Below are 139,902 nucleotides of genomic sequence, written 5' to 3' on the forward strand. Positions count from 1 at the left end.
AAAATATATTCGTAGTACAGTTGTTTTTATTTAAAAGTAATTTATTTTGTTTCATGAAATTGTGCTGCGTTTTCTATTTTGGCATCACGACAGGCTAAATCATAAAGACAACCATTTTGTGATTCTCCCCATAGAAAATATACAAGTATATGAGTTTCTCATTAGGAACATAGTTTCATTTATTTACAAAAACAAGCATATTATTACTCAAAATAATACTGAATAAATGAAGCAAAGACAGCTAGTAGAGGAACTAAGTACCAAAAGTGATGGGGAGACAGTGTGGGGGTGTGTCCCCATAATAAATTACATCTATGAATATAATCCGCACATCTTTTCTTTGTAAGCTAAATCTCCATTTGTAAAAATGCACAGTAACAACTTCTTTAATTTGTTGGCAGTTTATATGCCCTCTCTTAGGCTATGTTCAAAATGGCATATGCTGCATAAACCATAAATCAAAGTAGTAGCCTAAATAGCAGTAAGTGACAAATAGTCTGTGTATGCCCAGTCTGAATATACAGAATGTGGCCTGTGGTGTCACAGACTTTTACTTTGTATTCTGTGACGTTTTCTGAAGCATCGTCATCACATCGAATCTGCCACTGATGCCAAAATATGATCCTGGAAGTAAGATGTGTACAGGTGTACTGTGCAAATATTCCCCTCAGACAATCCAACACATAACAGCGAGATGCAAGATGCTATCAGGTAGAGTGTACATGGAACACCATAACCAAGTGGCAGGCATAGTATACAGAAGCATCTGCCAAATAAGGACCGGAAGTTCCAAGGTCAAAGTGGGATACACACCTGAAGGTGGTGGAGTATGAACAAGCTAAGTTCCTGTGAAACATCCAGAAACAGACTGACAAAATGGTAATGGATAACCAGACAGACATAGCAGTGATGGGCAAACAGCTTATTATATATATATTGCATGTATGTATTGGAGTATTAAGAGACACACTGAATGTAAGGATTTAAAGACATCACACCTTACTTATTGCATCTATTATGTTTAGCTGCTGTAATTGGTTATGATAATAATAACACATTCAGCTTCAGAATCTCTGTTGGCCCACAATATCCAAAAAGGAATTTATCCAGTGTTATCTGCCCAGGCCATGGAGCTGTTGGGAAAAGAGGGATATGACTACAGATCTAGATCATACTTTTACTGCATGTTATGTACATTTCTGTAATGCTCCTATTTCTTTCTAATAGATGGAATGTCCTGAAGAAACCTCTACATTTGGTCAGGCACAAATACATGCTTAGAGTAGGTGTATTCACTTGACTGTAAATGCACAGTCGATTCAAGTTGCTGGAAGTCTTAATCCATATGTTTCATTCTTGTAATGATAATGAGATCACAACAAGAGCAGTGAGCTGATCAGTTAACAAATGTTTGTGGAAAATAAAGAGAAAATCCCAGGGCACCACAGAGATTCAAATATCGCCAGTGTATTGTATATACAAAATATGAATATATACATGAATACATACACAACTGGTGCAGTTCTCTTCAGGAGTGATCAAAGCCAAAGCTAAAAACAGAACAAAACAAACAAATAAACAAACAAAAAAACATACTAGAAGCAAACACACACAGAGAAAGAAACAAATTCAGGACTACAGTGACAACCACAACCCAACAAAAATGGCAGCCACTCCCTATCACCAGTATACAAAACCAAAAACACTGTATACAAATGTACAATGGCAGCCGGCAGCACAAGGGAAAAGCAAATGCAATGTCCAGGTGGGAAGTAAAGTCATACAATAACCAGAGCAAGTCTCAGTATCATAAACCTCTAACTCATACACAAACAGCTCTGTAACCCTCTAGCACTCTTTCTCTGAGGAGGGACCTTTTAAGAGCTGGCGGGCTGGCCGGCCTAGAAATCCAGAATGGAATGGAGTGCGATCCAGAGGCAGAGGTGGGGATCCGGCACTGGACCTCAAATATGTATGAAAACACATCCCACACAATCATATGGACACAGGACATAAAGAAAGATTTGGAACCTCAATGCACCATAATGCAGAGGATTTTTTTTTTTTTTTTTTTTTTTTTACAATTTAGACCTTATAATAATAAATATGCCTGTATAATTGGATACCAGCCAACATGTGGCACCCATGTGTTTCCTCGTTACAGCAATGTCAGTACAGACTTTCCATAAATTCAAAGACATGTAACAAAAAAAGCAAGACATGCGATAATGCAAAAGCAACAGAACAATTACACCAACAAAACAAAGAAAACATCATCATAATAAAGAATAATAGTGCAGATTCTGTAGCCATCACTTGTAGGCTCAATATACACCTCTGCACAGTTAGCAAGACTCACCTGTCTACTTTGCAGAGTATGGCCAAACCCTTTACACACACACACACACACACACACACACACACACACACACACACACACACACACACACACACACACACACACACACAGAGATAGAGAGACAGACAAAAGCTGGCCAGTGCAGCACAAGGACGAGGACACCAGTAGAGAAGCGAGTCCTGCAGAAACATTTCATTCTAAAAGGGACTTCATCGTCCACATTTTATACTTCATACTTCATAATCCAGAGAGAAGAGTTACAAGGTGTTCCAAAGGGATATTGCACAGATTCCAACCAAGGTATGTGAATGCTGTGAGCTGTGAATGGAATAATTAATAATTACTGAATATTTTTATGAATGCCATTTATTACTCCATAAAGGTAGACCTAATGGCACAGATAGGAAAATGCTCCTCAAGTGTTAGTCAGTGTAGCTGTTTGATTACAGAGAACTTTTACAAATTTGATAAGGAGTGATCAAGTGGATGGACTTTTATAAAGCAACTTCATGAAAAAATATCTACATTTCTGTGATCAAAGTTGTCCAGACTCATGTTTGGTTCATAGCTACGTGCTTCTCACCTGTGAAGCTCTGGTATCAGTCTCTCAAAGACAGAACAGTGCTTACCAGCCTTCATAGTACTGAGATTTTGTTCATGCAAACATTCCTTATAACTGATCTTTAATTGCTCAAATAATTACATACCATGTCTAAGCAGCATTCTATTGCAAGATGTAGATGTGCCTTTTAGTCAGTCAGCCATACCAGCTGCCTGATAGCCTTCAGTCAGCCTTCATAGCACTTCAGCAGTGTAACATGCTGAACAGGTTGAGCTGGATGAGTTAAGATACAGAAACATATCCACAGTAAAACCAGTGTGGCATAAAAGAGAATTCTTTGCATGAATCTGAATGAGCAAAACTGCTAAATTATGTTGTTTGAGGTGCAATGGGAAGAAAGTGTAAAACAAAACAAAACAAAAATCCCCAAAACTAATAAACCAAAGTTTAGATTTTAAATATTCAGTGTTTCCCCACTTCAATTAGTTAGCAACACTGGTTTAAAGGCCTCTATTGATCTTCACCTGAAGCACCTTTCAATTTTATAACCAGATGTGAAAGAACTTTCTGTAACCTCTACCTCCAATGCCATAAACTACTTCCTAATTAACCATTTTTTAAATATCTCTGCTTTGTGTACAGGTGTTATGAATACCTCTAACTTAAGTTGTGTAATCTGTACAAAGGCCCTTTCATTTGAATGCCTCAAGTATACTATGCAACGTAACAGCTGAAGGAATGAGTGATATTTGCTCATACAAAGAAATGCACCTACACATGCTGAAATCCTAAACCTATTTATTCCCCACTGCCAATACTTGTTTTTCCATGAAACAGATTTATTTTAAGACTTGTGAATTAAGGCAGTTCAACATACCACACAGGAAGACATGCAGAGATTTATTCAAATACAGAGAAAAGATCAGGCTGTAGAGAAAGAGGACGATCAGCGGGAAAGGCGCACTGGAGAGCCCTTAAAACATCAAGTTAACCACAAAAAGGGTACTGTGAAAGCATGAAGATGTTCAGAAATATTTAGTAAACAGCAACAGTCTGAGTAATACTCAAACTAAACCAAAAAAAACGCATAAAATGTCATTTGTTTAATATTAGACAAAACCAAATGCAGATCTGTGAATTTTTTTAAAGTTAAATTAGTAAAAAGGGGATAAAACTATTAGGTGTATATGTTACATACATCCAACAGTGTCTATGATGTGATGTTTGGTGAGTAATATTATTACAGACATTAATGAAAAGAATATCTGCACTCCCAGATTTCCTTTCAGTTATAAGATGATATATTAGATCAAACACAATAAATTTGTCATGGCTGTCTCACTATTTTGGGCTATGCTTTGACTTTTATATCTGTGATTACCAAGCCTCCCACAGAGAGATAATTTTCTACCGAATCATCCACTCGTCCAGCTGATCAGTCTTCAGAAGACCTTAATTATCTGGATCAGGTGTGCTGAACATGGGCTGAAACTAAACTGGGATGGCAGATTCCCAGGAGGCTTTGGGCCTTGTGCATTTGGTATCACTTAAATATGGTCTGGTTCCTTTAACTGAATAAATTCTGCTAGCAGGAGTGGCAATGTTTTGTGGTGCTTAGCAGTGGAATTGAAGGTTCAGACTGATGTCTCTTCATGGGGGCAGCAGATGGTGGAGGATGTAACTCCTCAGAGAATCCTAATAGGCAAGTGTGTAGCTGATTTCCTGTTGTTGATGTAATACTAGGGTTTCTAAAAGAAAGTTTCACAAACAGGTTTCTAAAACCCAAGACCCCTAGATAAAAAAGACTGGTCTGTCATTGGATTTTAATGGCTCTGGTAAAATGTTTCCAGGTGGTGAATCCTGTACTTGCATTTGAGGTCTGTTGTTTCTGTTCTGAACGTGGGTGGGTGTGTTGGCTGAATATTAGTCTTCTGCAATGACTTTAAACTCAGGATTTGACAAGGTGGAACTTCTTCTGAAAATCTTTAGCTAAACTCAGCTCTTCAACTAATTTCCCTTTGTTACAAGCTAAATAATTGGAAGACAAATTTGGTATTAGTTTCACTCATAGTACTCAGGCCCAATGTTTAGAAACACACACTAGCATTTATGTCTTAAAATTATTCTGTGGTTGTTTCTCCACTAAAAATGCCATAGTTCAACTCCTTCCCTTGTGTGGATTTGCTCCCATGTTAATGACAGTCTATGACTTCTTCAAAAAGAATGAGCATGCATGCAGACTCAGTCTGGTGCAAAACCGGCAGGACTGCATTCTGAACTTTGGGAACAGCCCAGGAGGTCTAACGTTTTCTTAAGGCTTCATGCTGATTTACTTGATGCACAGAGCAAAACAGTTGTCTTTTCACAGACAGGCTTCAAAATGAATTCATGAGATTTCTGAATGGTTTAACTGTTAGAAGGCTTAACTCTGAACAATAAACAGTGTATTAATAGGCCCATCACCTTTCAACTGGTTAGCCTACTACTACACAATGATCGTAATGGAATGACAGGAATGCGTGGTGTGGCTTTGTTGCTCATCCTGACATGAGCAGTAAACAGGTATTCTGTGCCGTGGCTTTGCGCAACGAGCTACAGGCTACACTCTGACAACAGGGTTCTGATCTTGTTTGAAGATTACCACAGCGGCTCACCCAGACTGGAATTTCTAAAAACAAAATTCTAAAATAAACTAAACGCTCGCGATGATATGACAACTTGACATGCATTTCTATTTGTTGTTCAGTATCTGGCAGTTGAGAGAAAAGGAACCGCTCATGCTGAATGAGCATTTGACGCCGGTGGTGCGTGCACAGCGGTGAGCGTAACCTGGCGCGCTCTTTTAAGCCGCTGTGTGCAAGTAACTGGCTTCTCGTTCTTCCCAGCAGGCCGTGCCGTGGTAGACGTCTATGATGGCCGAACTTGGAGACGAGATTTTCACGGAGCAAGAGCTCACGTGTTCCATTTGCCTGGACCTCTTCAACCAGCCTGTATCCACACCGTGCGGCCACAACTTCTGCCAGAGCTGTATCGGGGGTTACTGGGCTTCCAGCGCCGTGTGCACCTGCCCGCTGTGCAAGCGGCAATTCGATGAGCGGCCCGAGCTTAGCATCAACCGAGTGTTCGCGCACATAGCGCAAAAGTACAAACAGATGCGCTACGGCGAACCCCCGACGGCTAAACCACGACAGAAAGCGGTGGCCGGGGCGGCCCTCCCCATGAATGCGTCCCCAAATAAGGACATCCTGTGCGATATCTGCACGGGCAGAAAGGAGAAGGCGGTGAGCTCGTGTCTGACCTGCACGGCTTCGTACTGTGAGGCGCACGTGTTGCCCCACCGCCAGACCGCGTTCTACTCGTCCCACCGGCTGCTGGACCCCAGCGAAGCCATGCGCGGGCGCACGTGCGCGGAGCACGGCAGGCTGCTCGAGGTTTACTGCCGCACGGACGAGCGGTGCATTTGCGCCATCTGCGTCCTGGAGGAACACCGGACGCACGCGACGGTTTCGGTGCAGACCGAGCGCGTCGTCAAGCAGGTCAGAGGTCAAGTGTACATTAGTCGTACGGGGGTTGCCTGCAAACTACTATTCCAAAACGACTTGATATGAATATGCATCAAGATCCATTGGCACATGAATAAAAAAGGAAACGCAGAACTTGCTAAACTGTGGGACCAACGTAACGTCCATCTGTTCAGTCAGTGTGAATCCTGATGCTCCTTTTAAATTTATACCAAGATTTACTTTGTGACTTCTGAATCCTTGCATGTCCTCTCTAGCTATTCCATATAGTTTAGGTATTCCAAAATATTTTGTACTCACAACCCATATGTATAGAACTGCAGTGCTACATACACACTTGTGCATAACATGAACCTTGTGAAACATGGTGCCAGCACCTGAAAGGTGTATACTAGTTTTAATGACACAGAAATGTACTTGTACTTGACATGGGGAGTAATGTATAGCAGTGTCATGTTTATTCACTCCAGCTCCCTTTTGCAGTGGGTTTTAGAAGATTCATAGATTTTCACAGTATAGAAAGTGAGCATGTCTGATTCTTTAGCAGTCAAGTCTGAGCTATAGATTCATGTTGAGTTTTGGCTTCACCTCATATATAATTTATTATTAATAATATCTATCTGAAAACAGCAGCAGTAGTTGGGCAATGAAGGTTCCTTTTTTTTTTTCTCCCCCCCCCCTTCAGAGACTGCTTGGGAAGACTGAACTACAGATCCAGTGCTCTATTGAGAGGCGAACGCACCACATTACTGAACTGAAGCAGCGTCTGCAGATTCTCAGAGTAAGTGTGTGGAAGCAGAGACCATCTCTATCCTTTAGTCATTCCCCTCGATTCAGCTGCCTTCTGCTTCACCAGAGCAGCATGGTGCAGGGACGTCTCTAAAACTGAGTCAGGCCTTTCTCTTGGCCGATTAGATTCACCTAGAGTAATAAAGCGCACGTCAAGTCTTTGAAAATTCTTGATTTGCTGGAAAGACTAAATTGACTTGTTGGAAATGCTTCCTTTTTAAAAAATCAAGAGCCCAGTTTTAGTGGTCTGTAATGTCTACTGAAATTTCCTAGAGTCTAGTGACTTGTCAGGTATGGTTTTATAGTTCAGTATGGGCAATTTGAGAGAAGAGCACTGTTATAAAGGTGTTAACCCTTTTTCTTCTCAGATCTGTAGCAATGAGCCTGGTGACTTCTGAACACTACATAAAGAGCCAAACTAACATTTAAAGACTTCCAGTCCTTATTCTAGTGACAACCACAGTTCTCATTGTATTGGGACTTTTGTGACTGATCTTGTTGTTCAGAACTATGCCCAGGCTGAGCTGACTGAGGTGGAGCAGCTCCTCACAGACATCACTCACTCCGTGGAACGAATCCAAAATGAGCTGGTGGGCGGCATTGAGGAGAAGCGTGACGGTGTAATTGGCCGAGGGGAGGGGCTTGTCTCCCAGTTGGGAGTGGAGCTGGGGCAGCTACAGGAGCGCAGGGCTCGTCTGGAGGCTCAAGCCACTTCAGAGGACCACATCGCCTTCCTGCAGGTAGAAGGGCACTGGCCAGCTGTTGGGACAGGACACCCTATGCCTACTCTTAGACCAAAAGATGGGTGTTCCTGTCAGTTGTGGTGGTCTGGTTTGGAGGTAAACGGCAGGGTGGTGGAACTGTCTCACTAGGGATGGCAAGGAGAAACTCTTCATATGCTTAGTGAGAGATATAAAAATGACTTGCTCCTTGCAGAATTGTTCCTACACAGCTGGCTCTAATTAGGCCACACTAGGATGGATTAGTAGTTTTGGAGGAAGGCTGGAACTAAACCCAGCAGCACTGGGATTGTGCTATAAAGGACCACTTGTTTCTTAATGTGTGATATCTTTGGAAATATTTCCTTTCAAATGGTTACTGGTCAAGTTAATTATGAATGTTGATCCTTAATCCTCACAGAGCTTTGAAGATGCCAACATGCCATACCAGGAAGTTAGTAGTGTGAACCCAGGTGAGGGTTCTGACCTGCAGTTGCACTTCTCACTGGGGGATGTTAAAACTGCTTTGGGGGATATCCGGGAACGGCTGGATGACATTCAGATGGGGGAAGTGCACTACCGCCGCTCAGGTGAGCCTCACCCACAGCCACTCGGAGATCTCCACCCCACCCACAATGCATAGCAGGGAAGTTGCACTTTAAACACTCCCAGGTGGGGGGGGGGGGGGTGGTCTGCTCTTGGTGTGGTCACTGTAGAGATGGGCATGAGCTACATGTCATGCTGTAGCAGGGGTGTCCACTCCCAGCCCTGTCCCCTGTATATATCTATGAACTGGTGTTTTCCCTGCTCCAGCATGCCTGAATCATGTGATCAGGTCATTGTTGAGGCCTTAATTGGGCATGAAGGAGCAGGTGTGCTTTACCTGGAGTGTCAAATACTAGGCTGCAGAATCCTGCCCTGTGTGTGGGGTTGTTTTTGTTTTTTTTAAATGGTAAGTTCTTAATGCTTCATGTTTTGAAGTGTTCTGAAGGTTGACAGTCACTTCCTATCAAGGCAAAATGCACTCATCATGAGGTGTCAAGATTTTCCCTAGTCACCTTGTATCTCTTCCTGTTGACTAAGTAGGAATATGGTTAAGAGGAGCATGGCATCTGATGGTGTCCAGGAATTTGTGCTGAGTTGCTGTGAATGTGAGAGGTACTGGTTGTGCTCTGGTGGGTGTTCTCCCCAAACCTGTTGTAACTCTCTACCACACCTGTCTTGTAAAAAATTGTGACCTTTTTCCTTATGAGGTAAAGTATACATGGCTGTTGGCTGAAAATCAGCATTCCTGAACAGAGCGAGTGACAAACTGGTTGGAGTGTCAAAGCAACGCTGCTTAGTGAGATGGTATATATCAGCATGATGCAGCTCTGCTTTTCAAAACATGCAGTGTGGGTCTTGGGCTAGAGTCACATTAGTGTACAGCTATGTGTTCAGAGCTGAAAAACCAAGAAGTGTAAACATTTTTCCTTTTCACCATAATCATAAACAGCCTCCACAGCAAAAAATCTTTCCTACAGACTTGTGCTTCTGGTCTGTTCATTTTATAAATACTGCAATGTTTACTGATTTTTGGAAATGTAGATTTTCAGGGCAGATGTTCACACTAGTGGCTTGCATATAAACATGAGTATGGACCATGTGGTCAAAAATTGGATCCGAGTAATGAAGTCAGAACTGGGCAGTAAAGCCAGTCTAACAATACATTTTGTTGTGACATTGTAAATGTGTTACAGTATCTATGCTACACGACTCTGAGAGTATGATGAGTGTTCGATCTCTGAGGAAGAAGGAGTTTTCACTTAAAGGTAAATACTCAGTGAATCTCTCCAGCTGAGCACTGGGACTTGGCCAATCAAGCATGTATTGGCTCTGTCCCCTAACTGCATTACTTGGTGCCTGAAATCTTACTTTAGGACTGCATCACCTGTTTTTGGGAAATTGTTTAATATATTAATGTTTTATGCTTGCCATTAATTTATTCATCTTTCTTCCACAGATCTACGCAAGATAAAGGGATCCAGTAAGGGATTTTTAAAATTAAGAATTAATTACTTTTCTGAACACCTGGCTTGCTAGGTCTGCTTAGGTCCTTCCAAAATCCTAACCCCCTCAAAGGAGTTTTTAATCATACCCACCAGCTAGGGAAGTGTCGAGAGGGCTTGTCACCATCCCAAATCTAATGTTCCTGAATATGAACTTGCTTCTCTCTGTTAGGTCACAAAAAAGTCAGAGGTTATCTTGGTGAGTATCACCTACTTCTGGTAAGTTTCCATATGCATTGCCTTTTCAAAATAACAGATTTTACATGCTTTGTGGTTAATGACATGGGATTCTATAAAGTAAGCATGACATGGCAACTCCTATCACTACACCACCCAGCCTCAAGGGTCTGGTTATTGTAGAGTTTGACATGTGAAACTAGGCAATGTAAAACGGTCTTCTCTTGCTCCTGTGTACTCCTCCAGAGGAGATCACACTAAATCCGATGACGGCCTACCCTTTCCTCATCCTCTCGGAGGATAGGAAGCAGCTAAAGCGTGGTGAGAAGCTGCAGTTCTACAGGACCAGTCCACAGCGCTTTGACGTCTGGTCCTGCGTGGCTGCCAAGGAGGGCTTTGAGTCTGGGCGACATTACTGGGAGGTGAGTGTGCCTCTTCACGTTTGGGCTGCAGTCATAGAACATACCCTGGGTGCCTGCTTTTATAGCTGGGTTCCACTCACTTCTCCATTCCTGAGTGGGCCATGTGTTTGTGTGCAGGTGAACGTGGGTGATAATAAGGATTGGAAAGTAGGAGTGATGTGTGAGTCAGCCCAGAGGAAAGGTCTGTTCGATATGAGCCCTAGCAATGGTTATTATGCACTGTGGTGGAGCGGCAACCAGTTGCGAGCCCTCACAACTCCACCCCTCACCAAAGTGAAAGGTACTGGCCGCCTGCGTCAGGTGGGCATTTTCCTGGACTGTGAGGAGGGTCATGTGATCTTCTACAATGCCAAGACGGGTTCAGAGCTGTACACTTTTGTGGGAACAGCCTTCTCTGAGAAAATGCTGCCAATGTTTGGCACGGCAGACAAGGAGGTGCCATTAGTCTTGCTGACCACGTTTGCTCACCTGCCTGAGTGAGACCATGGGCCTGCAGTGTCAATGGGAAGCAGTAGTGGCCTATGGGACAGTCTGGTAAAACAATGTCAGATTACCATAATCTAGCAAAGGGTTTGAGAGGGAGACTGAAACAGAAGCCTGTTATGAGTAGCAAATTCTAATTTTTTTTTTTTATATTAGTTGGAAATATCAATTTGCCTTTGGTATGCCTGTGCAGACACCTACCATCTCCTGTCAGTTGAGTATGGGGTTCATCTACACATTGGTATGGTTGGAGATGGCCATTTTGTAGCTTTTACAATGGTAATAAGTGTCTTGTTTAAATTGATATGAAAATTCTATTGTACCTGTCTTTAAATGTATAACTAGAATGCAGCTAGTCTTGCTCCTTGTTTAATGTGTGTGCTACTGACCTTCTCCAAGTTTGTAAGTTGTGTAAGGGTGCGTAAATATCCAAAAAATAAACTTGAGTAAAAAAAAAAAAAAGTGTGGTGTTTTAAAAGAGCCTTAATTCAACCATGTTCAGTGTGGGGCTCTGGGATGGTTCCTATAGGAGTAATTAAATCTGAGCTGCTGGCCAAGGTTCTCTACACATACCACTAGGGGAGAGATTTGGAGCTAGGGCAATTATTTAAAAAGCACTACATGTAAAGATCAAAAGGTAATGGTTCTTGACTGCCTAATTTAATTCACTATCGTGAGTACTCTTCAGTTGGGTAAAGGTGTGGTCAACTGACTTTGGAATAAAGAACTAACAAGGGCAGAAATGCATTTACCTCAAAGCATGATGTGGTGTCTGGTAAACTAGTGAAAAATTGAACAACCTGGTTGGCATGTTTTTTCATAGATGAAAAATGTAAGACAAGACCCCATCAAGCTGGACTTTCATCATTGCTGCCTTGAAAAGGTTGAAAGGAGGTGTGATGTTGCGCACACAACCTGATAAAGCCAAGGTGTAGACTTGCATAAAGACCACATGCATACAATATTACTGAGTCTATTACTGAGTATCATTGAGTCTGTATCTCCACAGAAGCTAAAGCTCAAAATGAGTGAATAAGAGGTTGAGAAATATAAATTGCAGCACTTGATTTTCTACATTGGCTTAAACAAACATGCTGTTATACTGGGCATGTACTCACAGGTGTGGTATAGGTGCCTGCTGTACCAGTTAGCTATATACACATGGAGAGCAAGGAAAAACTAGAACAAATAAAAACAAACCCCATTGTCTTTATTTTAGTTAGTCATTTTACAGTAGTCACTCTTAAAGTAGCTGCCATGAGGTTTTTCTTTTTTCTCATTTTTTTTGTCCTCACTTTGATCGAAACAATGGAAAAAAAGAATGAGAAAACAAAGAAAAGGAAATAAATGGATAAAAATGCCCCTGAACAAAGAAAACAGGAATTTGGCAATAGATCATATTAGTCCAACCCTGTGCCTTACAGTGTGGTTCAGACAATGTTCGGCATATAGAGGAAGATGATTACAGCCAGGCTGAGGGTAGCCAAAACCTGGCATTGTATTCAATACACAATTACAAACTTGATATTGTGGAAGGACAGTTCAGTTCCAATTTAAATTTTCTCCTGACATGCTGATACCAGATGGCTCAATACTTGATATGCAAAAATAGTGTATTGTGCATGAATTTCAAATGGGTGTTCAAATGTCTCATCTCAGAGACCCTGACCTGAAAAATATGACCAAACAGCGGCAAGACATCCATGCTCAATCATGGAGTCTAAAGAGGTTTATAACGATCGTCACAATATTTGGTTCGACCATTAACTCAAATTAAATGCCACTGCTAGGGACAGGAGCTTTAAGAGCCAACAGTGCATACCCCCTCACCCCCCCACCACATGCTTTTTTTTTTAAGCTGTTCCCTTTCAAGAGAGTGTTGCATGATTGACCTAAACAAAGTCCTTCAGAAAGGAAGTTGCTGAATCGTGTAAGAGAATGCAGCACTATGTTCTGCAGTGCCAGCCAATGGGAGATCTAGATAGGCATCAGCTTGGCTAGCAAGATGTGTCATTCATCCCCACGCCCCGACACGTGGCTCAGCTCTTTGAGGGCATTCATCACAGCCCTGGGCCTTGGGACACACCTGACAGCCCAGACAACGAATGACACGACTCCCTCCACCAACTCAAACACACGCCATGGCAAACCAATGCCTGAGCCATCAGGATTCACCAAAAGACCTGAACTCACCCTGTGCCTGCTTGTTTGGGATCTATAGACAGCATATCTGGCTCCAGACACTGGGTCATCAGTGCCAGCTGGATCTCAAAGTCAACGCAGTGGCATTTGGCAAATCAGATATTAAAAAAAAAAACAAATGATAACAAAAAAGGAAGCCCTTCAAACACTGTTGAATCTTTTATGCAAATTGGTGTTATAACCTTCGGCTCTCTCCAGACTGCTTGGGCCAAGGAAATCCTCCTTTACCTCTAACAGTCAAATTCTTTTGTCATGGCTGTAAAAATTTCCAAATACTTGTCACAATGGGCTTAAAGAAACTTTAAGACATTTAAAATCAAATTAAGGACTAACCAGGTGGCATATGAGCAGCTAAAAGAACAGATGTCTGAATGCTGACCTCCCTTTTTCCATTAAGTGAGCATGTGTCTGCAACAATGCTGAACAGGCTTTGGAACAGTGCAACCAAACATCTCAGTCAGCTTGTATGCTGCGGGGGCCATTTGAGCAGCTCTGCGTTTTTGGGAGACCGTCAGCTGTAGAACTTCTTCCCCTGCACTGGCCAGATAAAGAGAGAGAAATGATTCAGGAGTGCTGGACTGAGACTCAATGTGATGTGGGGATTTTAGTTCAGAGGGTTAGCAGCTTCGAGTACCTGCCCCAACACGACCATTCAAAGAAAACATTTTGTAAATCCTGAAAACGGGCAAGGTGGAGCACAAACTGGAACACGGTGCACATAACACGCTTCCCCCGGCAGCCGATGCGGACGCTGGCTCACCTGGGTCAGACGCAGGCGTTTCTTCTCAGTGTGGTGGTGGTAAAAAAAAAAAAAAAGAAGCAGCAGTGGGCAGAGCCAGGAAGGTCCTTTGTTTACATGCCTGTTTACATCCCCGCCTTGGCTGTCTGAGTGTTGCTCTGCCCTGACTGGCTGGGTTATAATGCCGTGTGGGAGAACAGAGTATAGTTAAGTAGTCTTGGCAAAGCTTGGTTGCATGTGTGTGGCACTGGACTGGCGATACTGTGGTACAGTACTGTAGCGGTTCAGGGTGGGGAAAAGCCAAGCAGTCCAACAGGGCGGTTCCACACATACCTCCTGTGCTGCACGCACAGAAGGAAACATACAGACAGCACACGCGCGCACACACACATACCACAAGGGGCAGCGGTAGCAGGGGAGGGAGGATAAAGAAAAGAGGGGCGGGGCTAAAGATGGCAGCTGGAAAGCAGGAGTAATGTGAATGGCAAAGACAGTCAGAGGCTGGAGAGAGGGGATAACAGCCCCCACACCACCCTCTGACATGCACGCACGCACATACACACACCCCCTTAGGCTCAAGGAGAAAGGGGTTAACCCCACCCAAAAAATATCTCCACCCCCTCAGTCTTAGGGAGAAAGCGGCTAATCCCACCCAAAAATTACTCCACCCCCTCAGGCTCAGGCTACTGTTTGGCGATGACCTGTCAGAGAGACAAGACAATGGGCCTCCCACCCCCACTTGGAAATAGATACATTAACACTGTTTACATCTTGCACACAGAATTTCTTACGCGCGTACACACACGCACACGCGCGCACACACACACACACACACACACACCAGCCCAACCTGGTGGCATCAGTCTGTGACTGTGGCTTGGTTTTGGAAGAAGCTTTCCAGCGGTGGATACATTCTTTGCAGTCCTGCGCGTACACTGGGGGGCCACCCACTGCGTAGTGCAAATATGCCAGAGAGCAGAGCCAGCTTCTCCGTAGGACCCCTGGGGGCCTACCTGCATGCAGGTGAGCCAAGGTGAGTGGATGCTGGCCAGGGGTAGGGGAAGGGGGGTGTGTCAGCACAGACTGGAGGCTGGGGTGGGCTGCTGAGCAGACGATCAGATTATTTTACAGTAAAGCACATTTATATACACATCCATCCCCACACACGCGCACACACACACACCACTGATACGGAATATGTACATGCTTGTTGTTTTTGTTTCTTATGTCCTTAAGTCCATTCACAAATAGTTGATCCAGGGAGGAAAAAAAAAAAAAAACTGCAGTTAAACGGTGGTATGACTGCGGCCCTTCGTGTACATGGGTCCCTCCACTGCAGTGCGGGGCTCTCCCAGCTCCTGTAGTGTGGTGGCCGGGGGGCCTTAGCTGTTCTTCAGCAGCAGTCTGTCATCTGGAGAGGGAAAGGAGTGGAGCTGGCAGGCTTCAGGGGACAGGAGGCCACAGGAGCGCAGGTCCACGCTTCGCAGAGACAGGCAGCGCCGCAGCATGGGCAGACACTGCTCCGTCACCTTCAAACAGCCTGATACACACACACAGTTCTGGTGAATGAACAGCACTGCTAAACTGCTTAAACAGATAGAAAGCAAATATTTCAAATCTCAAATTAAAAGTAGTGCACAGCATAGTCATGAGGCTACGCGGACATGCCACAGAAACGAACACAGTGCGCCCCATCGTAGCGAGGCATGGTGGTGCGTCTGGAGCCTACCTGCCAGGTTGACGTGCGTGAGGCTCTCTCTCAGTGGCGAGATTGGGGAGGTCAGTGTATGTATGGTCTGGTCTGTGATCTGGCCACACTGACTGAGGTCCAGCTTGGTCAGGTGAGGCAGGTAGCGAACAAGCAGCCGGGATGCAGCATCCGTCACCTCCAGGCCAGCCAACCGCAGCTCGCTGACATTCTGGAAACGCCCCCCTCGGTTCTCTCCTGCAGGGGTACAAAATCAGAAAAGAACCTGCTCAGCCATGGGAGACGTACAAACAACAGTAACATGACTAATATTTAAAAGCTGCCTACCATATTACTGGACTTCACTATATAAAGCCATATAAAGTCTAAATGTTTGTTAAGAGTTATTTATCAACTAATACACACATTTACATCGTCATATCTTTACTAAGCAAATGGTTTACATATACAAGCATCACTGTTCAACAATTTTTTGATTGGCTTTTGCTTGGCTTCTGCCTCACATCAGAATTCTGTTCGAGAACTATTTCAAATGGACCTCAAATGAAAAGCTGTTGTAACTGTTAAGGCTAGAAATGGCTACTGAAATATGTCCAGACTTGAGCTCTCATCAGTCTGCAGCCAGACATTTCATAAACGGAGAAGCAGTACCACTCCTACTCTCACTAGGTTTGAACAGCCTGCAGGGATTCAAGAGATACCACAGGAACCTCCAGAAAGTGCCAGGATTAGAGTGGCTGTGAACAGGCATCGCTCGTTTCTTGAGAACGTGTGTTCATGAGTGTTCCAAAAAAATAAAAATTAAATGTAAAAAAAAAAACAAAAAAACACCCCACCAAACAAAAGTGATGGAGGAGCTTACCACTATTCGGCAACAAACATTTCTGCCTGCCTAAATTTTGCTATGCTTCACAGATGTTGCACAGCACTAGTGGACAAATATTCCACTGCACAGATGAAACCAAAGTCAATCTTTTTGGGAAATGCACATGGTGTTATAATTGGAGAGAATTCAAAGTTTCATCATCAAATTCTCCAGTAGTGTCCAGGCATCTGTCTGTAATCAGAAACCCAAAATAAGATGGAACATGCCACAAAACAACAATCTCAAATGCAAATCAACTACAGAATGACAAAAAATAAAATTCCACATTTTGAAAGGCCTAGTCAGATTGCTGACCTCAGTCCCACTGAGATGATGTAGAGTAATTTGAAGCAGGCTCAGGCATCCCAAAAACTACACATAAACTGAAACATCTCTATATAAAGAAATCCAAAACTTACTAAATATAAGGGTTCACATACTTCAGTGCTTAAACCATTTGTTCAGTAAAGGCACTCTAGGAAATATGTTTTTTATTCAAACTTATGATCAGCCATTTATGCAATACTCAATCAATACTAAGAGTTTGTAAACTTGTTCTCACAAGTGCATCCTTATTTTTTTCAAGCATAATATTTTAAATCATACTGTCCATTTCCCTATAGGAAACTTTTTTAATAATCAAAATGTATGCAACAGGATTAACTACTGGTTATTCTGTTACTTGGCATGAGTTCAGAAATACAATATCAATCTGACTCTGCTCAAGCTTAATTACCATTCATTCCCCATTGGTTGTGGAAGCGAGGGATGGCTGAGAAGTCCAGCCATCCTAACAGAGATTAATGGGTCAAATCTTTTCCTGATCTACAGTTCCTAATTCTTCAGATCTTGATTCAACCCAAGGTTCACTTGACAACTCTACATATATAATAAAGTTGTAGAGTTGTCAAGTAAGCGTACAATGATCATTCGACTAACAACCCCTCCAATTTTGTTTTTCAGCCAAATGTAACTGCTATAAAACATGTAAGCCCTTGTCCTCAACATTATGGTTTCACTAGTCTGAAAGGGTAAAGGCTGTACATGATTCATGTGAAGCTCAGGAACCACTGGTGCGGTGTATAGGAGAGACCTGTGCGTGTGTCAGTTGTGGGAGGGGCCAGCAGCTCTTTCAGGTGTGAATCTTTGAGGTCTTCAACACGGCTGAGGTCCAGCATACGAAGACATGGACAGACGGTCTGGCACAGCGCCGATACGGACAACCAGGGGCAGCCAGAGAGATTCAACTCCAGCAGACCTGGGAGAGAGGGACAGCGAGGAAGAGGAGAGAGAGTAGGGTGTATAAAAAAAAGAATCTGCACCAATGTCCACAGATGTGGCACATCTAGAGCTGCAACTCTAAAATGAAGCCATCTTAAATGATACTGCTCATGTTAATCTGCAGTGGAGGCTGGCTGCAAATTTGGAAACAAATCATCATGAGTGAGAAAGAGAAAGAGAGCCAAGATTGTAAATGATGGGTCTCTATGGAATCACGGCAGCTAATTCATTTGAATGTGTATGAGGTCTGCTAATTCACTATCCCACCACTGAAACCCTCCCTCACTTCCATCATCCATCTTTGCTTCCCAGCAGCACTAAATTATGACAAATGTTACATTGGATTGACATAAATATTGCATTAATCCGAGTTGCATTGCAGCGTATTGACTTCAGAATTCCACATGTGCAAGTGGCCGAAATCTACCGGAATTGAAAAGGTCAGATTCATCATGCTTTTTGCTGTTCACATTGCCATTCAAATGATTGGCTTTGGGCCACTCTTCCCTGCTGTGTGGACATAGCTGGCAAGTTTTAGTTTTAACTCTTAGGTTATTTCAAAAGGCATGAAAAATAATCCTGCCTGCCAACAAAGAATCTGTTCAGGTCAAGATAGGCAAGAGCATAACCTACCTTGTAAGCGATTGATGAGCCACATAAGCTGTTTCTTAGAGATATTGGTATAGCCCAGATTGAGAGAGACAGGCTGTCGACGGATTATACCACTAAGCATTGGAGGGGTGATAGACCTCTGACGACTCAAGTCAATCTGAGTCCACAATCTCTTATCGCAGCACCTGAGACCAGACAGAGGCATTGTGAGGAATAAAGTAACCAATCCAAGTAGATTTGTCAAGGGCTTTACAAAACTGATATACCATTCACATTCTTTCCAAACCTGGAACCTCACAATCCTGAATAAGAATGTGACTGACTTCCATATTAAGGAGGCAGACAATGATCATACTGAGACAGCAGGTATAATATTATATGTATAATATAATATTAAATGGATTTAAGAAGAATTCAACTGCATACTACTTTCAATGCTCTTCCACATTTCACTGCTTCTCACACACGTAACGTCCTGCTATTCGCCACGCCACCTGCTCACCATCGACTCCAGGTCCGGCAGACACGCATGCACACGCACAGCTGCCGCTGGTTGAGATGCTGAAAGACGCGCAGCCAGACGTCACGAGGCAGGACGTGGGAGGCGCCACTGTCGAGTGGCAAGCAGTGGGGCTCGGGGCAGGCAGGTGGGGGACGCACCAGGTGCCGCTCCATCTGCACAGGTCTGGGTGGAGAGGGCACAGCCGCCGGGCCCCGCTTCACCAGTTGTGCAGCTGCCAGGCGTGATGGGCAGGATGTGGGCAAGCCGCTGGCCGGGTTGGGCAGCAATGCACCACCACCCCCATTGGTTGTGCCCGTGGCCGGAGGACCACTCCTGCTGGATGGCCCCATGGATCTTGATCCAGGTCGGATCTTCCCTGCACGGCCAGCCTTCCCAGCTGCGTGGCGGTTGTTGGTGACACCGCTGCTGTTAGCGTTCTCCTTCTCCTGCGTTTCACGCCCGCCAGCCCTGGTCCGCCCATTCCGTGCCTCCTGCCCATTGCTGCGCTTGGGCACGCTCTCGTGGGCCGGCTGGTGGGTGTGGCCAGCTGGAAGCTGCTGCTGGGTAGAGGACAGCGGTGAAGGCGGGGGCAGCGGCGCTGGCTTCCTGCCCCTCTCCCCTGGCCCGTCCTCGTCTTCTGCCTCTGTTGCCATAGCTGCCTTCCGTCCACGGGGGGTGCTGTCACTCCTGCGACGTTGCTGCGGGTCCTCGGGTGCCTCCCGCTCCTGCTCCCCCACTGCCCCATCACCTTCAGAGTCATCACTGGCGCTGAAGCCAAGCTCGGCCAGACGCCGGTTGCGTTCACGTTCACGATCGCGGACGCTGCTGGTGCTGTACGCCGTTGCTGGGGATGAAGGCTCGGATGCTGCCGCAGCCGCCGGTGAGCCTGATTCAGAGTCCGAGTCAGAGTCCGACTCCGAGCTGGAGGAAGAGGAGGAGGAAGAGTCGCGGGCACGCTCCAAGAGCTGGCACATGCGCTTGAAGCGCTCGAGTTTCTCCCGGTGGTGCGAGCGTTGGTCTTGACTAGAGGCAGAGGTTGGAGGTTGTACTGCCATGGGGCCTCCACCTGAGCCCAGGCCCCCACCTGAGCCCGGGCCCCCACCTGATGCATTGGGCCCATTTGTCTCGGTTGAGTCTGAAGAGTTAGGCTTCTGCTTCTAGGTAAACAAACAAACAAAAAAAGTTTACAAATGGAACCATTAACCCACATGCTAGAATTCACTAATTTACTTATACCAGTAGACAACATGATATTTTTGTCTTACATGGTCACTGTGTCAGACTAGGCATTACAGTGGCATAAATTATTGCTGTGTCTTGGAGACTGGCAACACTAAATGATGTCCACTGGTTGATGCCACCCAGTGATGAATAATATCCTTATGCGAGTTTGTAGGACAAGAGGTGGTGTGAGGATTTCAAGAAGTTGAGAAATTATTGATGATGGCTACAGAAGCACTATGGGAGGTGATGATGGGATGTAAAAAAAACACTTTTTTTTTTTTTAAACATGTCAAGAACATGATATAAAATGTAGCTAGCTACCAGGTTCACTGTATCTAAACAGAAGGTCTTAAGAGGGGAAAAAAAAAAAAATTGGGGTTTTGGGTATATTCTAATAAAAAAAAAAAAAAGATACAAAGATACATTTCAAGATCAGGTTTCATAATCTCTGAAATCAACAGGATCACCAGCAGTCCTCTTTCTCTTCACCATGTTTACATGTGTGTGACAGGCATCTTATTGGTCAACATTAAGGCTCTTGTCATATGAGTTGACAAACTAGGCAGGAAAGTGCAAAAATGTCTAACAAGTTAGACATTCTGTGAGGGTGTCCACAGGTGTCCTAGACACCACATTCCATTATGTCACACTACAAGGCCTCTTCCTCATTCCAGATAAGGGAAATTTGTTGTCCATGGGGAGAAAAAATTAAAAATTGTGTAGTCTGATCCCAACATTAGACAATGCTGTATTAGTCGTACCTTTTTCAGATGCTTTTCACGAGCACCTTTCATCTGTAGAGACCCAAACAACAAAGATACAAATCATTTCAGTGAGAAGCATCACCCATTTCCTGTTTAGAATCCGATCGCATTACCTAAGATGATTCATTCAAAACTTATGATTTGCCCCTCTAACACCTTATAACACCTATGCATTGGTGAAGCCTCTTTTTGGCTGTGCCAACCTTCTTCTTGGTGGCGCTGTCCTGCGGCAGCTCCTTCTCCTTCTTGCGTCTGTGCCCATCTTGCCGTGGGTCATCAATGGAAGGTGGCTTCTTCTTGCTGGGCGGCGGGTCGTCCGTGAGCTTCCACCGTCCCACCTCGCCGTTGTCCAACCGTCTCTTTCCCAAACCGTCACCGTCCTGCCAAAGAGATTTAATACCACATGGGAAAGTTCACAAACACGGCCAGTTGTCTCATGGTCATGTAATATGAGCAAGAAACAGCAGGCGGTTCTTTGATGGATTAGAGCCACAAATAAATACACACTTAGCAGACATCTTGAGAAAATTGTTCCATCAAAAACAAGAATGCTGCTAACAAATCACAGCAAACATCATGCAAACTGGTAGCACCATCATGCTAACTGGTGGCATCTGGGTCCCATTGTTTTGTTTTTTTAAAACCTTCATTAGGCCGAGTGCTTGAGGTTCCAATAACAAGCTTCAATTATATGCATGCTGGTGCCTCTGAGTGAGAACCGAACATGAAGAATACGCGGATCATTAGAGAAGGCTATTCACAGCATTCTGACAGCTCGTCTGGGTTCCACTTTTAAGCACTCCACGTTGCAGTGCTCTCCACATGCATTGCAGAGTGACACACAGAGCCCATCAAGCTAAGTAGTACTTACCTAGATCACACTTCGCCTTTTATATGGTAGTGAATATGACATCAGATCAGATCTAACCGTGCAGCAGAAAATGTTGTGCATGTGTGTGTGTTAATTCATGGGAGACCAGGTAAGATACTGAGCTGCTGGGCCTCATGATTCCTGTCTCACCTTGCTCGTCTTGCCCTCTTTGTGACACTTGGGACATTCCCAGCAATTGGGGATCTCGTCATTGATGATGCCTTCCGCCTTACCCATCTGCAGAGAGACGGTCACTGGTGTGAACATCAGACTCTCACACAGTCCTTTAATCTCACTTTGCTGTGCAGTGGGAAATAAAAACACACCAGCAAAGTACAAAACAAAATCCCAGAAGCTTGCAATGATTATTATATGAAAAGGTTTTTCCTTTTTGACCATTTATGTAAGAGCTTTCATCTGGTCACTGCTGCATGTGACTAGTGCCCCTTGAACTGAAAACCAGAAATACACGTTTTGATCAGGAGGGGAAAGAGGAAAAAAACCCCACAAAACAGCTCTACCTAGATTGAGGAAAGAAAAAAAATCCTGGTGAAGAGATATTTGTAATTATTGGCGAATTTTCAGCCTAGCATTCAGACTAACGTATCTTTTTATTTCAGCAGCAAGTTAGCCACTTAAAACACACACCTTAAGGCAGCTGGGGTGGATGATCTCGTTGCAGATGGTGCACTCCATCAGAGAGAGGCTGAACTTCTCTTCCTCTGACTCCACTGTGTCCTCCTTCCCTGCCTCTCCACACGCAAAACACACGGCCGTATGAGGAAGCACAGGCTACACACACACACACACACACACACACACACACACACACACACACACACACACACACACACGCACAGAGAGAGGGAAAGAAAAGAGACTTAGTATCTGAAAACTCATTTGCTGGTCTATCAACTAGTGTGTATGCCCAATAACAGTCCAGTCTTTTACTGAGTGACACCGGTGCTCATTACTAGAGCAGATGGCTCTGGATCTGGGCTGCAGGTGGCAAATCACGTCGAACCAGGAAGGAAGCACCACATGGAGAAAACTACACTTGTGTAAAAGGGATGCAGTTATGGCTAGAGGATCTTTCCCCTGCACCCGTTCAAAATAAAATCCATTAATCTTCACACTCACAGGTACTGAGGTGAGTGCTTATATTAGGACTACACTCATGCTCAAGAGAATCAGCACAGGACATCTGTAGGATCTATAGGATGTCTGCAGTGTGAGCTGAAGCGTTTCAACTCCAGACACATCACAAATTTAAAAAGCACTAAATTCAATTAACAGCAATTTCTGCAGCTAAAACATCCCCAAATATCCTGCATCACCACATTTTGGCACCCTGTGAAAGCAGCTTGAGTTGTGCGGGACAATCACATCAGCCTGTGCACAGTAAATGTAATATTTGTTACAGCAGAACCAGAGATCAGAGATCAATCACCTTTTAATATGAGATGTCTAAGACAGTGTAAGATTTAGAAAATCAACACTAAGAATGAACAAGTCAGCTTTGTGTGTGTGCACGAGTGTGTCCTCACCGCTGTGCACTGTCGGAGCAGGCAGGACTGCTTCATACGGCCCGGGCCTCCAAATTTCTTCATGTCCTTACAGAAGTGGCACTCTCCACACTCAGTGCGCATGCAGGCCTGACAGCGTCGGCAGCGGGTGCGCCGCCGCCGGGCCCCTCCCAGAGCCTTACTGCCAGACATCCCCTCTGCATTCAACTAGGAGACACACATGCACACAAGCTGGTCAGTGAGAAGCCACTAAAGAAAGAGCTTGTAGCACAGGCTCCAAATAGACCAAGACTACAAGACTATTTCAATGAACTTTAATGTAGTGGCCCACAGGTTTCTAGATACATAACTAATAACCAGCACTATATTAGAGTTTATGAAAGGTTAACTCTATTGTTGCCCTCAACCCAAAAATCTAAACCTAACCGTTATATACTGTCTGTGCACTATTGCTGCTGTGAACATGATAAATATGAGTATATAGTTAAAAGAGGAAGCACTCTCAACCTTTGCATCAAGAAATTTCAGTTGTCACAGCTCATCTTATTTCAAACTGAAGAGCTATGGTGTAAAAACTATCCCACCCTGATCAAAGCAGGGCTGATGGATTGAACGTCGAGTCTGAGGCCAACCAGAGCCACAGCGAAACGTGAAGAGGCATAGTTGAACACCATACCACAAGATGGATCACATGGCAGACCCACACCACAAGGAAAACCAGATACCATTCACAAACTGTTCCCATGACTCTAGTGGTGACTTCAAACAGAGGTTACATGGAACTCGAACGACCACCGCTGAAAGCCAGCTGGCTGACTGAGACACTGCCAGAGTAAAGCGTGAGCTTGTTGGTGAGCCCATGGCAGCACCTGGCCTCAGGATGTGCCCTATATGAGAAGGCTGCCCAAATTTCAGCCATAGGTGTTAAAACACAGGTGTGGAAGCACTGCTGGTGAAAGGAACCTGAGTGGCCCACATAGTCCATCTAGGGCGGTGGGGGTTGGTCAAGCTTGCATCAGATCTGTGGGCAGACGTCAGTGCAGATGTCACAGTATAGCAGACGCACTCCAGACAAATGTCGAGTTTTCTCCAGAAACGAACACTTACAACAGCAGATGGCTGAGGACACACACGAGGGTGCAGCTGATGGATACCAATATGCATGTGTGCACACACTGGGCCCTGCTCCTGGAACACTTCCACACAGCAGAGTTTGGCTCCAACCTTCATACAGCATACATGAACCTAAACAAGCTGGTGTGTCTTTAATGGCATGTATGCATGGTTTTTGAATGCCTAACAAATCAAGCTATTAATAAGGCAACTCTGCACCCCATGAACTATGTGCAATGTCAATTTCTCTCTTTGCTCCACGGGTTATTCTGTAACCTGTGGCTGACATATCTGGGGTGAAATACTTCCTGTAGTTATTGATCAGCTCCTCACACCGCTGTGAAGAAACTTGTTTGTATCTCCTGCAGAGGCCCCTCAGCTGTGGAACTTTACAAACCAAATGCCACAGCATCTCTGCAGGGTCCACAGGATCATTCTGCAGTAAGGCTTCTGCAGATGGGAAGCGCTCCAATACTGAGTGATCACTGTGCTGCTGTGAGGAAAAGCCATAATTTGGTTTCAGCTTAGGGCCAGCCACCCTTGTTCTCTCAGGTAAATTCCCTATCTTCAGAGAAAATGCCACATTCATCCCAACAGCAGCCGCCTGGCCGTGTTTAGATGCTCCAAAGCCGGTGCTTTCTGCAGTACGTCTCAGGTGATGCACCTCACCCACTCTCAGAGACTATTCAACAGGCCACTCTAAGAAAAATGGGTTATTTTAATTAAATGAAACAAAACATGCACTTTGTCCACAATGCTATAAAAAATATGTGATTACTAAAAATATTAATTATTCATATAACTAATTTATTTATGCAGTCATGTAAGGATAATCTAAGGGATTGTGTATTGGATTGACTACTGCATTTTGACCATTTGAACTTCAAAAATTCAATGAATTCTACAAGTTCAAGATGTGCAATTTCTGACATTATAGTACTATTCATCTCCCAAAAAAAAAAAAAAGACTACATATTTCACAAAATTGTGTTCTTGGTCAACAGTGGTTTGTTATATGCTGCTTTCCCAAAGCTTGTGGTGAGATGACTTTCAGCTTGTGGAGTTTGACATTAGCCAAGTTGAGGCAGCCTGCCCAAATTTAGCTCCATCAGCCCAACTTTAGGCACCATTTTCATGCTGTAGCCACTTCTGGACAGGCTGACTGTTGTCACTGCATCACCATTTTGGGTAACATCATGGCAATGGTGGTAATGGAGGAGCCCTGGAGACTGACAGCACTTTTTTGCTGAGCTGTGCAGAAAGTTCACTAGACTGTGGCAACTGACACTTCTCTGCAACTTCAGTCAAATTTTCACCAGACAGGTCCTGAATGTACCTCCACCTGAATCAACATCAAAGTGAATGTGAAACCCACAGCATACAGGATGATGTAAAGGCTCCAAGGCTGACGGGCAGGGTGCGGGGATAAGTGCTCTCCTCCGAGTGCCTAAAGTCACACAACAATCTGCACGGTGAGCACTTCAAAAACCAGAGACAGCCTTCACCATTCAACACCGGTGCCACCACAAAAACAGGATTTGATTACTCTGGGTGCTGCCAAGTGTCAGGCAGGGTCCAGTGTAGAGTCATTTCAGGATGCTAAAGGCTCTGACCAAATCCTACTGCTTCAGGTTACTGCTTAAATGCAATCTGGTGTCAAGGTCTGAGGTTTCGGGTACCTGAACACTAACCATTGATGCAAGAGGTACAGCCAGATGATCACAGGCATCCTGCTTGAGTCTGACAAAAATATTTGCAAAATGAGGACAAACAAATCCTCTGTCTGTAATTTATATAAACAAATATGAATGAACAAATGTCATGCCCACCAATTTGAAAAATAAAAAAGCTGAGTCATGGAGCAGAAAATTAAACAGCAATTTTGTTGTTCCTTCCCAAATCTAGCTAGTTATTTCTGAAAGTTGGTATAGGGCTACAATTTTGTTTATTCGTTACATTTGCTGTGCCAGTTAAGTTAGAGGCAGGCCATATGGTGATCATAAAACATTTTGTAAATTGACTGGCAACAGTATGATGTGGCAATAGAATGTGACACAGGCAAGCAAATGGTGCTACAATAGGACTTCTCTGTGCATTTCCATTTACTGATTGTCAAATTCTTGGTTGACAATTATGATACCTAGGATAGAGGTAAATCTGAGAATACTGCTGCCTGGTTAACCTGTTATGAAACAGCTGAAATAACCATAAAGTTTTACTGACAAATATATATGCCAGTATGGTATATAAAATTATACTATAAACAAGTATGTTTTCCATAAGCACTAAAAAGTACTAATTTTGAGGCGGAAATGAAATGAGGAAGAAGAACAGAAACAATTTAAACCATAGGCAACCAAAGGAGAAACCTACTACACTGAAAATAGACTACAACTTAACTGTGGGTTTAAAAACATAATGCAAAAAATACAGAGAGAGAGAGAGCAAGTAGACACAGAATACAAATGATTTTCGGTTAATTAGCTCATTTTAAGCCTGGTCAGCTGGTCCTTTACCTGTTCATCTGCCAATAAGTGTCACCTAAGGTCAGCTTTTTCCCCTAAATAGCTTTCTTTTAACAGCGACCAACAAAATGCAGAAAATATGAGAGCGGTTAGTTACAAATGCTATAAGGGCACAAATCTTACTGATAAACAGATTGATAATGCGGATCTAGACACACTGTCATGCAGTTTGCATGATTAACGATGGCAGTAGAATCAGAAAGCAAAATAAAAAATAACTCGTTATGGTTTTTAACCTCAAATGAGCCTCTTTTAAAGAAGTTGCTGTGAAAAAAATACGTGCGCTATTAACTGTCAAAGCATGACTTAAGCACAGCATGGTATCTTCAATTATTTTACTCTCACAAGACGAGTACTTTCATTTAATACATACCCCCACATACTATCCACTGATTAATTACATTTAAAATGTGTTATGTGATAAATCAAGGTTAGAAACGTTGAAACCCAGCTAGCTAACATGGGTTCATATAACCAGTTAGCTACCCAGCTAGTCAGGACTTGCTAACACAATGTTAGCCGTGCAACTAGCCTGTTAGGTGGATGGCTACTAAGCTATCTTGTTTTTATGAAAATGCAGACATATCGCTACCAAACCAACAAACACGAATAACTGGACAGTAACAAAAAGCACGGCCTGTAATGTCTGAGAATGTGCATATTATGTAATCCGCAGAAACTCATGAAATGCATAAGGTCCGTGTATTAGCGTGCTAAGCTAACTAGCTAACGTTCACACACACACACACACACACACACACACACACACACACACACACACCCCACAAATGATGCGCAACACCGCCTGGCAAGCAAACCCACACAGTGGGGTTACCAGCTAGCTTAGCTCCCTTCCAGCCGGGGACCACGCAGCATGTTAGCATCTACTGTAATCAGAAAACGTCAATAATCATGTCGTTTTAAGTTTTTTGTTTCCCCCCCCCCCCCATAAAGGTACACAGGCTCCTCAGCGGTGATGTGCTTCGGGTCTCATACTGGCAAGCTACAGTCATTCAACGTTACCTCGCTAGCCAGCTAGCTTTCAAAAACAATACTACATAAAGCCACCAAGCTAACTAGTCAGTTACTTATTGTGGAAGAGAGCCAACCACCAGCCATCGAAACTAAAATTAACCTCTTAGGAAAATTATCAGCGCGGTGCGGGATGTTACTCACCTCTTAGTGCCGAGTCGCATACTGCTTGGTCGCGCATTAGAAAGCCAGCTCGCCGTGATGTTGGCTTGCACTACGTTAGCTGTGTGGAGACAGGAATAGGATTGCTTCCTTGTTTCTTTCTCCTGACTGTGCAAGGCTAGCCTTTTCTTGCCTTCGTTTCTTGTCCCTGTGCTTGGCACGTTTACATGAGTTCCAAAAAAAAAGAAAAAAAAAGAAAAAAAAGAAAACCTTCGTCGGCTTTCAATGTTTAAATAGCCGACTACAGCTGCCAGGACTTTTAGTGGTTGCCAAATGACTGGCTAGATAACAATTATCTAGTTATCAAGGCGCAATACAGTGTGTTTCGTGCCATTCAGTGTGTTCTGTGACCCTCTCTCCTTACCCAGCTCCACGTCTTTCAGCGTGCTCTTAAAATCAAATATTTTTATAACATCAAAACGGTTTTTAATATAACTTAATGGTATGAAATACCCATATTAATAATTTAGGTATTTAATTTAAAAATTGTCAAAAATCCACAAAAACGATCAAAATGAAGAAAACTGATTAGACGAACGTGGCTATTGTTCTTCTAATTTCTATTGTGTAAATCTGGTTTAGTTGGTTTCCGTATTAGATGGCATTTCCCGTAATATTATAATTCGAAAGCATTCGTCTGTGTGGTCTTCATGACATATAAGACGCCATCGTCCTCCATTTCTGCCTTAAAAATGAAATAAATAAATAGTAAATAAAATATGGGGGAAAAAATACAGGCGTCCCTCCCACTTTTCTCGTCATAGGGAAGCGAGGATCATGGGATTTGTTGTACTCCGATGGAGCGTCTACACTGGGTGAATTTAACACCATATAGTGCAGGAAAATCAGGGGAGAGAGTCAACTGATGGAAACACATTTTAAAGCAATGTTTAACTTTAACTTCATCCCTATTTTAGACATTCCACAATATCCGACCATTAGTGGGGGCAATTTTCTTTAATCTTTTCAGAGATAATATTTGGAAAAGGTGCTTTTACCTTTACATTTACAGCATTTGGCAGATGCTCTTCTCCAGAGTGACTTACAAAAGTGCTTTGCCATTTACTCATAGAATGAACCTTTACCAGGACAGAAATGTCGTTGTCGCTTTTCTTCAGTGATTGTCCATACTGGAGGTCAGCTATGTGATTGTCCATACTGGAGGTCAGCCATGTGCACTGTCCAACTGCCACATATTTTAAAAAGACCCATAAACCCACTGGGCAAGTTTACACACTCTTCTATTCCAAAGAAGATCCCACAAGGGCTTCACAGTATTAACATATTGTATTAGTGGGTGCATGAAAACAGACATGTTTAAAGGAAGAGAAAAACATTTGACATCAGAAACAGAATTATGTTCACTCTCTTTTGTGTGCAAACATGTGTGGTCAGTGTGATTCAATATGTAATTCAAGATGCGATAAAAACACCTGTCATACTAGTTTCCAAGTCACTGACTAATTTCAAGTTAATATCAACATCCTTAGAAGTCAGAAGCTTTTGAATGAAAAATTCTCAAGTAGTCCTTTGTTTCTTTATTTCTTGATGGTTAATTAAATTAATAACGTAGTAACATGAGGAACAGCCAATGAAATACTATGACGTGTAATAAACTGTAAACTTGTAATTATAATTTGGTAGATGGGAGCAGATGCCAATGTTTCTGAATGCAGGAAAAATCCATCTGTGCGTGTGTCAGTGTGCACGCATGCAAGTTATTGCAACTGTAACCATCATTCTCCTCACTTAAGTGTGTGTGGTAATTAAACCTTTTACAAGAGAAGTGCTATTCTTTTAATGCTTATACACCACTGCACTGAACATTGCTATATATGGACTGATACAAGATACTATACTTAATAATCTTGGTCAACAATATATTGGTGACTGATAAAAAAGTACTGAAAATCACATTATCACATCTTGAGCTTGTTCTACAATAATACAATTGCACCTTTGCTGAAAAAATCTGCTTCTATTTTCAAATTCTAGCTGGTAGGGACAGCCAGCAGTAAGACCTCAGCAGGTTCTTCCACCCACATGCCAGTGATGAAGCACCTGAGTCCAGGATCTTCATGACTTGTGACTCTACTCAGATTCAAGTACTGATGTCTTGGACTCGAAAATTACTTATCAGAAATAACTTCTCAAATTACCTCCCCAATAATTTAGTTAAAGATAATTATAGTTTACAACATTATTTTATTCAATTTGGCCAGAAATTAAATACACCAATTATTTACATTTACATCTACAACATTTGGCAAATGCTCTCATCCACAGCAACTTACAAATGCTGCAGCTAGAAAAGTGCAATTAGAAGGTCAGAACACATTTATTCTTCATCAACATTTAACTACAAGCTACAGTTTGGGGTTTTTTCTGTTTTGATAGATTGTTTTTGTATTAGGCGTCTAGCTCTCTTAATGACATTCATTTGGTTACATCATTTAAAAATAAAAGTTTATTTACTGAAAGAAGGCAAAAGGTATAGGCCTTGCTTATATAAAACATACAGCCTCTGTAGTTTAAAGGCTACATGGAGCATTTATCTTGCTTTAAGTTTAATTATATTTGTAATAAGTAGTATTTCCCAAATTACAGCCAGAAGCAGACAACAATGTTTCATCTGTAAAATATGTCTAAAACAAGAGAAAAACAACACTTTTACCCAAAGCTGACAAGATTGACTAATTAATACTGAAAGCACAGGACTTCTGTCCTAATTGCTAAGAAGAGACGCCAAATGTAGTAGTACTGTAAACTATGTGAAAGAATTTCATACAAACTCAAACCTGATATAAACTCAAGCCTGATATAAGGTGGTAAACATTTAGAGGCTGAGAGTAAAAGTAGCCTTCTTTGATCATTACATTAACCAATTTCAGACTTCATACACTTATTGCTTATAGTCAGTTTCAGGGCTTCATTGCATTTTTATTAATTTGGTTTTTTATCATTTAAAATGTATAGTTATGATGTTAGATTGTTAGGGCTGGACCTCATGAAATAAAATGACTGTGAACGTGTTCCTGCTTTCCATCTGAAGGACAAAAGAAATCCACCCCGCAAAAAATTAACAAAAAGGAAAACAAAAACAAATAAACCTTTTCAAACTAATAGATCCATCTAAGATTAATTCACATCACTGATGGCATATGGCATCATAATAGATAGATAGATAGATAGATAGATAGATAGATAGATAGATAGATAGATAGATAGATAGATAGATAGATAGAAATAGTACTAGTCTGTACTTAATAGCTCAGTCCTTCTTAGTTGTCTACTTTCGCCTTACATGTCAGGCAGCGTCAATGAAGATAATGTTTAGACTTCCCACAGGCTAATAGTTAAGACGCACCGGCACCCAGAACGTTACCTACGGTGCTGTGCAGTCTGCTTACGCAGCCTAAAATTCAATACGAGAGACACATCTCGGCGAAGGAGCTGAATTTTTGGCGTACAGAATCAGAAAATGATTAAGCTTTTTTCCTTAAAACAGCAGAAAAAAGATGAAGAATCCGCTGGAGGAAACAGAACAGGAGCCGGGGGTAAAAAAGCAAGTGCGGCCCAGCTTCGAATACAGAAAGGTAGGCTAGTTAGCGGTTAGCTATCTAACGTTAGTTTTAACCTTCCTAAAGCTATTGCCCCATATCGAAGACATTGAACGTGGTGTACACCAATGTAATTATCAGTCATGCTCTTACTGTAAATGAGTCTGATCTTTATATCCAGCACATAACACTATATTCTCACGAAAACGAAACGTCGTAGCTCGAAGGTGGTGGCAAAATGATGGTCTCCATACTGACGGGCAAGCTAACTAGCTAGTTAGTTAGCCAGCTAGAATTATTCAGTAAAATGTTACACACAATAAACTGTTTGGTGTTTGTTTTGATAGCTGACGTTGGACATTTTAACAGGCAGACAAATATAACAGTTCTTTTAAGACTATAGAGAAACAGTATTCACCGAAAAACCCAAAACGCTTTGCCAGCACGTAGTTACCTAGCTAGCAAGCCCATTTCCTGATGGAAGACAGTAGTATTGTTATTCCTGTTTGCCCTGTGTTTGACACATCTTTTAAATATCGTTAACTAACGATATATTTATTATTACACCATTAGGGGGTCACTTATATGGTAGTGTTAACTGTTAGGTTAACTTACCTAGACACTCACTTAGCTACGCAGCTAGCTAACCTAAACTAATAGTTTGGGCTGTTCAGGTCTTTAGTTGTACGAAGCAGTAAAATATGGACAACTAAGTTAACTGGGGTTTTTTGGCCAATCAGCCAACTAGCTACAAAAGTTTATACTCGGACTGTTATTAAGCCACAGAACTGAAGGCGCACGTAGTAGTTGCCCACTTTGAGAGAAATCCTATAAATCCTTGTTAGTAGCCAATTCCGTTTAACGCCATAGTATCTTCACTCACCACTGTCCAAATGGCTAGGACATAGTCATGTCTACACAAATTCTGCGTAAAATAATATACTATCATACGATTAAAAAGCGTGTCTGCACATTTCAAACAAATTCACGTTTTAATCAGAGGGCTGACTGAGATCCCAACTATAGGTAATAACTCGGGAGGTGTGGATATTCAAAATCGAAAGCAAGACTTAAGTTCAGGTGGGAATTTCTCGTTTCTTTTGATCATTATAGCTAAAGCCGTAGACTTTTAACAAGTCACTACTAATATTCGCTCGTCTAGATTGAGAAACAAGTCATGAATTCGTAACTGGTCTAGTCCTGGTCAAAAAGTGTATCGGCACCTTATGGCAGAGAGCTCTGACAGGGATGATGTCATGCACTGCCTCCAGTAATCTTTCACTGACGTATTTGACTTGGTTTATTAAGTGTAGTGATTTGCATATGGAATAGGTTTTATGCTATCCTTAATTAGATAACCCACTTGGAAACTTTAGTTCTTTCATGTTTATAGTGGTTCACATATCCATAGAACATCGTGTATGGTGGATTTCCATCTTCATTGCCAGTCATCCCTTAATATTCAGGTTGGGTGATGTGGCAAATAAATATATAGGTTAGCAATATCTGAAAAAGTGTTGGAACAGTCACCATGCATAAGCAAAACTAGTTATACATTAAAAATGAGTTGAGTCATTTTGAAAAAGTACATGTACAAAGTAAGCAATTTAACAGTGAACAAGAGGAAGAATGTAACAAATAAAGGTCTAGCGTCCAATCAGTTTCTTGTTGCTATGCAGCTTTAATTTGGCAGCAATTTTAAATGGCTGATGATAAGGAGAGACATTGTTATTATTATTATTATTATTATTATTTTCATATATTTTAACCCGAGTGCTAGAATTACTGAAATTTTCTGTGCTTTGATCATAAAATCCAGTAGTGACTTAAAAACAGGTTATAGCACCCACCCTATTCCACTGGTTATTTCAGTGACTGCAGTGCATGTGATATGCTGCAGTAGTATACAGTAGTGCAACTGCAGCATTTTCCCTGCTTTTGTCAACTTCTATTGGCAAAGTGTAGCATCTCTAGAAAGGTTGCAAAGTGTTACAGTTACAGTTTTCGTTTCTAATCAGCAGTAGTTAACTCCTTGGGGGACCTATCATCCCCCAGACACTTGAGCAGTCTATCTTGCAACCAGTGGAATAAATGGTAATGCATTTTTACCATTTATTTAGCACTGTATTTACTGCCTTACAGCAAGTTACCCAGTAAGGTACTGCACTGCTTCAAATTATGCTGAAACAAAGTCCCATCATTTTAATTTCAGCACTGCTACACAGGTCTTGCAGCAAAATTCCTCATTTCCAGTCCATCACACTGTTCAGCTGTTTTCATTTTAACAGTGTTGTGAATAGCATTGTAAGGCTAACTTATTTTCTGAAACAGTCACAGTTAGGGTTGCACAAAATATTTGTTAATTTTTATGGCAGCACACTTTTTTGGTTTTTTTGGGGTTTTTTTCTTTCATTTTTTGGTGTGCTTTTTAATTTGTGCCTGTACATCCTGACCAGTCTCAGAACACTCCATGAGTGTTCTGTATGTGTCTGATGAATCACACCATTTACATGATCCAGCAAATGAAAACAATAATGGTCAAAACAGTGCTTGCCACATCATGTGTAATGCACTGTGTGCAGTAAATGATTTCCCCAGCATTTGAGCCTACATTTTTATTTGTTTGAAGTGTAGAATGTTTAAACCGTGACACTACTGAGTTAAAAATGTTTCTTTTAAAATGTACATTTTGCTTTAAGTTTACAGCTTAGTCTGTGTTTAGATGTGTGCTCACTGCTGTAAGCATGCCTCTCTTTTCTTGTTGAAGAAAGGAATAAAGGAAACTTTGCTTCTGAGCTTAGTCGTCTTGTATCTCTGCCATTAATATCCTAACAATCAAGGCATCATTACATTGTACACACTGTCATGACTTCTCATGGATGGTCCAATGTTACTGACCTATTTTCACTGGCTGCTTAGGCTGAACTACTGTCTCTAGCATACAATGTGCATTAAAAATTAGATGATATGAGCAGAATGTGACTCGCATACACCACCGCCAGCGGCAGCAAGTGATGGGCCAATCTAGGAAGTCTTGTGAGCTATGTTTTAACAGCCGAAACAGGAAAAAACAGACACCAACTGCAGGGCTAAGTGAGATGCAAAGGGTAAAGGGCAGAGCTAAAAACACTTCACATCACTTTCTACATGGAATGCCTCATTATAGGCTGCAAGGTATAGATAGCAGTGTTTTAAGATCTCTCTGATGGTGTCTGAAATCTATAGAAAACATTACCTGTCCCTGAAGGAACTTGATCTGCTGATCTCAGAAGAAGAGAAAATAATGCAATTAAAAATGTGTATCTGTAATAAAATGTGCAATTATCCAATTTTCTATGAAGTGCTTTGGTTGAGAATCTGTCCAAAAAACTGATATTTAGTGATTTCCAGTCCTAATACTTAGAGATGTTAACTGAATCTCACAGATCTTAAGCTGTAAAATGTCCAAGTCACATAAATATGAGCGTCCGTTTATTTTATGCAAATTAAAAAGCCTCAGCCTGTCCTGTTTTTCTCATTTCACATAGCACACTTCTAAAAGTAATTCTCTCTCTGCCCTCCAACCCCCATCTCTATCTCTCTCCCTCACTCAATCTTTCTTTCAGACATAAACGAGCTGAACCTTCCAAAGACATGTGAGATTGTCTTTCCTGACCAGGATGATCTACTGAACTTTAAACTCATCATTTCACCAGACGAGGTTTCCATGATACTTACCACTTCTATTCTTTGGTCCCAGATGGAGCTCAACATCTAGTTAAATAGTTTCTCTATGGGACAGTTGTAGTGATTAATCAGTTAAGATGATATGGGCTAAATTAGATTGATTAGGTTATTAAACAAGTTAATCATAACAACCTCTTGGATCATTTGGGCCAAAAAATATTTTAATTATAAGGGTTTGCTGCTGTTGATGAAGTACTGTTCAGTTAAATGTTAGTTTTCTTTTGCAGTAAAACTTAGATGTAACAGCATCACATGTCAGTAAGGTTGATTCACAGCCTATGCAGGTTGAAAAAAAAAAAATCCTATTTCTGAATGAAGATGGAAACTTAAATGGTATATATGCTCTCTGATGATGTATCGCATGTGAATTCAGATCTTTATTTTACAGGGCTTCTATAAAGGAGGCAAGTTTGTCTTCAGCTTTAAGGTAAGCATTTGAAATGTATTTATGTATGTATTTATTTTTAAAATTAATAAATCTTGGCACTCAACAGTGTGGTCTTTAGCCATTTCTTTCAGGACTTCTCAGGGACACAACTGTCAACAACTATGTCTTTACAGAGTCTGGATCTGACTATATGTGAAGATGAGAGCCTGTCCACATTATAAATACACTGTTCATCTCTGATCACAGCACGCATGCTGCTGTTTATCAGTGGATGGGAGGGAATCTAATATGTAGTGATAACAGTGAACAAGTATCATTTTAATGTAACAAGCTGTTATATGTAACAAGAAGTTATTACCCATGTGTTTGATGCTATGATAAAAGTGAAACTCACCTATTCACAAATTCACTCTGAGCTCCTCTGCTCCAGCTCACTGCTGGTTTGCCCTGGTACATGTTGACTTGGCTGCCAGAAATTCACTTGCGGGCGCTTCCTCTCGATCCTCTGTTTGGTTGTGTTCCTATTCAGGTTAAGTTGGATGTATATCCCACACAAAAGGATGTCCTCTTTTAATTATATCCTACACACATTACATCTCTTTTTCTTCATATTACACAAAGCAGAGATGCTCACTTACCAGATCTGTGGGTTGTACTGAAGATTTTAATGTGCTTGTCTTGTTCTGACACACCTGATCTACACTGTCAACTGTTTACTGCATCTGGCCCTTTATGTCTTGGACAGGCATGTTGGAGCAGGGAAAACAGAAGTATGCAGTACTGGAGGCCCCTAAGGCTGCAGCTCAGATTGGGAAATCTGAGGGTTGAGTCACAATTTCCATTACAGGATGTCAGGGGGCCAAACCTGTATTAATTTGTGGGAGCCCTAGCCCAAGGAATCCAAATCCGATTAACTAATCAGTCAGTCATTTGACATTTCATGTGATTGCTGTATATATAATGCAGAGATTACTGCCACATATGTTTGTTTTGGTGCTTGCATTGGGAAAAGCATGTTGTCTTACAACTGAAGTATAAAAACGTTCTTGCTTAGCTTGGTCTATTGTGGTAGATTGCGGTTGTAACTAAGTGGTATAGAGTGGAATAGCACCAGCAGCAGTGCTGTACACCCATCGAATGGGGTACCATTAACACCATTCATGTTAAGCAGGTTTTCATGTGACTCGTGTGATGGATCACATTTTATTGATATAGCTCTCCAGGATACCTTCTGTTTTCAACCTCTTTTGAGCACTTCTTATTCTTGCTTTAATTTTTTGTTTTTATCTTTGCCAGGTCGGACAGGGCTACCCTCATGACCCTCCCAAAGTGAAGTGCGAAACGATGGTGTATCACCCCAACATTGACCTGGAGGGCAACGTGTGTCTAAATATTTTGAGGTATCACGGGATTCGGATCATTTCCATAGTCTGCTGTTTTACAATATGTGATTTTGGTGTTTATTCCTGAAGAATTTAGTGGGTCATAAAGGGAGTGAATCACAGCATAATTGGACATTTGTTACTGATGCAAACATGACACCAAACCACAAACGCTCTGTAGGGAGCCCAAGCACTGCTGAGTTATGTGTTTCACTGGCTCTGTCAAAGGCAAAACACAGTGCATGGGATACCTCACAACCAAAACTAAGTACAAATAATTTGAAACATCGAACTGTTTTCTCAGTAAAACCTTATCACTCAGCTGTTTAGAAGTATCTGTACAATGTGTTGGCAGTAATGGTTCACCCCTTCATGGTTCATTCATCAGATTCTGGGCCACAGTTATTTATTTATTTACTTATTTACTTACTTTTCTAATCGAATTTCAGGTTTATTTATTTATTTTTACTTAGGCATGAGTTTAATTCAAGGTATACAAATCACATTTTCAAAAATTGTTTTTTAAAGTTCCTGTCTTACAAAATTGTTGAAAAACAAAGTGCAAAAACAATCTGAAACAGGAACATATTGAATTCCATGTGTTGAACTGTTGCTTTTCTCATATCCTGAGCACACTCAGAGGTAAGAGTTTGGCACCAAAAACTGCTGGGAACATTGGCTGTGCTGTCAAGGTTGGAGTTTTTCTTTTAGCTTCCAGTTGTTGAACTACTGAACTATTTAATTCAGTACAGATGGTTCATAAAGACCTATTCCTCTTTCAGATCATTAAAATTTGTCTTGTTGTTACTTGCTTTGTTGAGTTGTCTTGTGCACCTGTAGTGAATTCCCTGGTGCACCTGTAGTGACTTACCTGGTACAGTAGTGTCTCATCTACAGTGAGTTCCTTGGTGCACTTGATTGGTCTGGATCAGCTTAAGACACTTGAGTAAACCTTTTTCTTTTTCTTTGTGTTTCAGAGAAGACTGGAAACCTGTGTTGACAATTAACTCCATCATATATGGACTACAGTATCTATTCTTAGTGAGTGGAGAATATGGTTTATTTTTGTTGTGTTGTATATGTGTATATATGTTTTGGTAGTTTGGCATGCGTCTGCTGATGCTGTATGTTGCTCAGCCAAAGACTGGCCCCATCTTCACCAGTTCCTCTAGTCCTTAGTCTTATAGTGAATAAATAAATCTAAATAAATGCAAAATAAGGCTTTAACATACAAAATGGCCAAATCTTAGTAGAATCATTGAGCTATATTACTGTGACATAACATCCAGTAACTGATCTTTGAAAACATTCACTGGATGCAAAGGAAAGTGTGAAAGTTGGGTGTTTGGGTGTATTTACGTGACCACTGATCTGGTCTGTCCTGTGTCCCTATGCTCTCTGCTCCTCATACATCTGCTCCAGGAGCCCAACCCTGAAGACCCCTTGAACAAAGAAGCAGCAGAAGTGCTGCAGACGAACCGAAGGCTCTTCGAGCAGAATGTTCAGCGGTCGCTCCGCGGTGGCTATGTGGGTGCCACCTACTTTGAACGGTGTCTGAAATAGTGCCCAGCCAGCCATCACTTCATCCTAAGACACATTTATCGTTTACACACGTTAAGACACTGACTGACACGCTTGACAGAAGAGAGGAGGGAGGAGGGGTAGGCGGGGAGACAGACAGGCAGGTGGGCGGGCGAGTGAGTGGAGCTAAAGCTGGGTTTTAAAGTGGCAAGCTTGAACAGTCAGTGATTGTTGTTCAGAGGATCCTGAGGCAGTAAATGTGCCTCCACTTTGCTGATGTTTATTTGGCTGAGATTCGCATGGAAACCAATCGACAGACATACTGCGGTTCGAAGAAACCTCTCTTTCCTCCCTGACAGACACTAGACATTTTGGTATGAAGACTCGCTGGGCTCAGCAGAACACCGAAGTCATTTGAGCTTCTGTGGGGCAGAACCTGTATGTCACAGCACACGTATTTGACTTGAGAAACACACACACTTCCATGACCGACTGACAGAATGACTGACCGACCGACCAACCGACTGCAGAAATGGCAGACAGGATCAGAATGCAGGTTTGGCTCTTACGGGGTTGGGAGATAATTTGTTTTGTTAACGTTTTCTCTGTGTGTGTGTAGGGGGGGGGTGTTGGGACCGGGTTGGGTTGTGCTGGGCAGGGTCTTAGAAAATGTTACAATTCTATTGTGTATATTGAAATCCCAGCTGTTCACAATGACTGCAATATGAATTATGTTAAATAAAATATGGACTTGAATGCTTATACACGAAGATGAGCACAAACACCAACATCAAATATGCATTAAGTACAACTTTTATAGGCATGCATTTTTAGTGGACTTAGAAATGTTTTTACCATCATTTCATTGGTTTAATGTGGAGGTTGAGGGATTGCTCAAGGTGTCAGTGTATATCTGCAAGTCTATATCTGTGTATTAGTATAAAACAGGGATTCCTGGCTCTGCATGTTGAGTTGCAGAGTTTAGTTCCAACACGCCCACGTCTAATATTCCGATTTTGCTGAAGGCTTTAATTAACCGTGGGCTGCTAGATCTCCAGGACCTCTGCTCATGCACCTTGGGTTTAAAAACCAAAACCAAAATGCTCTTACTGCAGCTCCGGTTGCACCCGAACCAGGTGATTGGTGTCCTCCTGCTCCTGGCTATCTGTGGTAGGTGTGCTGGGACCCGACTCAATAAAAAGAGGAGGATCAACGGACTGGATTGAGAGCCTAAAACGGAGGGGAATTTAAGTACTTTGCAGGAGCTGGGTTTGGAAAAGTTAAGGGCTTGTATTTTTCCTAGTCTTTCAGAGTCAGCAATATGATATTATCCACATACCTGTTTTAAAGATTCTGGGTAATTACATTTTTAGTTAAGGCTTATAAAATTATTTTGCATTCATGTTTTGATGTGCTTATGTAAATCAAAGTTTCAAAGATTAAACTATTGCAGATATTGATAAATACATATATTTATGTAGTACAGTGTTGTGACAACCAAAGTTGTCACAAAAGTTGCGAAAGGGTAAAACCAAAGTTCTAAACCTATATTACTGTCCCATATTGGGTTTCAGATGCTAGCTATCTATCTATCCATCCATCCATCCACATGCCTGTATAGATATATTTTTACCAAACTCATACATCTGAATAACAGTGTGATGACAGCACACTTAATTTTCTGATACTGTCTAGTTATCATTAGCAAGACCTTTGTCATGTGAATTGTACTCGTAATTCAAAATCTTGTTTAATATTTTGTGAAACAAATTGTCATGTGGTCCAACATTTACTGCAGCATTCAGACTGAACCACTTACTGGACACAGATCAAATTTAGTCTGGGACTGAATACAAAAAAAATTATTTAGCAGTGAAAAGCCTTCAAGGACTAGGAGACATCTTAATAAAGCTAATGATGTGTTAATATGACAATAGCAGCACAACTGAATGTACACTGGGTGGTCCATATACTCATTGCAAGTTGCAGCTAATAGGTTTTACTCAGGCAGGTATTAAGCAGTTTTTGTTTTGTCCTAGAGCACTGAACCTGATGAGACCACTTCATTACCTGTCTTTTTTATTGTACTTACGACAGCAGACAGTACTTAAGACAGTACTTAACATTTAGATTTGTGTGCTTGTCAGTATGTGGCTGCTAAAGTCACAGTACTGCGTGATGACTAAATGTGAATCTAAAAGAAACGGTTTCATGTTGTGTTAGTTTTGCACCGCCCCCCTTCCCTATCAAAGCTGTCTTCTTTCGCCGATCTGAGTACATTCACATTTCATTCAAAAACAAGTTTAAAAACACGATCAGCATCTACCAAACTGATGAGAAAGAATGGGAAAATTAGATTTTTCTTTTTGGCCTAAATTTGAGAAAGTGACTGCTAACAGGTAAGTTAAATTCCTATTATGTAGCACAAGGAATTAGAGAATCATTTATTAATTTTTTCCAAGTCTACATAAATGACCTGGTTCTATGTAAAAACCTATGTACATGACATAATTTCGCTGGTGCAGACCAATAATCTTTTCTCACTGGGCAGGCGTGCGCGCGGAGGACACGGCGGCGCGCGGAAGGGCAGGATGATTTTTTTTTTTTTCTTCTCTCTCTACTGCGTCGGCGCGTGATGTTCTTCCGCGGGAGTCTAGCGCGCGGCCCTTTCCCTCCCGACAACACAGGATGAGAACAAGCTGCTAAAAAGGAGCTGTTACCCCGCGGAGCGCTTGAATACAGGCGGCAGGCATCGAAAACTCCATCGACAAACCCCCGAAAGTGGACGTTTGTCGGGGTTTCTTTTTTCCAGCACGTTTCCTCAACTTCCTTACTTTCATTTCCCATTGGTGTAACACACCGAGGAAATATAATCTGGTTTGAGTTGTGCGCGGCAATCTAACTAGCCAGCTAGCGACTACTTCTGTGAAGAGTGGCTGGGACAGAGAATGGAGCTGATAACAATCCTCGAAAAAACCGTCTCCCCAGGTGACTTCTGCCTCCGTTCGGCGTCTTCTTTGTTTTACGCCTCATCTGATACGGCTGTAAATTACGTGTTTAGAGCCGAGGCAATCTCTTACGGGGGTTTGTCAAAGCTCAAAAAGTTGTCAGTTAAAGAGGGAGGGGTGCCTCTGGCAGTTAGCAAGGCGGCTAGGCAACGCCGAGGCCTGCTCCCTCGGCTCGCGTGAGAAATTCTCGCGCGGAGCTGCTGCCTAGCACGTTGCCGAAGCCGCTTATCTCGCGCTACGCTAGTATGGTTAGCTTTTAACGCTAAACGACGAGTTTGTCAAAGCTGCGGTAAGGTGGCATCGGAATTAATGCGTTTTAAGTGATTTACTACAAACTGTGAACGTTTGTGTAACTTTGGAACAGAAATGCATGTAGTTAGCTACCTAGTGGGCATTCTTGAGCAGAAATTCAAGTTTACCGGCCCGTTTTGCGGTGGTCGGCCATGGTTTGCTTGCCACCACATTGCATAAACAAGCATGCCTTTTAGCATGCCAGCTAACGTACTTTTTCCTTCGAGACATCCACCTATAATTTTACCAGAGCTAGTTTGCTGCCAAATACTAAGTATTTTCAAATACTTTTGCTTTTTTCTTCTGGCGCTTCGGATGGTTATTTGTCAAGGGATGCAGCACTAGCAAGCAATCTCTTAGCAAGTCTGGAAAAAATAACTTGGCTAACTAGCTAGCTTACTCGCGTTAGCTAGCTAGCTACGCTAAGTTTGGAAAAATAGATGGCGCGCCTCTGTGGTCGACAAATAACTAGCTAGTTAGCTAGCTAGCTATACAGCTAATTAAAAGTTTATAAATGTTTGTGTCCAGTAAATATTTAGGAAATAACGGTATAGATTGTTCGCTTTAATTAACTAGCTAGTTTTGCCAAGACTGACATATCACATCCTTTAGGCTACCGATGACAACTGTTTGATGTGCAACGTTAATTTTAGTGTGTTGCGGACAACTTTATAATTTTGCTTATTTGGCATTACGAAGGCCGAGACACTGCGGGCACTTCGGCTATAAAACTACATGACGGCAGATTCCACAGCGAATTGGATTGCTGGGTATCTTGGCTAATAAGCGTGTTGGCTGGCTAGCTACTTTAGCTTTTTGAAAACCGGCAAGTGCTAGCTAGCTAAATAGCCTGCTGTCAGGTGGTGTCATCCATTGCTAGCTAGCTAACTTGACTGGTTGACTTGCTCAAATTTAGATTTTTTTAGGTAATGTGTCTTATTCCCCTTAGATCGACATGAGCTGGAGGCGGCACAGAAGTTTTTGGAGCAGGCGGCGATTGAAAATTTGGTAAGTTGGCAGGCGTGATGCTGTGCGGTGGTCATCTTGATGTGCTCGTTAACCATTCACTTTGAACTCTGGCGCCAGAAATTGGCTAGCAAGTGCCGCCGTGTCGGTGCCGAATTCGCGAGCTCTCGGTGTGTGCACGGGTCCTTTCACTCCCTCCATTCCGCGACGGCGTCTCCGTCTTCGGATGAATGGAAGCCGAGCGCTAGCAGGCTGCTAGGCCTGTTAACACCCACATCGCTGCAACTGTTAATCGGTTGAATGTAAATGTTTCTGGTATATGTTGCATAGCTGCACTTTAAGGTGACGCTTTACCATTTAACCACTCAGGTTTTGGACAGATTCTGTCCGAAAGTTGAGATTTTTCAGTCTATCGTTGAATTTCGGGTCATATATCTTGGTCAAAACTATTAATTGGAGCGCTAATGCTATGTGAACTAGAAGGCTGAAGTGTGTAACTTGTTCTGAGGCATAGGTCTTGCATGTAAGTCTCTAAAGCCATAGTCTGTCCATGACTCGTAAAATAGACATTTGATTAAAATGACTTCTGGGGGTTTATTAGCTTTATACGCTTAAGTATTGGCGAAGTGCACAAGGATAGCCTGACTTCAAAACCAGTTGCTTTTGGTCTGTAGCAAATCACAAAGGTATCTGAAGCAGTCAGTGTTTTGGAGCTGAGGTTTATTTTGCATAGGCGTGTATTTCTGATGACACGATTGAGGCTGTATATGCTTACAGTGGTTAAGGTGTCATTCAGATCCACCCATATGTCCTTCATTCCTCCCTTTGCAGCCCACTTTCTTGGTGGAGCTCTCTAAGGTGTTGGCCAACCCAGGGAACACCCAGGTAGCCCGGGTTGCTGCTGGTCTTCAGGTGAAGAACTCCCTCACATCCAAGGACCCAGATGTGAAAGCACAGTACCAGCAGAGATGGCTGGCCATCGACACCAACGCCCGCAGGGAGATCAAGAACTATGTAGGAAGCCTCATAATTTCTGCATTCATTAATTCAGCTGGCACACCTTTTCAGGGGCACTTGCAAAGCATACAGATGGAAGGCTTAGTGATGACCATTGTATGCAGATCTAGCTAAGACATATGATCATTTGTCTAAGAGTTCACTTCCTTTTAGTTTTCTCTCTTTGTTTATACATTGGTTTATACATTAGTGTGCATTGACTTGTAAATGGAAGGTTGCTGGTTCAAGCCCCACCACTGCCAAGTAGCCACTGGCCCTTAACCCTCAATTGCTCAAGTTATACTCAGTCATAACTAAGTCGCTTTGGATAAAATCGTCAGCTAAATGCCATAATTAGAAATGTATTCTAAGCAAAGCATCTTCACACCTGCCTTCCTCTTCAACCCCCCACCCCCAGGTGCTGCAGACCCTGGGCACAGAAACATACAGACCCAGCTCGGCATCCCAGTGTGTGGCAGGCATTGCATGTGCTGAGATCCCGGTCAGTCAGTGGCCTGAACTCATCCCCCAGCTGGTTGCCAACGTGACCAATCCTAGCAGCACGGAGCATATGAAGGAGTCCACACTGGAGGCCATTGGTTACATCTGCCAGGACATAGTGAGTGACGTGCATGAACATTCTACTTCCAGCACCCACATCCTTAGATCAGCATTAGTCTGCGCTAGTGTAACAGTGCCATTTGTAATGGTCATCTCAGTGGTCCTCAGGGCTTGGCTGGGCTTTACTTTGTGCCTTAATACAGGAGTCATATTGCGCACCATGACACAGCAGGGAGAAGGATCCACTAGTATGGCTCAAGTTTCAGCTATTTGCTTTTTGTTTTGATCAGAAGACACAATGGTACTGCAAGGCAATGAATTTAATCTAAAGTCTGATCTTAGGCTGGAAGTTATGGCAGGATGCATTTTTTTTTCTTTTTCCTCAATCTGCCAGGACAGAAGTAATTTTACCTTAAATAAGCCATTGTTAATCTGAGGAATGACAGGTTAATAACAATCTTAGCTAAACCACAGCAGGTGCACTGTCTCTTTCCTCATTCTAACACACCAAGTTGTAATCTATACTGTAATGGAATCTTGCACAGTACTTTTGGCACAGGTGACTTTCCTTGTACTAGGTGAATGGAATAGTGTGCAGAATGCATCAACTACTGTTCAGAAGGATGGTCACCACTGGAATTGATATAGTTGTATCAAACCAGGTCACGGTCTTGGCACTTCTCAGTTAGTTACATTTGCAAAAATACTAGTATGTTGTGCAGTTTTGTTTGTCTTTATGTTCTGCTTTGGAATTTGGCTTTTAAAAATCACCAAATAAATTAATCATACTTGTCGTTAAGATGTAAGTAGCAGCCATTTCTCCTTTTGTTGCCCTGTTTTAAATGTAGCCCCAAAGACGTTTACAGATTTAGGGTATATTAAACAGTGGTCTCATCACCAAGAAAGTGAGTGAAGATCTTGGTTGAGATGAGGGGACAGTGTAATCAGTGTTTTTCCCAGAAGTCAACTCCTTAATCCTTGTGTCCCGCCCTTGGTCCCACAGCACTTGGGCTGTAGTTCCTTATTACTCACTAGTGTCACATTTATAATACAATCACTAATATAATGTTTATAAAAGCATCTCTTTAGTTTCCACTGTAGAGCCACACTGTTGTGCTGTAATGGTGTTTAAACCCATCATCTTTGGGTGTAGTCATCATTCTTTGTCTTTCACTAAGGAGTTCCATGTCTGGTGAACCCTGCTGTGGTTACTATACATTGATTTGCCCACTAACAAACATGGTGAAACCAGTTTGATTTTGTTTCAACATTAGGACCCAGAGCAGCTCCAGGACAGCGCCAACCAGATCCTCACCGCCATCATTCAGGGCATGAGGAAGGAGGAGCCCAGCAACAATGTCAAACTTGCTGCCACTAATGCACTGCTCAACTCTCTAGAGTTCACCAAAGCCAACTTTGACAAGGAGGTACTGCTGCTTGTTCTCTGACGACATCGGTGTACCCCCCCCCCCTGCGGTTTCTGCCTGGTTCAGTCTCATTAAGCAGTGTTTATCAAACACTTTCAATAGCTGTTATTGTATGTGGAGTGATCTGTTGAATTGTTGAGTATATATGGTGACAAGATGTGGCCCGCTAAACACATCTGTATTCCTCAACAAAGGGGACAACCAAATGCATCACACAGCTTTGTAAAGCATTGCTTCTTGGTTTGAGCTCTGGGGACCCCATGTCTTGCTTGAACATGGCTGACACAGCTCATGGTTTAATAGAGTTCATATTTCAATATTTATCTGGCTTTGGAATTTAATGAAGTCTGTATTCCAATTGGTTTTGGTTCTGTTTTCTTGATCCTAGACTGAAAGACACTTTATCATGCAAGTTGTCTGTGAAGCCACACAATGTCCAGACACCAGGGTGAGTGTTAAGACCTCTGAGTTCCAGACATGGTGTGTGCTGCAGTGTGTTCAGGGTGGTGGATGGGTGGGTGTGTGTGTGTGTGGTGTTCAGTGGATGACCAGGTGAACTGTGTATTCACCAGGTCAGAGTGGCAGCATTGCAGAACCTGGTGAAGATCATGTCCTTATATTACCAGTACATGGAGACATATATGGGGCCAGCACTCTTTGCAGTGAGTTACTGTGTTCTGCTATTGGTTACCTTGAGTTTGACTTTTCAGATGGGGCATAAGGTTCTCTAAGCTGCTTTTGCTATTTAACAGTGTTCTCCTATGGCTGTGTTTTTAGATTACAATAGAAGCCATGAAGAGTGATATTGATGAAGTTGCTTTGCAAGGAATTGAATTTTGGTCCAACGTGTGTGATGAAGAGATGGATTTGGCAATTGAAGCCACAGAGGTGAGTGGCTAAATGGCTTCTGTCTGCTCAGCAACTCAGGAAAGTTGGTTCTCTTATTTTACCTCTGTAATATGGGCTCTCTTATGACTATCTCACTGTAGTTGGCTGTCTCCCCTGATTCCTCCTCTTTGAACATTAGTAGAGAAAAATAACCAGTGTTTTGTCTGCCAGCATTTTTCTTTGAAGGGCTGAGCATTTCAGTTCTGCTAATCATGATATTCTTGGGCCCCACCAGGCATCGGAGCAAGGGCGCCCCCCTGAGCACACCAGCAAGTTCTACGCAAAGGGAGCTTTACAGTACTTGGTTCCCATCCTCACACAGACGCTCACCAAACAGGTGCTTCTCCCAACACGCTCCCAAAATTCATTAAACTGAAAAGCTACAGTGCACTCTGGGGCTATAGAGGAAAGCAGAAACATGTACGGTCAGACTTCTCCTGCGTTCTGCGGGTGTTAATTAGAAAGCCATGAATAAATCCGAAGCTGTCTCTGGAAGTGTTCCTCTGGGACGTTAACTGGGTTCATCATGCCCTAACTGATATGTGCGTGTGGAGTAATGAATCAACATTCTCCTGGGTCAGAGCTAGACCAGACGTGTGTGTGTGTGTGTGTGTTTAAAGCCTATCTTGTGTGTTTAACAGGATGAGAATGATGACGACGATGACTGGAACCCGTGTAAGGCTGCGGGCGTGTGCCTCATGCTGCTAGCCACCTGCTGCGAGGATGACGTCGTACCCCATGTGCTACCCTTCATCAAAGAAAACATCAAACACCCTGACTGGCGCTACCGCGATGCCTCCGTCATGGCATTCGGCTCAATCCTGGAGGGCCCTGAGCTCAACCAGCTCAAACCACTTGTCATCCAGGTGAGGATCTCCCCCTTCTGGCAAGAACCCAGTCTCATAAATACAGCTGCATTATTTTTCCTTCCTTGTGTGACTTTCTTTTTTTAATTTATTTTTATTTTTTTAATCATCTGTAATATAATGCGACACTAATGTAGTAGGTAAAATGTTTTTGATCTCATCTTGCTTAATTGTATCGAGGTTTTTCCCTCATTCAGGATGTGGGATGGAGGTGAGCGTTTATGCAAAGTCAAATATTTTCTCGTTTCTGCTCATCAGCTCAGTTAGCTTTGCTCGTGCTGGGGGGGAAAGTTGGGATCCCCCCACCCACATTGCTAAGCAACACACCAGCCAGTCAGGTGTCAATGTTGGAGATTACTCCTTAACACAGTGGTAACCTTAATGCTATACCCCATGGCTATCGGTAAAGAATATTACTGGTTGGGGGTTGTGCACTTTTTCTACTCCCAGGTAGGTGGTGCTGTTGTGCTGTGGGAATGAGACCTGTTTGGCAAAGGATATGACTCATCAGAGTGACAATGCGGAAAGGGCATTTAAAAAACAGTATTTGAAAAAAGCATTTTTTAGTCATAACCTTCATATTGTTTGTTTAATTTTAAGGCATGTCTGTTTAAAGGTGACACTAGCCCAAGGAAATCAGACTACGAGGGGGAAATGGCTTAGTTATCAGTTTCAGAATGGTGATCCTGTACAGCTGAATATCTTGCAGACACAGCTGCATGCTGGCTTTAGAAAACTGACAAACTGTGCTAAGTAAATAGCAGTGTTGATAGCAGTGGTAAAGCATTTCACTTAGCTTTGGTATGTAGTTGGCGCTTTCCAGAAATGGTTCCTTCTCCTTTTTCCACTTTACCATATTCATAAGCGATTTTGCCCTCTTCCCTTGTGCCCATTGTAGGCCATGCCTACACTGATTGAGCTGATGAAGGACCCCAGTGTGGTGGTGAGGGACACCACGGCTTGGACGGTGGGCCGCATCTGCGACCTTCTGCCAGAAGCTGCTATTAATGACCTCTACCTGGCCCCTCTGCTCCAGTGTCTGATCGAAGGGCTCGGCGCTGAGCCCCGTGTGGCTTCCAATGTGTGCTGGGTAAACTCCTCACAGCTCCGAACCACCAAAGAGCATTCTCACCTTTGTTAGCAATGGGGACTTGTATGCTTACATGCCCACAAAATAATGCCCCCTCCACATTATAATTTTGGTATGATATGTCCTTTACTGTGGTACAAATAAGTGATATTTGGCCCTTTTGAGTGTGCCATGGTCAGGTTTGCATATTGATTTTTTTTTTTTTTTTTCCCCTTTGTTCACACCTTTTCAGTTTGATCCATGGTTATTTTGACTGAATATAAGCTCACAGTTACAGTGTAGCTGTTGCTTTTAACGTTGTATGGGAGATTTTGTCTAACTGATTGCATGTGCTGTGGCACTCAGGCGTTCTCGAGTTTGGCTGAAGCTGCATACGAGGCCACAGATGCTGCCGAGGATCAGGAGGAGCCCAGCACATACTGCCTCTCCTCTTCATTCGAGCTCATCGTCCAGAAGCTTCTGGAAACCACTGACCGGTAAGCCCCAGGGGTATGAAGTGTGCCACTATACTTGATGCTATTGATGCAGATAATTTGAACTTCACTGCCTTGTTACATAAATGCTTTTACTGCTGAAATGCTTGTTTGCTCTTGGTGTTTTGAAGCTTCATGATCATGGGCTAAGTTTTTGTTCTTTGTGCTCGAATGGCAGGCAAAGGAGTGCAAAGAAGGTTGTGTGGCTAGTAATAGCATTTAGGTGGTTTTCATTATGTAAGGCCTTATCCACCATTTTGACAATGCAAACATTAAGCATTAGGAAATAAAATACCTCTGTCGGAGTTTGACTGCTTTGCTGGATCTGAACTGAAGATGCTCATTATGTTTGTATGACAACTTTCATCAATACTAAAGCTATCACTTTTGAACATCTGGGAAAATGCTTGGTCCTGATGGGTTACTTACACTCATCGCATTAACTGTTAGACATTGGCATGTGTCTAAGCAAACTGGGTTGCATTCATTTGACACCTGGGGCTTTGATCTTTTGTGATCACTGTAGCCCAATTATTGCACTTAGTGACTTACTTTACACATACAGTAGGCTGTGCATCAGCTGCACTGATTGCTTTGTAGATCCATTGTTATTAAAAAGCTGTCAACTTTAACACCCTCTACTCAAATGGTCACACTTGCCTGTCAGTTTCTGCAGACCTGTTTATATGAGGGGCAGTTTTAACTGCTTTATTTACAATCTGCAAAGTGAACTGTTACAGTAGCTAGTAGACTGTTAAAGACTGTTAAGAGACTCTGGTTAGCTGGCAGTCCCTGATTGTGTCTCGGTTTGGGCAGACCGGACGGACATCAGAACAACCTGCGCAGTGCCGCATACGAGGCCCTGATGGAGATAGTCAAGAACAGCGCTAAAGACTGCTACCCTGCCGTACAGAAGACCACGTTGGTCATCATGGAGCGCCTGCAGCAGGTTCTTCAGATGGAAGTGAGACCCGCTGAATGTTTTAAGTCAGGAGTTTGGGGTGTTGGAGAAATTTGAGCCACAGACAGGTGATGACAGTTCCTCCTGCCGCTCTGAGATCTGGCGTGTCAGGGTTTTAGGTCATCACAAATTAAACAGGGTCTGTCTAATCCAGTGTGTGGGATGGCTGGGCTGTTTTCTGTCCACTCTGGATAAATCCAGATTCAACATGTTATTCTGTATTATGGTAGATTAAGGAAATAGTTTGTAGGTTTGCAAACTGGGTGCACAAATGTTTTTCATGAAAACAACCTAAAGAGGTTGTTTTATATAATCTTACCAAGTGGATTCACCTGTGTAATTAAATTTGAAGAACTCCTCCATGGTGAGTGAGTCTGTTGCCTTGTGCCCTCCCCCCAGTCCCACATCCAGAGCACGTCAGACAGAATCCAGTTCAACGACCTCCAGTCGCTGTTGTGCGCTACGCTACAGGTGCGTCTCACCACCCTTGTTCTAGCTTTGACCCTTCCCGTCACTCGCTGTGATGTTTAAACATCCATAGCTGTCAGTAACTTCTTCCCTCAACAAATCTCATCTACATGCCTCCTCACCGTTGTCGTCCCTCCCCATTAAAGAACGTTCTGAGGAAAGTGCAGCACCAGGACGCGTTGCAGATCTCAGACGTGGTCATGGCCTCTCTACTGCGCATGTTCCAGAGCACGGCAGGCTCGGGTGGTGTGCAGGAGGACGCCCTCATGGCCGTCAGTACTCTGGTAGAAGGTCAGCACCCATTTATCTTTGTGTGGAAAGGCATTTGCACCAGCCTAACCGTGGCTGTTATCTGGCTAAAATAGCCTATTCATGCTTGATGTTCAAACACTGTTCTCTCTGCTGCAATGGGTTCCCTTCTTCTCTTTCCAGTTTTGGGCAGTGACTTCTTGAAATACATGGATGCCTTCAAACCCTTTTTGGTTATCGGACTTAAGAACTATGCTGAATATCAGGTAGGCCAGGGTTTTACTTGTATGCTTACCTGTTTATTGATAGGTTCTATATTTTTATTTATTTTATTAAAATGGGTAGTTTTGAGATGAGGCATGAAACCATGTACATGGTGCCAACCCTTGAATATATTACTTGCACCCAAAAGCAGATGACAGGATAGTGGAATGTGCTTGTGATGACAGTTCCTCCTGCCGCTCTGAGATCTGGCGTGTCAGGGTTTTAGGTCATCACAGATTAAACAGGGTCTGTCTAATCCAGTGTGTGGGATGGCTGGGCTGTTCTCTGTCCACTCTGGATAAATCCAGATTCAACACTTTGGCTTTGTAATGGACTAAAAAGGTTGTGAAGGAAGGGGGGTTGGTATATTAAGTTCATTACGAAGATGTCCACTTTAGATCAACAGCAAGCTTTTTTTTTTCCCCTTCTCCCTACCCCCACCTCACTCTGTTTCTCTGTTTTTAGGTGTGTCTAGCTGCCGTGGGTCTAGTGTGTGACCTCTGCAGGGCCCTGATGGCCAACATTTTGCCTTACTGTGATGAAATCATGCAGCTGCTACTAGAGAATCTGGGTGTAAGTGTCTGCTTCCATGAACTCAGCCACATGCCTTCTTATCCATGGGAGGGTGGTGCCCAAGAGCTCTCCTTTACTGCCTTGTGCAGTTCTGTGAAGTGTGTGTGTGTGTGTGTAGAATGAGAATGTCCACAGGTCTGTGAAGCCTCAGATCCTGTCTGTGTTTGGTGACATTGCCCTGGCCATTGGAGGAGAGTTTAAAAAGTACTTGGAGGTTGTGTTAGACACCCTGCAGCAAGCTTCACAGGCACAGGTGGACAAGGTAACACACAGACACCTGCTGTTAAAGGTCACTTCTCCACACACGTCACTTCCGCATGTTTAGAGTATACCCTTGTTGGCTCTGAACTTGGCTCTGAAAGCTGTGGCCTCTGTTTTCTGTTAATTATTTATGGGTTATGAAGATTTATGCTGGGGGATGGTTAGCTGCTATAAATGCAAGGAACACAGACTGATCTTAAAAAACTTGAGGTTAATCTGTTATGAAGCAGTCTGTATAGCAGGTTCATCATAAGGAGCTATCTTGACTAATAATTTTTTTGTTGTGCTCATGTAATGCTTTCTGCCGGTGTTTTTAGAATGTCAGGTGCTTGGCTTTGGTGTATGAGCATTTTGCCTGTTTGGTTTTGGTTTATCTGGTTTAACCCTGCAGTTCACTTGAAATAATGTGCTGTCAGCCTGTTAAATGGGTAGGCAACGCCATCTCTGCCTTCCTTAACAATTTACATGAACGATGTGTATTATAGCCAGTGTTGATGAGCTCTGTCTCTCATTATAGACAGACTACGATATGGTGGACTATCTGAATGAGCTGAGGGAAGGTTGCCTGGAGGCCTACACAGGCATCATCCAGGGCCTGAAAGGAGACCAGGAGAATGTGCACCGTGAGTTGAGCCTTATACACACAGCAGTGTGGCCACACGGTGCCCCCTACCTTATGGGCACGGTATCACTAAACATCACCTGCTGTGCGAAGTTCAAGAATACATACTATATTGCCAAAAGTATTTGCTCCTCTGCCTTTGCAGCCATGTGAACATGAGTGACAATCTTAATCCATAGGGTTGAATATGTTGGTCCACCCTTTGCTGCTATAACGGCTTCGATTTTTCTGGGAAGGCTTCCTAAGTTTAGGCATGTGTTTATGGGGACTTTTTGACCATTCTTCCAGACACACATTTGTGAGATCAGGCAATGATGTTGGACAAGAAGGCCTGGCTCGCAGTCTCTGCTCTAATTCATCCCAAAGGTGTTCTGTCGGGTTCAGGTCAGGACTCTGTGCAGGCCAGTCAAGTTCTTCCACACCCAACTCGCTCATCCATGTTTTTATGGACATTGCTTTGTGCAGTGATGCGCAGTCCTGTTGGAATGGGAAAGGGCCATCCCCAAACTGTTCCCACAAAGTTGGGAGCATGAAATTGTCCAAAATCTCTTGGTATGTTGAAGCATTTATAGTTCCTTTCACTGGAACGAAGGGGCCAAGCCCAACTCCTGAAAAACAACCCCACACCATAATCCCTCCTCTACCAAACTTTACACTTGGCACAGTTCTCCTGGCAACTGCCAAACCCAGACTCGTCCATCAGATTGCCAGACGGACAAGCATGGTTTGCCACCCCAGATAACACATCTCCACTGCTCTAGAGTCCAGTGGCAGTGTGCTTTACATCACTGCATCCGATACTTTGCATTATGCTTGTTGATGTAAGGCTTGGATGCAGCTGCTCGGCCATGGAAACCCATTCCATGAAGCTCTCTACACACTGTTCTTGAGCTAATCTGAAGGCCACATGAAGTTTGGAGGTCTGTAGTGATTGTCTGTAAAAAGTTGGCAACCTCTGCCCACTATGTGCCTCAGCATCCGCTGACTTTGCGCTGTCATTTTACATGGCCTACCACTTCATGGCTGAGTGGCTGTCGTTCCCAATCTCTTCCACTAATATTATAATACCACTGACAGTTGACTGGAATATTTAGTAATGAGGAAATTTCACAACTGGACCTGTTGCACCAGTGGCATCCTATCGTGGCACGACGCTGGAATTCACTGAGCCCCTGAGAGCGACCCATTCTTTCACAAATGTTTGTAGAAGCAGTCTGCATGCCTGGGTGCTTGGTTTTATACACCTGTGGCCATGGAAGTGAGTGGAACACCTGAATTAAATGATTTGGGTGGGTGAGTGAATACATTGACAATATAGTGTGTATGCACACTGATCGTTACTATGATTTGAGCCAAGACCTTGCGTGATAAATGCTACAAGCTCTTCTTTGTTAGTAATTTAGTGTTTTCATGACTCAATAAGAGTCTATCGTTTCTGGAGTGATTTTATAAAATACAACATTTCTATGTGGTTTTGCCTTTTGTCCACACGCAACTGCATTTTAGATCTGAAAACAGACCTCTTGTAAAACTACCATGTTGACATTTAGACAAGGAAAACAGATTTTGGCTTGTAATGTCAATGTGCACCATTATCTCCTTTGTTTGAATGATGCGAATTTTGTGCAATGGCAGACGTAATGCTGATTTTAAGATTTCTAACGGGATTTGTTACATGTTTACACATGATGCCAAGGAACAACTCAACTTTTAGTCCACATGTACAGCTTTCCCTTTCCTAGCTTCCTCGTGCCTTTGTTAGCCTGCTGGTCATAACTGCCTAGGGAAAACCCATATTATTAAAAAGAATTTAATAATGCCATTGTTCGTGTGGATTAAGTCGTTTGGTTTAATTTGGCATAGAAATGTTTTTGCCCAGTTGGAGATTCAGTGAATAATTGATCTTGATCTCTACAAATTTTAAAGGACACATTTAAAGTGATATGAAAACACTGCTAATCCCATAAAAAAAAAATTCTACACTATTTCCACCTTTGCTGGATGTCTGGGGAAATGGGTGGTGTTTGGGTTTTAATGGAGTTCCATCTCATGTCTCTGCCGGTAGCTGATGTGATGCTGGTGCAGCCACGGGTGGAGTTCATCTTGTCCTTCATCCACCATATTGCAGAAGATGAGGACCACTCTGATGGGGTGGTGGCCAACGCGGTTGGTCTCATTGGGTAAGAACCGTTTACACTGATCCCATCCAGTACCTTCTTTGGGTACTTTTATCAGATCTGCCAATTAGCAAGAATATCTAAATTTCTCCTTTGTAATGTTAATGAATAATGGTGAATTTCTACATGTACATCCAGTTTGCCAGATAAAGCCTTCACTAAAAGAACTAAGTAGGCAATAATTTATCTAAATTTATATAATGTTGCTGTGATGATGCATGTTGCTCCATGTTGGCATTAAATGGTTTGTCACTCGAATCATTTTGTTTGTGGCCTATGCAGTCTTTTTTGTTCTATGGATTTTTAAATAACCATAGATGGCAAAGGGAATGGATCAAGGTTAAGCCAGTAAAAGCCATGTGGTAATGGTGATGGAAAACAATACATGCTAACCTTTTCACTTATTTGAATTTTTGTAATAATCAGTAATGTTTCTTGACCCAAGTCTAATTTGCCTAGTTTGGTTCAAAACCAGTCTTAAATCTTGTCTGGGAAACCAGCCCATGAAGTTGAGTGAAGATTGACTTCGATTAACTAGATAGTGTGCTGCCATTTGAACATGTAGAAAGTGAATTGCATCGAGGTAAAGTGGCCTTCTGCAAAAAAACAGCTTCGACTGGGGAATACACATTGGCATTGAGATTAGAATTCACATCATAGATTAAAGTACTGAATATGTTCATACAATATTACCGCCTCCTCTAGTGACCTCTGCACAACCTTTGGCAAAGATGTGATGAAGCTTGTGGAGGTTCGGCCCCAGATCAACGACCTTCTGACTGAGGGCCGACGGTCCAAGACCAGCAAGACCAAGACCCTGGCCACCTGGGCCACCAAAGAGCTCCGCAAACTGAAGAGCCAGGCTTGGTGCGTAGCTCCCTCCTCCACATGGTTCATCATATTTGGAGCTCTCTCTGGGATATTTCATTTTAACTTCTGTATTTGTCCACTGGACATTGGTGATCACTGTTCTGTAGGTAAAATGTCTTGGGCTGTTTTTAAAAAGCTCCTTTTGTCAGTATTTGTGTGTTTATTTTAATTAAGGGATTTATACATACTATTAGTGAACATCTGCTGACCTTTACATTGTGGAAACCTTTTATGAAGAGTAGACCAATATAAATGTGCAGAATGAATAAGATCCCCCCGGTTCTCCCAGGCTCAGGTTTAATGTTTTCTGAGCGAGGTTGCCAAAGGTTTGCCACTCTTGTTCATTCTCCTCTTTCAGATTTGTCTCTGATTGGGGGAACCTTAAACCTTGAGAGAAGCAGCCCAGTGGAGTGAGTTCTGTGTTTTGCACGCGCGAGTGGAAGCCGAAGAGCGGTGTGTGCTGGCCTGAGTGTCTGAGTGAGAGCGAGTGAGAGCGAGAACGAGCGAGTGTACGTGACGAATGACATCACACCACCTTCTGAGTACAATTCCAGCAGTTGCCGGCAGACAAACAGCACCCCCAATCCCTTACCCATCACCCTCCCAACCCCCACCTCAAAAAAAGGAGAGATGAAGCAAAAAAATAACCCTCCTTTCACCCTCCAAATCTCTGCCCTTTCACCTGTGGACTCTGACCCAAGAAGGACAACATGAACTGGATTGCTGTAGCTGACTAGCTCCTATACAGGCTCTTATTAAACAACAATTTAGTCAACAGCAGGACCATGAGACTGAGGAGAGGCGTGGCTAACTGCCAAAATGTGGTTTCTCTATGCTCATGCAAAGACTCCTTTACCCATCCAACGGATATACGGAACCGCCCCCACCACCACCACCAAATTTTCTTTGCGGGGTTGGTTTTTACTTCCTTATTATTTTTTTGCCCGCTTTATAAGCGCTGTTTTTCTGACTCGATGGAATCTGTTTAAGTGACGATCGCTTCCAATCATATGTGGAAAGAGCAGGGAGGAAGGGGGAGCAGATTGCATAACTGCCGTTCAACAAACCGGGAAGAGATCTCTGCTGGAGTTGAAGATGGCCAAGACTGGATCTGGCTGGTCTGCCGAGAGTGTGTCTGTGTGTGTGAGGGGAGGGGTTTGCTGTCTCTAAACCCTGCCCCTTCTGTTCTTTCAGCTAATAATAAAAAAAATATACATAGCTTGATGCAAATTCAGTGAGCTGCACTTCTGAAGCCTACATGAGTGAGCCAATGGCAACTACACAGGCAGGAGATTTCCCTCTCTTACTTTCTGCAAGTGAATCACTGACAATTGTTCACCATTTGTTTTTCTTTTTAAAGGTAACTTTTTTTTTTTTCTCTCCCCCCCCCTCCTTTTTCTTATCAGTGTGGGCTATTAAGGTTTGCAGAACCTTTTCAGTAGCCTTAGCTAGGAGAGAATATCGTAACTCAAAGCAAAGACTGGTTGTTTTTAGCACTGTTGGGAATGCACATGGGGTCATCTTAGGAAGAGGGTGAAGGCACTAGATTCAAAGAAACACGGAGGTCTCCCAAACAATTTTTTTAAATGCAGGGAAAAAGTGCCAAATTCATAATTCAGAATGGGCTGGAAGGTTAATTTTGTGGTTTAATGAATTGTAGAAGAGGATGATGCACTCAATTTCTAAATGCAAAATGAGCCTGGGATTGATCTGGTGTGACCTGTTTTAATTAGGATCTGCTTGGGATTTCAGCCCTGTTTGGCTTTCTTGCTGCACTTGGTTGGAAAAGGGAGACTTCCAAGCTTGATTTAAAAAGAAAAAAAGAGAATCAGATGTTTGTATAAGGTTATATTTTTCCATTTCTCTGAAAGAACCCACAATAAAATTATATCAAACATTCCCCTATCAGTTGTGGTACTTCAGGTTAATTTATTTCTCTCTGCTCTACCAGGGAGTGAAAAACTGCTTTGGTTTCCACACCTAGGTTCCAGCCAGGATCCTTGTTTGATTTCTTGAAGCAGGATTTTTTTTTCCCCTTTGTTTGCCTCCCCTCCTGATTCTAACAGTGGAAGTGTCCCTTCTGAGGAGAGCTGACCGCGTGTAGAAAACGTCACATGATTTACCTGCTTTTCATAATGTGTTAGATAATTAACTGTACAGGAAAGAAGAGCATTCCAGCTTGATCAAATTACTTTTGCGATGTTCACATTGCACAAGTTGTGAACGCTCAAGCCATCTTGTGCTTGTAAAGGTCCTTATAAAGCTAATAAATGACTAAAGTCATGAAATGCTTGTGGTGTATTTTTCTACAGGAGCTATTGAGAGTTTATAGAAGCTGAGGTGTGTTTTAAATGTTGGGTTTACCTCTTTAATCTAAAAACTGGCTCAGTCTAAACCTCAATGCCCTTTATATTAACACGATTTTTTCCCACATATATAATTTTCAGGTGTTCTAAAAGTTTCCTTTATCAACATATTTTCAGTCATTTCATTCTGTATTGGCAATATTTAAGCAATTTACAGAAGTTGGTAACAGTTACAGGAGATGTTAGACTGGTCCCAACCACAACAATCATGTAGATAACTTGGGCAGGAAAATGCTTCACTTCCTTGTATGATCGTCTAGCCTTTTGTAAAATTTGTAGTTTTGGTTTATGAGTCTCATTGAATAAATAAAATTGAATAAAGGTAATTTTTAATATAACTCAACTGCACTTTGACGAAGTTTGATAAGTTTTATAACTGCCTTGAAATTTACATAAATTATTAGTTGATCCTATTTAACTTTATTACCAAAATAAAGTTGCATACATGCATGCCTTACAACTCTACAGATGAACGTACTGATTTTTTTGTAAATTATACAGATTTTATCACGTTAAAGATTTAAACTAGTGCATCTTTAGATATTTGAAAACGTTTTAAATATATATATTTAGTTAATTTAGTAAAACTGTATGGCCCTATTTTCGTGGAGTGCCAAGCCTGTTGCGTGCAAAATGGCTCATTTTACCCCGTTGTCCCCTGCGTTTTAGCTTCAGGACTATTTCCGTCCTTCCACACCGGAGAGGAGGCGAGAAGCGCTGTTGACACACATCTGCCTTAAAGTCGCGGCCCCTTTTTTGTCTCTGGACGTGAAAGGGGCCAACGCGCACATGGGCTCGCGGAAGTAATACGACAACGCGGGTGGGGTTTGGGAGCGAAACGGACGCGAGCGAAGAGCCTCGGGCTTTATTCTACGGCGCGAGGCGTTCGGTTTCTCTGGTCCGGTAGAGAGCGAGACGGGAACAGATGATTGATGTCGCGGCGGCACAGCCGCCAGTTTCGTCCGTGTTTACCGGGGAGTCGCAACTGCAACAAAGGGACCTTTCCAAATTATTTCTCTCAATGAGATGTTTATTCGAAACGGCCAAAGAGGATCGTAGGGCTGAAGATGGCTTGCTGCGTATAGCTTAACGATGTTTACTTCCAGCAAGAATTGGTTTTAGGATTACCTAAGGAAACAAAGGCGGCAAAGAACAATATTGCTCTCAACTGGCTGGTCAGAATAATGACTAACGCGCAAGATATGTCTCCTGATTTTGTTTTGATGCGCTTGGTTTCTGCAGCGGAACATGATCATTTGGATGAGGAGGATATACTGTCGAGAGGCGGAGTGATTCCCGGATTCGGGAAATCAGTCTTGGGGCATCATCGCCACAATATCGGCAATGGATTCAGATTTGATCGCGGCAACTCGACCGCGGGCCCGGCGACTCTTGATCCGAGTCATTCACAGCAAGAAAGCGGCACGGGGACGCTCGACGACGGCGCAACGGCGATTCGACCCGCGCTGTCTCGCACGCCTCCGCCCCCCGACTTCTCCGTGTCCCCGCGCTTCGAGTTCCCGCACGGCGCGACTAAAGGTTCGCGAGCGCAGCTCATGGTGTTCCAGAGCCTCCTTCGCCCGGGCGACGGGGTTTTGGAATGCGGCGTCGAGGAGCCTCGTGATTCTGACAAGCAGGGCGTTAGTGGTGTCAGTTTACCGCGCGGTGCTGTCAGCGATACTACAAACTACGGCACAGACACGCACCAGAGCCATGCAATTCAGAGATTTCAGTGGACTCCCGTTCTCAAACTTACTAAGGTGGACGCAAATGAGGCTCAGGAAGGGTTGTGTCAGAGGCATCGCCTTATCTCAGATACTCCAGAATGGGTACCTCTAGGGGATAAAACACTGCACTTCGGTACAACTCACGCTCACAAGCCAGTCAATGCTACAGGCTCTTGCATTGAGGATCCTGTCCTTCATCTTGCCAGGCGGCTCAGAGAGCTCGGACAGGGCTCGGATGTTTTACGGAAGGACGGGGACATCCCCCTCTGCTCCTGCAAGAGTGTTCTGGCATCAGCCACCAGAGCTCACCCCGGAGAGGACCCAAGTGAGACCAGCGATGCCCTGTTGGTCTTGGAGGGTTTGGGTGCTGAGGAAGTTGAGCTGAGCCCTACGGTCTGCCACAGTGAAGGACTAAAGCGCAGTTCTGTTGGGCAGCCGTTTTCCCAGCATGGCGGCGATGGTGTTGACAGCTCCCTCAGTGGCCTCATGCAGCAGGTCCAGTGTCTTGCGGGGGGTGGCTCCTGCACCTCCCAACCCAGCCCAGCTGTCCCCGATTCCAGCGGTTCACCCAGCAGACCCCTGACTGACTGCCCCGTCCTCCCACTCTCGGGTCCTCTCCCTCAGGACACAGCAGGTGTGACCGCCCCTCTGAGCCGACCCCCCACGCCCAAGCACGTAGGCTCCCCTCTGGACCTGATGACCTGCAGAGGCCAGGACGCACATAGAGGCAGCCGGGTGAAGTCCAGGAAGGGCTCACTGAAGGTGTGCCTGAGCAAACTGTTCCGCACCAAAAGTAGCAGCAGCAGTAGCAACGTGGGTCACGGGACAGAGAAGCGGCCGTCCCTGGACTCATCCACCTCATCTACGGGCAGCCTGGTGGATGTGTGGGGCGCCTCCAGCCTGGAGCCCGATACTGGCAGGTCAGACAGCTCACTACGCTTCAGAGTTATTTTATTTAATTTGTCTTCTTTATTGTGTCAAGTTGAACTCTGAACACTCCTCTTTATATTCTTTGCATTATTAAAATCGATGTCGTTGTAATTAGTAATTAAACTGGAGGTTCTGAGAAAGCTCATTCCTCAGTTTCGTGTTCATCTGTGACGTCTCTGATGGCCTACGTGATGAGCTGAGGTCGGGGTGGCACACCATGACTCCTGGAGCACCGACGTCCTGCAAAGTTTGGCAATTTTGCTGCTCAGACCCACATGACTAAACTCCCAGTCACTTGTCAGGTTTAGTGTGTGTGTGAGCAGGAGAATCTGCTGTGCTGGAACTCCAGCCATCCAGAACCAGGCTTGTACACCCCTACATGAGAGAATGCACAAGGCTCCCACTGCTGTGTTTTCTCTTGGTCTTTTCAACTGATCATCATCACTTTTCTGTGTGTTTCTGCAGCAGGTCTCTGCTAGCCAGGCCCCAAAGTGCTTGCTTCCTGGTTCCCTTCACTGGTAAGTTTATCGTGTTCACTTCTGCTCACACGTTTATTTACATTTATTCACGTTTCTTCATGTTTACTCACCAGCTCAGATACAGCTGCTTTGCCTCTTTTTAAGTAATTTTCAGTCAGTCTTTCAGTTAAGTCTGAGCCTTTTCGGTCCTTTCAGAATGTGCTACTAGCCTTAGTGTCACCTTCAGCAGGAGTGGACTGACAGTTTGCCAGGTGGGAGGGCATGGCCTTCTCACCGGGTGGGGTTGTTTTTGTAGGGCAGAGGTAACGTCCATAATCAAACAGAGGGCGTGATATTTTTTCAAAAATGTAAAATGAGTAAAAGAGAAGGTGCTGAAGGCTGTACTGATCTCTCTAGATTGAAAAATGCATTTGATGAGTCTTGCGTGTGTAGTAACTATGTAGTGAAAAATATTAATATCAGACCCATGCATGTGGCCGTGACTGACGTCAAAGTCTGATAATGCATAATAAATTATTTGGCATATCACGCCCCTGTCACTGAAAGTGTTCAGTATAATCATGATGAAGTTATTCAGAGCAGAAAATTAGGTTAAGGAAGGAGAAGGTAACACATTCACATCTCTGTCTCTTCCTTGGGTCTAGGTGAGACTATGTCCCTGGTTGATGTGGATATTTCTCGAAGGGGGGCAAACTCTCTTCATCCACCTACTCCTCCTCCTCCTCCCAGGAGAAGCCTCAGTCTGCTGGGTACTTCCCTACACTTTCTCTTCCTCTTTACAATCCTTTCTCTCTCTCTCTCTCTCTCTCTCTCTCTCTCTCTCTCTCTCTCTACATCTCCCTCCTATCTCTCATTCTCCTCCCCCCCTCTCTCTCGCTCTCTCTCTTTTCCTCTCTGGCCTGGTTTCTGTTCTTTCTATCAGTTCCTCCTCTGCTGTTTTTTGCTGGCGGCCATTGTGGTTTAGCTGCTGACCTGTTCAACATTTCCACATGAATACACTAGAACATGTGCGCAGACGTTTGCCACCCACACGCCCTTGTCCATGTTTGACACGTTTTGTCATTGTTTAGCATTGGCCATGTTTCTTCATTCACACTTTTTTGACATCAAAGACCTTCAAGTAATATTATGTAACTTTATGTTGGGTGTTCCATCCTGTGTAGGCTGGAAGAGCTTGTTATGAGTTATCACTCTAAAAACAGTCATCAGTAGTTGGCAGTGATAAAAAAGACATTCAGAACAACTGCAATGCACTAACCACAGCTTGGCTTGTCATCTTCACGATGTGTTTGTGCTTGGCTAAATTGTGTTGCACTGTTCCAGTGCCACCCACAGACCGAGAAACAGGGAGGAAACCAAAAGTTTTGCACTTCTGCGTTCAGCTATTGTGCTTCTTTGTTCAGCTGTTGTTCTTCTTTTTGCAAGACACCTTATGTGAACAATCGCAGGGTTTTTTTTGTTTTGGGTTGACCCATGACATCACTCTCATTCCTCGGAGAGTGTGACTGTTCACACTCATGCTGCATTTCTGCTGCTGAATGTCTTCTGCTCCAGGGACATTTGGCTGCTCTGCTGACTCCACGATCAGTGTATGAAACGTTAAGTTCCACACTGCTGTTTTGGCTGTGAGTGGTGATCCCACCTATTTTGGGAGCACAAATGCAGTCAGGCTGTGGCTTTCTGTTGCACACCATGCAGGTTGCATGTGTCTCTGTGGACTGCATGTCTGTGTGCTGGTCTGTTAGGTCCAGCTGGAAGGATAGCATCCAGGACATTTTGCACAACCTGGATGTGTTAGTCATACTTGCTCAGACTCGGCGTGTGTGTGTGTGTGTGTGTGTGTGTGTGTGTGTGTGTGTGTGTGTGTGTGTGTAAAGAACACTGAGTGAGGAGCGTTAACGGCCTGTACAACTCAGCATTGGTTCACTCATGGGTGGAAGCTTCTCAAGAATTTACACAACCCCACCCACACCTAGCTACCTAGATTGTGGAGGATTTGAGCAAAGAGCTGCCTATGTGTGCATGGGTGTGTGTTTGTGTGGAGGTTAACTGGGCACAAAACCTCTTTTAAAATGGTACAGCCCTGTACTTTTGGAAGTGTACATTTTGGATTTCAGTGTGGGAGTGTGTCTTTGCTGCGCAGTGAGAGGAGGTGCTGCCATTTAAAGGAAGACTCAAACATTTTTAACCTGCGGGCTCATTTCAGTTGAATGCTTGATCATGCGTATGACATTTGCTTCCACATGCAGAGAGTGTGTATGCCTTCAGTTCCCCCACGTTCCTCCTGTGCCGTGTTTCACTGCCAGTACTCGCCACCTCGCGATTTGACCTTTTGACTCTTTCTGCTCGCTCACCTGACCCATTTCAGGTAGGCCTGAGTAATTCGCTGAGACATGGTAGACCAGTAGAGAAAGTAAAACCAGCAGTACTTGTTGACTGGAAACCATAAGCTACAGGCCTTCATCATGTGCGTTGGGGCAGAGCTGGCCAAGCACGTCCCTCAGTGGGGTTCTCAGGACTGGGGTTGGGAAACAGTGATGGAGGAATTGTTGGCAGATGATAGGGTGTGATGCAGTAGGCTCCCAGCTGGCAGTGTGCGGTCATAAACTGTCCCAAGCCTGCCTTCTGTCTCTTTGTTCGCAGACGACTTCAGAGGGCGTCCGCCCGGCATGTCCCGGCAGTCTCTCTCCCTACCCCCTCCCACCCACACCTCCATGCAGCAAAGTCTCAGTCTCAACGGTAACGTGCCACTCGGCACTTCCCTGTGCTCTGAGTGAAAGTACCATGCTGCTCCACTGGTCTTGAGTATGTAACCTCTGGCACTGTTGCACTCACCTGTGCTGCAGATACCTTCCTGTGCAGCGTACCACAGCCCGTACCGCACCAGCCCGACAGTCGATCGGCCACGCAGTTGGAACAGCGCCCCCTGCTGTGCCCGCTAAGCCGACCGGACGCCGGCAACTTCGCTACCAGCCTGAGAGAGTTAGAGAAGGTGAGACTTTCCTTCATTTCTCTCGATCTCTCTCCCCCTGCGCTTCCCATTCTTTTTTTCCTTTGTTCATCTCTCTGTTTCTCTGAAGGACTAGAACACTTCCCTTTAATACTCATTTTGTAGTGATATTAAAGTTTTCAACTGGTTCCATGGTGAGGTTTTGTCTCCATACACTATTACTTGTCTGTGAAGCATGCTCTAATGTTGTGGTCCAACCCCATCCTCAGACTACTCTGACTGACATCACGTAGCCAGAGTTCTTCTCATAGCAAATGAGATTCTTCATATGTGGGTGACAGGTAGTCTAGTCACATAAGAGTGTGTAAATGGACAAATCTTGTCATTGTTGTTGGACAGCTCATATTCTCTCAAAAATCCCATTCTTATTCATAAAGGTGCTGGATTTATATATTGTTGGTTTTATAACCTTGCACAATGTTGAAGTGCCAGAGATATTGCAGTCCTTTACTGCTGAATGTACATTGTACCTGTCTGTCTGTACAGGTCTGTCTGAGTCTCTGCTGTCGTGATGATGTGGTCCTTCTCTTTTTTTTCCTGCTCTGCATGTATGACACTGATTTGTGCGTTTGTGTGTGTGCGCGTGCGTGCGTGCACGCACGTGCAGTGTGGCTGGTACTGGGGACCCATGAACTGGGAGGATGCTGAGATGAAGTTGAAACACAAGCCGGACGGTTCATTCCTAGTGCGCGACAGTTCGGACCCACGCTACATCCTCAGCCTCAGCTTCCGCTCGCAGGGCGTCACACACCACACTCGCATGGAGCACTACAGAGGTGAGACACGCCTAAAGCTCCATCTCCAGCTCTCGCTCTTCTCATCCACACACACTTCTCACTGTCACCAACATTACGAGGCACTCCTGACTTGCAGGTGCATTTTTTTTAAGTGTACAATTACAAAGCCTATCTGTCCCTCTGTCCCATTTATCAGTCTGAAATTTTACACCTGTAAAATAAGACACAGGTGCAGCAAATGACATATAGTCAGGTGATCTCAAATGGTCAGGTGATCTCACTGGCCAAGACCAGAGCCATGTAACCAAAATGGGCTCCCAGTAGTTTTAGCAGTGTATTTGGGGGGGTTCATGTCCTGCTGCCGTGCGAAACTCCAGGTGCTGGGGGCATTCGTCATCCTGCTGTTGTCAGTAGTCACATTAATCAGTACAGACAAATGAGAGAGTTCTACTTGCACCCGCATACAGTTATGCCCCCCATCTTTCACATATTAAGTGGTGTGCTTTGCATCATGGACTGTTCAGTTATATCTTCACTTATCTCTTCCCATCACTCTGATGCATGTCCTCTTATCTGTCGTTATCACTCACATTGTTGCAGAACTCTACAAACCTTTTTTATGAACTCCTTATCGGTCCCTACCCTTGCATTTCAGTAACCTGAGGTTTATCAGTGCTGTGCATCTTGCGTGTCTGTTCTCATTATGATCGCCTCCCACACATCTTTGATGCGTTCACCCTGATTAATGTTCATGACATGTTCGCGTGTGGGTACTTTAATGAATGTATTGTCGTTGGAGTATTGTTAAGCAATCTTCTACTGTGGTCTTCCATCGTCTGCCAGATTACTTGCTTACTTAAGCTTATCATTGCAGCCTTTCTTTTTAAACACTGCACTAAGTAGCCGATTGTGATAGATCAGCAGGCCAATGTGTCTGGTTGATTTTATTCTCATTCTTCAGCTTCATTACAAAACCATCTTTGGTCCTCATATTGAGAGGAGACAACAATAGACTCCAGCTACAAAAGGCACATCTGAAAGCAACTCCAGGCATTTTGTTAGCTCTCTGATGCATAGTTCACCCAAATGATTTTCTCAAGTTATTTCTAAATGTATGTACCTCTCTGAACCTCTTGGTATTTCTCTTCTCTCTCTCTCACACTTGTCTTTCTGTGCAACTATTTTCTGTGTTTCTGTCGCTGCTTCCCTGTCTCCCTCTGCCTCCGTCATCACCCATCCAGCACCTGACCACAAACCACACACGCAGTTGGTGTAAGATGGAGGCAGATGTGTCAGTGTTTGTAAGAGTGGGAGGTATGTGCTTGCGTGTTGAACTTCAGTGCTGCCACACACTAAATTCCCTTCACAGAGATTTTCAAAAATGGTTAAATACTGGGTGATTACCTGGAATTGGCTTCAACCCAAATGAACAGTATTGATGGTGAAATAAGAAGCGAAGTTGCCCCCCCGCCCCCTTTGGCCCTGGGTTGGATGGTTTGAAAAAGTGGAACTGTTGCTCTTCTGTTCAGAATGTTTCCTGTTTCCTTTGAATAGTTGTAACAACTTTCATGTAAATCTGTAACAACTTTCATCCCTTCATATTCAGTCACAGTTGTGGCTTTTGTTTTGATCTTTAGTTTCTCATTTAAAAAATCCTAATATTTTAAAATTCCATTTTAGTTTAACTACAGTTCTTGACACAGAGAAGGACACAAGGCATTGTCTATAATTAAATTCTTGGCCAGTATTTTTAATGTTTTTGCAACTCAGGGTATGTAACAAGATTCAGATGGCTATGAAGGTTCTATAAGAGTCAAGCTAATGATTAACTGTGAGCAGCTAATTCTTCTTCCAGATTATGTGGTTTGTCATTTTGCTCCTGTGATTCAGTTAACACATTACATAAACATGTTTGGAGTGTAATGGTTCTTTCTGTGGCCCAGCTGGCTTTCCTTGGGAACTGCTGCATGTTCCTAAACAGACCAAAACAGAAACATAAAACTAATCCCAAGTAAAAGTAGCTCAAGCAAAAGACAGGATGCTGCCAAGTGTCTTTTGATCTTGGTACCCCCCCCCCCCCCCCCCGTGCGCCCCTCTACCAGTTTACTATTGGTCTTTTATAGGGGAGGTGGGTTTACAATAGGGCAATGGCTCCACCCACAGCACAGAAGAACAAATCGAAGGTATTGGAGAAGAAAGTTTCAAAAGTAGTTTTCTTAGATGGCTGATATGCATGAGAGCTCCCTGAAAGCGGTTTAGTCTATTCATCTGTTAGGTGACTTGTCAAACCAATCTCATGACATTTTTATATACATAAAAACGTTAAAATGGAGGTCTTGGCAGAGTCAGGTGCTAGGATTCATTAGGTGCTCAGAAAAATAATTTTGAAACTACTTTTGATGGCTAACTGTACAGTAGAGGCAGGCAGTAACTCTCATTGGCAACATTGCTATACATTTGCAACCCAGTTTTCTCTCAACTGTTTGAGTGAGGCATGTACTTACACCAAACCTCACACTGTCTGCCAGCTGGATGGCCAAACACATGTGCAGGTGAGTGAGTTTTGCTCACAGGATTCTCTGCTAGTTCTAGTACCTTCCAGCCAAATGGGGTTAATCACTGCTGGAAGCCAAACTGGGGGTGACCAGAAAAACATGGTCATCTTAGTCAATTGTTAGCCAGTTGTTCCAAATAAGAGCCCTAAGCAGCGGTTGCTGTGAGTTGAAGGTTTTATTGTGTTTTGTTTAATTGGCTTCACAGTTTGCATGGTTTTGTATCTTAAAATGTATGTCTGCATTGTGGTCCTTTCTTGCTTTTCTTAACCCTTTTTAGTCGAGCCACTCTCTCTTTGTTTTGTGTCGATGTCTAGACACATAAAGGAATCTTTTTAATGAGGCTGTTAATTAAAAAGGAAAAGTTGTCCATTAATTCAGTTCAGCAGAACCAGAGCAGTGTTGGTAGATATCAGTCTGCATATATGTATGACCAGTTAATGTCTTCTGCTCTACACAGCTTTCAACAGCAATCCTTGATTCTCTTATAAATGGATCATAAAATGGACACACACACACTCACAGGCTCTCTCTCTCTCTCTCTCTCTCTCTCTCACTCACACACACACACACACTCACACACACACACACACACACACACACACACACACATTTGCCCTTCCTTAATTTGCTTTCTCCCTCAAGTAAGAGGCGTAGAGATGATGAGTGTAGGTTCTGTCCAATCCTGTGTGTGTCCTGCCTGTGTGTAACTCTGTTCCTGTTCCCACAGGTACTTTCAGTCTGTGGTGTCACCCCAAGTTTGAGGATCGTTGCCATTCTGTTGTCGAGTTCGTTGAGCGGGCCATCATGCACTCAAAGAATGGCAGGTTCCTGTATTTCTTGCGCTCTCGTGTTCCTGGTGAGTTAGGGTTTTATTTATTTACAGAGCTAAGAGTCAATTTTTACTGAGAGAGATGGGAAGCTCTCTTAGATTGCTAAATGGAGAGGGAGGAAAGGATTGTGTGGTAATGAAGATTGTGAGGTGATTTTTCTTTAAACACATCTCTAACTGAACAGCATGCATGCAGCTTTGCAGAAGATTCAATGGCAAAATAGCAAATTGTAGAGAAGTATGCATGTTATGTAAATGGAGTGTCTAATTTTTAAAGGTTACCCACTAGATCAGGAACATGCATCAGTAAATAGGACCATCGTGAAGTTCTTGAAAGCAGAAACCATTCCCGATCCAGTCAGATTTGAGGGTAGAAGCCTGTAAACTTTCAGATTGCAAGTCTTCTAGACAAATCATTTGGGTGCATCAGTGCAGGGGAAGAAGAAGATGCAAGGGAAAGAAAGATTGTGATAAGTCTAAAGGATGTAGGCAAAATGAAAAATCCCCCCCCCCCCCCCCCTCAGGTCTGCCGCCGACTCCTGTGCAGCTCCTCTATCCGGTCTCTCGGTTTAGCAGTGTTAAGTCCCTGCAACATCTCTGCCGTTTCTGTATCCGCCAGCTGGTCCGTGTAGACCACATCCAGCAGCTCCCTCTCCCCACGTATGGATCACTCACACACACACACCTGTGACTTGTGCATTGCTATAGGATTTGTGTAAAATGAAGCTAACATTTGAAACTTGCCTTCACCCGCCCACCTCTCTCGCTCTCTCTCTCTCTCTCTCTCTCTCTCTCTCTCTCTCTCTCTCTCTCTCTCTCTCTCTCTCTCTCTCTCTCTCTCTCTCTCTCTCTCTCTCTCAGACCTTTAATAGTGTATTTGCGAAAATTTTATTTCTATGATCCTGAGGAGGAGAAGTACTTGTCGGGGCGGGACAGAGGTGTCACACAGGAGTCGGAGCTTCACACGTAGCATTAAGAGAAAACCGGATAAAAAGTAAGTCACAGATATGTCTCGCCCTCTGGTGGTCACTGAGGGTTTAACCAAAAGCTAATGTAAACATTCCTGTTTATAGTGCCATTAGAATCTGGAATTTATATGAGAAGCTTGTGACTTCTTCATTTGATTTTTTTCTTGCTCTATTTATCTACAAGATCAAATGCATTAATTTGCTTTATTTGTTACACATTTAAAGCTAGTTTTTAGTATGCCCTTAAGGATCATGTTAGGAGCCTTATCATGCCTTTGAAAAAGTATTTTGGAAAATGTATCAGTACATTTGGTAAATTTGATGTAAACAACCAGGTCTTTCTAAAGACCCATGTTTCTTATTTCTCCTTTCTGAACTAACCTCTGTTTTCTTTGTAGGTCTTTATTTTTGTGGATGGGTACTGTGGTTAGGGCTGGACACTGGATTAATGAAATTTGACAGACATACAGACAGACTACTGATGGACTCTGATAACTCCTCCCTGGGGTGTTTCCATTGCACTGCTTGGTTTCAGACAATGATCCTCCCTCTTCTGTCAGCGGAGGTGATGGGGATGTTGGAAACCAGCTTGACTTTTGTCAAGCATTGCGTGAATATAAGTGAGCCCAAAATAGTAAAATGGACATGCAACCAGAGAGGGGAAGGGCTTGTTGAGAGGTGGGGCTCCAGATGTTTGAGCCACTCATCTTTTTTTGAACCTCTGTCTCAGTAAGCCCTGCCCCTCTTTGGTGGGTGTAATAGGGGGTTAATATGTTTGTTTGCAAGATTAAGGGTCTCCTCCAGAGAGCTTTCTTAACCCTCTGCTAAGATATGAGATTCCTCTTATGCTTGTGTTCCCTCATGGTCTGTAAAAGCATAAGATGTATGTATGTATGTATATGTATGTGTGTATGTATGTATGTATGTATGTGTGTGTGTGTGTGTGTGTGTGTGTGTGTGTGTGTGTGTGTGTGTGTGTGTGTGTGTGTGTGTGTGTGTGTGTGTGTGTGTGTGTGTGTGTGTGTGTGTGTGTGTGTGTGTGTGTGTGTAAATAGTGTATGTATGGCCTATTTGGGGCTGCTGGGAGATGTTATATTATTTTGCAGAGGTCACATCTCACTAAAAGTCACAGTGGTTTCTGTGGGTAACAGGACTGTTCTCACCCAACACATCTCATCAGAGACACCGGAAAAAATAAAAATAAGTTGATGGCATAAAATGGCTTCTGTGTATTTTGGCGCTTGTCTCTCCCATTGGTTTGGTGCACATTTGGTTTCGGTGCTTAAGTCTCCCACCTGTTTAAGACTATACATTCAACCTCACGACTGAACATGTCTTGAAATAAGGCTGCAGGGCCCTAGTGAGTGCATGCCAGAGCTACTTCAGCTCCAATTCTTGCCCACACTGACTGCTGGTTCAGACAAAGAGGGTGGAGCATGTCCAGACTTGGTGCTCTTTAGCTAGGTATTCTGCCTCAGAATCCATTCAGCTTCTTCCAAACATTAATAAGGACCTGCTGGCATTCAAATGTCTTTAGCAGTCTTAGCCATTTGTCTGAGATCAGGTTTACAGTGGTGTAGTCTTTGCACAAAATGTGCTGCTTAATTTTTTGGTTTGCGTCTCTTTGTTCCATATCACAAAATCACACAACACAGCACAACACCTGCCCGAGAGAGAAAGGTGACACAATTATTGGACGACAGTCTGTGACATTTTAGCAATTGGCACTGCAGTGCAATTCTGGTAAATAATGTTACTCAAATTATTATTTTTTAATTGTTTACAAATATGACTTTCAATGGCTGCAATAAACATGCATTTTATGTGGTGTTGAATAATACAAAGAAATATTTAAAGTTGTAAGCAATGAAGTGATGCAGTGAGCAGCTGGTCCAGCAGTGGGCGTTGAGCCAGGCCTTTGGAATGTAAGATAAGATGAGCTGTTTTACCCTCCTTATACCAAAACACTGATCAAACTGCAATTTGAGGCATTTTTGCATTAAATTTACAAATTTGTCCATAACACAAAGTTCTCGTTAGTGAGCAGTTATTTTTAACATTGCTGAAGCAGTTTTATTAATTATGCAGACCACATGCACAGATACCTGGTTAAGGGTCTGCAGACATTCTGGGTCAGACAGTCTAGATAAAGAAGTAAATATATCTTCTTTTTTCACTCGCCAGCAACTTCAGTGGACTAACAGCATATTGTAAACTGAATTTAAAAAATGTTCTCAGTCTATCTATCCTATAAAAATACCAACGTTTTGGGAAACTTGGATGTCATTCAGATTGATGTGGGTGCAGAGAGTCTGACATTTTTTCCTTGTTCTTGTATTTGTTGCAACTGCACAGTTAGTGAAACCAATTAGCTCACAGTGCACTTAGGAACACTGGTACAGTAATGAAGACCTAAAATGCACGGAAAGGGTCCAGCAGTTTGAAGCTGGTGGCATGTGGGAACGCAAGTGAGCTAGCAAAAAGTGCTTTAAGATGATTCCACAAAATATTAGTTTTTTTTGTTTGTTGTGTAGTTTTAAATGCTTTCTGAGGTTCTTACATTTTTGGCATAGGCAATTTTTATATTTCACTCTCACACAGAGACTTTCATCTAGAGTTAGCAAATTTTGGCACGTGTAGAATTTCATCTCTCGTGCAAAAGGACTATATAAATCTGACAGGAATGATATATGGCATGTAGATTACTAGAGGAACAAATATGTAATGTGGAATCAGCCAAAATCATAATATCTCCTTACCATAAATAGTAATATATATATAAAAACATACATATTTATTTAGTATTAGATTTGTTTTGTGTCAGCTAGTTGTGTGTGAAGGAGTGCTTATCTGGAAAACATTGTATACAAAGAGGTCATAATAATGTAAAAAAAAACAAAACCAACATATAGAGCCATGATCATATGATTTTTATAGCCGTTTGGCACAAAGGTGTTTGTCTTTTTTTTTTAAATATGTGTTTTCACTAAAACACAACCAATACAATCACAGAGTCAATAATGTTTAAAAAATGCCAAACGTGTGGGTGGCTTGGTGGTTCGCACGTTTGCCTCTCAGTGTTGGGGTCTTTGGTTTGAATCCCTATCTGGGTGGAGTTTCCATGTTCTCAATGTGTCTGTGTGGGTTTTTTCTGGGGGTCTTCTGTTTCCTCCCACAGTCCAAATGGAGGTTAGGTTGGTTTGATATTCAAAATTGTCCTATTTTAATGTTTGCATGTATGTCTAGTGAGGGGTTTTTTTCTGTCCTGGTCTTCATCTCCTCCCCTTCCCCTGTACCCACCGCAGTCCTCCAAGGGGCTGTGGTTTTCGATTCGGAGTATGAAGTGCACAAATTTGTTGCTGCTTCGCATCAGTGTGTCTGGTTGTAAAAGCTGATATATGTCTGTAAAACGTCCTTGAGTCTGAGAAAGGCACTATGTAAATAATTATAATAACTTACTGTTACAAAATTATATTTACAAGCCTTTCTGAACAAAGATGCCTTTGAAAGTGAAAAAAAAAAAAAACTCCAAGGAATAAGATTACACAGAGATGCTTATAAATACTTTACTCCGCCAGTGCTCAGTGCTCTGGCTGGGCGAGCATCGGTTTCTGTGACTCAGCCCTACCATCCTCACTCTTCCTAGATATTACAGGTCTTCACTTCCTCATTCTCTGTCCTTCCCTCCCTCCTTTCTCTCTCTCTCTCTTTCTCTCTCTCTCTCAGTCTCTTTCACCCCCTCCCTCTCTCCCTTGCTCTGGCTCCATCTCTCTTGTACACTCCCTCCCTCTCTCCCTCCCTCTCTCCCTCTCTCCCTCCCTCCCTCATCCTTCTGTCCTTGCCTGTTCTGTCTGAGAGTAATTGTGTAGCTCATGCTTGGAGCTGCTCTGATGCTGAGCTGTGTGCAGGACCTGTTTGATGTCGCACTGTTCCCAGATCAGGGAGTCTGGGGCTGCAACCAGCACGATGGCAGCTCACTGTGATATGCCTTGACTGTCGTCCTAAACTGAACACATCATCACAAGGTGAGGCTGTGATGATTTTATTTATGACTACTGCTCATTTACTGCTTCTGTCTCTCTGTCCTTTTTGGCGAATGTCATCCGTGCTATTTAGAAATCTCTCCCCTCTCTCTCTCTCTTTCTCCTGCTATTTTTGCCTGCAAAATGGTATCTGTAAGAGTTCTACTGAGGGCAGCATGTGGTGTGGAGTGGTGTGTGTGTGTGTTTGTGTTTTTGGCGTATAGGACATATTAGCTTTATATATTAGCTAAAGCTAACCCCCACCCCACAGAGTGTGATGACTGCTTATATCTACCCTCTGCCTTCATCGTGGATTTGGCCTCCATCCAGCTTTTATAGTGCGCACTACCAGAGAGTGCACACTTCCAGAGTGCACACTACAAGAGAGTGCATGCTATGATGCCCTGAACTTTATTACTTATTCACTCCTCCCCCATTTTGGCTATGAGGGATTTCTGCTCACTTCTAATATTTTCCCTCTCTGCCTCACTCAAATTGTACCACAACATGCACAACTGTTTCAGAACTCAGTACCTCTCTCCTCTAACTCAGTTCCTAGTTGTCCATGTCTGTCTGTCTGTCTGTCTGTCTGTCTGTCTGTCTGTCTATCTATCTATCTATCTATCTATCTATCTATCTATCTATCTATCTATCTATCTATCTATCTATCTATCTATCTATCTATCTATCTATCTATCTATCTATCTATCTATCTATCTATCTATCTATCTATCTATCTACTAGGTGTTGTGTTGTGACCTCAGTCCTCTGTAAATGTTTTCATTGTTTGATCTGGAGGCAGGTCATGTTCACAACTTAGCACATATTACATCTGCTGTAGTAAGAAGGAACACCGCATACAACCTTGAGACCTGAATGGAGCAATTTTAGCTGTGTGAACTCAGCTTTCTATCAAGCTGAATACATTGAGTTTCAAAAAACTAACACTGAGCCTGAAAAATAAAAATATAGGATTCATAGAACTCCTCTTTGATAACGAGCATTATGCTCAACTTCGGTCAGCACATAAAATTATATCCAATGGTTAAATAAAATAGTGCTTTACCTGAAACCCCAGAAAGGAGGAGATTTACTCTTATGCCTGGATGTGGTAGGACCTGAAAGACTAGCAGTACGAGAAACAGCTGGCCAGTTACATTAACAGCCATTTACTCTAAGACCATTGGCACTAACCAATGTTAACCAATGAAAAAATAAATAACAGTCCTTTTGTTATGTTGTGCACTTATGTATGGGTATAAAGGCAATGATCACCAACTGACAGAATAACCTAAAATTCCATGACTTAAACTTTACTATGACAAGCCAAAAACATGTTTAGCAAAAAGGTAACACACAAGGAAAAAAACACCTACTTTATTACTTATTCACCATATCCCACCTACCAGATGCAAAATAAGAAATGTATTTATTAGTCATTATTTTGTATGTATGTATTAGTCATAATTATTATCTTTCTCATCTAAAGAATGCACATAATATATAGGATGGTATGATTGCTTGGCCTGTTTTTCATGACTGAACATGGTTGAAGAGCTGGGATGCAATGAGTGTGCAATTCTCTGACAGGGAAGTTATTCTTGGAGGAGTCTGGTGGGCTCCTGGGTTACTTGTGAAAGAAGAGCTGAGAATATGGAGGGAGGTTGTTTTATTTAGGTTCTGTCCCTAGGTGCTGATAATGGCAGAGGTACTCAGGGATGCCAAACTGATAGAAATGGACAACAGAGATCTGCTGAGGTTACAAAAAAACAGCTGATGTGTTCGAGCTGTAGCTTCCTACTAGCTCATGCAGCCATATCAGTGACCCAAGAATCCTCAGGAGATGTTTGCCTAGTAAGCTGTGTTTTTATAAGCTGCATCACAGAATGCTGAATGTTACTGAGAGAAAAGGCATGGTCCAGAAGGCTGTGCATAATAGCACACTTCTCTTTCCAGAGGAGCAAATCTTTGTTCTTCAACTAAGCATTTAAGATGGAATAGGTGATGGTTGCTGCAGCTATTGAGACTCACATTGGCCACTGGCTTAAATACAGCTTTCACACTATTTATGAACACAATATATTAAATAGGACATAAAACCAAGCCTTGCATTACTCCCAAGGGGAGATTAATTAGTATTCCCTGAATGGATCCAAATGAGTAACCTATCAACACTTTTTTGATAAAGGCTTCTACTGAATGAGAGTTTTCAATCTGCCTTATTTACATTCTTTGCCTCCCTTTCAGAAGTGCAACTACTGGCTTGGTTAAAATGACGAAATAAAGCGACAGCTAGCTAGCATCATCTCTGGTCTGCAACTCAGTGTCGATGCAGCTCTCATCGATAGCAGTATTATGGATGACTGTTCAGAACTCTCCCTGAGATGTGCTGTCACCACTGAATAGTATGTGTGCTAGGTTGAACCTTTCATATCCTTTTTGCCTGATCGCTCTTCACATATTGTCACATACCATTTGCAGAAGTCATCTTTTAGATGGGATTAACTAAGTTGGAACTGGGTCCTTTTTTAAACGGCATAGGTCAGTTAAAAATGCTGGCATGAAACTATATTAGCATGTTTTGCCCAAATCACCCCTTTATAGGAGGATGATGACAAAATGACAAGAATTGAATAAGAATCTTAGCATTGTCAGTTTTGAGTGATGACCATTCATAAAGTCTGGGTAAGTCATTCTGCGGTGGAGTAGTGAGCTTGCAAATGGGGATGCTGGCTAAGGAAGCTAATGTTTAATATTTCAGCCAACTGCTTGCTAATGTTTTTTAATACAACTATCCTTACAGTTTCTGTACACATTGTTATCTTGAGCTGTTTGACTAAACCAGATCAGTGTATTGTCAAGAAACTCTACCACTCAATAGCTACAATGGTGCATACTGTATTATTCTTTATTTTTCCAAGGCTAATTTTGCCATTGTTTTGTTAGATTGCTTGGGTAGATCAGATCCAGCTGGGTAAGCTCCTGTAGATTGAACATGTCCTGCTGTAGAGGTACTATTTGTACTATGTCCAATAAGACAGAATTTCGCAGGTGGCATGGTATTCTGTGAACTGCTGAAACTATGCTATTCCAGTTTATTCTAATTCTGCAGAGTAATCCCTCTTCTTGGGAGTCTGTACATATGAATATATTCATTGACCTATCTGTATATACGATCTCAGCTATTTACAGCTCAGGGCATTCTAGGACTGTCTTGCTTAATCACTTTCAGATGACACATCTGTGCTGCTTTCTGTATGTAGAAAATTTAGCTTCCTGTGTCCAGGGCAGTATTTATTCAAATTATTATTATTATTTTTTTTTTCCCCCAGTAGCTTCATATGTTGACTTTACTGGGTCCTTCCAAAGATATTGTCTGGGCACAGAAATGTCAGGAAACATTTGTGAATCTGAGCCCACTTTCCAGGCTTTATTAGCCATGAAGCATGTGAAGTTCCCCTTGGCTCCAGATCAGTGATGGATATGTGTGTGATTTCTATCATCACCTGATGTTTTAAAACTGCATGCAAAAGTGCCTCTACAGGCCTGATGCATTCATTGTCTGAGTCTTACTGATAGTAAACATTATAAGCTAAACATCTACCAGTAGGATTGGAAAATGTTAATGCTTGTTAATATTGTATATGATTGGAGAGAAAAAGCTTAAAATCAGCCTGGAGTCAGCCCATACTGGTTGATTTTGTTACACGGAACCTCAGCAACTAACCAGGTGTTATAAGGTCACACGTGGCAAGCTGCATTAAGCTAGAGGAACAGGGTCAGAGCTCAGTTAGAGTCTCAGTCTCAGACCAGCATTCATACAAGACCACACTTGAACTGGAATAAGTAGTGGTAGATCTTTACTGAAAGTAATGATATCCCTACTTATATATATATTAACCATGTAAAAGTAGAATTATTTTATACACATTTTTACTTGAATTGAAGTACTTTAATATTTTCTAAAGTATAAAAAGAATTAACTTAATTAACAAGTATCAAAAGAATTAACTTAATTAACAAGTATCAAAAGTATTAACTTAATAATTAACTTAATTTGGGTCTACCAATTTAATACTACATAGAAAAAAGTGTTGAATCCCAACTGTATGTTTGGTCCAATTGCTAACTTTTTAGCCTTATTTTGAACAAAAATTAGGCCTACTTGGCTATGACAACAATAAACAAAAATATGAAGTGGTGCTTCTGGAGGATATGGAGCCTCAATATGTTTTTATTCTATAATTATGTGGCAAGGCAGCTGTTTAGATGCTACATCTAGCTGAAATAAGAAAACACTCATTTAAACACAAAATACTCAACTTGACATTAGGGTAATATGAAGGGGTAAGATGAAACACTAGTTGAACTTATCCCCAAGACTTGGGATCATTTTGCCTCACAGCCTCCACTTCGGGAAAAGTGCTTATTGTGGCAATCCAGAACTACACATTTGTTAACTCAATCACATGTTTTTACACACTACCAGTTCATTAACATATCTGATATAACTTTTTAAACTGAAATAAATTACTTTGATTATAGCTGATTTGCCAAAAAAGTTTTTTTTCATCTATCTATCTATCTATCTATCTATCTATCTATCTATCTATCTATCTATCTATCTATCTATCTATCTATCTATCTATCGAGAGAGAGAGAGATTCAAAATTTTATATATATATATATATATATATATATATATATATAAAATTTTGAATTTTATAATGTGTGCCATGATTAGTGACTCCGTGCTGTCTTTCAGTCCAGCCTTTTCCAGCCTTTGGTAGGATTTCTCCATATCAGCTACTTCTATTATTTGCCGCTGGTACATACGATGCAGGGGTTTATCCTCATATGATGGTTCCTGTTCCTCATGATTCACATCCTTCTTGAGTTTCTACTGTCTGAGGTATTCACTAAGCACTCCATCACTTGGGACTATTTTTCTGGTGTACGCCTGGATCTTGGTTGTTTCATCCTGGATAGTGGATCTGATGCTCACTAGTCCTCAGCCCCCATTGTTCTGCTTAGTGTACAGTCTCAGAGTGTTCAATTTAGGATGAAACCCTCTGTGCATTTTAAGGAGTTTCCTTGTCTTTATGTCAGTGGCTTCTCTCTGCTCCTTTGGCCAGCTGATTATGCCAGTGGGGTATCTGATGACTAGTAAAGCGTAGGTGTTGGTAGCCTGAATCTTCTTCCCATTCAGCTGACTTATCAAGACTTGCCTCACTCTTTGTATTTGGTATTTGGCTTCATTCATCTACACTTTTGGAACTTTAGAACCACATGGAAGTAATGTTTAAACATTTACTTTTTCATATATACTCTGGCTCCGGAAGCACTTTCATGAAGGACTTCTGTCTGAAACATCCTGTTTCTCCACAATCTCTGTGTACTTTACTACAATTTTGAATCTCTCTCTATAGATAGATAGATAGATAGATAGATAGATAGATAGATAGATAGATAGATAGATAGATAGATAGATAGATAGATAGATAGATAGATAGATAGATAGATAGATAGATAGATAGATAGATAGATAGATAGATAGAGGCTAAAGATCGGTAACACACCATCTGCAGCTCATTACAGGGGCAGCCATGTGCATGACTCAGGTATATGCTTTATCTTTATGGAAGAGGGGGATACATTGTGCTTTAACAATAATGCTTTGTTCTAGTGTAAACAAAAAAAAATGAAATTAAAGAATGTATCTGTCATCCAGGCATTTATAGCCCAACTCAGGGATATTGCTCATTGGCTATGTACAAAACTAGGAGAGAATTTACCTCCTCTTAATGCTTACACATGAACAAACTCATAAACCTGTAAGTTTTGAAATCTTTTGAAGATATACTACCACACTGACTTTGGGGGAACTACATGGCTTATGCATGGTGAGTGCATGCGTGTGTTATAATGGGATTATTACTAGTTATTTATTGGTTGTATTTTCCTCCCCCCACAGTGCTCACTCAACTACGTGTGTCTGTCATGCAGCTCGAGGACACTGAATCTGTGTTTGGTGAGTCTTTCTCATCTGCAGTCTTTGGAGACTTTATCTATTTTACTGCTGCCCTTTGTAATTTTGTAATAGAGAGTGTAGCCCATCTGTTGCCATGCACATTTTGTCAGCCACCCTCTATACTATTCATCGCTGGATAGTACAGGACACTGTTGATTGGGTAAGATTTGGCTGGTGGATTATTCTCAATATGGCAGTGACACTAACATGGTAGTGGCATGGTAGTGCTTGTACTGGGAAAAATGTCAAGCACAGCGGTTTGCCTTGTGTTTTTACACTTATCACTGTCACTGCTGCTTGAGTGGGATCTGGCAGCAAAATATTCAGCCCCCAACAGTCCTTTGGCTAGAAATCGACCATTTGTGCATGGTAACAGATGGACGATAGCTTTAAACTGTAAACCTGCATGTTATTTAGAATAAAATAAAATAGTCTAATAATATGGGTGGTGAGTCTACCAGTACACTATCATGCCATTGTCCATGTGGCACAGTGTCCACATGTATATGTCCATGTCCACATGTATATGTTCATATCTGGGTCTGTATGTAATATGGCCAGAAAAGGTGTGGTGGTATAATAGAGGGGGACAGATGGAGGCTAGTTTTTGTGTAATAGAGGAGGGGGCAGGTGGAGGCTGGTTTTGGTGTAGCTCTCCTTCCTTATCTCCTCCCACAGACCAATGGCACAAAGCCAAACCTGACAGATTTATATTATAAGGGAAGCAAAGTTTCAAAATTAGGAGAATTTACATTATGAGAAGATGGCATTTGCAGCAGTCTTGAGTTTGTCAAGTTTCTCACACACCATCAACAACCTCATCACATGTTTTGTCTTCTTACACCATCATTACCCTGAACACCCTCTTCACATATCTCTAATCTTCGTACACCATTATGGACAAAATCCACACACTATCAGTGACCTCCAAAACTATCAACAACCCCCATACCGCATCACATCAAACTCTACACACCATCAAGAATCTCTATGCATCTCCGCCAAACTCTACACACCACCATCAAACTCTCCAAAATTCAATGCTAGAGTCCCAGCTCTATCACCGCTCTTGATCTTTTCCTGTTTAATGTTGTTTGTGTCCGCTCTCGCTAACTGGGTCATTCTGTCTCACAACATTGGGTCAGCGGACCTAAATGAGGCGATACCTGAGACGGAGCTCCTGGATAACAGCATGCAGAAGGGGCGGGCCCAGCTGCCTGTGAAGAGCCGGAGAAACCGACCGTCTCGCTCACGGCTCCGTGACAGCATCAGCTCGACTGAAGGCGACGACAGCCTCGAGCGCAGGGTTGGTAGCACATTCTGCTGAAAGCCCAATAAAATATAACGCAATATATTTAGGTTATGATACATTTGTAGATTTCCATTGATTTACTAACTTTACATACATTTGAGAGTGTGTATCCTGTGTGGATGGGTGGTTGTGTTTGTGTGTGTGTGTGTGTGTGTGTGTGTGTGTGTGTGTGTGTGTGTGTGTGTGTGTGTGTGTGTGTGTGTGTGTGTCTTTTATAGTCATTAGACAGCCCCCTGTACTCCGTCCCACCCCAGTCAGGCCTACAAAGTTCACTTTCTCCCGAGTTACTGCTGGATTCAACAGCCTTCCGAAGTCCCACCTCTTCGTCTACCTTCAAAAGTCCTGCCTTCTCATTTGACACCCCCCTCGTGCGTCGCTTACCAGAGGAGGCAAGCGCTGGTTTTCCTGCCCCTAAGGGTCGTTACCGGCAACTCACCAATGCCACGTCTCATGAGGCGCTAGGGCCCACACCCACCAGCTCACCCTGCAGGTCATGTCCTGAAAGTTCTCCTATCTACTTTCGCAGGACTCGACGTCCAGAGAGTGAGGGTACTGGCACCTTCAGTACTTTAACTTTTCCCAAGTGAAAATCCAGGAAAAATGATGAATTTATTATGGTCAGCCTGCATGTTTGGCTACATTTTCAGATTCATTTGTAGTTAGGTAACTCAGTTTAAGTTGTGTCCTGACAATTGGACAGTGCTGGTGTCAGATGACAGTCAGGATGGTAGCCCAGCTGAAGCCGGAAGTCCTACAGTTGTCTTGGATAAGAAAACCAAAAGGAGGTTCCTGGACTTGGGGTAAGTGATAGTGAAATGTACTTCTATGTGCAAGCATTTTATTTCTGTCTTTATTCACCCATGTCCTCTGAGCTTCCATGTTCCTATCTTTACCTCTTCCTGTTTTTACTGCTTCCTGTTTTGACCTCTTCTGTATGTTAGATTTGTTATAGGTCTTTCTCTCACCCCCCCCCCCTTCCCAGGGTGACGTTACGTCGTTCCTATGTGAGGGTGAGGAGAGACAAGTCCAACAGACTGTCTATGGGAAACCGGTGGGTCTCTTTAATTTATTTCCTCCCTGTTTTACAGTGTGTTTTTAAAAAAAGGGAGTTATGAAAAGTTATTTCACACTTAATTGCAGTCACTTTTAAACATGGTGCAAGTGACTGTTAGGTGTTAAAAAGTAGTTTGGCAAAAAATCTATTTTCACGTTTCCATTTACCCCAATTGTATTTAGTTCAAGTTCAAGAGATTTTATTGTCATTTCAGCTATATACAAGTACACAACAAAAACAAGACAATGTTCCTCCAGGACCATGGTGCAGCACAAAACAATAGTGCAACAGACAACATGCTACACGAGTGCAAACAGTCCAATATAGTGCAAAATGTCATTAAATAAACATTAAATAAACAATAATAAATACAGGACAGGACAAATACAAAATACAAAATGAGTAGACAGTGCAATTTAGTACAGTACACAGTACTGGGCATATGTAAAGTGAGTTGTGCATAGCAGTCAGTGACATGCTACCCTGAACATAGCAGTCACCGGTAGCAGCCAGAACAGTTCAGAGTACAGTGCTGATTTAGTACAGTACTCTAGCAGCAAGTAGGATAATGTGCAAGACTGCAACAGGGGTGCATAGTTTATTTGTGTGAGGTTTGACTTCAGCACTAGTCCGATGCAAAACAATGCGTGTGTGTGTGTATGGATATGTATGTATGTATGTATGTGTGTGTGTATGTGTGTGTGTGACTGTGTGTGTGTGTGGGTGTGTGTGTGTGTGTGACTGTGTATAAGCATGTGTGTATGTGTGTGTATGTGTGTGTGACTGTGTATGAGCATGTGTGTATGTGTGTGTATGTGTGCGTGACTGTGTATAAGCATGTGTGTATGTGTGTGTATGTGTGTGTGACTGTGTATAAGCATGTGTGTATGTGTGTGTATTAAAGTGCCCATTTTGGAATCTGAATTGGAATTGGAGTTAGCCAGAGTTCAGGAGTCTAATGACTTCTGGGAAGAAGCTGTTGCACAGTCTGGAGGTGCGGGACTGGATGCTGTGGTACCTTCTTCCAGATGGCAAAAGGGTGAACAGTTCATGTGAGGGGTGTGTGGGGTCTTTCACAATGTTGGTGGCCTTCCGGATGCAGCGTGTTGTGTAGATGTTCGTGATGGAGGGAAGAGAGACCCCAATGATCTTCTCAGCTGTTCTCACTATTCTTTGGAGGTTCTTGCGGTCAAAGGCAGTGCAGTTCCCAAACCAGGTAATGATGCAGCTGCTCAGGATGCTCTCTACAGTACCTCTGTAGAAGGTAGTGAGGATGGGTGATGGGAGATGGGCTTCCCTCAGCTTCTGAAGGAAGTAAAGACGTTGCTGGGCTCGCTTGGTGATGGAACTGGTGTTCAGGGTCCAGGTGAAGTTCTCCGCTATGTGAACACCAAGGAACTTGTTCTTGATGACTCCACTGAGGAGCCGTTGATGGCAAGCGGGGAGTGATCTTGCCTTGCTCTCCTGAAGTCAACAACCATTTATTTTGTCTTGTCAACATTCAGATACAGGTTGTTGACCTTACACCAGCTCACCACTTCTTGCACTTCCTCTCTGTATGCTGACTCGTTGTCTTTGTTGATGAGACCCACCACGGTCGTGTCATCAGTGAACTTGATGATGTGGTTGGAGCTGTGCATCGCTGCACAGTCATGAGTCAGCAGTGTGAACAGCAGAGGGCCGAGTACGCTGCCCTGCGGAGCACCAGTACTCAATGTGGTGGTGTTGGAAGTGTTGCTCCCAATCCGGACAAACTGAGGTCTACCAGTCAAGAAATCCAGGATCCAATTGCAGAGGGAAGTGTTCAAGCCCAGTAAGCTCAGCTTTCCAATCAGATGCTGAGGAACAATGGTGTTGAATGCTGAACTGAAGTCTATGAACAGCATTCTTACGTAGGTGCCCTTTTTATCCAGATGTGTGAGTGCCAGATGAAGTGTGGTAGAGATGGCATCATCTGTAGAGCGGTTGGGGCGGTACGTGAACTGCAGGGGGTCCACAGAAGGGGGAAGCTGGGTCTTGATGTGTCTCATGACGAGTCTCTCGAAGCACTTCATTATGATGGATGTGAGTGCGATGGGACGGTAGTCACTGAGACACGACACCGTGGGCTTCTTAGGCACAGGGACGACGGTGGTGGTCTTGAAGCATGTTGGGACCACGGTGCAGCTCAGAGAGATATTGAAGATGTCTGTCAGGACATCTGCAAGCTGGTCAGCACATTCTCTGAGCACACGACCCGGGATGTTGTCTGGTCCAGCAGCTTTCCGTGGGTTAACTCCACTCAGAGTATGCTTCACATCAGCTGCCGTCAGGCACAGCACCTGGTCATTTTGCGGAGGGATGGACTTTTCTGCTGCAACGTTGTTCTGCGCTTCAAACCATGCATAGAAGTCATTCAGTGCATCTGGGAGGATGGCATCACTGTCACAGGAAGGTGATGTTTTCCTGTAGTTAGTAATGGCCCGAATGCCCTCCCACATGTGCCGTGTGTCACCAGTGTCTTTGAAGTGTCCATGGATCCTCTGTGCGTGTGTACGCTTTGCTTCCCTGATCGCACGTGACAGTTTGGCTCTTGTTTTCCTGAGAGCCTCTCTGTCACCTGTTCTGAAGGCTGAGTCACGGGTCCTCAGTAGCATGCACTGCTTGGTCAAGACTTGGTTAATTGGTCAAGACATACTTGCCATTTAGTTTTTAAGGTTTGCACTAGGTCTTTGAGGCTAATGTAGCTAATGGAAGCTTATTCACACTAAGTAGCATTCAAACTGTATGTCAAAGTCATCATACACTTGCCTTAATCTGTGCCAAGTTGTCAAGTGATCTCAAATAGACTTGTTTGTGTAGTTTCAAACACTAAAATGAGGTACATGCTATTAGTCTAAAGACAAGACAAAAACATGGCCTGACTGTTCCTTCAGAATGTCTGCTAAGTTTGTTGCATATGCGCTCTGCTGCATGCAGAGAACCAAGCGAGAACACGTCCCGCAACTCGGGATCCTTTGTGCCTTTTTCCTGGTTCACTGATGGTCACCGTGGAGCCACCTCCTCCTCTCCCAAGATGGCAGCACACTCCAGCACCCTGGGAAAATCAGATTCCCAGGTATACCCATAGCCATGACGACATTACAAAATTGATCAGTAAGCCATTAACATGTATTTCACTGGAATATTGCCCACAGCAGGACCAAGAAATATAGGCAAACCTTGTAACATCTGAAAAGGGGCATATTGATAACATGCTCTAATAATTGCGATTACATTTGATTTTATAACAGTCTTCTTACGTCCTGCAGCAGTTAGAAGTAAACTATACAGTTAAGCCCCTTTCAGTGTGGGTTATGATTTCAGTACAATATAGAGCTCAGTCATTGCATGACAGCATATCTGTGACAACGTTTTTATTAGCTTTGTTCAGGTTTTAATTAAAGTTAATTTAAGTATTTGCAATTGTCTCTCCACCTTATCTCTAGGAGTCAGCGTTCAGTGATGAGTTTGTCCCCCAAAGCCACACCCCTCCGCAAGACTCACGCTCATCTCACCCCTACCACACGCTATCTCAGTCTTCAGATGAAGTGAGTAATGATGCCAAATTTTGAATAGACTGTACAGCTTTAACAAAATCTTCTTAGCTTTTATTTCCAGGTATATTCCTTTACAGATGGGAAATTGACACAACTAATGTGAAAGACACAACTAAAAGTTTAATTTGCAATTTTGAAGACTGCACAATTAAGTCTGTGCAAATACTGATGACAGCCAACAGAGGGCGTTGCATCAGACTGCAAAAACACACTGCACTATTGTCCTAGTAACTATAGAATTGTTGCCAAGCCAATCGTGAGATCTAAATCCAGTAAAGTTCGTATTTTATTTGATGAGGACTGGACTGCTCTCCAACCCACCACTAAAGCAAGCAGGATATAATGATGGTTACAACCTAGAGTCCTGACAGATCTTTGGCATAACATAAGCATCATGTGATTTTTCTGGTTTCACATTAGACACAAAGACATTATGTCATTGTGTTCAAAGGATATGCAAGTGTACAAAATGAGACATATAATTTATATATTTATGTTTGATAAATGCTATGATAAATGTATGCTAAATGCAAAAATGTTCATGTATTTATTTCAAAATGGCTCATTTTGTGGTATATGGCAGTGGTAGAATTGGCATCTTAGTCTTCCACTGTAGAATTACACCTTAGGCTGTAACAGTGCTGAATAAATGTACTCTATATACTCTGTATTCTGTCTTCCATTATATAAGTAGATTATCAATGTGTTATCACACATTGTTACTCAATATATTACCCTGTAAATAAAGATGCAGTTAGACTGTAACAGTGGTGTTGTAAAGCATTATAGAATGATGCTTTAACCCAATTAATTGTTAACTGTAAACCTACTGCCTCTTTTGCAATTCACAAATTTTAATACAGATTAAAATAATTACAACATGCCAGTAGAGACTAAATCTGTTTGTCCTCTCCCCTCTTCTCTTTCTTTTCTCTTTCTCATTTGCTGATCCTCTCTACCATCTGCCGTGCCTCTGTAGCCTTCAGAAGAGCCTCAGTGCCTTGTGTCTTCATGGAGTACTCAGCAGGTCTGTGACTGGCTCAAGAGCTTAAACATGGAGCAGTACATCCCAGAGTTCAGAGCCAAGGACATAGACGGTGATCTCTTACTGCAGATGGACGGCACCAAGCTGAAGGTGTGTGTGTGTGTGTGTGTGTGTGTGTGTGTGTGTGTGTGTGTGTGTGTGTGTGTGTGTGTGTGTGTGTGTGTGTGTGTGTATGTGTGTGTGTGTGTGTGTGTGTGTGATTTTGTGTATATTACCTGGCTGCCACCTGGTGGTATTAGCTTGTAATTATCCCAATATCCTCAAAGTCGAATAATATTTATGATAAACTGTCCATGTTGAAATAAAAAGACTCTTAAAATGACACAGTCTAAAAATGTTATTGAGAGAATCTTGTTTCAAAGACTCTGTTGTACTACATACAGTATCAAACAACATTATCAGTAAGCATCAGCCATTGCGTAACCACACTGACCCTGGCATGTGGGTTGTACAGGGCCTGGGTGTGCTGAACTCGTCAGACCGCAGTTTACTGAAGCGCCGCATCCGAGACATTCACAACGCTGCTGAGAAGGAGCGTAAGGCTCTGGACAAGCTTGAGAAACAGAGGGAGAAACAGAGAAAGAAAGACCAAGAGCAGAGGAAAATTTAACAGACCCCTGCAAGACGGCACATACAGACAATGCTCGTTCACCCTCTCAATGGCAATGATATGTCTTTTTGTTCGTTTTGTTATGTTGTACTGAACTTATTGTACTATATTATTCTGTATTACGTAGCAGTATATCTCAAAGGCTCCTATTTTCGCCCATCTCCCCCAAGTTCATATTTCTGGACAGGATGGGCGGAATTAGGAGTACTACACTATTACACTTATCTGTCCTTGCTATGCCAAAAAATAGCTTAGCAGAATTATAACTTGTTATAATACAGTGGATGTGTGATATACCCGTGTAATAGAGCTCGGTTAGATTGTCTGTGCTTCGTCCCACTTTTACAGTAGCCTTTGCTTCAGCACTGCAGCAGGGATGTTTGGCAGAAAGAAACGGAAAGATGGAAGCAACTAGATATAACCAGCTGCATTACCACAGGTCCTCACATAGAGAATGATGCAGATCATTCTACCACCAAATCCTGTTCTCTTCTCAGCGACGTGCTGAGCAGCTTCACTTTCACTTGCAGGTTGGGAACTAAATTATAAAATGTGTAAAATGAACTCCGATTGATATGCAAGTTAGTTTACATTTAACAAGAATTAAAAGAACTGGAAAGATGCATGCATACCATACAAGCTCACTTTGGACAGGTTTGGATGAAAAGAAACACACTCAGAGTGTGGAAGAGTGCAGAAAGACATGCCTATGTTTGTTACAGTACACAGACTGCTCCTATTTTTTTTTATATTTTTTTTTTATGTGAAGTCTGAGTGTCCACATTATACAGACAGAAACATATTTTTAATTAAGCCTAACTCCAAAATGTGGCTCCCAAATAAGAGATTTGCACCACTGGACTATTTTCTCATACACTTCTCCTACAATTAGGTAAACAATTCCCCCATGCACTGACCACAGACAACAAGAAAATATGCACAAAGTCATGACTTTTTGTTTCATGATCCAGTTTTCAAATACTGCTCAAGAAGATGGAAACTGTAACCATTAGCTTTTAATATGACTGTGAATGAATGACAGTAGATGAATAAATAAATAAATAAATAAATAAATTCATTTCATTTAAATAAATTACAGCTACCTTGCATAAAATTCTGTATAATTTTATATAAATATAAACTCTATTGTAATTACTTGAATGTTTAAAAGCCTGTATAAAAATAAATGTAGAAAAATGGCAAATTGGCACTCCAAGGTGCGTTAAGCTCTCTGGTGTGGGGTTGCGCAGCTCAGATTGTGGAGGGTGGATTTCGGAGCAAGATGTGCCGTAGGGTGCGGAACATGTCCTGCCCAAAGCTCTGGAGCTGCTGCAGAATGAGGTGGATGGCCACCTGCACCTGGTAATCACCATGGAGACGAGAGGAGAGGTCAGACGATGACCCGTGTGGTTCTGTGGGGGTGACCTTTGCCAGCTGCTGCACCTGGACACACATGAAAGGTCAACACAAAATGAATATTCTGGTCAATCTGGTATGAGAAAAAGGCATCAAAGATCTGGTACACAAGCATAGTGGTGGTGGCTTTTGTTGGGCCCCTGACATCATTGCTTTGCGATTTCAGTGCAGGAAGAAACTACATACATGTATTAATCCAAATGGTGAACAGCAAACCCCTTGTGCATGTAATGTAGCGTTGAGACCACCAATAAAGTCTCAAAGATACTCTTTAAAAAAAATGCCAACCTGATGGACATGGGCAGACAGGTCTCTGAGGTCTGCCAGGAAAGGGGTCAGTCTGTCTGAGCATGTAAGTTTTCCTTCCACTTCCTGCAGCAAATGCTGATGCAACTGGATGCCTTCTGCCATGTGGTTCAAGCTCACTTCCTGGAAGGGTACAAATGCCTGGTCATTGCCCAAAACACACAGGAGATCTAACACAGAACCCAAAAACACACAGGAGATCTAATCCAGAACCCAAAAACACAGGAGAGCTAAACACAAAGCAATTTTCAGTGCATCAGTGCAAAACAAGCTCATGATTAGTTTGCATAAACAATTGAAACACACTTGCAACGATGCAACCCAAATGCACAAATACTCAGAATTCAACACACTACGTAAGGCCCACTGCCCACAGAGATACTTACCAAGGTGTGTGTTTCTGAGATCGGAACCATCCTGGGTGGTGAAGGAATGGCCAACAATGTCATGACGAAGTCCAAGTTCTTCATCTCAGCAGAAGGCCCAAGAGTGAAGCCCTACGACGAGCCAGGAACAATAGACAATAAGCGTAACCTGCAGTTTAGACAACATGTTCCTTAGCTATAGAGAAAATCATTTTACCTGCTTCAGAATAATGCAAAATTTGAAGCTGCAGTGTAATTTTTAAAATACAAATTCAATCTACAGTCCCACTGAAAAACCGACAGATTTAAATGCTTGAATTTACAGATGTAATTGTTCTACCTTATTCTGAACCAACAGGTTTTACTCCATTATCTCATCCATTAAAATTTCACTCATTGTTAGTTCAAAGACACGAACATCTGCAGAACAATATCTTGGAGTGGTCTAAAGTTTTTTAACATCTCCGTTGCGGTTTGTGAACACATTTAGAACGATCTATAAACATTATACCGTAAGTGTCCGGCTTACCTCCATAATAACGCATGAGTGGTGTACTTCAGTAACATCGCTTAGTATCTTCTTGACCAAACTCTTGGCGTGCTCGACTTCGCCTATCAAGTCGCTGCTGTGCATGCTGCGCTCCTTGGGAGGCGCGGAGTAACACACGGCCGCCAGACAACACACCAGGGCTGTGGGATGAGAGAGAAAACCTAGTCAACCACCGCATCTATATTCCCACAGCAAACATTACCAGCTTCACTGCATTGCATAACTTTGCTAACGCATTGGCACAGTCCATCGAATGCACTACACTCAGTTAACTTGCCCCTGTACGCAGTAAACGCTGTTATAACGGTGCTGCCAGTGCACAGAGAATAAAATATAAAAAATAACGAACTTTCTTTTTTTTTTTTAATCACACTTACTTAGGAGAGAGTTCATTGTGTTTCAGGAGCGTATTGTTGCAATATCACTGAGAATATTCTGTCCGGTTGACACAGATGGAGAAAGTTGCAGGGGCCGTATTTAAACCCCATCTGAGATCAGCAAACTTGCATTGAGGAATCAGGGAAATTTCTCTCACTAAGTAAGTACGCTCACTGTTACGTAGGCACTGATGACTCTGTTTGGGATTAGTATGCTGAGACATGTTGGAGCATGCAGATAATCCGACGTTAAGCATAATTACAGGACTATGCGGAAACGGCTTCTAAAACTCTGTCCCAAATGTGAATATTTCTGAATTTATGATGCCGAATTACTCTCATTACACTCCCCACGGAAAAGTGGCTTATACATATGCTCCATAGTAATATAGTTAACTGTAACTCATGAAAGACTGGTCTTAAAAATGTAATGTTATATTTAGTGTTTATCGACCGAAACAGGCTTTAGCTCCTTGGATTGCCACGATCCTTGAATTTCATAATCTAAGGAAAACCAAACTGTAAACCGAACGTCAAATAACTGGCACACTTCCTTGTTCTATGCGTCATAACCGGGTGGGTTCTGCAATTCAGTCACTGATAAAATTGTTGACATTGTTACCTAATCCAATATTTCCCCTAAATGTATGGGCATGAGTCCCTCGATTGCACTCATATTTATTGACACATTCTATACAGGAAGGCAGGTGTCTGGATCCAGAGATACTTTCAGGCCGTTTTATGGCAGTCTGTAAACTTGTTTGGAATTTTGGCAAATTTGTATCTGTAAATTTTTCTCTGTGTTAACCCCACTCTCTTAATATTTGTTTTGTTTTTTTGTTTGTTGATTTACCCTGTTATAAATGCATACATTTATATGCTTGTTTGCAGATGCAATAAAATGCAACTAACCCTATCTTCAAACTTTGTGGGGCTTTTTTGTTGTTGTTCAGTTGTGTTTTGGTTTGTTTGTTTGTTTAGTTTTTGTTTTTTCTTTGCATTTACCTTTATAGTATAATTAAAGACTATTTGACATGTTAAGATTTTGGTTGAGCCCTATATGAGTTGCACAAGTGGTCCAAACCAGGGACTGAAAATTTTAACATGTGCCTTTGTTCCTTTGTGACTCTACGCAAAATGTATAAATTAACTAAATGTAGATTATTAATGTTCACAGTTAAAATTCACAATATTCACAGAATTTAATATTCACAAAGCTTAGAAAAATTAACAAAAATTTGACTCTGTTGGTAAACACTTATACTATGATATTTTATGATCCTTTTTTAAAATCTAACTGTGTGCATTGGTATTTGTATTAGTTATTTGATGAATAGAAAATATATGAAATGGACTGCACTCCAAGATAAATTTTCCACAAGGGGAGAAATACCCTCTCTGATTTAGAGATAAAGTTTTAAAGTTTTTCACTGGCAACATGTTAATATTTATGACAAATAAGGAATAGGTAATCAAAATTGCAGTGAAATACAAAGGTTTTCAAGAAAAACAGAAGACTACTTCATCAGCTGTGCAAGCAAAATGCTTCTGAAGTTCTAGGAGATGAAACCAATTTATGTTAGAAAAAAATTTATATTTAAATCATAACATTCCTTCCACATGGTCCTAAAATTCAGAAATCTATGAGTGGCTTTGTTCATAAATGTACCTGTAACACATCTAGAGCAGCTGCAGGCTACAGTACCACAGTACCATAGTTATAATCAATGTTTTCAATAACATAACATTAATATTTTTGCAGATAAAATTATTACAATATTATACTAAATCTATACAACGTCATAAATTATTTGTAGGAAGCCTTCAATAACAAACAAACAAATAAATATAAATGTAGATATATGATATACAATAGTGTAGATGTCTCCAGATTGCTTGAGAGAGCTGTTCAGCATTGAGAATGAGGTTATAATAAAATTAAAATGATAATAAATTTAAAATAAATAAAATTATATTAAATAAAATTTCAGTTAAATATTTAGCATTAAATCACCCAAATAGTTGAAACACTAAATGAAAATTCTAGTGTCCCATTAACATTATTTATATCTACATTTCATAAATTGTTAGTGAATAAAATGACTGTTGAATAAAATATAACAGGTGATTCCAATAAAATAAAATAGAATATGACAGGTGATTCCAAAGCTTTGAATATATTTATTAGTTTGATACAGCACATTTCTATTAACCTTAAATAGATAATGTCTACTTCATTACTGACTTTCCCCTTACTTATACCAGTGCTGTCACCAGGCACCCAGCCTGAGGGACATAGCCACTGGCACACAGACACACACTGCTCCCCATCACCTGATTACAGGATTCAGCCCTATTTAAAGCCTACAGGTACTCTCCTCCAGTGCCGGACACTGCTCAACAGTACAGCACCTTAGAAGACATGGCGAAGTGTAGCCTGCTCATCTGTGGGGCTGTGCTATAAGTCATCACCGGCGGCGTGTTTTTTTTCCTGTTTGCTTAAAGCTTGCGGCTGTGCTCTTTGTTTATTTCCTCGATGGAGAACAGACATTCCTTACTCATGCTCAGGTGTCTCGCCCTTCCTGCTGCCATCACAAGTGGATTTTACCTTATATATAATCTCTCAGAAATATTCTTTAGTCACCTTAGACACACATGAGAAAGAAAAATGCAAAGCAAAAGATGTGTTTGAGTAGTTGCTTGTGTGAATGTAAGGGTCTCTTTGAAGGGGGAACACATTGTCCATGACACCTTTAGGAACAGTTTTGTTAGGATACGGCTGTAAATCGGTGGTTTCAAGATTGGAAGGATGAAAGTGTACAAGTGGCAAAATGGTAAAGATGGTCAATTAAATATATTGATAGATTTTATATTATACTTAGTATTGTATTTTTGTGCTTACATATCAAGCTTTTCATAATGAGGCTCGAGCATGCATTGCTGAGCTCTTAGTGCCTCTTCATAATGTGAGAACTCGAAGGTCTTCACATGAGGCGTTATTAGTTGTCCGCAAAACTATATTTAAATCAAAGTGGGACCAAGGCCTTTGCAGTTTATACTCCAAAATTGTGGAATAATCTCCCTACTAATATCAGTCACTCTGACTGCCTACTGATATCAGACACTTTGACTCAACTCATGTTTTTAAAAACGTTTCAAGACGTATTTTTATTTTCTTGCTTTTAATAGTTATCTTAATCTATGTGTATTTTATGTTGGTGTGCACTTCAGTATTTTCTGTATGTATTGTATGTTGAATCTAGAAGTTTATTGTATTTTATTGTTTTTTTATAGTATTTGTAACCATTTTTATAAAGCACTTTTAGACATGCTCTGGAAATGTCCTATATAAATAAAAATGTACTAGTGTTTGAGGTTTTGTGTAATTTGTATGTTAACATGTGTTTTCTGCTTTTTAACTGATACATGAATATCATGTATACATCACACTTGGCATGGTATTTAGTTTTTCCGCCAATATATGGACAGGTTGTCTAGCGGGAGATTGTTTGCCTCGCAGCAAAGCGGCTGGGGTTCAATTCCCACCTTTGGTTTTTTTACTTCTCTGGTTTTACCTGTTCTGAAATCTAACTGTTTTGCACACAGGCCCACCCTCATTAAAATGTGGCAGCTCACCCAGTAGACTGTTGGTGTCATCACCCGTCTGTCCTGGGTTTAAGCCCCCTTGCAGATCCATAAATATTAGTACTAGAATCAGATAAGAGCTGCTGCCAAAACAAAAGGTTTTTGTGTTGTTTGCTTTGTGACTTAAGGTCTGTCATCGCAGATACTCAGATTATCTATCATTACTAATTACTAATTAACACTAACATTATCAATATGGGAAAGCATCAGCGATAAAGCTGATGAGAGCGCTGGTGTCTTGATATGTAAGATTGATAAGTACCATTGTTAAGTAATGTTGCATTGTCAGGCATTACAATGCAGGATGTTTCCCTAGAAAGAAACTGTCAATATCAAAATATCAGTAAATAAATTTTGATTGAAGTCTAATTCATCATTGTATATCCTCCTGAAACTCAAGAGTTTTTATTTTGATGTCTAATATTCTTTAAGTGTAACGGGGAATAAAACCATTTCAGTTAGAAACTGAAAACATGTTTTTATTTGTTTTTTACAGCATGTGCTCTACAGAGAACATGGGGACTTGATACATATAAATTGAATATATAATATTAACAAAACTAATATGACATAACTTCACAAACTGTAACATTCATGTGAAAATGATCAATTATTCTGAAAATGAATCTGAAATATACTGAGAGGTGTCCTACAGCTCAATACATTTAAATTTCAGTAATTCATAAAAATGAATAGACCTTAAAATGTTAAACTCATCTACAATTCATGTAAAATTCAGTTGAACAAATTTGAAATTCATCAACAATTTATAAAAATGTATTTATAATTCATGTAAATGAAGAGTATGACATTGGGTGGGAATGATCCATGTTAAATTCATCTTTTGAAATAATCTTCTCAAAATAAATCTACAATTCATGTGTGCAATGGAGCAATAACTAGCCAGACTCTTGCAGAAAATAATAGTACCACTTTACTGAAATAGGGTTAACCAGGAACCCAGTCAGGACAGAGGTGAAGGTAATAATCAGAAGAGCGAGCCAGAAACCAGGCAAACAAACAAAAGGTGCAAATCTGAAAAACATGGTCAAACACACATGTCAAAAACTATGAGAAATCCAATAGAAAAACCAGTTGGTATGCACTTATAAAAAACAGAGGCAATACCTCACAACAAGGAAGAGGAAATTCCTGAAATTCTTAAACTGTCCATTTCTTTCACTGGACAACCCTGTGTCAGTTGCCAGGTAGTGATTTTGGACGTCTTCAGCAGGTGCATGTGCTCTGTATGCGCTACAAAGTGTTGGGAACATACTGCTGTTGGGTGCTAGTGAATGTGCAGTTATTTGTAAAAACTGATTCTTTGGCATAGCAGAATGATGAGCAACAAAACTGGTTCAAATCCTAGAACATCTGTGTAAAAATTGTGTTGGCACAGAAACAGAGAACCAAAAGTATTTCTGGCTCAGATGTCACTCTGAAAAACAAGGTTGAATACTGAGGAACCAGGACATTTAAATGGAAAGTGGACCACTGGAACAAACTACAGATGTACAAGTTTGGATAATATGGAGCTTCATGAAAGGACATGAGACTATGGATGAGGAGAGACAGACAAACAGCTAGTTATCCAGTGCTAACACTAAAAAACCAAATCTCCCAACTTGAATGGATGAAATAAAGAGGAAAAAACACTGTCCGAATTGTACTGCTTCTGCACTTGCCATAGGAGTGCCAGGGTGTGGAGTGAACACACTGTGTGGTCCAACAGATAACATGCAGAAGATGATCATGACCAGATACCATAGAAAGGTATATGCTCTGTTACAGGGCAACAGAATCCTAATTGTAAATCAAAGGAGCCGTCCTAGGAGAGCATCACATAAGACCAGTCCTCAGTAATTAAACTATCTGAAAACACAGCACAATTGCCCAAAGCAGGAATCAGAAATGCAACAGCAAATGTCAAAGCAGGAGACAAACATGAAGAACTGTGTCTGACAAGATCCATGCCTAATGGCTAAAGACAGCTCTGCATGGACACTAGTGAACCAGCTGTTAGCCATCACATCCACAAGAACCAGCAATGAGCACTTGGTCATCTTTTTTGTCGTCATCCTATAATATACACTCTTAACATTATTAAGCATTCATCATAATCAAGTCTACCTTTTGATAAATAAATAGTAATTTATCTTAGGGATTTAGGATTTGCCATATAAAGCAGCTCTGCAAAACAGAAGAGTAGAAGGACCCGTTCACCAAAACTGTTCATCTCACAGCATAAACATCTTTGAGTCACAGTAATGTTCAGGAACACTGTAGACATACTGTAACATACTGGCCTGAGTGCCGCAGGGCGAGGGGCAGGACACGCAGACTCTCTTCGACATGGATGAACATTTAATTGAAACAAAGAAGACAGCACTCGTGTTACAATGAACGCAACACGGTTACTACTTTGCACAAACACGATTACACTTAACAACGGCAAGAAAAACGATTTAATGTTCACACATTATGCCAACAATAACTGACAACGCTGCACACAAAGACAAAAGTTTAAATACACAGACTAACAATACAGGTGTGTGCAGGTGTGCCTATGAACATGACCCTCAAGTGTCAGCACTAAACACAAGTGTCTATGGTCCTGCACAAGTTAGTTCTATTGTCAGCTACTGTATATATTGTACTGTGTACTATGAGCCACAGTGAGACAGACAACAAATTCCTTGCATATGCAAATGTGATTGGCCAGCAAAGCCTGGTTCTGATTTTAGTATTCTTATTCTGATTTTATTATTTATATTGCTAAGCTTGAATGTTGTGGCATTTCACCTTTAGCTCTTGCATGGAAAAAGAGTAACATATCTGATGAAGAATAACTTATCTGGCAGAACACACCATGTATTTTTCAGTGCCTTTTTTTGAAGTGTCCCACAGGGGAGCTTCCTGGATTCACTTTTATTTTCAATTTTCATAAATGATTTACCACGTTAAAACTTTCAGTCACTTGTTTTGGTACACCTGGAGTATTGCCCAGTGGTTTAGTCAAGTGCTTTTGAGAACAATCTAAAAACAATCCTTCAAATTGCAGAGAACAGAGCAGTCAGAAAAGCTCCTTTTTTTTGTGCCAATGTGTGTGATGCATAAACAATTAAACATGGCTTACTGTGGCGGCTAAATAGAAATTTTGTCTCGTTATTTATGCATAATGTTATTTTGAATAGGACATCCCATTTATTCTGTAAAAAACTACTATTTTCAGGTTGTCGTGGATATAATACACGTCAAGTGAGCACTGGCCATTTGATGGTGCCAAGGCCACATTGTAAGACACTTGAGTAGAAGTGCTTCGCATCAATATTATAGATTTTCTTTCTAAAAGTTTTTAAAATAAAAGCTGATGCACCTTATATAGATGCTATTGTGGTTATTGCTGTTTTTGATATTTTGTTTTGCTGCTGTATTTTGGTGTTGTATTTTATTTGTAGTTGTTTAATTTTTGAGTTTGTTTTTAAGCCAGAAGGGTTTTAAATATTGTTTCTCAAGTGGAAGCTTAGCAACCACTTTGTGGAAGCTAATGGGCGTGTAAATTTATTTGTATTTATTTTATTAATTAAAAGAATATTTGAAGACAGAGGCTTCAAACAGCCTGGACAGTATTACTCTAAGCATTTCATTAAAATTAATGTTCATTTTATGAATTGTGTTTCTTTTTTTTTGTACAGTAAATAATCCCACAAAGAATCTTTATATTCTTCAGAGGGAGCCTACTTACAATATAGACGTCAAAACTGAAAGAAAAAAAACAAGCTAAAATATTAACATTTCTTCAAGGTTCATATGCACAGCTAATGTGCTTTTAACATTCATATTTGCTACAAAAATAAAAGTCTAACACTGCAGTGACATAAAAAAAAAACTTTTTTTTGGCATTTGTAACTGAAGGGAAAAAAACAAAAACAACAACAACAAAAAAAAACCATACCATGAATGTCAATCAATCATAGAAAAGAAACTTTATTTGTACTTATCTTTTGTGAAACAAACAAACACAGCCTTACTAGAGCAAAAGTCCCTCGATGATACCTCAGCACCCAACTAGGTTACAACAGCCTGCCCACAAAATTCCAAGTTGGGAAAAATGTCAAACTGGGTGGGTGGGGGCCACTACCTACAACTTTATGCTGGAAAAAATGGTTGGCAGACCAAACTTCCCCTGTCTGTCACTTTCAGGTTTGATTTCTATTATGGTGCCACCCACGGAGACCACCATGAATACAGAAAGGCATAATAAACTATCATCATCATCATCATCATCTTCATGTATTTTACACCAACCACCAAAAATAAGCAACAACAACAACAACAACAAACATAAAAGAGAGCTGGTTCGCCAGCTCCCAGACTGTGGTGAATGAAAGCAGAAACCTGTCAGTTTCTGGGCGGTTTAGAACCAGGCTACAGGCCCTGATGATGAGCAGAGATACAGGCTGTGGGGAGGCAGGACCAAGGGAGGCAGGCTAGAGGGCTGGGCATTTGGACTTTTCTTCAGAGTTACTGAGGTTATGGGGGCAACCAGGAGGGAGATAAAGAAATAAGTAAAGAGTTAAGAGGGACAGTGGAGTATGGGGTTAATGTTTGTGGTATCACGGGAAACTGTCGTCGTCATCCTCTGCCATCTCTTTGGCAAACTCCAAATCCTGCTGCTCCCTTTCCCTTCTCTCCTGTAACACACACACACACACACACACACACACACACACACACACACACACACACACACACACACACACACACACACACACACACACACACACACACACACACACACACACACACACACACACACACACACACACACACACACACACACACACACACAGAGAGCGCGAGAGCGCTGTATGACACAATGCTAAGATATGGAAACAACCAGGGACTCTGGTCTATTCATCTATTTGCTACATCCTGTCAGCTAGTCACAGCTGCTGAACCTCTCAAAGACGCATGGACTACGACTCTTACAGGACATACATTCAGACATACACGAGGTTATGCTGGCGAGACTGAATGACTGGTGGATCATGACACTGCTGCTTGATGAATCAGTCGTGGAATTCTTGGAGTTGCAGCTGAAGCTCTGTTGCCTCATTCCGTGATACACCCAAGAAAACCTCACCCTTCCTTGATACTCTCTTAAATTTTCCTCTCATTTCCTCCTTTAATGCTACTCATTTGTTCTTCCCACCTGCTCTCACAGTGCTTTTGGACGAGAGCCACCAGCAGGGCAACGGTGGGGGTACAACGACTCATGCTTCCTTAATGACACTGCAACTTTTTTAACTGTTGCTTAGATAATGTCAGAAAATAGCTCAACTTGCTGAAATAGCTGCCCAATTCTGTTTGTGATATGACTTAACGGACATTTTGATTGGCTAACATCGTTCTGATCAACAGCCAGTTATGCTCTTTTAGGCTCCTGGCCAAATGTGGCTGTGTGATTTATGGGAAATTAACTTGGGTCCTGGCCACAGGACACATCCCTCATCCGTCTTAGCTAGAGTGCACCGCTCAGTGTGGGGTTTCCTCTGTGGTAACACAGTCTTCACTCAGCTCAAGTGCATAGCTTAGAAAAGGAAAACAATGTGCACAGTACATGATGAGGACGCAAAACCCATTCTCACTGTTCCAACTTAACTTCCCCCTTATTATTAAAGCTGACTCTGGAGGAAAATTGCTCTACATTTAAAATGTTTGAAAATACGATTGACTGGATATAATAGTTCTCAGGTCAACAAGATATACATCAGTTACATATCAAAAATCAAGGACTTAACATGAAGTGGTTAAGTTAAAAAGTTTAAAAAGTTAAAAAGTTAAAAAGTTATTTAATAATTCTGATTTTAGAAATGAATGCAAGAGACAGAATGGTTCACACATTTCTAGGTTATATGAGGAATTTCATTAAGAATTTAGGACCATACCTCGGCAGACTCCAGATCCTTATTATAGGCTTTGGGTGGGAATCTCATAGCCTGAAAGGAAATGCACAAAGTAAGTGATGACCAGTGAGAGACTCCAGAATTCCTAGTGGTCACAGTGATTCCCACCCATTAGGTGCTCAAAAGAAGCTGCACCTGAAGAGGCAGAAAGCACAGAGACAGACAGCCCCTGCTTGCTTGGAGCGGCATGCTGCCACACAGACAGTTGTGGACATCTTCTCTATATATCTTACCACCACTACAAACAGCATCACAACTAACTCACAGTACTTGCTGCAGGCATCACTCTGGTCATCTCTCTCACTCACCCTTGTATTTGTCACAGGAACAATAAAATTGCATGTGTTCCTACAGTACAACAGCATGTCTGTGGGGAAGGGCATTGATTCACCTTGACTGACATGTTGTGGACGTCCAGGCAGAAGGAGATGCGCTGGTGAAAGGCCAGCTGGGGCTCCCGAGTGCCATAGATGTCCATGGTCTCCTTGGACTGAACGTAACCCTTCTCATGGTTTATACTAGCCTCGATCACCCCGTCGCGAATGGCCTGTATGTTCAGGAAATGACAAAATATAGCTACCTGCTCCATCTGATCATACACCCTGATCAAGGGTTACTGAGTGCTGCTGGCCAATGGGATGGGCGTAGTGTTAGAAATGCGCAGGTCAGGGGGGTGTGGATGCTGCCTTACCTTGGCCACAATAAACTCTGCATCCTCAGGGCTGTCTAGCTGCAACTTCTGAGCGATGTCGGCCAGCGAGATCCGGGAGTAGGACAGGCTAATCATTCTCACACCTGCACACAGGACGTGCAGCAACATTCACACAAGGTTTGGGAAATACAATTTGTACAGTAGAAGGTCAATTATTTTTATTATGAACTAATTACTAACTATTAATGAATTTCCAAAATCTACAATGTTTATAACCCCTGTACAAATGTCAATAGAAAATGTAACGGATGGGCGATGTGTAAAAAAAAAAGGATTGAACAAGGAGTGGGGGGGGGGTTCAAAAATGCCTTCCAACACTTTTAATTATATGGTAATATTTAAGAAGCCCCTGTGTTGATCTCTCACCTGTTTTGATAACGTTGTGTCGCAAGCGAATGATTAGCGTGTACGTGCCATCAGCCTGGAACTTCTCTCCGAACTGATCCAGGACCTGGTTAAATTTGGCCAGGTTCCCAGTCCTCACCGCTGGAAATACACATAGACAGTAGCTCATTCTTCTGCCAATGACACAGTTTATCGCCATGTAAAAACACATTTCCTCCTACTTGCTTTAGGCATCTAGCACTAAAGCCCTGCTCTTGAGTAAAAGCATCTGGATTTCCTTTTATGATCTTGCACTTCTGATCGATGAGGAGGGGGAGTTACCCTGAGTGAGGAGGAAGTAGGGCATGAGGGATCTCTTCAGAGAGGGCTGGCGGAACTGCAGCCGGTCAGGAATCTCCCCCAGCAATAACTCCACTACGATCAGGAGCTTATGCACCTGTGAAAGAGAGAGAGAGAGAGAGAGAGAGAGAGAGAGAGAGAGAAACAAACAGAAGGGTCTATAAGTCCGTCTATTACACTGTCCCTTCAGCCCCCTGCCCCATGTACGTTCTTCCCAGTTTTCCAGCTGAAAAACACGTGTTGTTGTTCTTCCCAGTTTTCCAGCTGAAAAACATGTGTTGTTGCAGACGGAGCTGAAATGAGGTGAGTGAGCAGGTCCACTCACGGTCTGTTTGAAGCCCACTGCTGTGTGTTGTGGAGCTTTGCGCAATGCGTTCGTCAGGGTCCTCCTGGCCTCTGAGTACTCCAGCTGGATGGCCTTAATCCGCCCTGCACACATACAGGCACAGCATGCAACATGAAGCACGGTTGAGCTCTACACAGCCTACAAAGTCAAAAGCACTATTAAAGTTCTGCGAAAACATTAGATGCAGTGAGGACCACTGATTCTCTTCCCCAGCTGACAACAGCCTTAAACCTTCAGATACTCTGCACTCCCTACATGCATGTGCACACACCCTCCCCCCACTCACCTGTGTAGTAGAGGTAGCGGGCCCACTCGTTGTTGTTGGCCAGCTCTGGGAAGACGGATTTGGACACCAGCTTCTCAGCCTGGTCGTACAGGTTATACTGCAGGTAGTTTCGCAGTAGCAGGTTAAGTAGGGTGGCCTGGCCATCCGAGTCGTGGCGTAACGTAGCTGTCCTCAGACGCGTGTGCAGAAAACTACAGGTGGTTAAGATACAGCACCAAGAGTCTTTTCACGACTGCATCACTTTTTAATTCACAACAGGCACAAATCTTATACAGATATACTGCATTTATACAGATGCTGCAATGCTGCAACACAAATACATTACACTTACTAGTACTGCAGTTTCTATGACAGCAACAATTTCATCAATCCCACTGTAAGATTTCCTCGCAACTTGTTTCTGTACTCTTTGTTGTCATATTGTGATGATCAGTGAAACATCACAATATCAGAAAATAGCGTTTTGTTTTATTATGAACCAAAACAAACAAGTTGCGGTTGAATATTTGGAAAACAAGGTTGTGGCAGGTATCAGAGTGCTCCAGCCAGGTTCACAGTGGACCTTACAAGTCCAAGATAATTCCATTATTTCTCCCCATCATTTCTTCCAGAGGGAAGCACTGGGGTTAGAAAGGCAGAAGGAAGGCACCTGCGCACAGCATCCAGCTTGTTGAGGAACTCATATACACGGCAGTGGTAGTAGTAGCACTTGGCAGCCAGCAGGTCCAGAGCGCGGCGGTTCTGAGAGCTGATCTTCTGCAGCAGGTCATCAGACACCTTCTGAGCCTGAGACAGTAGAGGGAAACAGATCATGTGTTATAACTGTAAAGGCACAATGGAGTTTGCAAGATTGCAACCACTTTTTAACCAATTCTTTCCAATTCAGAGGGAAAAAAGGCACAAAAAACATTTACTAAAAACATCTGAAATGTACTAAAAGGGTACGCATTTAGTACATTAGCAGGCTACATTATTATTTTATTACCACATATGAAGTCTTATATCAGTTAATTTGGTCTGACTAGCCATCCACCGAGAGCATAAACATGTGATTCTGTATCACTGCAGTGTCTGGAGCACCTACCTCAGTGTAGCGCTGCTTGTTGGTGAGGTAGACCACCAGCAGGAGCTGCAGATATGCCTCCACCTCCGGGATTAGAGGAGTGGCTGCAGCCTTACCGGTGCGAGGCCTGAAGAGCACATCCCCCTCAGTATCCATGGGCTGAGAGAGAGAGAGAGAGAGAGAGAGAGAGAGAGAGAGAGAGAGAGAGAGAGAGAGAGAAAGAGAGATTAAAACAATAGGTAGACAGGACACAAATTTCAATTACAACTTTACATGTTATTCTGCTGCACAACCCAAATTTCTTTGCATCAAGAGATGCATTCAACCCTTTTGATGGAGAGATCAAACAAAAGTCTGTAGGCAAATAAAATTATATGTAATATAACTAATATTTATAGAATTGAGCAGAAAAGTTGAAAAACATTGTTTGGACTAATATAGAGCCATTTAAGAGCAGTGGTGGGTCTGTACGTGAATGGGCACTTCGGTGTACCTCTTCCAGGAAGCTCAGCAAGAACTCCTTGCCTGTGGCGTTGGAGGTGTAAAAGCCAGAGATAGCCTTGTGGAGCACGTTGGGGTTGAGCCGTCGGCTGGTGGAGGGTAAAGCACGCAGGGCCCGCAGCACAAAGCGTGGCTCCTTACCAGCCACTGCCTTCTCGATCTGCTTCACATGCTCTTTGATATCTGCCAGATTGAAGGAATGGATTTAACACCTTTTTCCTTTGCATTTTCTGCACACTGCTGGTGAGTATTTATTTCTTCTGGACCCCATGGTGAAACTGTGCTGAATCCACATGTCACTGCAGGACTGATGAGACTTGGTCAGACTCCTTCATTATTGCAAGGCCACATCCACTTACAACTGTCATCTGTGGGTAGCTGATTAAATTAATGACTTAAGTGATTTTTTAAATTAACTGATTAATACAGTCAACCTAAATCAGACTGAAGAGACAAAAATAGGTTCATGTACTCATCCTGCATTTTAGTGACACAAATAATTGTTAGATCCTCTTGCAAAGGCAGCCAAACCTTACTTGACACCTAAGTAGCTAGCTAGGATAAACGACAGCAGGGGCTTCAGGTCTCTTAGACGTTATTTATTTCCGCTTTACGTTCCTACAGCACGTAATCTAAGCAAACAATGGCTCCAGGACGTGAATTCTTTCTTTAAGGGGGATGGGGAGTTGAAAAGAAACAAAATATAGACAAGGACGTTGATAAGCTACTTAACATAACACACAACTTAATAAGACAAAGATAGCGCATGATGGCTAGCAAGCTAGTTAATGGTTTTCTATTTACTTAGTGACGCAACGTGGTTGTTGATCATTTCTTAACTTGGAAACATGAGCACCAAAACAAAAATTTGCATTCAAAATGTCAAGGAAAGCGTTTGCGGGGAGGAAAAACCCATAACAGATAGCCAACTAGAGTTTATTCAGGATTTTAGCCGACTAGCTACCTAGCTAGCTAATGCTCCAAGCTAACCAAGGTAAAGTTACCTAATACCACCATCTGGGGTCCTGATCGTTTCTTAAACCGAAGGTTAACGTGCATAACCGTTTGCTCCGGTCACTAAGGGCTCTTTCGCAGAGAGAAAGCACCCGACCTTCCAGGGTGATTGAGTCCTGCTCCCTCGGCGGCTTCCCGAGCGCGGCAACATCATCCTCCGTCATCTCCACATCTTGGTTTTCGGGCCCCGATTCCTTTTGCTTCTCAGCTTTCGGCTCCTTCACCTTTTCGCGTCTTTTTGACGTCAGTTCTTTCATGCTGCCGGCAACGCGAAGTCTGTTATCCTCCGCAGACAAATCAAGAATGATAACAAGGGACTAATGCCTAAGCTTGTATACTAACACAGCCGCTAGCTGGCCTTGGTTACCGCGGATAATGAAGAATGACTGGCAACTATTGAGGAGTGCAATGAATTGTGGGATTAAGACAAAAATAAATGATGAAAGAGAAACCGAACAGGCAGTGTATGTAGATTATCGAGAAGCCAGCGCCACGTTCGCCCTTCGTATATTTTAGCTTCATGTTTTTATACGTACAATGAAAATAAATAAATAAATAAATAAATTTTATTTTTTTCCCCATTGTACAATGAAAAGAAAATTACATATATATATATATATATATATATACACACACACACACACACACACACACACACACACATATATATATATATATGTGTGTGTGTGTGTGTGTGTGTGTGTGTGTGTATATATGTAATTTTCTTTTCATTGTACAATGGGGAAAAAAATAAAATGTATTTATGTATGTATTTATTTATTTTCATTGTACGTGTAAAAACATGAAGCTAAAATATATATATATATATATGTGTGTGTGTGTGTGTGTGTGTGTGTGTATATGTAATTTTATTTTCATTGTACAATGGGGGAAAAAATCAAATGTATTTATTTATTTATTTATTTATTTATTTATTTTCATTGTACGTGTAAAAACATGAAGCTAATATATATATATATATATATATATATATATATATATATATATATATATATATATATATATATATATATATATATATATGTGTGTGTGTGTGTGTGTGTGTGTGTGTGTGTGTATATGTAATTTTCTTTAGTGTCGCTGGCTTCTCGATAATCTACATACACTGCCTGTTCGGTTTCTCTTTCATCATTTATTTTTGTCTTAATCCCACAATTCAAATCAGTATATATCAGTAAATTGAAACTGGATGTCAGAATCTGGAACGACATACAATGGCATTAAACCATAAAGACGATGAACCCAGGTACCGTCCTCCAGAACACCAGAGGGCACTGTGTGTACATTGTATGGCGGTAACTCCCCGAAGTAACAATACGAACATTTCAACGGAGGGAAATTTAATCGACAAAAGGAAACTGTTTTGCCCTGCAAATTCCAGTTATATTATATAAATCGCCATATTTGATCACTGTTTATATGCAGCGAAAGCCCTGCGAAACTACTGTGAACTGTGCATAACGTTAGCACAAATTTCTAAATTCATATTTGATAGTTAACTACAGTTGAATCGTGCGAATGCCCGTTGCCTGCTGTTGATGAGCTAATTGGCTTAATGCTGGACACGTACTTGTAAAATCGAAACATCGGACCTCACACATGTTCAGAAAACATGTCCACGCAAAGGAACGATTCAGTTTTAGCCTCACTGCTGTGTACAGCAGTAAACAACACGGACGTCAGGTAATGCAAATACAACCAAAATTTAAGATTTTTAATTTTTCTAAACATCTGCACACACAGCACACGCTCAGTTATGGCACATGCTGTACACACTGATAGTATTTCAGGTAGTCTTTACATTGAATATGTGTTCAGTATATGTTCTTAGGTGTATGGTTGGTCAATAGCATCCCTCACTTTACGCCTGGTGCCTCGCAGGAGCGTGGAGGTCTTGCTGCTGCAGGGCGCCAGCCCTAACACGGTTCTAGAGGAGGGTCTTGCGGCCGTCCACATTGCCGCAGGTAAAGAGTCTGAGAAAGGACTTCGGTGCCTCAGACTCATTCTGCAACATGGTGCCGAGCCGAACCTCAGGTAGACGGCCTAGACTGATCTGACAGACCACTGGTTCTTAAGTCATATTCAGTTATTATAGCCTTGGTTTGTGGATTTATTTTGGATATCTGGTGTCTTGATTACAAACGTTTCGGTTTTAAAAATTGTTTTCCAAAGAAAATGTTTAAAAAGCATTTAAAGGTAAAGGATAATTGTGGATTTTTTGTTTGTTTGTTTGTTTGTTTGTTTGTTTTAGGTCTGTTGAGGGTCTAACACCATTACATATTGCTGCATCATGGGGTTGTTATCAGAACCTCAAATTACTTCTGAAAAATGGTGGAAACCCTAGTATAAAAGACCAAGTAAGATATTCAGTATACTCAACACATTGCTTGATTAAAAAAAAGTAGGCCTTTCTTGGACATTTATTTTTAAGTTTGTTTTGTTTAGAAACAGTGTGAGCCAAAAATAAATGTTTGTGAGCTGTTTTAAAATAGACTAAAATGACTCATCATAAACACTTAATAATCATATCATTCTATGAATATCTAAACTGTTGTTGCATTTGTTGTCTGAGTACTCGCATAAATGATTCTCAGTCAAAACAAGGCAAAGAATGACATTACATATGACACTGCATTTATACAAACTGCATTTGTGCATAGCTGAACCTTCTGCAGTGCTGTTTTCAGGAGGGAAACAAACCTGCTGATCTGGCAGAGCAAGAGGAGAACAGCAGGTGTGCAAGCATTCTCCGGGAGCACGAGTCTCAGGCCCTGCCCCTGGATTGCCAAGACATTCCCAAATTCCAGTACTGTAAGATGATTACATTAACATTCGTGGCGTTTAGCTGACACTTGAATGGGAAATGACTTACAATTCTGATTGAACACAGCTTGAGTAATTAGATAAGGGTATTGCTGAGGGGCCAACAGTGGTAACTTGGTAGTGTTGAAGCTTGAACTGACAACCTTCTGATTACTAGTTGAGTACCTTTACCATTGAACTATGACTGCCTCTCTCTCTCTCTCTCTCTCTCTCTCTCTCTCTCTCTCTCTCTCTATCTATCTATCTATCTATCTATCTATCTATCTATCTATCTATCTATCTATCAATCAATCAATCATATATATATATGAATTGATTTTTATTTATTTCATCACACACACGTGCACTTTTCTTGTCCAGCTCATGAAGGACCTCTATCTGAAATGTGCCGTTAAGAGACCTTGTTTATTACATTGAAATTATTACTGCCTTTGTCTCTCTAGATATGTCAATAAGTCGTAAATGGATCGGACTTGTTTTTCCAGCACATCCCACAGATGGGCATGAGCATATTGATACCTGGGGAATTTGGAGGATAAAGCAACACCTTCCCCAAATCATTCCTGAACATTTTTTCACTGTGGCAGGGTGCATTATCCTGCTAAAATAGGCCAGTAACATCCGCATGAATTCCTGGAGCCAAGGTTTCCCAGCAGAATGTAGCCCAGAGCGTCACACTGCTGGGCAGTTTTCTACACTGGCTTGCCTTCTTCTGCTGGCTTGCCTTCACCCCATAGTGTACTGTGGTGCCATCTCTTTCCCAGGTGTACACAGACCCTGCCATTCACATAATGTAAAAGAAATTGATATTCATCATACCAGGCCTCCTTCTTCCATTACACCATGGTGTGGTTCTGGCGCTCATGCCCATTGTAGGTGCTGTCAGCATTGGCACTCTAATAAGATTGTGGTTATGATGCTCCACATGTAGCAGGCTGTGATGCACTGTGTTCTGACACCTTTCTGTCATAGATGGCATCAACCTTTTCAGCAGCTTGTGCCACAGTAGCATTTCTGTGGGATTAGACCAGATGGGCTAGCCTCAGCTCCCCTCACACATCAGTGAGCCTTGGTTTCCCACAACCCTGGTGATTGTTCACCAGTTGTCCTTCCTTGGATGACACTGGGTAGGCACTATCACTGCTTACTGGGAATGCCCCACAGGGCAAATCCTGCCAGTGTGGAGTTGCTCTGACCCATCTGTCTTGCCATCACAATTTGGCCCTTGTGAGAGTTACTCAGATCCTTACACTTACCCAACACATCCACTTTATCACTTAGCCAACACATCGACTCACACATCAAAGAACTGACTGTTCACTGTGTGTGTATATATGTGTGTATGTATATACAAATATGCTTTGAACATTTTTTTGCACATGTGTTTTTAACACTTCACTTTGCTGTTTTCCAGCACTCTACTCGGACTGCTCTCCGAGGGACAGCACCATAGACTCTGTGTCCATGCTCAGTGACTTCGGGGACGAGGTGTTCAGCAGCACACGGCATTCTTCTTTATTCCACATGCCTGGGATCCCCAGCGAATACCACTGGGCCAGATGCGCTCATGAGTCCTGGCTGTCTGAGGTGTCTGGTGTCAGCGAGAGAAACGGTGATATGGTGGGTAGAGGTGGAATGGGTGATGCAGTGCTCTCCAGCACTCGGCTCTCAGTGTTAGACGTCAAAAAGAGTCCAGAGGTTGCGTCCGTGTGCAAAGATAGGGAGTTTATCCCACGTTCAAAGCACTCTGCTCCGTTTTTCCCTCTAAGCCGGAAGAGTGTATCCTTCAGGGATTCCAATGAGTATTTTCCAGCTTCCCTGTGGAACATCCCAGCTGAGAGACAGGATCCCTGTGATATGACAGTTGATTTCTCCCAGTACCCAGATTTCCTAGACTCAGAGCGCATGGCCACAGTGCTACAAAACCAGGGAATTGACGTCACCTCTCCAGATGACGTGTTCGTGTTTTGCCGAGAGACCAACATGCCCGAGGATGAATTTGAGAAAACTGTAATTGGACTTGGAGCAGCAAGCATGGTGGAAGATGATGTTTTTGCTGATGAAGATGATGAGCAGAAAGGCGACTCTCACGCCCCTGTCAGCAGTAGCAGTGGGTCCAGCCAGTACAGCAGCTGTGACAGCAACCCGTACAAGAGTGCAGTTGAAGCCCCACTAACTACTGGAAACTTCTCACCCTTGGAGAAAGACAAAGGAATGATCTGGAGAAACGGATGTGATGGAGATCAGAGTAAACCCATTACCAATGTTGGAGCAACCACAGAAAGTACAGACTCTAATAACACTAAGATGGAAAGCTTTGAATCGGCCACTGATGGAGGCACCAGGCTGATGAACGAGTCCAAGTATCATGGTGAGCCTTGCGTAGGCCCCATGCCGAACTGCACTCTGGAGGCTGCCGAGGTGCTGCGTGAGACTCACTTCACCACGAGTCCTTTTGTGACTGGTAGGACTCGTTCGAGACTCAGTCGCTGCTCCCAAAGAATCAGCAACTGTTCCCAGTCCTTGCTACACACCTCGTCTCTGTTCGAACAGACGCTGCCTACACCAATACGGATGCGTCGCAACACGGTGAAATCACCGCGTGTCACGTGCGATGCAGATGAGAGCTCCCGACCGCCTGGCGAAGACAGCAGTGTGGAAGACCTACGCTCCCACCTGCTACGACTTGGGGTGTCTTCAAACCAGAGCTCAGATGACTATGGGAGCCAAGCAGATACACTGATTATATCCAGGAGCATGGCAGACACAGTAATCATGTCTAGAAGTGCTGCTGACAAGAGCTTAGAAGGTGTCAGTAACAGTTTGACAGAAACCTCAGAAAACTCTACCAAGGAAACTACTTCAGTTTTTGATGATGAGAAACAAATTTTCACCTCAGATAGGACCACATCAAGTGAAAGTTCAGCAGTGCTAAAAAACAGCGCAACTCAGATATCACAAAGAAGAACTTGTGCTTTGAAAGAAAATGAAGATGGCCTGAATTCTCAGGAAGAGTCTTGTCCAAGCCAGGCAAGTCTTGAGTCGACCTCCAGCTGCAGTTCTGAGTGCTCTTTGCCTCCGGGAAACCTACTCAACACCCCTTCCTCAGGCTGCACACCCAGATACAGCATGAGTCGATTCTACAGCCATTCCCCACCCCAGACACTGGCGAACCTGTCCTACACACCTGGTGGACGCCCCCACATCACGGACGTAGACGAGCCTGTGGAATACCTCTACACCGACACGGAAGAAGGGCACAAGCTGATCGAAACACACGTTCCACCCACCTCCAATGCATCCCTGAGCTCCAGCCTCCTGACCTCCACCAGCGACGACACTGTGCTCTATGACTGGCGCTCTCTGCAGTCAGTGGCCACCAGTCCGGAGAAAGGCAAGGAGAACCACAGCCCTGGTGGGGAGGATGCTGTGGATACCAGAGGGCTGACAGATCAAGAGCTCAGGCACAGGCTTCAGGACCTGGGAGAGGAACCAGGGCCCATCAGCACACACACGCGTCCTCTGTACATTCAGAAATTAAGATCCCTTCAGAAGATGGCCATGCTCCAACAACCCATCCGGACCAGCTTATCTGCATTCCCTGGTATGTGTATCCATTATCTGCAACCTACAAATTAAGTTGATCTTAATGTCAGTTTGATATATTTTGTTTACTTCCCTTTGTTATGTTTATTTCCTTTTTTTTTGTGATGAGCTGCAGATTATAGCGCAGAGCTCAATAAAGCACTCCGCACGTTTCATCTGCCTGATTGCAAGGCGGACGAGTTTACGCTGTGCGAGCAGTTTGATCAACCCGATCAAAACAAGCACTGGCGCGAAGGCATTATAAAGTCCAGTTTTAACTACCTGCTTCTTGATCCCAGGTAAAGACGTGCCTCGTAACAAGGGAAGTGTCAATTTTTTTTGTTTATTTATTGTTTTAGGGAGGATAAACAAACACACAGCTAGGACCAGGTCTAATCATGCTTGGTCTTGTTGCTAGGGTGACAAGGAACCTTCCGTACCGCAGTCAGTGCATGAGTGCCCTGGAATGCTTCCAAACTTTTGTCAGTGCCATCTTTTACATTGGGAAAGGCAAGCGCTCCAGACCTTACAGCCACCTGTACGAAGCCCTGGAATATTTCAGAGGAGACAAGACATCCAAGGTCTGAGAGAAGTGAATTTTTCAACATATTTATGTACCATTTTTGTTTAACTGATCCTTTTATGTACCATTCCAGCACGGTGAGGTTTTCAACAAATTGGCTTTGTTGTTTTCTGTCAGTGGTTTTTGACAAGCCCCTTTTTGCAAGGGAAGGCCTTTGACTGTTTATTGTATGTTGAAATAATACTTATTCCATAGTACGAGAGACCCCCAGTAACACCATAAGACCACACAGCCATTCTGTCCTGTATCTCAGCAGTGTCCAGTTTTATTCCTGGAGGTGTGGCTGCAGCTTTTCACTCTGACCGAGCAGGAGCATCATTTGATTCCACTTGTTTAATCAGGTGGTCTCAGACTGCAGACAGTTGATTAGCTGCATCAGTTGCTCAGCTAGAACAGAACCCTCCAGCCATACCTACCCTTTGAAGAATCCAGTCTCTGCCCACTTGCCCTTTGAGAACTAGTCTCTGCCTACCTAAGGCTTTGCTGACCTTCTGTACCTGGATTTTGTAACTGGATCTCTGTAACTGCAGTGATGCCCCTCTCCTTTAGAAACTCTGCTCGAAGGTGCAGCACATCCTGCAGGTGTGGAACTGCAGCCTGGGCGTGGTCTCCTTGCACTGCTTTCAGAATGTCATCCCTGTGGAGGCGTACACACGCGAGGCCTGCATGGTGGACGCCATCGGTACATACTCCACACACTCCTTACACTCCACCCGCTACACACACTCCACCTGAATTTTGTTTAAATTAATGTTTGATTGCTGAGAACGTTGAATGCTCATTATGGCAGTTCTCTGGTTATGTGCATCCTTGTGCTCATCAGTGACTCAAAGTGGAATGAATTCCACTTCTGTCCTGTTAGGCCTAAAGATGCTGACAAATCAGAAGCGAGGAGACTATTATGGGGTGGTCTCCACATGGCCAGTGAAGAGGAAGCGGGAGCTGGGCGTGCACCTGCTCTACAGAGCCATGCAGATCTTCCTGGCCGAGGGTGAGAGGCAGCTCAGGCCGACTGACATCAGGCTGGCACGGTGAGCTGCGGGCCACAGGACGAGCTCCGTCACCAGACACCGCGACTTGACAAATCCCACAAATGTGTGTGCAGCCCGGTTGAACATACAGGGCATGTGCTCATGGTGGGGAATGTGAATGCTTGTGGAGTGTTATGGAGCCATGCTGCTCACTGGCACTCCGTCAGCCTGTTTAGTTATGCTGGGCTAGTTGTACTCCTGGATGGAATGCACTACAGCACTGTTTTGGTTTTTTTTGCTTAGGATTGTCATAATGATTAATGTACAGAAGACAGTGCAGCCCTGTGCAAAAAACACATATGCAAGCTTTTTTTTTTTTTTTTCTCCTTTTTAAGATTTCACAACGCTTAATTAAAACTACCACTGGGAGTTGGCGGCACAGACTCTTCTATTGTGATTTTTAATGTGTAGCATTTAGGGAAAGTCTCACACACAAACAAAAACAACAAAAAATTACATTCAGGCCCTGGTAAAGCTGCATTTCAACAGTGTTTTAAAACCTAAAGCACTAAACATAGCCAGCATTATCTATACTTCTAACCTTCATAATGATGAGCAGTCAAACAGTTTATAGTAGTTTGTATTAAATTGTGTTTGCAATTAAAAGCCATTTGGAGTGGGTTTCTGTGCTGCTGTCATATAAAATACACAGAAATGCACAAAATGTAAATTAATTAGATTATAATTGTAGTTTTCCTTCACTGGATTGGTAGCTGGAAAAAAATCTAGTATCTTTCTCAGCACATGCAGGGGTTTTCTCAAACAGGGCTTCTTCATGAGCTGATATGTTGAGTCAGGTGTGTTAATTAGCTTATGTATCGAGTCAGGTGTATTGTGTAAGGTGCATTAAAAGCAGGGAAGACGATGAGATTTACAATGTGCAGCAAGGTCAGGACCAGAACTGGGTAATGCTCTTCAGTGTCCTGCTGTAATTCCTATATAGTCCTGCTGTATGAATGTTATTAGAGGCAATCACTAGTCATTTTGTTTAGAAATGGGAATAATTCTGCCTCTCAAGCTCTTTAGGGAAGACCTTTTCTGTTTTTATAAATGTTAACTAGGACATTGCCTTTTCTTGTTTTAAAGTTAACCTTTTTAGAATTTGGTAATAGTTTTTATATTGTCATGGAATTATGAAAAAAAAAATACATTCATATAAAAGAGAAACTTGACTGTCTCTAACCTTTTTTATTCATGTATAAATAAATGAAATCTTTTTTCTGTCATTCATAAATATTATGAGATTGTCAGTATATTGTCATCCTTTACATCTATACATATACACTTCTATGTACCCATCACAGTGGGTGTGTGCTGTCAAACACATGGACGAATATAGATTAAAAAACGTGTACTGGGTCTCAGCAATAAACAAATATGAATGAAGAAAGCAGTGGAACTGGCTGGCTGGGCTGTGTTAATCATGGTACCCCTCACTATAATTCATTCATATTTCACAGTGTGCTAATACATTCCTGTAAGTCTAACACACTCAGAACTGCAGCAGGGTGGTGGACACCTCAGACAGCAGGCTACATTTTAGGGCAATCGAATTAAGGTTCACATTTCTAATAAAAGGCATTTTATGGCTTTTAAATTCAAGCTGCTGCACTGTAGTATTCCTTGGAGACATGCTGGTTGTGTTATCATTTTATCACATGTTTAGTAGTGTCTCTTAAACCATGTATATTGAGAGAATGCAGAAAACGTATACAAAGGTTGTCCCTGTGACCCCCGGTGTAGAAGAGAGGCTCCACAGATCCCAGAATGATAACACTGATCTTAGTCCAGAAGAGCGCAATCCTAGGAACAGCAAGAACATCCTCAAACTCCCAAGTAGAAAGCAATAGAGGAAAACAAGAAATGACTAACCCACTAGAAGGGTGAGACAGGAATATATAGCACCAGGTGGGAAAAGAGTCAACAGATGACATTTCTGCCTAAGGAAAACTGTTTTACTGCAATGGCAGACCTATAACGAGGCTCACACCCTGCAAAAACAAGCAGAAAGGGAGCTGATGTAACAGGAAAAACAAAAATACGCCACAAAGATAGTAACATATTCCTACCACATAAATTAACTTAAGAAGGCACAAAATAACTAAACTGACACAAACAAATCAACTAAATGTGTGTGTGCACATACATTGATCTGCAATAACATTGCTGACCAATATCGTGTAGGTCACCCTTGTGCTGCCAAAACAGCTCTGACCTGTCAGGGCACACACAACCTCCTTTAGGTCCTGCAAGTCGTGAGATTGTGCCTCCATGGATCAGACTTTTCCAGCACATCCTACAGATGCTAGATCTGATTGAGATCTCAGTTATATGGAGGCCAAGTCAACACCTTGAACTTTTTGTCATGTTCTTCAATCCAATCATGAGCAGTTTTTGCAGTGGGGCAGGGTGCATTATCTTCCTGAAAGACACCACTGCCATTATGGAATACCGTTACCATGAAGGTGTGTACTTGGTCTGCAGCAATGTTTATGTATGTGGTACATGTCAAGGTAACACTGGTATGAATGTTTTATTAGTAAATAATTTTACATGATTCTGGAGCAAATAATTCTGGTTTTCTAGTTTTATTACTTGCTTTCAGTAGAAGTACATATTCCTGACAGAGACAACAGCAGAAATAATCAACTGCTGAACTCATTAAAGAAAAAGACAAACAGCAGCCTGTTGCCCAACACGAGCCCTTTTTTTGTATTATTACTTTTTTTTTTTTAGTTTACACATACTTCCTGCAAGACATACTGGAGATTTAAATGAACTCCTGTTTGAATACCTACTGTTTGGTAATTATGTTAAACAACCAAGTCCCAGATCTTGGAGCCTTTGCATAATGAAGGCCCAAAGTGATGTCACTAATGCTGTGTGAACTTTTTTTTTGTTTGTTTTTTGTTTTTTGTGAAAATGTATACTGGATGGCTATTTGGTTGGTAGCACAATCTACAGTCTTCTAATCTTTCAACAGTACAAATGTGTTTATTCACATAGGAGATTATACCTCCCACAGGCTGGTTTATGGTTTGCTGTTGTTATTAATGTGTTATTACTTCAACATTGACACACCTCAGAATACACTTGTGTAAACATACAGCATAAACACACCTATTATGAGTCTTTGTGTTGGTTTTACTCCACCGATTTAGTTTGGCACTAACCATCTAGCCAACGCTTGCACATATCGGCGTCACCTCAGGAGCACGCAGGTCAATCACGCTCTTGTAGAACCCAATCAGGACAATCAGGATCAAAAACATCTCCATCAACAGCAGCTCTAAAGCACATAGCTGGTGTTAGGTAGTTTGTTTTGTCTGGTTCCATTATAATGAGCCTGCATCTAATCATAGCATGCTCACAGGATACACACTTACAAAGTGACAGATGGAACCTGTGAAGGAAAACAAAGACACACAGTTTGATGCTTATTTTCTCCAGCCAATCTGCTACCAGGTGACAGAAGGATTTGGTGGCGGAGTGCTCTGGTGAAGATACTGTGACAGTGTGGTGGTCTGGGATCTGATGTGTACTGAAAGCCTAGGTCAGGTTTAAAAGCAAATCCCAGCAGAAGGCAGAGGGTCCTGATACCTGTAACCCCAAAGACACTGGCTCTCATTGCCAGTCCCACACCTAGCAACTCTGCACTGTTTACTGTCTTTTTTCTGCTATAACACACCTGAGTCAACTCAAGAAGGTCTTTGTCATTACCTGATAAGTCAGAGCATGAAAAACAAAAAATGAGCATTATGTGAAATTTACCAGGTCTGAGATTGGGAATTACGCCAGAAGGAATATTTTGAAGGAATCCTTTTGTACCTGACTCAGAAAATTCAAAATGGCCATCCAGTACTGACTCTTCTAAAGAATGAAAATTCTTTCCAGTTCTGAAACCATGGCTTCATTCCTCTTCTTTAGGTTTCATGTCTCATTCACTGAAACAAATGTTAAATGTTTGTAGAGGTCTGTAAGGGTTTTCCTTTTCTTCCAGTCTGTCATATAATAGCTAATATCTCCCATAGTTATTAACAAAAAGAATAAAGTCAAGTTATACATGCACAAAATCTAAATGCCCTTCAAACATTAATGGACACATCATAGTTAGTATTACAGAAATCCAAACAGGATAAGAAGACTCTGAAGATATAAATGGGCATGAGGTTTTGCTAGCTGAGCTAGCAAAGAACTAAACATTTGTATGCTCAAAGAAAACATCATGCTCTCCAGAGGCAGTTGACATGTTAACACATTTACAAACATACATCTGGCTGGAACCGAGCAGTTATTAGCACAGGAGAAAACAGTCCCTTTTTGCCAGCACTATTCACAAAGTTCTATTAAACAAAAAACATTTACTATTCTATGCCCTATTTTTCAGGATTTTGTGGTTATAGAATGTTTTTAGGATTATGAATGATGAGAAAATAAGGATTAAAGCTACATCCATGTATCAACACTTAATTAAAGACATTACAATTGACTGGGTTGACATATGTGATGTTTTAGGAGGGGGGGTTTCACAGTTTAGATCTACAACCTCTAAACAGTCATTACAAGCTGCTTTGTGTGTGTGCGATATGTAGATTGAGGGATTTGCTTACAGTATTACCTGAACACATTGTGGGCAGTTCTGATAATTTGGACCAATTTATGAATGAATGTCTCCAAGGAGAGCAAATTTATTATGTAGTAAATAAATCCAACAAGATCAGCAAAGGCTTGGCCAAGCTGGTCTATCAGATTTTGCTGTTTTCCAGATGAGTGTCAATGTGTTTGATCAGAGCGTCATCAGGGTAACCGGTAGGGAATGTCAGCTGACAGAGTGGGCAGTTTCGTGAGTCATTCTCCTCTGACTCCATCCAGAGCTGAAAGAAGAAGACGAAGAAGTAGAAGAATAGTCATACTGCATACCTACATAAAAATACCAGGCATGAACTAATCAACAAATTAAAATAACTATTGCACTATCCTGCTATATTCAGATAAATCATTAAAAAAAAATCCAAACACAGGAAAAAGCTATTAGCTTTTGGCTTTGCCAGCAAATTAACATAGCATAATCACTTACTTTGATTGATGGCCAGGACCGTGCATGCTCAGTGCTCAGGTATCCCAGCAGTGGGCAGGTCAGAGTGCAGGGCCCGTCTGGGGCAGGGAAAGGCGGGTGTGGAGGCATCACTCCTAGAGTCCTGGGTGGACTGTGGGTGGGGCTTGGACAAGGCCACTCCTCTTCTTCATCTTCTGAAGACTGAGGAGGTGTGACTAGTGGGGCAGGGGCAGGGAGCTCGTCATAGCTGCACAGGAGCTGCACACCTGGCAAAGGAAAGCCCAGTTCCAGCCGCGGGCTGCTGGTCATGTCCCCTCTGCTCAGGCTCCGCCCATGAGCGGAGGCTGGGCGGGTCCCTACTGATGACGCCTGAGACTGCTCCTGCTGCCCCAGATAGCCATTACCTCCTGGGCGAGGTTTTGGGAGTGTGGACACCGGATTGCAGATGATCTGAGCAGAGCCCTGGTGGGCGGAGGAGCTGGCCATCTCAGAGTAGCTACGGCGGCCTTGGAAATTGGCCCGTAGGTGGTGCACAGAGGGGCAAGCGGAGTGAGAGATAGAGGGAGTGAGAGGAGAGAGGGTGGTTAAGGGGAGGGGGGAAGCAACTGAGCTGTGATGGGGGGCTGGGGAACGCCTCAGCACTGTAGAAGAAACACACCGAAAACAGCTTCTATTGAGACTTCGCAAAGCATTGCAAGGGAGAAAAAAAGTTTTTGCAAAGTTTAATTCACTGGTAAATTATACATATATAAAACTTATTTATATAAGTGTTATATAAAAATTATTGTGATGTATTTTACTAAAGAAAATTAGCTACTTATGACGTGGTGCAGGTTCAATGTTGACTGGACTGCTTCATATTCATAGGAACTACTGTCTCCCTTCTATGTTCTTAGCAAGAACTGTTTGCTCATGATATTGCAAACAATCTTGCTCCTTTTGGGCCTGGTAAACAATTAGCAAATTCTTTACTAAATCACAATCAGCATGTGTGTGCTGTCTGCTGTTTTGCTCATGGGATTTATGCAGCTAAAGGCATTTACCAGGGCTTTTCTGTTCTGGAGGATTTCGTGCCTGTCTGAGAATCTCGCTCTGCTCAGCGGTTAAGATGCAAATGCGTCTTAGCTCCTCAGTGAGCTCTGTGTAGGCCAGGGCAAGATTTACTCTGCAGAACACAAACACAGGACATGCGAGTATCCACATCAATATGAAGAATGTATCTCATAGTTTTTTTTGCCGTTTGAAGACAAACTTTGTATCCACACACAACTGTAACATTAATGAATCATACTACAAAATAATTTATGGCATTTTTAAGTTTGAAAGCTGCTTGTGACATAGATTTAACCATCACTTAATGGCTACTTAAAGTGTGAAATATTTGTTCAACGCCCAGGCTGTCCATGAGGCTTGATTGCCTTTGTTAATGTTCAGTTTATGAGACAAATGGTGTTTTTGCACACAGGATGACATTGCTATGAGTAGCATCATTACGACTAGCACTGTTAAGAGACACTGTGACCAGTTACATTCTCTGGCTTGTGATTTCCAGGTGTTGACTTCCATGCACTACACAATACCACGTGCCTTCACTTTAACTGTAGTTACACACCGCACATTTTGGGGTTGCTCTGTGATCTCTTACAAGTTTAAGATGTTGACACATTATTTTTGTTCCCATTTTGATTTAGGTAAATAAATTATAATCCAAACAAACTGGAGCAGTGACTCCTTAGGGAGGCTCAGCAAGACAAATATTTTTGTTTGTCTTCAGCTCCAAACACATGAGGTAATTCTACAGCAATCTACAGATGTTGAATGCTGAGGTCAGGTTTGCTGGGAACTGGAACAAAAAGGCAATTACTGGTTAATTCACTGGACTGGACTGAGAGGCTCTGAACTGAGGCCCATCAGCCTGGAGATGTCACTCACTGTTCATCTCCTGCTTTCTTGATCCACTCCACACTGCAGTGTTCACATGGGGCATCCAACTCCTGCAGCAAAGCAGATGGTAGCAGCATTTATTGTAGCAGAGGTTTCCAGTCCAGTTCTTCAGAATCTCTATGCAGTCTACATTTTTTCTATCCCACCAAAGTTATTCAGGATACTACAGCCACTGATCACTTGGAGCAGGTGTGTTTAAATGCCAATAAGAACAAAAATGGTGAGCTGGAGCGAAAAACCTCTACACTCCAGTGCATTTGTACAGTATTACAGCAATGTCTGGATTCATAAAGGCATATGTACGCTATGTGCACCTGTCTTTGCTGGTCCTGTAAATGTTGGACCTCTTCCTGCAGTCGCTGGAGCTCTGACTTAAGCTCCTCCTCTCGCTGAAACGCTCCCTGAGCCTCGTGCCGTGCACCTTCAAGCTCAGCCTCCAGGCGTAGTACCCTTAGGTCAGTGAGGGTGTCCAAACTACGCGAACTGTGCAGGGTTGGACCAGGACAATCTGTCACAAAATTAAAGCACAGGGGGAAGTAACGCCCATGACAGATTTGCACATTTTACATGGAAATAAAAATTGTGTATCAGGACATTTGTACTAGTGGTAAAATTGTTCTAATATTTTCTTCCTGTTGTGTCACTTTGTCTTTGTTGGTTTGACCCAGTACGGTGTGTGTCTGTATGTATATGACAAAGGAAGAGAAAGAGAGAGGGAGAAAGAGAGAGAGAGAGAGAGAGAGAGAGAAGGGGTCTTTTTCCCTACATATGTTTTTGATGTCTTAACTGTGAGTCTTACCACAGGGCACATCCAGGCTGTTATGGAGATGCAGGCAGTAGGCTTCTCTGCTCCGAGAGTAAGACGACTCCCTTGCGCTACCCAGCCTGGAGCACCTCCTCTGCAGCAGGAGATCTCTCTGCCTGAGAGCTGTCTCCAGACCCCTGATCCGCTTCAGGTGCTGTTCTGCCAGGGTTGCCTGATCTCATTCACACACACACACACACACACACACACACACACACACACCCAAGCAATGCCGCTCAGTCCAAGGACAAACCATGCTCTACAGAACATGCCTTCTAATCTTAGACACTTGATACGGTTCAACGGCTGATTATCAAGCCCTTGTCTAGCTGAATCAGGTGTGTCAGGGCAGCAAAACTAAATGAACCTGCAGGACTTGGATAGGGAACCCCAGCTTACTAAAAACCTAAACCAAAGCTGGCAGTACTGCCATTAGTGCTAACTAACAACAGAGCAAGAACAAGCAGACAGCAGTATCCAAGGGCTAACCCCCATATTTGACATAAGTTCAATTATACTGTTAAATGTACAGCAAATGTTTGAATTTTGCCTGAGTGCTCGTATGCTTTTATTACACTCACCCAAAGGAATCTAAAATAAAAGAACAGCAAGTCCTTAAAGCCTGGTCCAGAGGGAGTCCCAGGGTATTCAGTTCTATTCAATTTGGGTTTTTATTTCCAATGCACATATGCTTAGTATAACAAAAAGTCTCTTCTGCTAATCTTGAGGTAAAAATAACCAGTAGTTACAGTAAACAAACAGCAGTAACACACAACGCTAAGTGAGAGAAGAAGGACATCCTAAGCTCACTGTATGGCCTGAACTGGACCAGCATAGCTACCCACCATGTTGTCCAGGTCCTTCTGCACGCTGGTCTTCTCCAGATGGATATTCTCGTAGGCCTTAATCACCTCCTCCAGGTGCTCCTTCTGAGCTTTACTTTTCTGAAGCTGCGGGAGATGATCTGAGACTTTTACATTTCAGAGCTTAGGACAGTCTGTCTGAGCAGCTGGGAAGAGAAGCTCAGGCAAAGGCCACAACAAGATCCAATTTAGTTATTGTGCAATTATATTTACTACACACACATGCATGCACCCTCACAGATACACAGACACCCAAAGACACACATATATACAAATGTGTGCACACACAGACACATTCAAACACATTCTGTCTTACCTCTTGGGTAAGGTTGCTGATCCTCTGCTGAAGGTTCAGGCTATCTTCCACATGCATCAGCGTGGCCTCTGTGGGGTCACATGTTCGGCACATGCTCCTCTCTTCCTCAAACACACTGATCATGGGGAACTGCAAACAACACACCCAGACACTGAAAACCAGACTGAACATGACTCCTGCAGTCTATTCATACTACAGGAAACACATCAACTTCAGTACAATGATCGAACTCCCTCTCAGCAATGCCTTTAAACACCAAGTGTTCTATCGATTTGTGTAGGCCCTATTCCTTTCAGAGGGTGTTGTTTTGGGTCTATTTTTGGTCATCCAGGTTCTTTTAGCCACAACTTTGCTCCTTCTCCATGTTCCCCAATACTGGACTTTGGGTTTCACTGTCAGCATTATGAAGATGTTATCACAGAACTCACAGTACACTGGGGAATTCATGCCAGTACTTACAGAAAACACAGAAGATAAAGCTCAGCTGTGGTGAGAGGCAGCATTAGTCACTGACTCTGGGTTCGGTTTCCGCTGAAACAACTGTTCAGTTTGTTCAGCTTTTCTTCTAGTACATCATTGTCGAAAGATAGCAGTGTGTTGGGCAATAGTGGGGTGGAATGCCATTACCCTGCTTTTCCTTTTATGCTCATAAAAGGATATAAGCCTAGATCAGTCTTAGAAAATCTTAATTCAATTACATATTGTGTATCTTCTCTGAAAGCCTGCATATTGTTTTCACAGAAACCTCTTCTGCCTGCCTGTATGAGTTCTCTTGATAGGTAGGTTAAAAAAATATATGTTACATTGATGTTCAAAAGTAGGACATAGATACAACACAGGACATCACCCTGAACTGTGTATGCACATCTTATATTTGACTAACATTTAATTTAACTGCTTCAAGAATGAATAGAGTGTCTGTACTCTGGTTTCTTAGTAACAAGTTCTATCACTGTCCTGATGTGTATCAAATTGCCAATGTGAGTATATCATTCAATGAGTGTGGTGTTAAGTGGTAGATGAGTGGGCTTTTAGATTAATTAAAAGCATAATGAACCTATTAGATCATTGGAATAATCACTGCAAGCTTCTTCTGATGGTAAGCACCTGGACAGCTTTTTCAAAATGCAGATTTCAAAATGCAAAAGGCATTTCCTTATACCAAAGCCTCTCATCCCTTTTGTTCCCACTTCCTATAACTGTAGGTTGGAGCTTGTGACAATGTCCATCTGTATTCCCTCTATATCCTGCAATCTGTGATATGGACTGCATTTAAAAACCTTCTGGCTGAGTAAGCTACATAAACATGCCACATTGCTACCTCTCTGGCCACTTCCATCATATCACACAAAAGCACAAAAATGAATAAAAGTATTTCTCAAAAGTAGTTTTTTAAGGATATGGTTAATCCATGAAAATCAAATGTTTAATTGAACTATATTAATGACAGCCCAGTCAAATTACTACCATAGGCCATTTGTTGCATTTAGCTAGACTTATTCAGACTGTGACCTGAAATAATAACAGAACCAACTGTTTGCTGGTTCTAACAATAATATTCATATCATTAGTAGCAATAAATAGCAATAAATTTTATTTGTCTGAGCCTTTCTAGAAACTTGTATACACATTGCAGTACATAATTAGGAACAATTGCAGCAACAAAAAATGAAGACAAACAAAAATTATGTCATCTCAAACCTTTATGTGCAGGACATGGCATTTTAATTTGCTGTTATTTTTCACCATTGACTATTTTAAAATGTATCTATTTTTAAATTGTAAATTAAAGCTGCATTCAGTATGCTTGAGGAATTAGCTTGAAAATTCAAAGCAGTACAACATCTATGGCCCTCCCCCTCTTCTATACTCCAGCCCCGCCCCCAAAGCCCTGCTACTAAAGCCCCACCTCCAAAGCCCTGTGTCCTAGGGCCTGCCTGCTGTTGTACACATAATGAAACATTGCTGGCCAATGAACAAGCAGAAATAAATATTTTACATATGATAATTAATCCACTAATTAATAATCCATTAATTAATATTTATTTCTAAAATTAACTAGCACACACTGATTTCAGTGCTTAGATGTTTATTTTCCACGTCTGAAAAATTGCTATGATATTTATCCTTGTTTTATCTTGGGTTTGGTCTAATCTTTTAGATTGCTTTTATTCATTTGTCAGCTTCTGTTTATTTCATCAGTGGTTGCATATTTCTTGCACTCTACCTGGCTGTCTCTTCCTGTATTAACTGGGGGCTTTGGTACTAGCTGTGCTGGCAGGGATCTGCAACATTTAGCAAAATTATTACAATTATTACAATTGTTAGATTGTTAGTTGAATGCATAGCATTTACGTTCAGGGGAGTTCAAGGGAGTTCAAGGGACTGTTGTTCATTGTGGTTGCTTTAGTACGTTTTCTGAATAGCACACACATATCCACCTCTTTTTAGCTTCCTGTAATCCTTTTCTCACTGTTCCTGGAGCATAATCCTCAATTAAAGTGTGAGATTTTTCTCACAGAGTAGATGCTTCGGGACAAAAGAACTTTCTATCCCTTGTAACCTCTAATCTATTTGTCATGTCAGTTGAAATCACACTTCTCAAGATGTAAACATGCACTGATTTATCAGGCTTTTGACTAACAGTGTTGAAAGTATATCTGTCTATAATTACATTTTTTTTGCAGGCAAGCATAAGTAAACTGTGTTAGTAAAATCTTCAGACCTTTGTGCCTTCACCCATCTTTGGAGTTGAACAATTTGAATTTTTCAGTAGCCTCAGGGCTGATCGTACTTTATTTGATTGACCCGACAGGCCTGCATTGCAGAAGATTCTTTGTTCCTTGTCAGATTTCCACCAGATATCAGCAATGTTGTCATCAAAAGCTAAGGGGCCAGTGCAACAAAGCCACTTATCCATTACCACACACTTCTGACACCAAGTAAGTGTTTATAAACAGACAAGTTCATGTACACTGAACTGCTTTATTCACCATCGCATACTTTATATCAACCACACAGGTTGCCACCTGTGCATGTCGTACATCAGCACCTGTAATTTTAAAGTGACAGTACAAAATTCTACAGCTTCCTCAAGAATACTGATGTTAGTGTTCTTTTCTCTCTGACTGATACTCAAGACACTTTGCAGGTTCCTCTGGTGGCAGGACTCCGGGACTCTTATATGTCTACTGCTGTTAGTCCAGGTGTCTGCACCATATTTTAATTGTGTGGGCAAGATCAGTACCTTGTGGGAAAGACAACTACCTTGGTCTTTCAAGCTGGTCAAAGACCATTCTATGGAGCTTTACAAAAACCTCACTCTCCACCTTGCAGAGGCCTTATTGTTGCTGTCTGCCTTTGAGGAGATGACTTTCAAGAAAGGGGAACTGGCCTATATCTTCAGGGCTTGCACCATCAATTGTTATTGTCTGCAGGGGTGCAGAGGAGTCCAATGGGGGCTGATGGAATATATTTTTAGGTCTTCTTTACGTTTGTGGCCAAACCAACGACTGTTTACACCCTGTGAAAAGCAACAGGTATGCACAGAGGATATTTTTCTGTGTAGACGGATCATACTGTTATCATCTGCATATTGTAGCTCCATGGTGGATAGCTGGGTAGCTGAAAACTAAAAGCTGAAAGCAGATGGATAGCTGAAAACTGCAAACAGAGTTGGGGCAAGATGCATCCTTTTTTAAATCATGTTTTTACCTTGAAAGGTTCAGTCTCACTGCCATTACAGGGGACTGCTGCTGACATGTCATTGTGAAGGAGTCTCAGAATCCTAATGTATTTCTCTAGACAGCAACACTAACAGGACTGTCCAGCAGGCCTGATGGTTCATGGAGTCAGATGCTTTAGTAAGGTCAATGAAGGCCATGTATAGTGGTTGTTTTGTTCCTTTTTTTTTGCATTTTTTTCTATAATTTTCTGGCTCTGAATATAATGACGATAATTTCACAAGCAGGAGAGAAACTGCAATGGGATATTGGGAGGACTTCTTCAGATAGTGGGGGGAGTCTTGAGCAGAATGCAGGCAATAGTTTTCCTTGTTGTGGACAGGAATGAGGTTCCCCTGTAGTGTGTTCTGCACACTTGGTCAGGAGGAAAATACCCTTTAATGTTTCCTACCCTCTCTTTCCACTCCACATTCTATAACCCCAACCAACTGAAGTCCCCTAGAATGATTTTAGGCATTAGGAATTTGCTGATGCCCTTGGGCAGTTCAGTAAGATGACTGACCAAGTTGTTTCTGGTGGTGAAGTCACCACCATGTATCCTGGGTTCACTAGTAGGTTTTCCTTTTTGTAAGAAGGTGTATTACTCTCTTTTCCTCCCTCGGTTGTCTTTCTTCTGCTAGCATGTTTTCAAATAGGGCTGCAATGTTGATGTAAATCTCCATAGCTCCTGTGCTACAAAGGCTATTAATCGCTCTAGCTGTTCCCAGGAGTCACATTCCAGCCTCCAAAATGAATATTTTTGTATTTCTGATCACATGAGGGACTGCATGCAGTAATCCAGCTTGGAAGTTTCGTTAGGCAGAAAAGGGCTGAAATGGGCTGCTCAGTCAATGGGTGAAGGTGCTGAAAAATTCTTGGCCTAAATCCAAGAGTCTAGCAACTCAAAACCTAACTCACTGTAACTATGAGCTTCCAGACTTCTCAACCCTGTGCTGTCAGCATATGCTGACTGCCACAGGACTTGAAGTGTGCAGTGTGGGTTATCTCCTACAGGTTGATGCCTGTGGGTAACTTCTTTTAATGTGAGGAGACTTGTGCACAGAGAGCCACCACATGGTACTTGCAGAGATGGAACTGCAATCAATAGCATGGACTACCGTATGGACTCTATGACAGTTGGAGATCCTCCCTTGCTTCAGCCTTCCTCCACCATCATAGCCATTGTAGTAATCCACCTGTTTGCTGGACACAATCATCTGCCTGCTCCACTGTTGACGTCTTTCTTGAGTTATATTTTGTCTTCCCCCTCAACCTCAACACCAAGGGTGACCCTACCAGGAGCTGAACTCCATACGGCATCTTGAGGTCTTTTTTCACAACAAGGTGGTGTTCCTCCAAAAAAGACACACACACATCCGTGCGCACACACACGTACACACACATGCGCGTGCACACACGCACACACACACAGAGAACTATGACATAGTTGCATGTATGTATGTACATATCCACTTCATCTTCTATGCAACTATGCATGTATGTATGTACATATCCACTTCATCTTCAGAGACTTGCTAAAGGTAACATTCAAAAATACAGCATTTACCTATTTATTAATATTTGTTGAACTTTATAACACTCAACACCTGAAATATTTAAATTATATATTAGACTGAATTGTACAACCTTCTTTGCACTGCCTTGTGACCTCTAAAGAATAGACGCCATATGAAATTTCATTGTACCTGAGTATAATGGCAATAAAGATTCAATTCTAAATAGTTCTCACTCCCAGCCTCTGTGCATTCAACAGTGTTGCTTTCTCAGAGCTAAGCTACACTTGATCCACTGCTTTACAGTTAATCTGGCACTACAGCACTACAATGAAATGAAAAAAAGTTATCTTACTGTTATCTCATAGTTCTTTAGCTTCTTTTTAATGCTGCTGTTCTCCCGCTCCAGACCGGCAAGCCTTTGTTTGATGTCATGGTAAGCAGCGGTCAGGGCAAACTGGGAAGCTGGAGAAATGTCGACAGGCAAAGGGGAGGTCGGCCATCCCAGTCCACACCCATCTTCTCTCAGTACCTCCCTTGCTCCCCTGAAACTGAGCTCTCCCCTCAGGAGAGACTCCATCACTAGACCGCAGCTAGAATAGAGAATTACAAATGGAACAAGAACCACTGTAGGTCAGTACTAAACTACATATTAAAAATATCATTAAAGAAATGATACAGTGATGTACAGTGAGGCATCTTATGAATGGAGAAAAACATAAAGGTTCTGGATTCTCTATAGTCATGAGGGTCCAGTACCAGGGACAGCAGCACGTTGCACCCAAAGCAGTTCAGCACCACGGACAGCACACCAACGGCAATACAGGCCACAGACCAGCAGTTTGAGTTTCTCTTAATTACCATGTTTAGTAGGATTGTTGCAAGAGAGAAATCACCATACACTGCTCCATCAAACAATGCCTCCAAGACTGCACCATAGACACACATCAGACCTTCAGTACAATAAAGTGCTCATTCTACCTTTGTAACACCATTCTGAAATGTCTTTTTTTGTTCTGCAGTTTTGTCTTTCTTCTGATTCCTATAAACAAACTGAGACCACCTGAGAGCAATGAGGGCAGTGGTGCACCTACATCTTACAGAAGAGGCTCCTCTCTTCACTCTCCTCATATTTCACCAATGTTCCACTAAGCTCTAGACCGCCCCCTCGTTTCAGTTTTGTCACTGAGTGTGCAAGGATAACACTCTTACCTCATTCCACCTTTTTCAACCACACAGTAACTCTACCCACTAGACTCATCTGTCTCATACATCTGCACAACCCATTTTACTGTTCATTATGTGGTTTGTTCTGTTTTGGTGATATTACTGTATTCGTCTTTTTAAGTTAATATTGTATACAGTACATGTTTATTCTGCCTTTATTATAATCTAGTCATAGTCAAAGTCAAAGTCTACTTCATTGTCACAACTATTGTACATGTGTGTAGGACTTTAAATAGGGTGCAGCATGGCAGGGGAGGCTCTGTGGATAGCATGTGTGCCTCAGCATTAGGGTCTTGTGTTCAAGTCTCTATCTCTGTGGGTTTCCATGTTCTGTGTGTGTAGTGTACAGTAGTAAAAAAAAATGTAGAATGCTTAAAATTGCAGTGAAGTACACAAGGACCTTTATCAGCTGTGCAAGCAAACCTTGGGAACTTCACTCTCATTTTTGAACATTTAATTTCAGAAAATTCTGGCTTAAATATCACGACTGATTATAAATCAACAGATAGTACAACTCTTTACATTTTAAAGCATGCAAAAACTCCATTCCTTACTCACAGCTATTATGGCTTAAGCACCTTTCCAGTGAGAATGAAGACCTCCTCCAAAAAAATATTGAAATGTGTGAATATTTCCATAACTCTGGATTTTCCTGAAGAAGTTGTAGATGATACCTTTTCTTGTGTTTTACCTGTTCAGAGAATAGATGCACTGACCTATAAACAATTTACTGTTATGACTACAAGAATTCCTTTTATACGCACCTATACAAATAAAACAGTGGCTAATATTTTATTGAAACACTTCAAAATCCTCCAGGATGATGGAGAAACCACATGTAGATTTATTATCACAGCCACTAAAACAACTGGAATGAAGGGGCCAATTGTTATCACTATAGGAATCATCTCTTATATCTCTTGCAAGAGGTGAAATCAGCTTTACATAATAGCAAACAAGAGAAGGCTTGTTGACTGTTTTGTTGAACACCTTTGCAACATCAATTAAGTGTCATGGATTCCCATGCTCCTTCCCCCTCCCCGTATCACATTATGTCTATGTATTTTTGTTTTCATTTGGTTTCCTAGACAACAATTGCTAAGTAGTTTTGTTCTGCTGTTTGTTTCTGCACTTTTCTCTTGCTTAATCATCTCCCTTTATCGAATGCACTTGTGTGTCATTGTTCCATCAATTGACCGGCAGAGAAAATGGAAGGTATATTTAAACCACTGCATTTAATTGCTTTGTTCTCGTGTTTGTGTAGGTAATGGTACATTGTGGGTAGATACATTCTGGTTTGGCTGCAGTTTTTCTCTGTTAGTTTAATGGTTGTTTTGGTTTTCCTCCTTTTAAATTGCATCCTGCTCTGCACCCCATCTTCATCGCATGATGTTAAGGACTTGTAGGTTCCAGTGACAAACCAATTTAATGCTAACAGCCAATGTGTTGATAACATTACCCACTATAAGTGTCCCATTATTTCACTCATGCAGAAGTTGACAGTATGCATTTCCAGTTTGAAGCTCTGGATGGATATAAACTTTCCTAAATTAATCACTGACAAAATAAATGTATTGCTAGTAGGTCCTTCATCCAGTATCTCCACTGACATCAACGGTGTATCAGTCAGGCCAGTTCAGGTTGTTAGAAATCTTGGTGTTATTTGTACGTCCAGACTTTCACCTGAACCTAACATTACATCTAATTAAGTCTGTCTTTTTATGCCTTTGTAACATTGCCTCCTCCGCCTCATTCGGTTTATTTACGTATTTAGATATATTGGGATGTGAAGATGGAGAACCTCAGGACAGATGGGACATTTGCAGATTACCCATTATATGTTAGTATTCTAGCATTTGATTGTTGATTGAACTGAAGGTTTAAAGAGCTAAGATTCACTAGTCAAGATTCATTAGTCAATAAGAGAGCTGGAATAGTGTTCCAGCATTTTAATTTTTAGAAAAGAGTGAAGATGGGAGGAGGAGGTTGACATCACAGTTATGTTCTTTATGCATCAGCGACACACCCAACAAAGGTAGAATGTGCTGGAATTGATTATGGTGCATGGTAACTGAAATGTGGTAAACACGGTGAAAAAAGCATTTGAAACCATTCTGAAAGCAGTGTCCTTGTTCCTTTGCCCATATCTTCACTTACACACACACAAACACATCATCAAACACCCTCAGAAAACCCAAACAATGGGACCAATGCCCAGTCCTCTGTTTCTTGTATGCCCATGCAACTCCATATGTTAATGTCACATGGCTAATCCATATATTAATGACCTCTCCCACTGCAGAGGTCCCCCATGCCCTAAAGCACTCACTGGCCTAAAAGGATACATGCTACTAGAAAAAGAACTTTGGTTCACCCAGATGTACACACACACACACATACATACATACATATATATATATATATATATATATATACACACACATATACATATATATATATATACACACACACATTATATATATATATATGTATATAAAATCACTTTGTGGTTACAGTGGCATGGCATTTATTTTACATATTTTTGCAGGAACCAAAACTGGAGGTGGCAGGGAACATCATGTACTTTTTCTGACTTAATTATCGTTCTCATCATCAACAACATCAACAACAAAAGTCTACTCAGAGAGAGAGAGAAAGTAAGAGAGAGTGAGTGAGTGAGAGATGAATGCATGTTGCTGACAGTGAAAATGTTCTCCTTGAGATTTGAACTGATTACCATTGCAGTCTGCTGTGGAAAAAGTGTCTGTCTGAGGCAAGCCTCAGTTCTCCAGGCAGTAGTATTACCTGGATATTTGACACCAGAGAAGTAGAGCTGGCTATATTTTATATTCTATTTTTTTGGATAAAGTATGCTTTGAATATAGGTCAGTCATTTTCTCATAATAAGGTGAATAATTAGAGAGACATGATAATGCAGTTTCCTACCACAGAATGACATTCAGTTTCAGATAGAGAGTGGACCTGGAACTCCAAAGCAAAATTCTTAATCCGAGTAGATGCTTGAAATTGAAAGTACTCTTAGATATAGTGACCTGTAATTTATACATTAGGGTACAAGAAAAAAAGATGATGTGTCTAAAATGTATATATGCATCAACAAATATAACTGGAGTCAATTAAGCAATTATATTCTATTATCAATTCTCTGGGTAATAAATATAATCAAAACTAATCTAATCAAATTGGAAAACGTTCCCAAATTGAAAAGCTGCTATATCACGGAGAACACACATGCTTCAACTGTTCTGACCTTGACACTGTGATTTATGTGTGATACGGTTGGATGCTTTTGGCAGTGTTGCAATAATATTTGCATTACAATTATAAAAGCAGCTGCTTCAGTGTGCTCAGTGTTACGCACCATTATGGAGCTTTACCAAAAACCGATGTGCCAGCCAGCAACATGGGAGAGAGGGATGCAGGCTTACTCCCACAGGATCTGGAAAATTCCACTCAGACTGAACTTGTAGTGAAGTATGTGGCCAATGCAGTGGGAAGGCTTCTTTACAAACATATTTTTCTCCATGTTGATAGTTTCATTTTCTATGAGGACAGACTGAGAAGTTATTTTGTACTGTGTGTTGTGGGAATGTATGTTCAGCTGTTTTGGCTGCCATGAGTTAACATTCACTCCACTTTTTTTTTTAATACAAAAAACCTCATCATCTCAAAATATGTCTTAACCAAGGCTATTTTCTGCAAGCCAAGTAAGACATAAGATGTGATTTTTTGTTTAAGAATAACTGCATTATACTTCAGTACATTTCACTCACTCTTGATGGCCCATTTTCACATGAATTATACTAGGTTACTATGCTGGGACCTTCAGGTTGACCCAGATACCTAGTTGTCTGGTTTCAATAGGCCTGTTTAACCAGACCCTTCTAAACCCACAGAGCTCATTGAAAGATGCCAAGGTAGTAAATGCGGAAAGAGCACAACTCAGGAAATGAGAAGGTGGTAATCAAAACCAGCCACTCATTAGCTCCAGATCAACATACTTGCTACCCACCAGTTCAGATGTATAAACTGTAACCATACAGCTTTTACTGTGATAATTACATACAAAGCTAGACATACTGAGTGACAACGAACAGAATAAAGAATGTTAAAATTATGAAAGATAAATGGTAGTCTCAATTTTATCTGGCAAGCCACGGTTAAATGTCATAGATGTCATCTCTAACAATTACTGGTCTATACTATCATGTTATGTGGATTTACTATGGTACACTGAACATTGTCCAAATAAGTTATCATAGTAATACAACTTTGTGGTGCCTTTTATAACAAGTATTGACAAAATCGCAACTAATTAATTTGGTTGTGCCCCTCCATAACCGTTATGCATAAATATGAAAGGTTACATTAAATAGTTTTCACTTGTGAAAAAAGCGTCAAACCAGTCAAACAATACTTTTAAACCTGATTTCTAATTCATACTGAATAGCCGAAACCGATCGATCGTGGTTACTGGCCGATACAGCGCTGCAGCAAAAGAGCTCGATACGCCTGTGTAGCCTCTGTGCGTTACTTACAGCCACCTGCAATCTTGACTTAAAACACAATCGACCCAATTTATTTTATTACTGCCCAGTGAGTCGTAAGTGCCACATCGAGCAAAAGAAAAACTGGACGCGGCTTTTATTGTACTGAGCCTGCAACATATAGTCTGAAATATTGCGCCAGTTGTTTTCAGATAAACCGATCAGACTTGAAAAGCAGCACACACGCTCTACCGATCAAAAAGCGACTCATTATCACGAAAGCGCGAGGCATATGTAGGCTGCGTGTTCAGGACTTATTCACTGTAGCAAACTGCTGTGTGGTTTTGTTTCAACTCCACTGTGTGATAAACGTATACGAGGTCGCTATAATATGGTCGTGCTCAGGACGTCCTTTTTTGCACATTAGTTATTGTATGATTTTTTTAAATATACGATGATATGCATGTAATTTAAAACAAATTCTGTTCTACTCACGTTGCACAGTAGGAGACAGTGTCATAGAAATGGCGACGTTACTCACTCTTTCTAATCGTAGACAGGGTTCACCTCTAACTCCAAGAGTGCTTCCCTTTTATACCGTCAATAGAGGCAATCAGGTTGCATGCAAGAGTTCAGAGATGAGCAATTGAATCGTACATACTATACCCCGCGTTCGGGGAAAAGATGTAGGTCGGAAATTATTCCCACGTCAGTAAATGAACGCCGCTGCTTCGACGTCACTGATTGGTGGAGGAGAAACGCGCACGGAGGGCACAGTTCACTCATCGTCGCTTAGGTGCCAAGCGCGCCTGTCCCAACAAATGCAAACGCAATAAAAGCACATGCGTCGGATTTTGCGTTCGTTTGTCCAATTTCATCTGTGTATGCTTCACCACCCTCTGTTTAACACGAAAAACTAAACCATAGACTAGTGCACTACAATTATTCAGTATATTCAAACAGAAACTTTATAGTCCTGTTTTAATTAAGTATGGATAAGGTTTCGTAATTGCATATGGTAAAAAACATCCAAAAGGCTGTTAATGTTATAAGCCATGTATTTCTTTACATGTTCCTTCAGTATCAGCGATATACTGACTTGAACCTCTGTAGAGGTACAATATGCTTAAGATGAGAATCTTAAAAGTATAATTTTCACCCAATGTAAACAAACACCATCCCCTTCTTAGGTACTGCTCATCAGGTCCAACTGATTTACAGAGACAGATACGAAACTGGCATTAATTTTCTCCCATTTTATTTATACAATTCTGCATGAATACAAAGGCATTTACACAAGAGCGAACGAGCTAGCGAGAAAGAAAGAGCGAGAGAGCACATCCTACATGGCCCGTTTTTACATTTTTCACAAATTACAAAATATTTTCCTTGGCATGCGTGGCTGAAACGTCAACAGACCCATGTGTTCATTTCATCTACGAAATTTTAAAAACTCAGCAGCTCATTCATCTCACAAGGGAACGAAAGAGAAACCCCAGTCACAGGCCACAGAGAGCCAACCTGGGATATTTACAGAAGACAGACATCCTGAGGAACAGGGAAAGGGCTACATCAAAATGTGCTTAAATCATCAAGAAAAACAGACTTTACACTGAAAACATATACACAGAAATAACCCGTATATGAGTTATACAACTTTACTGTGAATACCCCAAACAATCCCACCAAAAAGCCATCTCCTTTTACTCAGTCTCTGTCAAACCTTTGACTAAAGCACATCATTTAAAAAATTCAGTAAAATTGCTAAAAGATTGGGCTGGATTAATCAGCACAGCACACATTTTAGGATATATACATTTATATGCATTTTACACAGTGCCTGAAAGCAACAAAATTTGGTGAGAAACCATTGGCTTAAAGCTTGCTAACAGAGAGGGGTGTGGCCTACAAGGAGCATCAGCGATGAATCAGAGATCCATACCATAAGTCAATTACTCCTTAATAGTATCATCACCACTTCAACTGGTGGTTCATTAAAGTTACAACAGAACACACCTCCCTTCCACTAGCAGAGTCAGCAGCAGTTCCGCTCCATCTAGCTCAGCCAATAGGAGTTTGACAAAGTACTTTGATTAAAAGGCGACTAGGATTCTCTGGACTATGGTCAAGACTATTGGAAGCTGTGAGGTTACCATTAATTTATTACAATAAGGGCCACAACAAACAAACAAATGTACTGCAGGGTCATTGTTCAGGTCACCACAAATCCAGATTGCTGGTGTTTGCAAATCCAGGTTGTTCTCTGATCTTCCAGTAAGTTCCATTGCTTACCCAGACTTCCCTTCCAGCTTCATCCACTGTTTTTCTGTTTGATATAGAGGAGAATGTTTGTTAAATTTTTAGAAGTTTTGTCTACATAGAATTGCAGTGTTATTTTCTGATGTAGATGAAACCCCCTGCTGTGTCACACACCATCCGATCAAGCTTGTAAAATATATTCAAACTCCCTTCAGATTTTGGAAGTCAAACAATCAGTCTAGGAGGACTACAGCATTTCACACCTTCCAATACACAAGGATACAAAGTCACAATGGCTTCTGAGAAAAAAAACAAAATATTGCACCATTTCTGCTTCCCATGAGGAATAACAGCTGCTGAAAAGGCCAGATGATGACTATGGCCTGGAGATTTGACTATGGATAGCACACCACATGATGTCAAAACCCTCTTCCAAATCAGTGTTTCTCAACACAGTCCATGTGGCCAAACATCCAGTCCACATTTTTGTACCATTGTGGCTCTCAACACCTTTAGTATGCACTCAACACACTGAACACCTAGTTCAGCTGGACTGGGAGCTTGGATGAGGCAAAATGGAAACTGTCTCTTAGGACTGAGTGGAAAAACACTGCTCCAGTTTCAGGCACAAAGACTGATGGACAGAGACAGAATCTTCCCATGCTCACAATGGATGGTGGATGAGTCAAAAATACTCAAGAATTTCAATGAGTAGATGTCAGAGGATGTAAGACCCAGTAAAACCACAAATATTCCATAACATTTTAGAGTGATTTCATCTTTACTATGAAACTTGGCCATGAATAATTTCAGCTCAGGCATGTACACATTTTAGCTATGGGAACTGCATGTTCAGTTCAAAATGAAATGCAAGAGAGACACCCTTATTGAAACACTGCCAAGCAATGAGAACATGACTGAGTGCGGTGAAGTCTGGTGGAGGGATTCTCCACTCTGCCCTAAAGATGAGCGGGAAAACATTCCATGCAAAAAGTCCTGTTGACAATACATTTTTGAAACATGACACTGAACCTGAAAAAGCGAGGAACGTGTTCCTCTCCTCGCTTAGCCAGCTCCTTCCTTCGCTCTCTCTGTTTCTCCTCCACCTCATCCTTACGCTTATCGGCTTCAGCTACTTTGCCCTCTTCAAGAAGTCTGAGAGAGAGTGAGAGCGTGAGTCTCCCTTAGCTCTTGTATATAAATAGTATTTTATACTCAATAGCCTGCTCTTCAAGATATTGTAGACTTTAAAGTGAGCATACCTCTGGTCTGGGCGGAAGCGGGTGTCTGTAGGAGGCAGTAGCTTCTCAAGTTCAGGCGTCAGCTCATTCAGCTCCCTAGCATAACGTGAGAAGCCATAGTACTCAAAGTGATCTTCAGGCTGTTCATCTGTGGATTATACACAAATACAGAATCCCCAGAAACATAAAACAAATCAGGCAAGTCTGAAGCACAGAGCAAATCACTCACATTAGAAAATGCCCTTGTTAGCCTAAAGAAACCAGGCAAAATGGATTATAGATATACTCTAAATAAAAGCTTGCACCTTATAAACCAGAACAGTTATAGATATATTAGATGATCTACAGTCATCAAAATGAGTTTTTTTCAGATTTGAAGTGGCCTCAATGTTAAAAGCTATGCTGGCATTCAGGGGATAGCAACTGTAACGTAACTCACTTGGCTTCCAGAGGCACTGTGGACTTGGCAGAGTGTCGCAGAAGATGCCCTCATGCCACGAGCCACCAAAGCGATGCACAACATTGCCTGCCTGGTTGAGAACGATACCCTGCACTTCATTCTTGCTGCTCTCCCCTCCACCATAACGGGACTGCAGAGAACCCGAGAGACCACACACACACACACACACAAAGCCTCAGTCACTAAAAAAGCCATCACTTCTTATAATAATGAACTGCTCTTTGGGCAGTATGATAATTGAGATATCCCCATTTACTCTGCAGGTGAGCCACACCCACACCAATCTGCCTGCTGGTGCAGAGTGCAGTCTCTGGCCCACCTTAACAAAGGTGATCTTGCAGGTGCACTCGTCACTGTTCAGGTTGCGGATCACGACGTCGCCATAGTGCTCAAGCCAGCGCTGCTGACTGAAGACACTGTGGATGCATGTCACTGCTTTATTCCACTCATAGTGGTCCCCATACCTGCAGAGGAATGCAAACCAATCAGGGAGAGAAAACATTACAATGAGGGCAAGAGGACGAGGAGAAGGAAGAGGAAAGGGAAGAAACCATGGAGACGGCCATCACCAAACAACAGAAACATTTTGGAATGACACTTCATAACACTTCTGTCATTCCAGAGACAGCCCAGCAAACAGGTCTGTTCTCTTATGGCGGCATCTCCACCAGTAACTGTAGGAACCTCGCAAGAACAAAGCCACCTGGGATTTCTCACCTTGGCAGGGTGACGTTCACCATTCCTGTAGACACAATTTCCACAGACTTTCCCCAAAACTTATTCTTCCATCTTTGATCTCAAAAAAAAAAAAAAAAAAGTTAAAAAAAGAATAAATAATGAACATAAGCCCCTCCATTAGCAATTAACTGGACCTTAAGCAGAATGTCTATTACAGAATAACAAACAGAGTCTCTTATGAACCTAATAGGCATTTGTATAAAACAGCTGCACCTTAAAGATTTTGCAGTCTTACCTTGCCAAAATGTGAAGTTTTCAGATTCTGCATGGCAGGCAGAAACAGGAGGATGATGACTCACCTAACAAATTTTATTATATAAAATATATACATTTAGTAAATGCCCTTATCCAGGGCAACTTGAAAAAAAGTGCTGTCGTCTACACATAGGATGTAGTTATTATAAAATGAGCACAATACAGTATAGAACAAAAATATGTGCAATACCAGACAAGTGTTCAATTAAAATCAATAGTATTGCAATAAGTGCAGTATCAGTGGAGAGAAGTATGAGCTTTGGATGACTGAAGACTAGCCGTGTTGCCGTGTTCTGATCAACTGTAGCGGTCCAATGGCCCATAGAGGAAGACCAACAAGTAGGGAGTTGCAGCAGCAATCTCAAGGCTTGACATGAGACTGAACAGCTTCCCATGATAGAAAGACTCGAATCCTTCACAAGATGCAAAGTAGAAACCTGAATGACGGTCAAGTTTGAAACAGTGAGACCAAGGAGTTCTCGAGGGAAACACTGAGGTCATGGTGAAGACTGGATGTTCCTGGGATGCAGATACACGTCTTCATGATGCATAAAACACTGAAGTAAAATACATTTCTGTTTACAGGACAGATATAAAGTAACATCATGGCAGCTGTTAGGTATCAGGCCATAATGCAGTGCACATACTATAAACTAAAAGGCCCACATGCTAGAAAATGGAGCTCCAACTCCTGATCAAGGGAGTACAAGGGATGGAAGAATTTGAAGAGCATCAAATCCTCAAACATCAGCCTCAGAGCTGCTTACATGTGACCAGATAAACTTGGATATAAATGCTTAAAATGCATCGTCAGGTGGAACATAAGGTCTTACTATAGCTCAAATGCAATCAAGACTACCAATAGTGAAATTGCATAGAAGAAAAAAACAAAAACAAAAAACACAATGGAAAATAAATGCAGTAGGTTAAAAGAGAATTTTTAACATTTCATTATTGTACAAATTTGTCTATGTAGAAACCACAATAAAATGTTCTCTTTTCATGCCATAAGGGAGCCAACAGGCAGAACAGTAGTGCTTGAAAGTTTGTGAGCCCTTTAGAAGTTTATATATTTCTGCACAAATTTGACCTAAAACTTCAGATCGTCAAGTCCTAAAAATAGATAAAAAGAGAACCAAATCAAACAAATAAGATAAAACATTAGACTATCATTTATTTATTGAGGAAAATGATCCAATATTATATATCTGTGAGTGGTAAAATTATGTGAACCTTTGCTTTCAGTATGTGGTGTGACCCCATTGTGCAGCAATAACAACAACTAAACATTTTGGGTAATTGTTAAATCAGTCCTGCATGTCAGCTAGGAGGAATTTTAGCACATTACTCCATTCAACTCACATGTTGGTTGGTTTCCTCCCATGCAACTGCTTGTTGCAGGTCCTTCTACAATATTTCTATTGGATGAAACCTTTTTCTGGGTCATTCCAAAACCTTAACTTTATTCTTCTTTAACCATTCTTTGGTAGAATGACTTGTGTGCTTAGAATTGTTTTCTTGCAGCATGACCCACATTCTTTTAAGATACAGTTCACAAAACAGATAGCCTGACATCTTGCATTAGAATTTGTTGGTATAATTTATTCCCCACCCCACCCCCCACCAACGCTGGCAAGCCATCTTGTCCAGATGCAGCAAAGCAGGCCAAAACCTTGTTTCACAGAAGGGGTGAGATTTTTAAGATGGAATGCAGAGCTTACCTGTCTCTAAACATGCTTCGCATTTAAACCAGCAAGATCCATTTTGGTCTCATCCATCCACAAAACACTGTTCCAATAGCCTTCTGGCTTTACTGTATGATCTTTAGCAAACTGCACATGGGCAGCAATTTTCTTTTTGGAGAGCAGTGGCTTCCTCCTTGCAACCCTGCCATACACACCATTGTTGTTCAGTGTTCTCCTGAACAACATTTGTACACAATTTGTCTGACTGGATTGGTGGAGTCCAAACTCTTTAGAGATGGATTTGTAACCTTTTTTCAGCCTAATTAGCATCACCAACTCTGCTGAGGTCCTCAGAAATCTCTTTTATTTGGGCCATGATACACAAACATGTTGTGAAGATCAGACCTTGCTAGATGCCTGTTCTTTATTTAAAGTCGAATGACTGACAGAATTCGAGTAAAGTTTTATCTCCAAGTTATCTATAAATCCTAAAGTTTCACATTTCTTTTGCCACTCACAGATATGCAATATTGGATCATTTTTGTCAACAAATAAATGAGCATATTGTTTTTGTCTTATTTGTCTCATTTCATATCTATGCAGAAATATACAAATTTCTAAAGGGTTCACAAACTTTCAAGCACCACAGTAGGCTGGAAAGGCTCTTGTTCATCAAACTATATAGGTTTAATATTAGATCTTAAGAACAACCAATTTGTTAATAACATAATATTTCCTTCCTAAAATTTTATTTGTGGAGGTGTTTTAGAAATATGCTGTGACTGCAGGGTCCTCAGGTGGATCATTACAATCAGTTTGGTAAAACAGAGGAGAGCAAGGACCTGCTCGGCTACGTAGCGGAAGCCACGGTCCTCCCGGCTACTCTCGTACGTCTCCCCGAGCACTGGGTTGAAGGGTTTGTACCGGTAACGCCAAGAGGCCCAGGCATAGCCGGAGATTGAGAAGACGGCCACGTAAACCTGGC

General features: G+C 42.0%; 11 protein-coding genes and 2 non-coding genes across 30 annotated transcripts in view; 8 read left to right on the plus strand and 5 right to left on the minus strand.

Moving 5' to 3' along the window:
* The first annotated feature begins 1,456 nt into the window (after positions 1-1,456).
* btr30 (bloodthirsty-related gene family, member 30) lies at positions 1,457-11,848 on the plus strand. Of its 4 annotated transcripts, none has more exons than XM_081704330.1 (10): positions 1,458-2,659; positions 5,810-6,457; positions 7,128-7,223; positions 7,738-7,971; positions 8,372-8,540; positions 9,690-9,761; positions 9,953-9,976; positions 10,171-10,197; positions 10,422-10,597; positions 10,715-11,841. In XM_081704330.1, exons 2-10 carry the CDS (start codon positions 5,831-5,833, stop codon positions 11,075-11,077), a joined length of 1,788 nt encoding a protein of 595 aa, XP_081560456.1. In that variant the 5' UTR covers positions 1,458-2,659; positions 5,810-5,830; the 3' UTR covers positions 11,078-11,841. The 4 variants fall into 4 exon arrangements, with proteins under 4 accessions (XP_081560458.1, XP_081560456.1, XP_081560452.1 ...); XM_081704326.1 differs by having other exon boundaries at positions 1,459-2,659; positions 5,807-6,457; positions 10,715-11,840; XM_081704332.1 differs by lacking the exon at positions 7,738-7,971 and having other exon boundaries at positions 1,457-2,659; positions 5,807-6,457; positions 10,715-11,848.
* A 421-nt stretch (positions 11,849-12,269) lies between these two features.
* Positions 12,270-36,359, minus strand: fbxl19 (F-box and leucine rich repeat protein 19). Of its 6 annotated transcripts, none has more exons than XM_081704340.1 (12): positions 27,004-28,137; positions 26,179-26,227; positions 23,396-23,581; positions 22,497-22,640; positions 21,999-22,148; positions 21,181-21,357; positions 20,975-21,007; positions 18,990-20,146; positions 18,509-18,672; positions 17,688-17,852; positions 15,751-15,966; positions 12,270-15,561 (listed from the first exon to the last, which is right to left on the minus strand). In XM_081704340.1, exons 1-12 carry the CDS (start codon positions 27,009-27,011, stop codon positions 15,404-15,406), a joined length of 2,607 nt encoding a protein of 868 aa, XP_081560466.1. In that variant the 5' UTR covers positions 27,012-28,137; the 3' UTR covers positions 12,270-15,403. The 6 variants fall into 6 exon arrangements, with proteins under 6 accessions (XP_081560466.1, XP_081560475.1, XP_081560494.1 ...); XM_081704349.1 differs by lacking the exons at positions 26,179-26,227; positions 27,004-28,137 and adding exons at positions 24,338-24,395; positions 24,482-26,165; XM_081704368.1 differs by lacking the exons at positions 26,179-26,227; positions 27,004-28,137 and adding an exon at positions 36,275-36,359.
* Positions 31,537-39,545, plus strand: ube2m (ubiquitin conjugating enzyme E2 M). The gene is made up of 6 exons (XM_027016107.3): positions 31,537-31,802; positions 35,372-35,466; positions 35,881-35,919; positions 37,177-37,280; positions 38,240-38,303; positions 38,685-39,545. The coding sequence occupies exons 1-6, from the start codon at positions 31,688-31,690 to the stop codon at positions 38,823-38,825; spliced, it is 558 nt and encodes a 185-aa protein (XP_026871908.1). The 5' UTR covers positions 31,537-31,687; the 3' UTR covers positions 38,826-39,545.
* Positions 39,546-41,407: 1,862 nt separating this feature from the next.
* kpnb1 (karyopherin (importin) beta 1) lies at positions 41,408-58,082 on the plus strand. Its single transcript, XM_027016072.3, has 22 exons — positions 41,408-41,771; positions 43,032-43,090; positions 43,880-44,062; positions 44,463-44,663; positions 45,880-46,032; positions 46,421-46,480; positions 46,605-46,694; positions 46,810-46,920; positions 47,156-47,257; positions 47,562-47,786; positions 48,685-48,876; positions 49,222-49,352; positions 50,166-50,313; positions 50,710-50,781; positions 50,925-51,069; positions 51,211-51,293; positions 51,757-51,864; positions 51,983-52,126; positions 52,643-52,748; positions 54,813-54,927; positions 55,630-55,791; positions 56,153-58,082. Coding segments are annotated over exons 1-22 (2,631 nt in total). The 5' UTR covers positions 41,408-41,731; the 3' UTR covers positions 56,154-58,082.
* Positions 50,380-50,522, plus strand: LOC113581162 (small nucleolar RNA SNORA79). Its single transcript, XR_003411044.1, has one exon. It is a non-coding gene; the product is annotated as a small nucleolar RNA SNORA79 (small nucleolar RNA).
* LOC113581161 (small nucleolar RNA SNORA79) lies at positions 51,468-51,610 on the plus strand. The gene has a single exon (XR_003411042.1). It is a non-coding gene; the product is annotated as a small nucleolar RNA SNORA79 (small nucleolar RNA).
* Positions 58,083-58,899: 817 nt separating the features above from the next.
* On the plus strand, positions 58,900-70,409 carry LOC113581136 (suppressor of cytokine signaling 7-like). 6 transcript variants are annotated; one of them, XM_027016077.3, is made up of 10 exons: positions 58,900-60,807; positions 61,286-61,335; positions 61,941-62,045; positions 63,940-64,035; positions 64,143-64,288; positions 64,914-65,082; positions 68,326-68,454; positions 68,952-69,087; positions 69,289-69,421; positions 69,794-70,409. In XM_027016077.3, the coding sequence occupies exons 1-9, from the start codon at positions 59,345-59,347 to the stop codon at positions 69,395-69,397; spliced, it is 2,403 nt and encodes an 800-aa protein (XP_026871878.2). In that variant the 5' UTR covers positions 58,900-59,344; the 3' UTR covers positions 69,398-69,421; positions 69,794-70,409. The 6 variants fall into 6 exon arrangements, with proteins under 6 accessions (XP_026871878.2, XP_026871877.2, XP_026871880.2 ...); XM_027016076.3 differs by having other exon boundaries at positions 58,901-60,807; positions 61,283-61,335; XM_027016079.3 differs by lacking the exon at positions 61,941-62,045 and having other exon boundaries at positions 58,902-60,807.
* Positions 70,410-73,196: 2,787 nt separating this feature from the next.
* Positions 73,197-88,140, plus strand: LOC113581130 (sterile alpha motif domain-containing protein 14). Its single transcript, XM_035528796.2, has 10 exons — positions 73,197-73,420; positions 79,392-79,448; positions 80,594-80,754; positions 80,979-81,309; positions 81,461-81,560; positions 81,743-81,811; positions 84,773-84,911; positions 85,282-85,383; positions 86,372-86,527; positions 86,892-88,140. Exons 2-10 carry the CDS (start codon positions 79,418-79,420, stop codon positions 87,045-87,047), a joined length of 1,245 nt encoding a protein of 414 aa, XP_035384689.1. The 5' UTR covers positions 73,197-73,420; positions 79,392-79,417; the 3' UTR covers positions 87,048-88,140.
* A 115-nt stretch (positions 88,141-88,255) lies between these two features.
* On the minus strand, positions 88,256-90,077 carry csf3b (colony stimulating factor 3 (granulocyte) b). The gene is made up of 5 exons (XM_081706263.1): positions 90,062-90,077; positions 89,664-89,824; positions 89,156-89,266; positions 88,752-88,892; positions 88,256-88,490 (listed from the first exon to the last, which is right to left on the minus strand). Exons 1-5 carry the CDS (start codon positions 90,075-90,077, stop codon positions 88,299-88,301), a joined length of 621 nt encoding a protein of 206 aa, XP_081562389.1. The 3' UTR covers positions 88,256-88,298.
* Positions 90,078-97,667: 7,590 nt separating this feature from the next.
* On the minus strand, positions 97,668-104,685 carry psmd3 (proteasome 26S subunit, non-ATPase 3). Its single transcript, XM_027016080.3, has 12 exons — positions 104,379-104,685; positions 103,260-103,450; positions 102,788-102,925; positions 102,353-102,489; positions 101,704-101,894; positions 101,397-101,500; positions 101,054-101,168; positions 100,754-100,873; positions 100,367-100,470; positions 100,067-100,222; positions 99,658-99,708; positions 97,668-98,400 (listed from the first exon to the last, which is right to left on the minus strand). Exons 1-12 carry the CDS (start codon positions 104,536-104,538, stop codon positions 98,323-98,325), a joined length of 1,545 nt encoding a protein of 514 aa, XP_026871881.1. The 5' UTR covers positions 104,539-104,685; the 3' UTR covers positions 97,668-98,322.
* Positions 104,686-105,565: 880 nt separating this feature from the next.
* LOC113581131 (uncharacterized) lies at positions 105,566-114,353 on the plus strand. Its single transcript, XM_027016067.3, has 9 exons — positions 105,566-105,985; positions 106,184-106,336; positions 106,554-106,659; positions 106,990-107,113; positions 108,540-110,729; positions 110,847-111,009; positions 111,129-111,291; positions 111,843-111,975; positions 112,156-114,353. Exons 1-9 carry the CDS (start codon positions 105,915-105,917, stop codon positions 112,326-112,328), a joined length of 3,276 nt encoding a protein of 1,091 aa, XP_026871868.3. The 5' UTR covers positions 105,566-105,914; the 3' UTR covers positions 112,329-114,353.
* A 454-nt stretch (positions 114,354-114,807) lies between these two features.
* On the minus strand, positions 114,808-132,987 carry LOC113581129 (TANK-binding kinase 1-binding protein 1-like). 5 transcript variants are annotated; one of them, XR_014119086.1, is made up of 11 exons: positions 132,821-132,987; positions 126,900-127,137; positions 121,309-121,437; positions 120,975-121,079; positions 120,124-120,301; positions 119,639-119,832; positions 119,313-119,374; positions 118,424-118,545; positions 117,402-118,021; positions 116,943-117,198; positions 114,811-116,268 (listed from the first exon to the last, which is right to left on the minus strand). XR_014119086.1 is itself a non-coding variant. In XM_081704446.1 (10 exons), the coding sequence occupies exons 2-10, from the start codon at positions 127,122-127,124 to the stop codon at positions 117,070-117,072; spliced, it is 1,764 nt and encodes a 587-aa protein (XP_081560572.1). In that variant the 5' UTR covers positions 127,125-127,137; positions 132,775-132,987; the 3' UTR covers positions 114,808-117,069. The 5 variants fall into 5 exon arrangements, 3 of the variants coding, with proteins under 3 accessions (XP_081560572.1, XP_081560576.1, XP_026871866.2); XR_014119087.1 differs by having other exon boundaries at positions 114,811-115,727; positions 116,153-117,198; XM_081704446.1 differs by having other exon boundaries at positions 114,808-117,198; positions 132,775-132,987.
* Positions 132,988-133,520: 533 nt separating this feature from the next.
* Positions 133,521-139,902, minus strand: part of LOC113581139 (oxysterol-binding protein-related protein 7-like) — a 16,522-nt gene continuing 10,140 nt past the window's right edge. Inside the window, exons 15-22 of the mRNA XM_035529293.2 lie at positions 139,760-139,897; positions 137,213-137,276; positions 136,957-137,035; positions 136,559-136,703; positions 136,219-136,369; positions 135,801-135,927; positions 135,571-135,693; positions 133,521-134,605 (exon numbers count right to left, since the gene is read on the minus strand). Of these exons, the coding sequence (XP_035385186.2) occupies positions 134,497-134,605; positions 135,571-135,693; positions 135,801-135,927; positions 136,219-136,369; positions 136,559-136,703; positions 136,957-137,035; positions 137,213-137,276; positions 139,760-139,897 (936 nt within the window). The 3' untranslated portion in view covers positions 133,521-134,496. The remainder of the gene's footprint in view (positions 134,606-135,570; positions 135,694-135,800; positions 135,928-136,218; positions 136,370-136,558; positions 136,704-136,956; positions 137,036-137,212; positions 137,277-139,759; positions 139,898-139,902) is intronic.

Source organism: Electrophorus electricus, chromosome 2, assembly GCF_041902795.1.
Source record: "Electrophorus electricus isolate QZ-2024a chromosome 2, ASM4190279v1, whole genome shotgun sequence".
NCBI lineage: Eukaryota > Metazoa > Chordata > Actinopteri > Gymnotiformes > Gymnotidae > Electrophorus > Electrophorus electricus.

What these genes read in the sequence shown, in the direction of transcription:
- btr30 (XM_081704330.1), top strand. Translation starts at nt 5,831, where the DNA reads ATGATGGCCGAACTTGGAGACGAGATTTTCACGGAGCAAGAGCTCACG. An exon ending in CCGAGCGCGTCGTCAAGCAG is followed by an intron (nt 6,458 to 7,127) that starts GTCAGAGGTCAA and finishes CCCCCCCTTCAG; the next exon opens with AGACTGCTTGGGAAGACTGA. An exon ending in CTGGGCGACATTACTGGGAG is followed by an intron (nt 10,598 to 10,714) that starts GTGAGTGTGCCT and finishes GTTTGTGTGCAG; the next exon opens with GTGAACGTGGGTGATAATAA.
- fbxl19 (XM_081704336.1), bottom strand. Translation starts at nt 24,604, where the DNA reads ATGAAGGTTGGAGCCAAACTCTGCTGTGTGGAAGTGTTCCAGGAGCAG. An exon ending in GGACTATGTGGGCCACTCAG is followed by an intron (nt 23,582 to 24,337) that starts GTTCCTTTCACC and finishes TGTGTCTCCTAG; the next exon opens with TTGAATGCAGAGGGGATGTC. An exon ending in CACGCACGTCAACCTGGCAG is followed by an intron (nt 15,562 to 15,750) that starts GTAGGCTCCAGA and finishes TGTGTGTATCAG; the next exon opens with GCTGTTTGAAGGTGACGGAG.
- ube2m (XM_027016107.3), top strand. Translation starts at nt 31,688, where the DNA reads ATGATTAAGCTTTTTTCCTTAAAACAGCAGAAAAAAGATGAAGAATCC. An exon ending in CCAGCTTCGAATACAGAAAG is followed by an intron (nt 31,803 to 35,371) that starts GTAGGCTAGTTA and finishes TCTTTCTTTCAG; the next exon opens with ACATAAACGAGCTGAACCTT. An exon ending in GTGTGTCTAAATATTTTGAG is followed by an intron (nt 37,281 to 38,239) that starts GTATCACGGGAT and finishes TTTGTGTTTCAG; the next exon opens with AGAAGACTGGAAACCTGTGT.
- kpnb1 (XM_027016072.3), top strand. Translation starts at nt 41,732, where the DNA reads ATGGAGCTGATAACAATCCTCGAAAAAACCGTCTCCCCAG. An exon ending in TGGCAATTGAAGCCACAGAG is followed by an intron (nt 46,921 to 47,155) that starts GTGAGTGGCTAA and finishes GGGCCCCACCAG; the next exon opens with GCATCGGAGCAAGGGCGCCC. An exon ending in CACAGGCACAGGTGGACAAG is followed by an intron (nt 52,127 to 52,642) that starts GTAACACACAGA and finishes CTCTCATTATAG; the next exon opens with ACAGACTACGATATGGTGGA.
- LOC113581136 (XM_027016076.3), top strand. Translation starts at nt 59,345, where the DNA reads ATGACTAACGCGCAAGATATGTCTCCTGATTTTGTTTTGATGCGCTTG. An exon ending in GCCTGAGAGAGTTAGAGAAG is followed by an intron (nt 64,289 to 64,913) that starts GTGAGACTTTCC and finishes ACGCACGTGCAG; the next exon opens with TGTGGCTGGTACTGGGGACC. An exon ending in CTTGCGCTCTCGTGTTCCTG is followed by an intron (nt 68,455 to 68,951) that starts GTGAGTTAGGGT and finishes CCCCCCCCTCAG; the next exon opens with GTCTGCCGCCGACTCCTGTG.
- LOC113581130 (XM_035528796.2), top strand. Translation starts at nt 79,418, where the DNA reads ATGCAGCTCGAGGACACTGAATCTGTGTTTG. An exon ending in ACGACAGCCTCGAGCGCAGG is followed by an intron (nt 80,755 to 80,978) that starts GTTGGTAGCACA and finishes TGTCTTTTATAG; the next exon opens with TCATTAGACAGCCCCCTGTA. An exon ending in AGGAGGTTCCTGGACTTGGG is followed by an intron (nt 81,561 to 81,742) that starts GTAAGTGATAGT and finishes CCCCCTTCCCAG; the next exon opens with GGTGACGTTACGTCGTTCCT.
- csf3b (XM_081706263.1), bottom strand. An exon ending in ACTCATGCGTTATTATGGAG is followed by an intron (nt 89,267 to 89,663) that starts GTAAGCCGGACA and finishes GGCTCGTCGTAG; the next exon opens with GGCTTCACTCTTGGGCCTTC. An exon ending in TCTCAGAAACACACACCTTG is followed by an intron (nt 88,893 to 89,155) that starts GTAAGTATCTCT and finishes GTACCCTTCCAG; the next exon opens with GAAGTGAGCTTGAACCACAT.
- psmd3 (XM_027016080.3), bottom strand. Translation starts at nt 104,538, where the DNA reads ATGAAAGAACTGACGTCAAAAAGACGCGAAAAGGTGAAGGAGCCGAAA. An exon ending in AAGCTGGATGCTGTGCGCAG is followed by an intron (nt 101,895 to 102,352) that starts GTGCCTTCCTTC and finishes AACCACCTGTAG; the next exon opens with TTTTCTGCACACGCGTCTGA. An exon ending in TCCACAACATGTCAGTCAAG is followed by an intron (nt 99,709 to 100,066) that starts GTGAATCAATGC and finishes ATTTCCTTTCAG; the next exon opens with GCTATGAGATTCCCACCCAA.
- LOC113581131 (XM_027016067.3), top strand. Translation starts at nt 105,915, where the DNA reads ATGTCCACGCAAAGGAACGATTCAGTTTTAGCCTCACTGCTGTGTACA. An exon ending in GTAAACAACACGGACGTCAG is followed by an intron (nt 105,986 to 106,183) that starts GTAATGCAAATA and finishes GGTGCCTCGCAG; the next exon opens with GAGCGTGGAGGTCTTGCTGC. An exon ending in GGTGCCGAGCCGAACCTCAG is followed by an intron (nt 106,337 to 106,553) that starts GTAGACGGCCTA and finishes TGTTTGTTTTAG; the next exon opens with GTCTGTTGAGGGTCTAACAC.
- LOC113581129 (XM_081704446.1), bottom strand. Translation starts at nt 127,124, where the DNA reads ATGGAGTCTCTCCTGAGGGGAGAGCTCAGTTTCAGGGGAGCAAGGGAG. An exon ending in CAGCCTGGATGTGCCCTGTG is followed by an intron (nt 119,833 to 120,123) that starts GTAAGACTCACA and finishes ATTTTGTGACAG; the next exon opens with ATTGTCCTGGTCCAACCCTG. An exon ending in TCCAGAACAGAAAAGCCCTG is followed by an intron (nt 118,022 to 118,423) that starts GTAAATGCCTTT and finishes TTTCTTCTACAG; the next exon opens with TGCTGAGGCGTTCCCCAGCC.